General features: G+C 47.6%; 3 protein-coding genes and 1 pseudogene across 7 annotated transcripts in view; all 4 read right to left on the bottom strand.

Moving 5' to 3' along the window:
* The window catches only part of ano11 (anoctamin 11), a 130,898-nt gene extending 125,466 nt beyond the window's left edge, over positions 1 to 5,432 (bottom strand). The window contains exons 1-2 of one of the 3 annotated variants that reach the window (XM_072478286.1): positions 5,087 to 5,432; positions 1,154 to 1,250 (exon numbers count right to left, since the gene is read on the bottom strand). In XM_072478286.1, coding sequence (XP_072334387.1) covers positions 1,154 to 1,250; positions 5,087 to 5,218 — 229 coding nt within the window. In that variant the 5' untranslated portion in view covers positions 5,219 to 5,432. Of the gene's footprint in view, positions 1 to 1,153; positions 1,251 to 4,337; positions 4,799 to 5,086 lie in introns of those variants that run through there. The other 2 variants (XM_072478284.1, XM_072478285.1) reach the window with 2 other exon arrangements.
* A 1,491-nt stretch (positions 5,433 to 6,923) lies between these two features.
* Positions 6,924 to 14,653, bottom strand: LOC140392503 (PHD finger-like domain-containing protein 5A pseudogene; annotated as a pseudogene).
* Positions 14,654 to 18,817: 4,164 nt separating this feature from the next.
* Positions 18,818 to 48,621, bottom strand: cplane2 (ciliogenesis and planar polarity effector 2). Of its 2 annotated transcripts, XM_072478281.1 has the most exons (6): positions 48,476 to 48,621; positions 27,723 to 27,882; positions 26,254 to 26,406; positions 25,597 to 25,721; positions 20,479 to 20,615; positions 18,818 to 19,772 (listed from the first exon to the last, which is right to left on the bottom strand). In XM_072478281.1, the coding sequence occupies exons 2-6, from the start codon at positions 27,832 to 27,834 to the stop codon at positions 19,532 to 19,534; spliced, it is 768 nt and encodes a 255-aa protein (XP_072334382.1). In that variant the 5' UTR covers positions 27,835 to 27,882; positions 48,476 to 48,621; the 3' UTR covers positions 18,818 to 19,531. The 2 variants fall into 2 exon arrangements, with proteins under 2 accessions (XP_072334382.1, XP_072334384.1); XM_072478283.1 differs by lacking the exon at positions 26,254 to 26,406.
* Positions 48,622 to 68,571: 19,950 nt separating this feature from the next.
* fbxo42 (F-box protein 42) lies at positions 68,572 to 125,005 on the bottom strand. Of its 2 annotated transcripts, none has more exons than XM_072478279.1 (10): positions 124,854 to 125,005; positions 117,591 to 117,848; positions 114,530 to 114,646; positions 112,446 to 112,580; positions 93,237 to 93,390; positions 85,808 to 85,918; positions 81,795 to 81,891; positions 80,047 to 80,103; positions 77,976 to 78,092; positions 68,572 to 76,292 (listed from the first exon to the last, which is right to left on the bottom strand). In XM_072478279.1, exons 1-10 carry the CDS (start codon positions 124,900 to 124,902, stop codon positions 75,156 to 75,158), a joined length of 2,232 nt encoding a protein of 743 aa, XP_072334380.1. In that variant the 5' UTR covers positions 124,903 to 125,005; the 3' UTR covers positions 68,572 to 75,155. The 2 variants fall into 2 exon arrangements, with proteins under 2 accessions (XP_072334380.1, XP_072334381.1); XM_072478280.1 differs by lacking the exon at positions 124,854 to 125,005 and adding an exon at positions 124,569 to 124,790.
* Between the last annotated feature and the right edge of the window lie 19,174 nt (positions 125,006 to 144,179).

The following is a 144,179-nucleotide window of genomic DNA, read 5'->3' as shown; positions in this document are numbered from 1 at the left end:
AAAAAGGCCAATGAAAGACATCATGATGGGGGCAGTAAGTGAAATGTATGAATCAACAATGGAAAACCTCAGTTAAGTAAAAAGGCAGAAACATGTCAGAAGTGTAATTTCCGATGGTGGCATTATCAGAATAATTGCAACCGAGGAGGAGAAACTGGGAGAATGGGTGGGGTCTTTACAGGGAGCAGAGTTTGAGAAGCTGTAGCCGAGGTAGCTGAGGGAGTTGGTGGGCTTGTAATGAATAATAGTGAACAAGAGAATGAAGCAGCACCAATACAGTCATTGGTGCTATGAAAAAGGAGTTACTGGAGGGGGCCTGGGTCTGACTGGAAGGAGTGTTTCACATAACCCTCAGAACGTCAGGCATATTTGGGGACAATGCGGGTACCCATAGCCGCACCTTTTATTTGCAGGAAGGGAGACAAGTTAAAGGATAAATTGTCAAGTGATAGAACAAGTTCAGCCAGGCAGAGGAGAATGGTGGTGGACAGGGATTGTTTGGGCCTGTGCTCAAGGAAGAAGTGGAGGGTCTTCAGACATCCAAGTGGAGGATGGAGCTGTAGAGGGATTGGACATCCATAGAGAAGAGGAGGAAGTTAGGACCAGGGAATTAGAAATTGTTGACATGACCGTGGGCATCAAAGGAATTACAAATATAGGTGGGAAGAAACAGGACAAGGGGAGAAAGGATGGAGTCAAAACAGGGGTTTGTGGGGCCGGAAAAGGCTGATACGATGGGTCTACCTCGGCAGCCCAATTTGTGGATTTTGGAAAGGAGGCAGAAGCGGACTGTGTGGAGCTGGGGACTATGAGGTTGGAAGCTGTGGAGGGAAGATCTCCAGAGGCGATGAGGTCAGTGACAGTCCTGGAAACAATGGATTGATGCTTGGTGGTGGGGTCATGGTCTGGGGAAGGTGTCTGAGAATTGGCGCTCAGCCTCTACGAGGTAGAGGTCAGTACGCCAGACAACAGTGGCACCACCCTTGTCCACAGGATTGATCACAAGGCCAGGGTTGGAGCTAAGAGAACGCAGTGTCGCAAGTTCAGAGGGAAACAGGTACGAGTGGATAAAAGGGACAGAGAAATTGAGATGGCTGATATGACATAGAACAGGACAGAACATTTCTGTTTCAGAATAGAAATTACTTCTCACCAATTTTTGTTGTCCCATTGCTGAAATAGTTCCCTCTGCAGTCAGGGTTATATCCACTGTTGGAATTAACATACAAGTCATCATCGCCCTCGTCCCCCTACAGCAGAACAGCAGAGATGGGGTTAATTACTTAACACAGCAACAAATATGGGCATGAACCAGAAAATACAGATATCAACCAGTGAGAGTAGAGAGGTTGCATTAATCAATGAATGGGGGCAATTAACCAGTGAACACAGACAGTAAGCATAGAAATTAATTAACAATGGCTGGCATTAACCAGCAGATATAGGTATTAGGCAGCAAGTAAAGGAATTAACGAGCAAGAATGTCATTAACCAGTGAACGTGAGTAAAAACCAGCAAGCAGAGGTGTTTAAACAGAAAACACCAGCATTAATTAGCAAACTTCTACACTAAGCAGTGAATACAGGCATTATCAATGGCATGGTCAGTGAACTCAGATATTAATCGTTAAAATCGCAAAAGGCAATACTTATCAGCACCTAAAATACCCACTTTACAAATGCATCCCAAACCCACCGCAACTAAACTATTGTGGCTTCTGATTTAATAACACTGGTTTAAATACATAGAGACAGACTATACAGACAAGTCAGGTGCCTCTGTCACACACGAACCAAGCTCCCGGATGCTCTAGCTCAAAAGGAACATACAAACATAGAGGGCTGATGGATGGGGAAAGAGCCGCAGGTCCACGAACATGCCACAAAGTCACAATGCCTTAGACATCATGATTCACTATACCCTCCGACACACTAGCAGATCTGTAGTCCCCTGTAAAAATCCAAATTTGGAAATAAATGGAAATTTAGGGGGGAAAAAAATCTGAAAACTACTTCTAGAATACACTTAGATGATCAAGACTAGTGCAGGAAACCACACTGACCATAATTTATATTGCATAATCATTTATTTTACTTTGCAGTCCACCTACCTTTTGTATGCTGTGATCTCCGATGCCTGATAGGAACTGAACCAGTTCGCTTTTGAACCATTTGGATTCAATCGCAGTTTTTAAACTTTCTCCAGAGTCTAAAGCAGTAGAATCAGATTTTACTGAGGGGATAGGTACACAAACCCAACTCAGAGTGGGTACAGATGGAGGAGGCCACCTGCAAGGGAATGACCTCCGGGCCTTGGCTACAGCAGCACTCCCATCCCCCTCGGCAAAATACACATCAAGCCTAGTGGTAGCGGCCACACTGAAAACGTGGGCCCAATTAAGACAGCACTTTGGGCTGACTAGGATGTTACCCATGGCTCTCATCTGCGGCAATCACAAATTCCCCCCAGCCATGCTAGACACTACCTTTAGGAAATGGAGATGGGACAGGGGCACACTGACAGTTAGGGACTTCTACGTAGGGCACAGACTAGCGACACTGGACGAACAGACGGAGGAGTGGGAACTGCCAACCGGACAGGAAATGAGACACCTGCAAATAAAGCACATCCTCCACAAAGAGACAGTGGGATATCCCGGGGCCCCGGAAACAACACTATTAGAGGACCTGATAAACATAGACAATAAAGAAGGGGGACTATGTATGGACAGAGCCCGAACATCACTGAACGAGACCAGGTGGAAATGGGAGGACGAACTAGGGACAGAAGTGGGGCGGGGACTCTGGAGCGAAGCACTGAGCAGGGCCAACTCCACTCCTGCGCAAGGCTTGGCCTCATGTGGCTCAAAGTGGTGCACAGAGCACACCTGATCAGAACCCGAATGAGCAGGTTCTTCCCGGAGGTGGAGGACAAATGTGAGCGGTGCCAGAGGGGCCCGGCTAACCACGCCCACATGTTCTGAGCTTGTCCCAAACTTGCTGGGTTCTGGACAGCCTTCTCTGAGGCAATGTCCAAGGTTGTGGGGATGAGGGTGAAGCCATGTCCAATAGTGGCAATCTTCGGGGTATCGGAGCAGCCAGAGCTACACATGGAGAAAGAGGGCCGACGCCCTAACTTTCGCTTCCCTAACCGCACGCCGGGGTATCCTGCTCGGCTGACGATCAGCAGCACCAACCACAGCTGCAGACTGGCTAGCAGACCTATCGGAATTTGTCCACCTGGAGAAGATCAAATACACTATCCGAGGGACAGAGGAAGGCTTCCTAATTGGGGCAGTTTGTCAGCCTGTTCCAAAACCTGTTAGAGGCCAGCAACGACGAGTAATAGGGAAACTGGAAAGATAGAAAGAAAAGGGAGAGGAAAAATAAAAATAAAGACGGGGGCGACCAGAGGAACACGCAATGCGGGGGTGGGGGGGGGGGGGGGGGGGGGGAAGAGGAGAAAAAGCTGGAAAGACACAAAAAGGAACAACTTGGGAGGGAGGGGGCAGCCCCCCCCCCTAATCACAGCGGAAACACAGCCAAAGTCGACGGGGAAGAAAAGAAAGGTGGGGAGAGGAAGGGGAGCGAAAGGGGGGCACTGGGAGAGACCACACGCCGAGCCAGAGGGCGGTAGAATGTAAATAGGGTAAATGTAGGGAAGGACAAGACTCTTTCTGTATAATACAGTAAATAAACATGGCCAACATGTACATAACTCTTCATAAATTTTGAAAATGCCAATGAAAAGATTTTTTTTTTTAAATCAGGTTTTACAATAAAACTCACTCCAGAAAGATCTGTGTCGTTAACTAATGTAATGGAAGCTATGCCATTAGCCTCATTGACCAGGGGTTACAGGGAAGTGGGGGGAGAAACAAGCCCACATGCTTGACCCTGATTGGTAAACATCGCCACAGATTGGAAAATAATGTTGAGTAAAGACACAACTGAACATTCTCCGGCTAAACACTCAAAATTTGTGGCCATTTGACTAGGGTATAGAGCAGGGAGTGTGTGTTGGTACCCTGTGGGACTTTACTGTGTCCCAACAAGTGCCTATAGAATATATATATCCCTACATATAGATATCTTCCACAACTTCAGAAACCCAAAGCACTCTACCACCAATGAAATGCTTCAGCAGCATAATCAATGTTGTAAGGTAGGGAGACAGGGTAGCAGTTTGCACATAGCAAGTTCCCCAAATAGCAATGTGATAACATCCAGATAATCTGTTTTGGCTGATTTTTGATGCGGCATAAAAACTAGCCTGAACATTAGGGGGGAAACTCCCATTGCTCTTCAAAACAGTGCTGTGGGATCTTTTAAGCTCACCTGAGAAGGCCTTGGTTTCATGTTTCAGCTGAGAGACGGCACCTCCAACACTGCAACGCTTCCTTGATATAGCACTAGAGTGTCAGCCCTAGAATCTGTGCACACGTTCCTGGAGTGGGGCTTGAATCTGGCACATCTTCCAGGCAAGAGGCCTACCAGACCCACAGCCCATAGCTAGAGGGCCCCGAGCGTCTTGTGATTGAGGATCGGGTTGAAAGATCTCTCCCAAGATGTATATTGATGTCAGGGCAGGTTCACTGTTAGATGCTGACAAAAGTCAAAGCGGGAGAACCAGGTTTTGGAGGCAACAGTGGAAAATTGCTGGCAACGTAAAGTTGATGAATTTAATTCAAGGGAGTCCGGGGTGGGGTGGGTGGCTGATAAATTAACTGCGATTTTTAAAAAATAGAATATAATTTTTACGAACATAAAATCTCAAGATTTTATGTTCCAGTAATAAACTGGATTAAAAAAAAAGAAAATTAAGATTTTAAATGTTCTTCCTCTGAGCTATGCTCAACACATCACCGAAACAGCAGCACTGGTGGGGATCTGCTATCTGTCCTCTGTGGGGATCAAAGTTATTGCACTGAAATCAATTACACAAACGTATAGTTAATTAGCTGGGTTTTTTTTTAAATTTAAAGCAACCTTTTTCAGGACAAAAATTGTGTCCGTACAAGATGTGTCTGCAAGGCTGAGAAACCAGCGGAATTATAATTGTCAGCAGAATAAACAAGGCAACTTACATAAACATTAGAACGGTAACCCCCATTCTGAACACTTCCATACGTATCCATCAATATCCGGGATGCATCCTTTTCTAAGCCCATTAGGACATTACGGTTCTCCCGAGTCTCAAAGCTCTCACTCTGCAGCATCTTCCAGTCTCACAGCAACATGGCCATGGATGCAAAACTGTGGAACACAGAGACCCACTCTAACGCCTCCAGTCAGCGAGAACTTCAGCTCCTTTATCGAAATGATACTTCAGCATTTTTGCAGCCATAAAATCTGGCCGTGCGATTCAATGCAATAGTGGACTCTTTTGCTGCTCATACAGATGTGCTGTGCACAGGCGCAATGAACTGCATTAAGTCTTCAGCATTTCCCATTTATATTGTTTTTAAAAAATGGCCTTCTGGCACTCAGTCTCCGCGCTTTCAGGATCTGATGCATTTCTGCCTTTAAAATCTAGCCACTGCAAATGCTGCTTTCCCTCCTCAGATACAAAATATTCCAGGATAGTTGCTTCCTCGGCACTGATTAAATATTAATAATGTAATGTAAATATGCAGCACACAGTGGGAGGAGGAGACATAATAGAGCAAAAGAAAAGGCTGCCCTTTTGCAAAGAATCAACATGAGGCAGGTGCAATATTGTATTTCCCCTTACTGAATGTGACTGGCATCCCAAATGCTGTAAATCTATCAGCCAATTCATTCCAATGAAAACATCTGAACAGATCTCACTTCTTTTGGTGTCACATACGCATGGCTTGAAATGGAGAGACTTCTGTAAACTTACACAATGTCATCGAAATACAGACATACAAAAACATACTGTACTTCACTCAGTATTGTTACTCCAGAAGTAACTACCAATAAGGTTCATTATTCTGAGTACTCATGCTGTAGTTGCCCACCATTCACTGTATAACTTGTTCGATAGCGTCTACCACCTGCTGTTTAACTAGTCGCTTTCTATGTAAATGTGCTTTTGTACGTCCATCATTTGCTGTGCAATTTACCCCAAGTTGTCCGTCGCTTGCTGCCTAATTTCTCCCAAATGTCCATTACTTGCTGTGTAACGTACCCTTGGATGTCTATGATTTGCTGTGAAATTCACCCCTGGATGTCCGTTGCTAGTTGTGTAATTCATCTCTGGGTATCCATTCACTTGCGTGCAACTTACCCTTGGATGTCCGTCACTTGTGCCATTTACCTCTGGATGTTCATATCATTTCCTTTGTGGCAATTTGTGTGATCAATGATTTAAAATGATCATTCATGTTTATATTCAAGTAAAGTCGTTTATCCATTGATATCCTATTTATATGATCAGTTTGCATTTATATAAAATCTGTGCAATCCGACACAAGCTTCATAAGAACATAAGAACTAGGAGCAGGAGTAGGCCATCTGGCCCCTCGAGCCTGCTCCGCCATTCAATGAGATCATGGCTGATCTTTTGTGGACTCAGCTCCACTTTCCGGCCCGAACACCATAACCCTTAATCCCTTTATTCTTCAAAAAACTATCTTTTCAAGTCTGCTAATAGAATTTATAAAAAATTTTTTTTTTAAATTTAGTGTACCCAATTAATTTTTTCCAATTAAGGGGCAATCTAGTGTGGCCAATCCACCTACCCTGCACATCTTTGGGTTGTGGGGGCGAATCCCACGCAGACACGGGGAGAACGCGCAAACTCCACACGGACAGTGACCCAGAGCCGGGATCGAACCTGGGACCTCGGCGCCGTGAGGCAGCAGGGCCAACCCACTGCGCCACCGTGCTACCCCGTCTGCTAATAGAATTAACGGATTGGCGAGCATTACCTGCTCCTGCCCAGAAATAGATCACAGGCGGGTTGCCATAGAAAGTTCTGGGGTTGGTTCCATTGTCAGAAACCTGTTACTTCCAATTCCAAACTCACTTTGATGAGAGAGACAGAAAATATGCTAGCTACTAAAAGAAAATAATAATAATTGAACTCGTGTGTAACAATCGCCCTCTTCCACATGCTGCCCGCTCCATGCCATCAAATACCATACTCCATACTGTGAAACAGCAATGTTAAACATCCTAGGCAAGACTGCTCCAGTGGCCCCGCATTCAGTTGGAATGTGAAAGATTTCCTGGGATCACCTCTTCTTAAAGCCATACTTTTTCCTTTCGTAGAACAGGTCAGTTTTTGAGCTGCCAAGATTGACGATTTTCGGACATCCATCTCTATCTTTTTCCTGGATAGTACACTCCTTGCAATAATAGGCATCAGATACACCCGGGCCACCACAGATCACGCACCGTCCTTGGTAAGACCCATAGTTACACTTGTCACAGATACGGACTAGCGTGCATGGCCTGACATAGGAGTCGCAGATCACACATTTACCATCGCATTTCTCACACAACCGCCCAATAGCGACTCCCGCTTGCTTCCTGCAGAAGATCAGGTCGGGATGATCTTCTGTTGGTGCTTTCAGAGAAGGAGGGAACAAAGTTGGTGCCAAAGGTTAATAATGTTTTCTGCCAAAGGTGATGCATATGCCAATGATTGCTGTCTATCCAAGTGTGTGCAAATCTGAACAAGGACCCCTCAATATTGCACTGAAGCATCAGCCTAGATTGTGTGCAAAGTCCCTGGAATGGGATTTGAACCCACAATTTCTGACTCCGAGGCAAGAGATACCAATGCAGTATTTGATGTTTTTCTGAATGCAAGTACACTGCGCTTTATCTGTGGAATTCAACCATTGAAAATCCAAATCACTCAAAATCCACAAGCAGTGATATTCACATTGACACGATTTTCACCACTTTCAGTTGTGTCCCCTTTGTCCTGAAGGTGCTGAGTTTTGCTTGGAGATAGTTTCTTGAGTACCAAGCAGTATCGCAATCAGTTGGCTATTCTTTATGTGCAAGCCTTATTATGGCGAAAGAACATTTTCTTATTTTTAAAATTTTAGAGTACCCACCTTTTTTTTTTCCAATTAAGGGGCAATTTAGTGTGACCAATCCACCTACCCTTCACACCTTTTGGGTGGTGGGGGTGAAACCCACGCAGACATGGGGAGAATGTGCAAACTCCACACGGACAGTGACCCGAGGATGGGATTCGAACCCGGCTCCTCAGCGCCGTAGGCAGCAGTGCTAACCACTGCGCTACCGTGCTGCCCCGATGGCGAAAGAACATTACAGCTGAGACTCACCCAACACCCACACATATAACTTCCATCAGGAGCTACTGCTTAAGAAAATATAGCTGATTTCCCTCTCCCTGGATTGGGAATACAAAAGTCAATTGAATCACTCAGCAGCTGCCCAATTGAGATACGTTGACGGAACAAATTGTGAGAGGACACCTAGCATTTTCCTGTGTAGGACTAAATATCCCATTGAACAGCACCACTGCCCACTGAGCTACAGCCTCTACATTAAATAATGTATTTTAGGATGATGGTGTTGGCATTTGAATAAATAAGAGAATTAATCCCTATAAAGGGGATGTGTTAGGGTCCACTGAGGAGACTTGGAGCAGAGGCAGAGTCACAATATGTGGCTTGGAGATGAAGTTTGTGTCTCTATTTCTTGAACAATAGAGACGAGGAAGGTTCCAGAATGACGGACGAGGATGGAATTGGGCTAGGTTTTCATGAGATTCATAGATGAAGATTGACCACTTGGCTGAGGACAACCATTACCTGTGGAACAATATCCCAATAAGGAAGGAACACCCTGAAGAAAGCAGAAAAGAACTCCTAATCTTAAATGAGTCATTTGGTATTTTTGAGATTAAATAGAATTAGCACAGTTGGTGTAGACATTGATTGATTGATTAATATTTATTGTCACATGTATCGAAGTACAGTGAAAAGTATTTTTCTGCGGCCAAGGGATCGTACATAATACGTACACAGTAGACCAAAGAATAATCAACAGAGTGCATTGACAAATGGTACATCAACAAATAATGATTGGTTACATTGCGGATCTCATGCAATATCTTCTTTTCATGTGATTTGTTATGACATCCTGGGCTAGTGCATGGTCAATTCCAGCCCCAAGTGTCCTCGAGTCGCAATACAAGTGAATTATAAAAATACCCAAAGTCTTTGGTCCTTGGCTGCCCAATAATTACAGTCACCAGGTTTGTACATTTAAATACAATTACTGTTTATTTATAGCAAGAACTATCACATTATATGCAGAAAATACAACTGAATTACGACAATTATACCTGCTACCCTCTTTAACTGTCCCACCCTTTACCCATACACACAGCAAACACAGAGCGGGGGGGGGGGGGGGGGGAAACAACAACTAATAAGGATGAAAGTCAAAAGATAAATCTTTGGCGGCATGTGGCACAATGGTTAGCACTGGGATTGCGGCGCTGAGGACCCGGGTTTGAATCCCGACCCTAGGTCACTCTCCGTGTGGAGTTTGCACATTCTCCCCATGTCTGCATGGATTTCGCAACCCAAAGATGTGCTGGTTAGGTGGATTGGCCATGCTAAACTGCCCCTTAATTGGAAAAGAAAAATAATTGGCTACTCTAAAATTTAAAAAAAATAGATAAATCGTTGTTTCCGATGGTGGTTCTTCAGCACACTTTCCTCACAGCATGCTTGCTGAATAAAAGACTCTGGTTTACAGCTGGTAATAGTTTTCTTTGCAGAGTCATTCATTCAGGATCTCTGCAGTTTAAAAAATGCAGTACTCATAGACAACAGGCTTTCTGGAGAGGCACCTTAATTCTCATCAAACTGGGTCTTCAGCTAGAGGTTCGCAGTCAGGCCCCTATCTTTCACAGGGACACTATATTTCACATCAAACCTTGCTTACAGTTCATGGTTTGAACTCAGGCCTCTGCAGTCGCAAGAGAACGGCACCCAGAATTGCTGGCGAGAGAGTAAGCCCTCACAGTGACTTTCTGAAGAGAATTAGGTTTTTTTTTTTAAGAGAGTCAGGTAGATCTCTTCATCAGGCTGACAGAATCAAAACTGAAACCAAACTGGCACCTCAGCACTCTGAAAAGTCTTCCAGTGAAATAATATCCAATCACCACCTGTTAATGGGCAGAGAACAGCCTTTTGGGCCAATTCATTGGCCATCAGCCAAATCAATTAAGTGGTGAAAACAAAGGGGGTTACAAGGGAATAAACAGGTAATAAACAGGAAGCACCCTTACAGATTCCTTACCTCAAGTATGCAGAAGTGAAAGATTGTGGGCAGAATTTTCTTAAAATTGCACAGGGTACGGGATCAGGCGAGAAAAGCTGAGTGAAACTCGGCGGCTTCACAGAAACCTTTTTCTCGCCTGATTTACAGCACTCTGTGCACACAGATCCGCAGATCACACACACGGGGGGGGGTAAATCTCTGGCAAAGCTGGGATTCCGAGATCGAGACGCCCTTTAAAAACACGCCCCAATTTCAAAGTAAGACCCCCCCCCCCCCCCCCCCCCCCACAATGCCAACATTGGGACTTTCCCCTCCCCTTACAGGTTTGGGATTCCCCCCTCTCTCACAAGTATCGGAGCTCCCCCTCTTTTACCCCCCCCCCCCACCTTGCAGGCATCAGTGCTCCCCTCTCTTCCCCACCAACCCTCACAGGCATTGGCTCTCCATCCCCTCTTCCACCCCAAACGTCGCAGGCATCGGAGCTACTCCTCCCACTCCCCCACCCCTGCAGGCATTGGGGCTCCACCACACCCAATCTCTGCAGTCATTGGGGCTCACACCTCCACCCCTGCAGATATCGAAGCTCCCAGCTCTCCCCTCTGCCCCAACTCTTGCAGGCATCAGGTTCTCCCCTGCCCCCCACAGGCATCGGGACGCTCCCTTCTCCACCCCCCCCCTGCAGGAATTGCAGTTCGTCCCCATAACTCGCGGGCACTGGAGCTCTCCTCTCTTCCTACCCCTCCCCCTCCAAACTATGTGGAGGAGGGTTATCTCCTCCAATGGAGCCCCTTTCCTGTGCCCCCTGACTGATGGAAATGAGGCTATGACAGGTGAGGACCTTGAGAGGATTGATATCACCAAGGAGGTAGTGATGGGCAAGCTAATGGGGCTAAAGGTAGACAAGTCTCCTGGCCCTGATCGATTGCATCCCAGAATGCGAGGCATCTGGATGGAAATTGTCCCATTGGGCAGACGCAGCATGGGTTCATAAAGGGCAGGTCGTGCCTAATTAATTTAGTGGAATTTTTTTGAGGACATTAACAGTGCGGTAGATAATGGGGAGCCAATGGATGTGGTATATCTGGATTTCCAGAAAGCCTTTTGACAAGGTGCCACACAAAAGGTTGTTGCATAAGATAAAGATGCATGGCATTAAGGGGAAAGTAGGAGCATGGATAGAGGATTGGTTAATTAATAGAAAGCAAAGAGTGGGGATTAATGGGTGTTTCTCTGGTTGGTAATCAGTAGCTAGTGGTGTTCCTCAGGGATCAGTGTTGGGCCCACAACTGTTCACAATTTACATAGATGATTTGGAGTTGGGGACCAAGGGCAATGTGTCCAAGTTTGCAGACGACACTAAGATAAGTGGTAAAGCAAAAAGTGCAGAGGATACTGGAAGTCTGCAGAGGGATTTGGACAGGCTAAGTGAATGGGCTAGGGTCTGGCAGATGGAATACAATGTTGACAAATGTGAGGTTATCCATTTTGGTAAGAATAACGGCAAAAGGGATTCTTATTTAAATGATAAAAAATTAAAACATGCTGCTGTGCAGAGAGATCTGGGTGTGCTAGTGCATGAGTCGCAGAAAGTTGGTTTTCAGGTGCAACAGGTGATTAAGAAGGCAAATGGAATTTTGTCCTTCATTGCTAGAGGGATGGAGTTTAAGACGAGGGAGGTTATGCTGCAATTGTATAAGGTGTTAGTGAGGCTACACCCGGAGTATTGTGTTCAGTTTTGGTCTCCTTACTTGAGAAAGGACGTACTGGCACTGGAGGGTGTGCAGAGGAGATTCACTAGGTTAATCCCAGAGTTGAAGGGGTTGGATTAGGAGGAGAGGTTGAGTAGACTGGGACTGTACTCGTTGGAATTTAGAAGGATGAGGGGGGATCTTATAGAAACATATAAGATTATGAAGGGAATAGATAGGATAGATGCGGGCAGGTTGTTTCCACTGGCGGGTGAAAGCAGAACTAGGGGGCATAGCCTCAAAATAAGGGGAAGTAGATTTAGGACTGAGTTTAGGAGGAACTTCTTCACCCAAAGGGTTGTGAATCTATGGAATTCCTTGCCCAGTGAAGCAGTAGAGGCTCCTTCATTAAATGTTTTTAAGATAAAGATAGATAGTTTTTTGAAGAATAAAGGGATTAAGGGTTATGGTGTTCGGGCCGGAAAGTGGAGCTGAGTCCACAAAAGATCAGCCATGATCTCATTGAATGGCGGAGCAGGCTCGAGGGGCCAGATGGCCTACTCCTGCTCCTAGTTCTTATGTTCTTATAATGCTAGGGAGCTAAGAGGAAATGCCCAGCATTGCCCCTCAACCCCATGGGGCCTGAAAACCAGTAGTGATTCGCACTGACGTAACGTCACACTGTGGGTAGACACTATGGTTTAAAGCCCTTTAAGCCATCCTACGCCTTCCCGTTTACCCACGGAACCGCAGGACCCCATCACAACAAGGACCAGTCAAAAGAAGAAAGGATTTGGCCACCCAAAAGTCAATGCTGGTCCGTATCTGAGTGTCCATGATACCAAGGCCCATGATCCAACACCACCACAGCTAGCCCTCACAGACATCAATACTCACAGAAGTAGAAACAAATCCCCCAAACCTCTCACAGTCAGAAGAAGAGTGAAGAACAGGAATTGTCAGAACAAATCCCTTGAATCCACACACCACCTCCTAAGATATTATTACTATTTAAAAATTTTTTTTAGAGTACCCAATTAATTTTTTCCAATTAAGTGCCAATTTAGCGTGGCCAATCCACCTAGCCTGCATATCTTTGTGTTGTGGGGGCAAAACCCATGCAAACACGGGGAGAATGTGTAAACTCCACACGGAGAGTGACCCTGAGCTGGGAACAAACCTGGCACCTCGGTGCCGTGAGGCAGCAGTGCTCAGCAACCCGCCACCGTGCTGCCCTCTCATAAGATATTATGACTAGAATAGAACCGGCCAACCAATCGCCAAGTGGGTCTTTTCCAACTCCCATGACAAAAAGAATAAGGATAATTACTGGACACAACCTTCAGACTGTTCCCCAATCTTTACCTCCCTGGATGTGGACCCACCCACATCAGACTCTCCCACAACTCCCCATCCAAGGAGCAACAGGATGCTGTGCACGATGTTGAGCCTGGCCTAACCCAGCCTCACAAAGAAAAGCAAATCGGAGAACTGGCTCCAAGAACTCACATGACATCAAAGTCCTTGCACTCCTCCGAGGGTAAGCCAGTTTGGTCCCGTACAGGACACAACACCTCCCCTCCCCTCCCCAAAACATCCAATACATATACCAACAACAGGACCAACATCCCACACCCCAACAAGAGAAGAAAAAAACCCTTTGGGTGGGATCACCCCATTACACAATTACTATCAAGTAAAGGATATTCAGACCAGCCTCACTCACAAGACATCTGACAGCAGTTAGAACAATCAATAGGGAGACCCCATTAGGAGAAATGACCGAGTCCCCCCTAAAGGGGAGGCCAACAAAGCCCTGTCCTCAACAGCCCACCTGGGCCTGAAAACGAAAAACAGCCAAAATAAAAAAAAATACTGATAATGGGGAACCTTCCTTGAACATAGCGAGGACAGGACGAACCTTATCATCCAAACCCTCCACCCTCCCCCGCTCCAGCTCAGCTCATCCTCCCCCCAAGGATATATATGGATAAAGAAACTGCACAAATACCAAAATCAGCATTCAGCCTAACATGATAAAACCTTATTCAATCAGGATAACCAACGTTGCAGGACATCACACCCAAAATATTTACTTACCTGCAAACAGATAAATTGACAACATTAACAGACAACAAAATGATATCAGGGAGTAAAGTCCAGGATAACAACTGAGGAGTGTGGCAATCATTGGGATAAAGACCACGACATTGGCACATGAAGAAAGTAGACATCCAGGGTAAAGCAGGATCTGAAACGGAGAGCACTCTTCAGGATCTTCCAGGGATTCCAACCATCGGAAATTGAACCTTATTCCAACATGCCAACTCGACCGAGCCAGGTGGTTAACTACCTAGGCTGCAGCGAGGCAGTGGGGGGTGGAGGAGCCTGGATCAGGTGGCCCCAATTCCTCGCGACAAGACAACCAGAACAAGACCACACAGAGGCCAACCCAACCCCAGGTCTCGGAGACAGGATTAAATGTGCTCCATTGAATTTGAGCTGCCCAGCTTCCAGATCAAAATTCTCGAAACATGGCAGCCAGTTGTCAAACTTGGCTGGGAACTTCTCCACCACCTCACCAGAGACACCAGGCATAACTGGGCTCCTCACCAATTCCCCTTTGTCGTCACCCAAATTCCTCAGGATGGATGGCAGGCCACACAACTGGAACTCAGCCATGAGGAGACAGGCTTCCTTCCACCAGAGAGCAGCCACCATCCGTCGGCGTGCATCATATCGTCAGGGCAGGAAACCACTCAAAGGCAGCTACATCACCAAAGACAAGGCCCCACCCCAACTCCCTCCAGCTGCCATGAATTAATTAGGATTAAAGCATATTGACTCGACTCAAAAGTGCTGAAACATCGACCAACAAATCTTGACCAGCATATCTTGGCACAAAGTAAAAGCCATGCAGACCCAAAAAAAGGCAAAAAAGAGATGTGCACATCGATAAAAGCGAAGATTGAAAGATGAGCATTGCCGGAGCTCGCGAAAATGTAGCCACTGCCCTGCTCACATCATGTGATCCCCATCCAGTTTCAGGTTTCTGACCGAGCGACAATACAGGAACGGTAACATAGTTCCAAGTCAAGGTGGTGTGTGGCTAGGAGGAAGAATTTTTAAAAAATTTAGAGTACCCAATTATTATTTTTTCCGATTAAGGGGCAATCTAGTGTGGCCAATCCACCTAACCTGCATACCTTTGGGTTGTGGGGGTGAAACCCACGCAGACACGGGGAGAATGTGCAAACTCCACACGGACAGTGACCTGGGGCCGCGATAGAACCCGGGTCCTCAGCGCTGTAGGCAGCAGTGTTAACCTTAGCGCCACCGTGCCGCCCTTAGGAGGAGGAATATGCAGATGGTGGTGCTCCCATGTGCCTTTGCGCACCTAGGCGTGTTTTTCAAACTTTTTTTTCCCTGGGCCCACTTTTACCAACCGGCTGACCTTCGGGCCCACGCCGGCCGACCTTTGCGAAACACCATTTTTGCTTGCCTTTAATGCGACAGGTGAGCCTGCTTGGTCCTCACAATCTCACTTGCTTTTTAATTCAATGTTATATTTCTGCTAAGGACTTCAGCTGATGATTTAATTCCTCTCTGCATCCTATGAAAAATATCAAGAGGCTTTTCCTCAAATTCACTATGCTTAGTCTTTCAATGCCTTTGAAGTTTTGACGGTTTAAAAGTTTCATTTGCCACTAGTTCCCTGCACATAACACTCATGGGCTTTGCATTGGCACAGTTAATAAAGCCATACCTCAAGAAATCATCATTATACTGCTTTGTTCCCAATTTCAGCTTCTTCTTAATGGGTTGTTCACTGGAGCACTGCATACAGCTCACACTGGCATTGCTTTGTCCTACCATGAACTCTCTTGAGAAGCTCTCTCCAGCAGATTCCGTTGTGAGATTCTTGCCTGTTTGTGTCTCTGGCCCTCTCTTCCTTATTACAAAATGATCCATCTTCAGTTCTTCACAGTCCTGTTGCTTGCTTGTTGGCAGCTACAAAATGGAGGAATCTCTTCTCCGTGATTTCACACCCAAAGCACGGACAGCGTGACGTCCATATAGTGCAGGGTGCATGACCTGCTCTCTTCTGTTGGGAAGACACTGCCGTTTTTAAAAATAAATTTGGTCCTGGGACAGCGCGGACATCAGGAGGCAGTCTGCCCAGCTGGGCTCCGGGCCTGCTCACTGGCGGATCCACCTGAGGGGGCACGTATGTGGGGTGGCTGGCATTCCCAACCTCAAGGCCAGTCCTAGCATTTTTAAAAACCGGTCGCGGCCGTTGGGTGCTTCCCCTGCGATTGGGAACGTTGTGATCGATTGCTCCGTGACCCTCCCGACGCCCACCCATGGGTCGCGACCCTGAGTTTGAAACCCTGATCTAGACAGTGGTCAGTGCAGGTTTGGAAGATGTTGTCGAAGGAACATTAGTGAGTTCCTGCAGCACATCTTGTAGATGGTACACACTACTGCTCTGTATGCAAGTGATCAATGGAGTTAATATTTAAGTTGGTGAATGGGGTGCCAATCAAGTGGATTTCTTTGTTACATTGAGCTGCACTCATCCAGGCAAGTGGAGAGTATTCCAACGTATTTTTTATGCCTTGGGCAGGCTTTGGGGAATTAGGATATAAGTTGCTCATCACAGAATGATCCACAATATTTATAAATATTTTTTCTGAATGTTCTCATGGGATGTAGGCATCGCTGGCAAGGCCAGCATTTGTTGCCCATTTCTAATTGCCCTTGAACTGAGTGACTTGCTAGGCCATTGCACAAGACAGTTAAGAGTCAACCCATTGCTATTCTCTGGAGTGATACATAGACCAGACTTGGTAAGGATGATAGATTTCCTTCCTGAGGGGCATTAGCAAACCAGATGGGTTTTTACAACAATCGAAGATCGTTGTCATGTTGTCACTGAGACTAGTTTTATATTCCAGATTTCTTAATTGAATTCAATTCTACCAGCTGCCACAGGATTTGAATCCATGTCTCAAGAGCATTAGCCTGGGCCTCTGGTTTGCTAGTCCAGTGACATTACCGCTACACTATCCTTGCCTGAGGTGTGGTGATCCTCAGGTTAAATCATCCCTCAAAGGGGAGTGCAGCCTATGGTCATCTGCGAATATGGTGACTTTACCTTACCTTACCCTCTCCGTCTAGCTGGTCCATTTAAACCTCTGGTCAATGGTACACCCCAGGATATTGATGATTGGAGGAATTCAGTGATGGTAATGATGCTGAATATCATGGGGAGATGGTCATTGACACCCAGCACTTGTGTGGAACTATTCAGTGATAAAGAATATTTTGAGTTGATGGTGAAGCAGTAGCATATTTAAATAAATACTTATTAACATCAATGTTTCCTCGAGTGAATAAAATCTTTGTGCACAAATCCTTTACTTCTGACTCTCTGCAGCCCAATATTTATCTCCAGCCTAAATAGTGGGACAGGATATCTGCCCTACACAGCTGATGAAATCAGTAGTAGGCCATGGTTCCATGGTTATGCGTCATTAGCACTGAATAAGTGAGATTATTGCACTGATTATAGACAATTGAATTATTTGGGAGAGCAGGTGAAGCAATAGTACACTTAAATAAATACTTAACAGAAATGTTTCTTCGAGTGAATAAAATCTTAGTGCACAAATCCTTTACTTCTGACTCTCTGCAGCCCAATATTCATCTCCAGCCTACATAGAGGGACAGGATACCTGCCCTACCCAGCTGATGAAGTCAGTAGTAGGCCACGGTTCCATGGTTATGCGTCATTAGCACTGAATAAGTGAGTTTATTGCACTGATTATAGACAGTTGAATTGTTTGAGAGAGCAGGAAATCCAGTAGGGCAGACACAGATTATGAGCCTGGGGGTTGAAAGAGGGTGGGAGAGGACAATGGGGCAATTTATTTCAGAATCAGTTAAATTTACTGAGCAAAGGCAGCAGCAAAGCATTGAAGTTAAAGAAGCCTCAAGGTTAAACATATCCAAAAGTAGTAATGAAAAATGAGATATAAAGCTGCTTTTAGCTTTACCTATTGCAACTACACCCATTTAAGGGAGACTAGAAATGACCAGCTCCCCTGACCAGGATTTCCTGGCAGCTCGAAGCCATGGTGACACTTCTGAGTGAACATTCACTCAGGGTCTTAACGGTCATCTGACCCCTTTTTAAATATCATTAGATCACCATCTGTAGTTTCACAGGACTGGGTGCTATTTCCTGCAATGTGCACATTCCTTGCACACTGATCCCTTCTCAAATATTTGCAAAGCAACTTAAATTGATCATAATGTTTCAGCTAGGAAATATAATGAGATTAAATATCAAGTAACATATGCTAGTCTCTGCAATATTCATTTAAAGCTGTTAAGCTATGAAAGGCAGGCATTAACTTTTCAACAAGAGGTTAAGCGCCAGCTGTTGAGTGATAAAATACTCATTTGAAAACCCTTTGCCATAGGGAGAGCTGATTCCTGTGCAGCAGAGATTGAAAGCCTTTACCAAGCTTGTTCAAGCAGAAAATCCTAGGATTGATCCTGGTCTGTGTTGAGTTAGCTGACCCATGCCCAGGATCAAAAGACTCTGGTGGGGGTAATCAGTCAAAGTTCCACATCCTGCTACCCAGTGGTATCAATGTGTAGACATTGAACATGTTCAAGTTGTGCTATGATGCCCTCTGTTGTTAAAGGTCCGAGCAACACTCAGTCGTCAAGCTCCCATAGGCAGGAGAGTCCCTTGGATGAGTTATGGCCCACTTGCTGTGGCCTCACTCCCCAACAAGAGCTCATCCCCTCAGGAGGAAGGGGGTGAAATGGAACAAAAATTATCGAACAATCAATACGCTTGGAAAGAGTAGCCTTTTTGCCAACCTATTTTACTTTATTTGTCTTGATCAGCAATCTGTGATTGTACACTTAGGACTCTGTTAATTGCTGTGCACCCCTGGGTTATGCCAATCACTGATCTCAAAGTCAGGACTAAAGCCCAGTGGCACTATGTACCTTGGATCCATCTCAGTATAAAACCTTTACATTTCCATGCAGGTAGTGTAAAGATTGCTAATTTTTCCAGAGATTGCAACCTTTACTCCTGGCTGGTTTTTAATTAGAATCCCTGTACTTTTAAATTAGGTTGCATAAGTCTAGAACATGCCAACTGCACATGAACCTAACCCATCCAATAAATATGGTTTGGTCCAAAAATGCACAGAAACCGAGAGCACCCGCCTTCTAGTCATGATAGTTCACCCTGCAGTTAGCAGTTGGCTAAGTGTTGTAGACGGTCTGTGGCAGCTCAGACATTCACCCATGCTGAACAGATTTTAAGTCATGTTGTTGCCTTGAGTTGAAGCACTTCTCTTCCCCAGACCTCTTGCTGAATGTTACCAGCTGAGAAACTGTGAAAAACCTTCACACTCTGGCTGTTAATTGTGAAACTGCAGAAGTAGGCGCATGGCAATGGTTGTGGTACCAACCCAGCACACATGGTCCAGGGTTTGCACGTAGACATAGATTAAGACCGTGCTCTAGGGGGAAGAGGCTGTAGTTACCTCAGCAAGGGTTTAAAGGCTCTCAATGGTGATGTGATGGAGGGACAAGTCCTGCTGTCACTTGATCCTGGTACCAGAGCTGTTCAGCCACACCATTCAGTATGTGCTCTACCTCCAGCAGCCCTGCTTTGCCATCAAGAGTCTTTCCATCTGACAACCGTGGACCATTGACACTCTTTATTTTGAAGACGGGCAGATGCCATGTCCTCTGGAAATCACGAAGTTCCCGCTCAGTGACATCTGTGTGCATATATTGGTCAAATCTGTACACATTCAGTTAGAGAAAATGGGTGGATATCGAGTGATATTTATACCTATATAAACAGAAACTATCTAAAGGTTACATTTACCTTCCCCTACAATTCTATAGCTCATAATATCAATACAGTCCAGAAGTTATTTAAAACCAATATGAAACTGTGAGCTCCTTCAAGGAGAAAAATAAATTGAAAAGACATTGAAAGCCTATAAGCAGTGGTAGTGCACCCAGGCTAAGGAAAGAAAAAACAAAATCAGCTGGATTCCTATTGCTGATTGCTATCCAGTGTCTCTTCCTGGAAAGAACAAGTATTGACATTGGATTAGGATAAAATGAAGCTTTGTTGTGATGCCTCCACAGTCAAGCGCTCAGGGTGAAAAAAGGCCACCTTAGGGCTGTTAATTCCCAGCAAGAGTTTGTGTTTAAGAACTGGAAGGTAAAACTTACATTTTAATGTGCAAGTGTCCTTGCCAGAGGTGAATGTACACCATTTTTAAACTTAGTAAATCCTTCAACAACTAATTGGACAGCATGCTGAAAATACAAGTTTGGTTAAATACTTTCAAGTTAAAATCAAGAAAGAAAATAAATCAGTAAAATATCTAATATATAACTGTGACTGATTTTATAATCTGAGACACATTCAAGTTTTTCAATATCAGCAGTTATCTGAAGTTCAAATCTGAAATTCTTTGATAATTAAAGGATACTTTGTGCCAATAACAATTTTAACAATCTTCTCGGAATCATGCATGATCCGCGACATTTGACTGGGTAAATCGTCGAACGATGACCGATCAGTGAAGGAGAAAAGGAACAAGATGGCGTCAGCCTTGTCTTTGCAGGCCTGAGGGCAATAAAACAAATGATTCAAGAACTGCTCACTGCAAACAGTACATACAATGGTCTACTCAGTCTCAGTCAATACCCTTCTGCATTGCAGCATTACTGCTGGTGAAAGAATATTCCAAGGAAGAGGGATAGGAATAGTCCCCCAAGCCTGTTTCCATGGTTCCTATGTAATTACACTCTTGCAGACATTTTGCTGCAGCGCCTCAACTAAACATTAAAACATAAGCCATTCAATTACATTATGGCTGATTTTCAGCCTCAACTTCACTTTCCCAACTGATCCCCATATCCCTCGATTCCCTTAGAGTTGAAAAATCTATCAATCCCAGCTTGGAATACTGCATGCCAACCAAGTATCCACAGCTCTCTGGGGTAGAGAGTCACAAATGTTCACAACTGATAAGTGCAAGCATTTCTACGCATCCAAGTCCTAAATGGATGATCCTTTACTCCAGGACTGTGCCCCCTAGTTACAGTCTTTCCAGCCATGGGGAAACAGCTCCTCCGAAAATAGGCCGTAGAAAGGCTTACATGTTTTCCTTAAAGACTCCTGAACCGACTTCCGGTGACGGCGGGCGGGAGGCAGCTGCAAACTGGAGGGCTCCCGCTCGGGAATGGGATTTTCGGGGTTTTAACGCCCGGTCCCAGGGGCAATGGATGCTGAAAAAGCTGTAAGAAGGCGGTGAGGAGAAATATCCAAGTTTGGGAACAAAGCGGCCGTGAAAAAGGGGTTAATGAAAGTCCGCCGGTGAGTGGAAAAGTCAGCGCGGGAACTGTAAGGAAAGCGGAGGCTGGGGCATCAGGGCTCACAGCAGAAGAAATGACCACGGTGATGGCCGTGGAACTTGGAAAAACAGTTCACAAAGCACATGGAAGCGATGAAGGAGATGGAGGCGGTATTGAAAGTGCCGGTGGAGGAGGCGATTGCCCCGGTGAGGGGGGCGGTATCGAGCGCAGCGACGGAGGTGCGGGAGCAAGGTGAGACACTGAAGGAAGTGGAAGAAGCATTATCGCAGCACAGTGATCAACTCATCGCGATGGGGAAGGAGCTGCAGAGGGTGATAGAGACTAACAAGGGTCTGCGAGCCAAAATGGAAGACGTGGAAAACAGATCCAGGCGGCAGAATCTGAGGATCATGGGACTGCCCGAAGGGGTGGAAGGCCGAGGCCGACGGATTATTTTGCCACGATGTTGGCGGAGCTATTGGGGGAGGGGGACGTTCCCTCTCGATACGAACTGGATCGGGCTCATAGGTCGTGGAGGCCTATACCAAAGGCGTGTGAGCTGCCAAGAGTGGTAACTGTTTGTTTCTGTCGGTACAGTGTGAAGGAGAAGGTCCTGTGCTGGGCAAAGCAGAAGCGGGTCGTGCAGGTATACGCATATATCAGAACTTTACGGTGGAGTTGGCGAGGAGGTGGGTGGCCTTCAACCGGGTGAAGGCACTGTACAACAGCAAAGTGCAGTGATGCATACTGTATCCAGCGAAGTTGAGGGTGACCAACAAATCCAAGGACTTTTATTTTGGGACGGCGGAAGCGGCGGAAGGCAGAAGGACTGTGGCAGAATTGAGAAATGGGACTGAGAGTGGGTCTTGTACCGATGTAGCCTCACGTAACTTTTTTTTTTTCCACTGCGTGCTGGTGTATGTACTAAATGAGTCGACACTGCATATTTGGACACGGGAAGAGTTGGGACGTTCATTTGCAATGATGGTTCTTTGGGGCTTGGGTCTATATGCTGAGGTTGTGTGTTAAAGGGGATTTCTTTGTTTTCCTGGGACCAGGCAAGGGAGAAGGAGACCCGGGCGGGGGCCTCCACGCTGGCTGGTTTAAGTCGGCCAGTGAACAGGAGTGAGGTTGGGGGAGGGGCTGCAACCATTGGAGCCTGGTAGAACAGGTTTCGGTGAGTCTAGCCGGGGTGAAAAGTTGGGGGAAGGAACCGAGGCTGGGAGGAGGAGTTTACATGAGGAAGTGGAGGGGAGGAATCTGTGTGTGGTGGTGGTGGGGGTCTACAATTCATGGGTGTCATTCACAGTACTCTTTCGGGGATTGGATGGCTTTGAATATTAAGGGGGGGGGGGGGGAGTGGACTATATATGTCAATGGTGACCATAGGCGATTCCCGATTCCTTTTTCTTTCCTTGGGAGGTTTTGTTTTATTTGATGCTTCTATTGTCATATTGTTTGGGGGGTGGTGGGAGGATGAGATCGCTGTTGTTGGTAGGGTGATTTACATTGTATTTGTTACCGTTTACGGTTTGTTGGTGGGGTGTAAATTTTGAAGAAAATGTGAAAATGGAGAATCAAAATATTTTAAAAAAAGAATCTTATTTGCTTCAATGAGATCATGTCTCATTCTTTTAAATTCCAGTGAGTAGAGGCCCATTCTATTCAGTCGGTCCTCATTGTACAACCCTCTCATCTCAATAACCAATCTGGTAGTTTCCATTACAAACATGGGCAAGGGAATTTAAAACCCCGTTAAATTTGCACAGTCTCCCCGTGTTTGCATGGGTTTCGCCCCCACAACCTAAAGATGTGCAGGGTAGGTGGATTGAACAAGCTAAATTGCCCCTTAATTGGAAAAATGAATTGGGTACTCTAAATTTATTAAAAATAATTAAATAGAGGCACGGTGTACAAAAGCAAAGGCGTATTGTTAAACTGTTATAAATCACTGATTAAGCCTCAAGTAGAGTATTGTCAATACTGGGCACCACACTTTGGTCATGCGTCAAAGCAGAGAGAGGTGTAAAGGAGGTTTGATAAAGAAATTTGAGAATTTCTTTTTTAGTCAGAGTTGTGAAGGTCTGGAATGTACTCTCTGAAGAGATGGTGGAAGCAGATTTAGTTGTATCAGGTAGTAGTAAAGGGAATTGAATATATACCTAAAAAGGAGAAATGTAGAGGGCTACATGGAAAGAACAGGGGAGTGGGACTAATTGGTTAGCCCTTTTAAAAGCTGGTACATTCACAATGGGCTGAAAGGCTTCCTCCTGTGCTATGTGATTCACTGGGTAGATAATGAGCCAACAGAAGCGCATTGAAACAATTTGGGCCGAGTTTTCTTGGAGTTTCATCTCCCATTTCCCATGACAATTGGCCCCAGTAGGTACTTTTGCACTGCTGGAATCAGAATTATATATCAGTACAAGTGAGGGCCAGCACAGTGGCACAGTGGTTATAATAATCTTTATTAGTGTGACACGTAGGTTTACATTAACACTGCAATGAAGTTACTGTGAGAATCCCCTAGTCACCACACTACGACGCCTGTTCGGGTACACTGAGGGAGAATTCAGAATGTCCAATTTACCTAACAAGCACTTCTTTCAGGACTTGTGGGAGGAATCCGGAGCACCGGAGGGAACCCACGCAGACACGGGAGAACGTGCAGGCTGCGCACAGACAGTGACCCAAGCCAGGAATTGAACCCTTCTCCCTGGCGCTGTGAAGCAACAGTGCTAACCACTGTGCTACCCTGCTGCCCCAGGCGCTGAGGACCCTGATTCGATCCCAGCCCCGGGTCATTGTCTGTGTGGAGTTTGCACAATCTCCCTGTGTCTGCACGGGTCTCATGCCCACAACTCAAAGATGTGCCGGGTAAGTGGATTGGCCACGCTAAAATTGCCCCTTATGTGGGGAATAGTAGGCACATGTCCTCAAACAATGGGTATAAGATATTATGCCTTCAAAGTAAATTTTCCCCTTTCAAAGCTGCTGACACCTGGTAGGATATGGTTGTATGAGCATCAACCATCTCCAAGATGCAGCCAATCTCTTGACTGATGGCCAAGTTTCATATGTGAATCTATACAGTGAATGCTGGGAGGCACTTGAATGGTGTTACACACACCTTTAAGCACATCTAATCCTGTTCTCATCCAACACTCCACATTTTCATTGTTCAGCAGGGTCACTGAATTGCAATTAGCAGCAAAAACGGATCGATTTATCCTCTCGCTAGCCCAACAACGTTATGGTCAATTTTAGAGAACCAACAACCATCCCTGCTGAAAGAAAAGCAGAAAATGCTGGGAAAACTCAGCAGGTCTGGCAGCATCTGTGACGAAAGAAACTGGGTTAACATTTCGAGTTTGCATAATTCTTCTGCTGAAGAAGTTTCTCTCTCCACAGATGCTGCCAGACCTCTTGAGTTTATCCAGCATTTTCTGTTTCTATTTTGGACTTCCAGCATCCATAGTATTTTGCCTTTATTATAATCATCCCCGGTGAGATGAATTGATTCAACAGAAACCCAGAATCAAATCTGGGGTCACATATGGGTGTGTCTGTACCCACTAAGTTTTTGCACTAAGAAGAATTGTAATATAGTCCCCAAAGACTCCCATAGGAGTCATGTGTGCTGGTGGGATTCCATTGAAAGAGGTTATGTCATAGAATCCCTACAATGCAGAAGAAGGCCATTCGGCCCATCGAATCTACACCGACTCTTCGAATAAGCACTTTATCCATGTCTGCCACACCCTATTACCATAACCCCGTAGCCTAACCTGCAAATCCCTGGGCACTAAGGGGCAATTTTAGTGTGGCCAATCCACCTAATCAGCAAATCTTTGGACTGTGGGAGGAAACCGGAGCACCAGGAGGAAACCAACGCTGACACGGGCAGAGCGTACAAACTCCAGACAAACAATGACGCAAGGTGGGAATTGAACCCGGGTCCCTGGCGCTGTGAGGCAGCAGTGCTAACCACTGAGCCACCATGCCGACCATTATGCAGACTGAATGAGGGAATGAAAGAAGAGATTAGCATCTCACAATAGATGCACTAAACTAGATAATTATTTACGGACATGAGGAAGGAGACAGTCCTCAGAATACATTTCCAGTTACTGAGTTTTGTTTGGTTGTTGTTTGGCAATTGCTTGTCCTATTTGGCCATGACATGAGGAATGCACCTACAACACTCAATCTGTACATTTCTTTATACAATGTTTTTGATGCTTTCTTACAGCAAGAATGTGGTCAAACTTCTTCAGTGAGGCCTCACCGCAGTCCCAGAACTGAAAACGAAACATGATCACTCGACCGTTCTCCACCAGCTTTGCTGGCCAATAAACTGTCCTTGTCTGAATTCCTGCATTTAAGACAATTAAGAGGTTTTATCTTAAAAAAATAGATAAATCCTTCACTGGAATCCGAGATATTGTTTTTGCTTTAGTGATTTTATAGAACACACATACCCACAGCCAGAGCAGTACTGTGTACACGTACATATATAACAGAATACTGCATCAACACATATACACAGCCAATACAGAAATAGTGCCATATATAAATATAGAATATATTATTTATAAAATAGAGTACTCAGTTCATTTTTCTAATTAAGGGACAATTTAGCGTGTTCAATCCACCTACCCTGCACATCTTTGGGTTGTGGGGGCAAAACCCACGCAAACACGGGGAGAATGTGCAAACTCCACACGGACAGTGACCCAGAGCCGGGATCGAACCTGGGACCTCGGCGCCGTGAGGCTGCAGTGCTACCCACTGCGCCACCGTGCTGCCCCAAATATAGAATATACATGTATAGACACATGCATATAGCCAGTATGGACACTTTAGTATACATACATACTTAAAGCTGATATAGTCTGTAGCTTCACCTGTGGTCTCATGATGAACACTGGAAATTTCTAGGCCGGCAAACTTTGCAACTGCTGCTGTTTTCCCTACGCCACTCTTCCCAGACAGAAAGATCTTGTAACTAGCGGTGTCAGGTGCAACCTGTGGGGGGAGCACTGGTCGCTCAAGCAATCCTGGAGACGAACACATTTCTTTAATAGTGTTGCCAAGGTCAAATCCTGACAAGAACAGAACTGACTCTTGATTGGTAACAGATAATGCAAGTCTAGGTTCCATCAATCCATGCTTTGGAAAAATAAATCTTTCTTCAATTACTCAAAATGTTCCCAAACTTGAACTATCATAGTGATGCCAGTTTGTCAGGCAAAACCACAAACAGCAATGACACATCTAATGAACTAAAGAGCTGGTATCAATTCCAGAACAAATGCACCAAAAATGGGATTTGAATGGATGGAAACTTGCACACAACAAAGTTAAACCAAACCAGCTGTCTGTACTGTACTCATTCCCACTGTATATTTATATGTGTGTATGTCCTCTTGTCCTCACAGAATCTCCACAGTGCAGAAGGCCATTCGGCCCATCAGATCTGTACTCCAAAAGAGTACTCTACCTTGGCCCACTGCCCGCCCTATCCCCGTACCCCCACCTAACCGTTGGACACTAAGGGGCAAATTTAGCCAATCCACCTAACCTGCGCATCTTTGGACTGTGGGAGAAAACCGGAGCACCCGGCGGAAACCCACAGAGAGAACGTGCGAACCCCACATGGACAGTCACCCAAGCCAGAATTGAATCGAGGTCCCTGGCGTTGTGAGGGAGCAGTGCTAACCACTTGCCACCCCATGTCCTCTTTTTAAAAAAAATGTATTGTATTACAAACATGTATCAAAACAGATTATGGGCAGCACGGTGGCGAAGTGGTTAGCACTGCTGCCTACGGCGCTGAGGAGCCGGGTTCATATCCCGATCCTGGATCACTGTCCGTGTGGAGTTTGCACATTCTCCCCGTGTCTGCGTGGGTTTCACCCCCACAACCCAAAGATGTGCAGGGTAGGTGGATTGGCCACGCTAAATTGCCCCTTAATTGGAAAAAATAATTGGGTACTCTAAATTTAAAAAAAAAAAACAGATTACAGCAAATAAACACCCCGGGAAACATACTTCCCAATAATCAACTATACAGTCTGTACAGATTTTCCCTCTTTTCACCCCCCCAGCCCCGCGACCACCCCATGTCCTCTTGAATATAAAAATTGCAATGAGGATATTAAAATGTGACAAGCAGTAAACACCACCTACCCTTGGGAAAGGAAATTGTGGAAAGGAATTAAACAGACTAAATCCACGAATCTGGAGTTTTAACAAACCAATTAATCCTTCCCAGCCTTTTTTCACATCTTTCTGTGAAGACAGATAGTCAGATATATGCCTGTCCTTTGTGTGTTTCCCTTCAGGTTTTTGAGGAGGATAAATTTTTACTTACCAAATATTTTCCTCTTGTTTCTGCGCAAAATACTGGCCAGATGTTCCCGGCCCTCCACAGAATTGAGCCAATCAGCTGTTACTAGAGATCCTGATTTCAGGAAGGTTGCCATTTCTTGGGCTTGGAAGTCAAGAATGTCCAGTTGCCATCAGCCAGCACACTGTGAAAAATGAAGCAGACTCCTGTTGTAGAAATTATACATCTAAATGTTTGTATCTCAAAAATGTAAATAGCCAGGGTGGCGGGTTGGATGTTGATTGGTCTGTTCCTACTCCACTTTTTTCAGACAGAAAGATTCTGTAACTAGTGGTGTAAGGTGCAACCTTTGCACTGGTCACTCGAGCAATCCTGGAGACAAACACATCTGTATCATAGTGTTACCAAATTCAAATACTGACAGGAACAGGACTGACTCCTTGGTTGGTATTGGATGAAGCTCTCCTAGGTCCCATCAATCAGGTTCATGTCTAACGTGACATAACAGCAGCATAAAGCTGCCCATCACTCAGCCACCAATTGGCAATCCCAGCATGACCTCGCGGATTATAACCTACCCAGCAGTCAGGTCTTTGTAGATCCCATTTAATTTTATATAATACTACTAATAATAATCGTTTATTGTCACAAGTAGGCTTCAATGAAGTTACTGTGAAAAGCCCCTAGTCGCCACATTCCGGCAATTGTTCGGGGAGGCTGGTGTGGGAATTGAACCCGCGCTGCTGGCCTTGTTCTGCATTTCAAGCCCACTGTGCTAAACCAGCCCTTGGGCTGCCTCGAGAACACATTGTTACAATTCTGAACACTTATTATTCTAAGCCCAAGCTTCATACATAAAAGGCACCCAACTACTTAAGCATAAGGCTTCCATGTTATATACCATTCACCATAATCCAATGACAGTCATTTCCAGGGGATTCTTTTTTATACAAAGATTTCACTAGTTTTAGAAACTCAATAACATTTCTGCAATAAAACAAATAAATGCTAACATATATTACATAACACTGTATTTCTCGCTTTCAGTGGTATCCTTCACATTTGAAACATCGTGATAATTTCCAATAATCTTTTGAATGAAAAAATCTCCAAGAATCAAATTTTCAAATTTACATTTTAAATGATGCAGAAGGTGGCAAAAGTATTTTTGTCTCTTATGAATTACTTAGTGAATTTCTTTGTTGGGTGACTGCATGATCAAGAAGTCAGGTAGCGCATTCTTTTCCTGAGGATTACACAGAACAAAAAAAGACAATTCTAAAGGCACTGGTATACAGAAATCATTGCCTTTCTATGTTCACAGTGGTTTAACAAGCATCAATTGGATCATCCCTGCAATTACAAGATGCTCTTTGCTCTTAGGGACATGTCTCGCAGATCATTCCAAACATTTGGAAGAGCTCAATGGGTTGAGCTGTTCCATTCCATTACTCGCATCCCATCGGGCTAATTAGATTTGGGTTTAAATAGATGTTGTTTTGAGTCCTATGAAGATCGAACCAAGAAAATAAGTTATTAGGAATACTTGCTTTTAGTTTCCATTTCTCTAGATGATTTTCAAAGATATTTGGAAATGTATTGTGGTGATCATGCAACCAGAAAGCAGTCAGAGACTGTGGTGGTATGTATTAGGGGTCATGTGGGACCTGCGAAGCCGAGGTGCTATTGGCTGACAGATCCCGGGTCCTGGTTGGATTTGCCGACTTCTGGCTCCGCCCTGAAGGCGGAGCATAAGAACCTGAGCTTCTCCCCGCAGCTTCATTCTGTTGCTGAGCTGCTGGGGACAAACATCGCTTAATAAAGCCTGGATCGACTTAATCACTTCTCGTCTCTCGTAAGTCATTGTGCGCTACAGAGACTATCAGGAGTATTAACCTAATCAGAGTACTGACTGCTTTTCAAAAGTCAATTTTATGTTGAGAGTTGGTGCAATAGAAAATTCTGTGCTAGTTTGACATTTTGAACAGAAAAGTTTATATTTAGTGCGAGATACTATTTGTATCATATGCACCCTGTTCACTACCTTAAACTGTATCAGGCTCATTCTTGCACAAGAGGAGGTCCCATTTAGCCTTTGTTGTGCCTCACTCCATACTGCCCAATTGATCTCCCTTCCCAACTCTGCTTCCCATTTCTCCTTGATCTTCACCACCCGCTCACCTCCCTGCTCCCCCAGCGAATTAGGCAGCCTTTGTGATGGAGACAATATGGAGCTGGAAATTTATCTAGGGACAAATAGGGTGCCAAAGTTGCAAACATCCTGGCACAGCCCAAGAAAGTAGATGAGTAGGGGATAGGAATACATAACTGAAAGACAACCGTGGATGCAGCGAGGAGGAAGATAAACTCATGGAGAGAAAATGCGAGGGATCGTCAGGGAAGAGATATTGGGCAGGATTTTCCCATATTTTTTCCAGAGTGTCAAGCTCTGACTGAGACGCGACGTGCACCTTTCCAGTGGCACAGCTGGGATTTTAGGTCAGAACTGGAGCCTCACTGAAAATAAAACACTGGGCATGGTTCACTGTGGCAGGGTGGGGCCTGCTGGAGCTGGCATGGCCAGCTTCACAGAGATCAGGGCACAGAAAGTAACCCCGCCCCCCGCCCCACCCCTGTAAGGATACAGGGACCCCACCACTAGAATTGAGGGCTCTCCCCACAGGCATCAGCATCTCCCCCAACCCACCATACCACAGCATCGGCATCGGTGCTCTCCACCACCCCCGAACCACAGATTGGGGCTCACTACTCTCTCTCACCCTCTAACCCACCCCCCACCCCCGAAAGTAACATAACTCAAACCCTGCCCCCCACTATGGTTCCCCAGAGGGTCCACCCTGCCACTGCCCTTGGCTGTGCCAACCTGTGCCAAGGACCAGGGGAGCTCTCTCGCTCTTCTTCAAAATAGCACCACAAAATCTTTTACAGCCAACTGTGCTGCAGCCTCAGTTTACATCTGACCCAAAGTATGGCACCTCTGACAGTGTAGCACACTGGGGTGTCAGGACCAAACACAAAGTGATTCCAACAATGACATTCCTTATTTGTAATGAATGCACGGAAACAGATGTGAGCCAGTGTCACAATTTACTTTCAATCAGTCAGTGTCAATCTCCTCACAATGCTAATCTTTTCCACTAAGCACCAATTTTGTTGCTATCTGGTCCAACCACTCCGGAATAGCCCTTTCCCACTCTATTCTCCGCCTGAGCTACCAGCCCCATTAGGTTCTATCCGCAGCACCAGTCGCATTTGTCTCCCATCCTAACGACCAGCCCCATTATCGACCAGTCCCATTATTCCCCCCCCCCCTCCCCCACCGCCCCGTCCCCAGGACCAGTCCCATTGTCCCCCCTGACCCCAGGACCAGTCCCATTATATCCCCATCCCCAGGACCAGTCCCATTAACCCCAGAACCAGTCCCATTACCCCCCAGTCCCCAGGACCAGTCCCATTATCCCCAGTCCCCAGGACCAGTCCCATTATACCCCGTCCCCAGGACCAGTCCCATTATCCCCCAGGCCCCAGGACCAGTCCCATTATCCCCCAGTCCCCAGGACCAGTCCCATTATCGCCCAGACCCCAGCACCAGTCCCATTATCCCCCATACCCAGCACCAGTCCCATTATCCCCCAGACCCCAGGACCAGTCCCATTATCCCCCAGTCCCCAGGACCAGTCCCATTATCCCCCAGGACCAGTCCCATTATCCCCCAGTCCCCAGGACCAGTCCCATTTTCCCCCAGTCCCCAGGACCAGTCCCATTATCCCCCAGTCCCCAGGACCATTCCCATTATCCCCCAGTCCCCAGGACCAGTCCCATTATCCCCCAGTCCCCAGGACCAGTCCCATTATCCCCCAGTCCCCAGGACCAGTCCCATTATCCCCCAGTCCTCAGAACCAGTCCCATTATCGCCCAGACCCCAGCACCAGTCCCATTATCCCCCATACCCAGCACCAGTCCCATTATCCCCGACCCCAGCACCAGTCCCATTGTCCCCCAGACCCCAGCTTCAATCCCATGATCCCCCAGACCCCAGCACCAGTCCCATTATCCCCCGTACCCAGGACAAATCCCATTATCCCCCAGACCCCAGAACCAGTCCCATTATCCCCCAGACCCCAGCACCAGTCCCATTATCCCCCGTACCCAGGAGCAGTCACATTAACCCCCACACCCAGGACCAGTCGCATTACCCCCCCAGACCCCAGCACCAGTCCCATTATCCCCCGTACCCTGGACCAGTCGCATTACCCCCCCAGACCCCAGCACCAGTCCCATTATCCCCCGTACCCAGGACCAGTCCCATTATCCCCCAGTCCCCAGCACCAGTCCCATTACCCCCAGTCCCCAGGACCAGTCCCATTATCCCCCAGACCCCAGCACCAGTCCCATTATCCCCCAGACCCCAGCACCAGTCCCATTATCCCCCAGACCCCAGCACCAGTCCCATTATCCCCCAGTCCCCAGCACCAGTCCCATTACCCCCCAGTCCCCAGCACCAGTCCCATTACCCCCCAGTCCCCAGCACCAGTCCCATTACCCCCCAGTCCCCAGCACCAGTCCCATTACCCCCCAGTCCCCAGCACCAGTCCCATTACCCCCCAGTCCCCAGCACCAGCCCCATTATCCCCCAGTCCCCAGCACCAGTCTCATTGTCCCCAGTCTCCAGGACCAGTCCCACTACCCCCCAGTCCCCAGCAACAGTCTCATTATCCCCCCAGTCCCCAGCACCAGTCCCATTATCCCCTGTGCCCAGCACCAGTCCCATTATCCCCAGTCCCCAGGACCAGACCCATTATCCCCCAGTCCCTAGGACCAGTCCCATTATCCCCAGTCCCCAGGACGAGACCCATTATCCCCCAGTCCCCAGGACCAGTCCCATTATCCCCCAGTCCCCAGGACCAGTCCCATTATCCCCAGTCCCCAGGACCAGACCCATTATCCCCCAGTCCCCAGGAACAGTCCCATTATCCCCAGTCCCCAGGACCAGTCCCATTATCCCCCAGTCCCCAGGACCAGACCCATTATCCCCCAGTCCCCAGGACCAGTCCCATTATCCCCAGTCCCCAGGACCAGACCCATTATCCCCCAGTCCCCAGGAATAGTCCCATTATCCCCAGTCCCATTATCCCCAGTCCCCAGGACCAGTCCCATTATCCCCCAGTCCCCAGGACCAGACCCGTTATCCCCCTGTCCCCAGGACCAGTCCCATTATCCCCCAGTCCCCAGGACCAGTCCCATTATCCCCCAGTCCCCAGGACCAGTCCCATTATCCCCACTCCCCAGGACCAAACCCATTATCCCCAGTCCCCAGGACCAGTCCGATTATCCCCCAGTCCCCAGGACCAGTCCCATTATCCCCAGTCCCCAGGACCAGTCCCATAATCCCCAGTCCCCAGGACCAGTCCCATTATCCCCCAGTCCCCAGGACCAGACCCATTATCCCCCAGTCCCCAGGACCTGTCCCATTATCCCCAGTCCCCAGGACCAGACCCATTATCCCCCAGTCCCCAGGACCTGTCCCATGATCCCCAGTCCCCAGGACCAGACCCATTATCCCCAGTCCCCAGGAGCTGTCCCATTATCCCCCAGTCCCCAGGACCAGTCCCATAATCCCCAGTCCCCAGGACCAGTCCCATTAACCCCCAGTCCCCAGGACCAGTCTCATTATCCCCAGTCCCCAGGACCAGACCCATTATCCCCCAGTCCCCAGGACCAGTCCCATTATTCCCCAATCCCCAGGACCAGTCCCATAATCCCCAGTCCCCAGGACCAGCCCCATTAACCCCCAGTCCCCAGGACCAGTCCCATTATCCCCCAGTCCCAAGGACCAGTCCCATAATCCCCAGTCCCCAGGACCAGTCCCATTAACCCCCAGTCCCCAGGACCAGTCCCATTATCCCCAGTCCCCAGGACCAGACCCATTATCCCCCAGTTCCCAGGACCACTCCCATTATCCCCCAGTCCCCAGGACCAGTCCCATAATCCCCAGTCCCCAGGACCAGTCCCATTAACCCCCAGTCCCCAGGACCAGTCCCATTATCCCCCAGTCCCCAGGACCAGACCCATTATCCCCCAGTCCCCAGGACCAGTCCCATTATCCCCAGTCCCATTATCCCCAGTCCCCAGGACCAAACCCATTATCCCCAGTCCCCAGGACCAGTCCGATTATCCCCCAGTCCCCAGGACCAGTCCCATTATCCCCAGTCCCCAGGACCAGTCCCATAATCCCCAGTCCCCAGGACCAGTCCCATTATCCCCCAGTCCCCAGGACCAGACCCATTATCCCCCAGTCCCCAGGACCTGTCCCATTATCCCCAGTCCCCAGGGCCAGACCCATTATCCCCCAGTCCCCAGGACCTGTCCCATGATCCCCAGTCCCCAGGACCAGACCCATTATCCCCCAGTCCCCAGGACCTGTCCCATTATCCCCAGTCCCCAGGACCAGTCCCATAATCCCCATTCCCCAGGACCAGTCCCATTATCCCCCAGTCCCCAGGACCAGACCCATTATCCCCCAGTCCCCAGGACCAGTCCCATTATCCCCGGTCCCCAGGACCAGTCCCATTATCCCCAGTCCCCAGGACCAGTCCCATTATCCCCAGTCCCCAGGACCAGTCCCATTATCCCCCAGTCCCCAGGACCAGTCCCATTATCCCCAGTCCCCAGGACCAGTCCCAATATCCCCCAGTCCCCAGGACCAGTCCCATTATCCCCAGTCCCCAGGACCAGTCCCATTATCCACCAGTCCCCAGGACCAGTCCCATTATCCCCCAGGACCAGTCCCATTATCCCCCAGTCCCCAGGACCAGTCCCATTATCCACCAGTCCCCAGGACCAGTCCCATTATCCCCCAGGACCAGTCCCATTATCCCCCAGTCCCCAGGACCAGTCCCATTATCCACCAGTCCCCAGGACCAGTCCCATTATCCCCCAGGACCAGTCCCATTATCCCCAGTCCCCAGGACCAGTCCCATTATCCCCAGTCCCCAGGACCAGTCCCATTATCCCCCAGTCCCCAGGACCAGTCCCATTAACCCCAGTCCCCAGGACCAGTCCCATTATCCCCCAGTCCCCAGGACCAGTCCCATTATCCCCAGGACCAGTCCCATTAACCCCAGACCCCAGGACCAGTCACATTAACCCCAGTCCCCAGCACCAGTCCCATTATCCCCAGTCCCCAGGACCAGTCCCATTATCCCCCAGTCACCAGGACCAGTCCCATTATCCCCCAGGACCAGTCCCATTATCCCCCAGTCCCCAGGTCCAGACCCGTTTTCCCCCAGTCCCCAGGACCAGTCCCATTATCCCCCAGTCCCCAGGACCAGTCCCATTATCCCCCAGTCCCCAGGACCAGTCCCATTATCCCCCATACCCAGCACCAGTCACATTATCCCCCAGACCCCAGGACCAGTCCCATTATCCCCCAGTCCCCGGGACCAGTCCCATTATCCCCCAGGACCAGTCCCATTATCCCCCAGTCCCCGGGACCAGTCCCATTATCCCCCAGGACCAGTCCCATTATCTCCCAGTCCCCAGGACCAGTCCCATTATCCCCCAGTCCCCAGGACCAGTCCCATTATCCCCCAGGACCAGTCCCATTATCCCCCAGTCCCCAGGACCAGTCCCATTATCCCCCAGTCCCCAGGACCAGTCCCATTATCCCCCAGTCCCCAGGACCAGTCCCATTATCCCCCAGTCCCCAGGACCAGTCCCATTATCCCCCAGTCCCCAGGACCAGTCCCATTATCCCCCAGTCCCAGGACCAGTCCCATCATTGCCCAGACCCCAGCACCAGTCCCATTATCCCCCATACCCAGCACCAGTCACATTATCCCCCAGACCCCAGGACCAGTCCCATTATCCCCCAGTCCCCGGGACCAGTCCCATTATCCCCCAGGACCAGTCCCATTATTCCCCAGTCCCCAGGACCAGTCCCATTATCCCCCAGGACCAGTCCCATTATCCCCCAGTCCCCAGGACCAGTCCCATTATCCCCCAGTCCCCAGGACCAGTCCCATTATCCCCCAGTCCCCAGGACCAGTCCCATTATCCCCCAGTCCCCAGGACCAGTCCCATTATCCCCCAGTCCCCAGGACCAGTCCCATTATCCCCCAGTCCTCAGAACCAGTCCCATTATCGCCCAGACCCCAGCACCTGTCCCATTATCCCCCATACCCAGCACCACTCCCATTATCCCCCAGAACCCAGGACCAGTCGCATTATCCCCCAGTCCCCAGGTCCAGACCCGTTTTCCCCCAGTCCCCAGGACCAGTCCCATTATCCCCCAGTCCCCAGGACCAGTCCCATTATCCCCCAGTCCCCAGGACCAGTCCCATTATCCCCCAGTCCCAGGACCAGTCCCATCATTGCCCAGACCCCAGCACCAGTCCCATTATCCCCCATACCCAGCACCAGTCACATTATCCCCCAGACCCCAGGACCAGTCCCATTATCCCCAGTCCCCGGGACCAGTCCCATTATCCCCCAGGACCAGTCCCATTATCCCCCAGTCCCCAGGACCAGTCCCATTATCCCCCAGTCCCCAGGACCAGTCCCATTATCCCCCAGGACCAGTCCCATTATCCCCCAGTCCCCAGGACCAGTCCCATTATCCCCCAGTCCCCAGGACCAGTCCCATTATCCCCCAGTCCCCAGGACCAGTCCCATTATCCCCCAGTCCCCAGGACCAGTCCCATTATCCCCCAGTCCCCAGGACCAGTCCCATTATCCCCCAGTCCCCAGGACCAGTCCCATTATCCCCCAGTCCTCAGAACCAGTCCCATTATCGCCCAGACCCCAGCACCAGTCCCATTATCCCCCATACCCAGCACCACTCCCATTATCCCCCAGAACCCAGGACCAGTCGCATTATCCCCCAGGACCAGTCCCATTATCCCCCAGACTCCAGGACCAGTCCCATTAACCCCCAGAGCCCAGCACCAGTCTCAGTATCCCCCAGAGCCCAGCACCAGTCTCATTACCCGCAGACCCCAGCACCAGTCCCATTATCCCCAACCCCAGCACCAGTCCCATTGTCCCCCAGACCCCAGCATCAATCCCATGATCCCCCAGACACCAGCACCAGTCCCATTGTCCCCCAGACCCCAGCATCAATCCCATGATCCCCCAGACCCCAGCACCAGTCCCATTATCCCCCGTACCCAGGACCAATCCCATTATCCCCCAGACCCCAGAACCAGTCCCATTATCCCCCAAACCCCAGCACCAGTCCCATTATCCCCCGTACCCAGGACCAGTCCCATTATCCCCCGTACTCAGGACCAGTCGCATTACCCTCCCAGACCCCAGGACCAGTCACATTAACCCCAGTCCCCAGGAACAGTCCCATTATCCCCCAGTCCCCAGGACCAGTCCCATTATCCCCCAGTCCCCAGGACCAGTCCCATTATCCCCCAGTCCCAGGACCAGTCCCATTATTGCCCAGACCCCAGCACCAGTCCCATTATCCCCCATACCCAGCACCAGTCCCATTATCCCCCAGACCCCAGGACCAGTCCCATTATCCCCCAGTCGCCAGGACCAGTCCCATTATCCCCCAGGACCAGTCCCATTATCCCCCAGTCCCCGGGACCAGTCCCATTATCCCCCAGGACCAGTCCCATTATCCCCCAGTCCCCAGGACCAGTCCCATTATCCCCCAGTCCCCAGGACCAGTCCCATTATCCCCCAGTCCCCAGGACCAGTCCCATTATCCCCCAGTCCCCAGGACCAGTCCCATTATCCCCCAGTCCCCAGGACCAGTCCCATTATCCCCCAGTCCCCAGGACCAGTCCCATTATACCCCAGTCCCCAGGACCAGTCCCATTATCCCCCAGTCCCCAGGACCAGTCCCATTATCCCCCAGTCCTCAGAACCAGTCCCATTATCCCCCAGTCCCCAGGACCAGTCCCATTATCCCCCATACCCAGCACCACTCCCATTATCCCCCAGAACCCAGGACCAGTCGCATTATCCCCCAGGACCAGTCCCATTATCCCCCAGATCCCAGGACCAGTCCCATTAACCCCCAGAGCCCAGCACCAGTCTCAGTATCCCCCAGAGCCCAGCACCAGTCTCATTACCCGCAGACCCCAGCACCAGTCCCATTATCCCCAACCCCAGCACCAGTCCCATTGTCCCCAAGACCCCAGCATCAATCCCATGATCCCCCAGACACCAGCACCAGTCCCATTATCCCCAACCCCAGCACCAGTCCCATTGTCCCCCAGACCCCAGCATCAATCCCATGATCCCCCAGACACCAGCACCAGTCCCATTATCCCCCGTACCCAGCACCAGTCCCATTATCCCCCGTACCCAGGACCAGTCCCATTATCCCCCAGTCCCCAGGACCAGTCCCATTATCCCCCAGGACCAGTCCCATTATCCCCCAGTCCCCAGGTCCAGACCCGTTTTCCCCCAGTCCCCAGGACCAGTCCCATTATCCCCCAGTCCCCAGGACCAGTCCCATTATCCCCCAGTCCCCAGGACCAGTCCCATTATCCCCCAGTCCCAGGACCAGTCCCATTATTGCCCAGTCCCCAGCACCAGTCACATTATCCCCCAGACCCCAGGACCAGTCCCATTATCCCCCAGTCCCCGGGACCAGTCCCATTATCCCCCAGGACCAGTCCCATTATCCCCCAGTCCCCAGGACCAGTCCCATTATCCCCCAGTCCCCAGGACCAGTCCCATTATCCCCCAGGACCAGTCCCATTATCCCCCAGTCCCCAGGACCAGTCCCATTATCCCCCAGTCCCCAGGACCAGTCCCATTATCCCCCAGTCCCCAGGACCAGTCCCATTATCCCCCAGTCCCCAGGACCAGTCCCATTATCCCCCAGTCCCCAGGACCAGTCCCATTATCCCCCAGTCCCCAGGACCAGTCCCATTATCCCCCAGTCCCCAGGACCAGTCCCATTATCCCCCAGTCCCCAGGACCAGTCCCATTATCCCCAGTCCCCAGGACCAGTCCCATTATCCCCAGTCCCCAGGACCAGTCCCATTATCCCCCAGTCCCCAGGACCAGTCCCATTATCCCCCAGTCCCCAGGACCAGTCCCATTATCCCCAGTCCTCAGAACCAGTCCCATTATCGCCCAGACCCCAACACCAGTCCCATTATCCCCCATACCCAGCACCACTCCCATTATTCCCCAGAACCCAGGACCAGTCGCATTATCCCCCAGGACCAGTCCCATTATCCCCCAGGACCAGTCCCATTATCCCCCAGACCCCAGGACCAGTCCCATTAACCCCCAGAGCCCAGCACCAGTCTCAGTATCCCCCAGAGCCCAGCACCAGTCTCATTACCCGCAGACCCCAGCACCAGTCCCATTATCCCCAACCCCAGCACCAGTCCCATTGTCCCCCAGACCCCAGCATCAATCCCATGATCCCCCAGACACCAGCACCAGTCCCATTATCCCCCGTACCCAGGACCAGTCCCATTATCCCCCAGACCCCAGCACCAGTCCCATTATCCCCCGTACCCAGGACCAATCCCATTATCCCCCAGACCCCAGAACCAGTCCCATTATCCCCCAGACCCCAGCACCAGTACCATTATCCCCCGTACCCAGGAGCAGTCCCATTAACCCCCGTACCCAGGACCAGTCGCATTTCCCCCCCCAGACCCCAGCACCAGTCCCATTATCCCCCGTACCCAGGACCAGTCGCATTACCCCCCCAGACCCCAGCACCAGTCCCATTATCCCCCGTACCCAGGACCAGTCCCATTATCCCCCAGTCCCCAGCACCAGTCCCATTACCCCCAGTCCCCAGCACCAGTCCCATTACCCCCCAGTCCCCAGCACCAGTCCCATTACCCTCCAGTCCCCAGCACCAGTCCCATTACCCCCCAGTCCCATTACCCCCCAGTCCCCAGCACCAGTCCCATTATCCCCCAGTCCCCAGCACCAGTCTCATTGTCCCCAGTCTCCAGGACAGGTCCCACTACCCCCCAGTCCCCAGCACCAGTCTCATTATCCCCCCAGTCCCCAGCACCAGTCCCATTATCCCCTGTGCCCAGCACCAGTCCCATTATCCCCTCGACCAGACCCATTATCCCCCAGTCCCCAGGACCAGTCCCATTATCCCCAGTCCCCAGGACCAGGCCCATTATCCCCCAGTCCCCAGGAACAGTCCCATTATCCCCAGTCCCCAGGACCAGTCCCATTATCCCCCAGTCCCCAGGACCAGTCCCATTAACCCCAGTCCCCAGGACCAGTCCCATTATCCCCAGTCCCCAGGACCAGACCCATTATCCCCCAGTCCCCAGCACCAGTCCCATTATCCCCAGGACCAGACCCATTATCCCCCAGTCCCCAGGACCAGTCCCATTATCCCCAGTCCCCAGGACCAGGCCCATTATCCCCCAGTCCCCAGGAACAGTCCCATTATCCCCAGTCCCCAGGACCAGTCCCATTATCCCCCAGTCCCCAGGACCAGTCCCATTAACCCCAGTCCCCAGGACCAGTCCCATTAACCCCAGTCCCCAGGACCAGTCCCATTAACCCCAGTCCCCAGGACCAGGCCCATTATCCCCCAGTCCCCAGGAACAGTCCCATTATCCCCAGTCCCCAGGACCAGTCCCATTATCCCCCAGTCCCCAGGACCAGTCCCATTAACCCCAGTCCCCAGGACCAGACCCATTATCCCCCAGTCCCCAGGACCAGTCCCATTATCCCCAGTCCCCAGGACCAGTCCCATTATCCCCGGTCCCCAGAACCAGTCCCATTATCCCCTAGTCCCCAGGACCAGTCCCATTATCCCCGGTCCCCAGAACCAGTCCCATTATCCCCCAGTCCCCAGGACCAGTCCCATTATCCCCAGGACCAGTCCCATTATCCCCAGTCCCCAGGACCAGTCCCATTATCCCCCAATCCCCAGGACCAGTCCCATTATCCCCCAGTCCCCAGTCCCCAGGACCAGTCCCATTATCCCCAGTCCCCAGGACCAGTCCCATTATCCCGCAATCCCCAGGACCAGTCCCATTATCCCCCAGTCCCCAGGACCAGTCCCATTATCCCCGGTCCCCAGGACCAGACCCATTATCCCCAGTCCCCAGGACCAGACCCATTATCCCCAGTCCCCAGGACCAGTCCCATTATCCCCCAGTCCCCAGGACCAGTCCCATTATCCCCAATCCCCAGGACCAGACCCATTATCCCCAGTCCCCAGGACCAGTCCCATTATCCCCCAGTCCCCAGGACCAGTCCCATTATCCCCAGTCCCCAGGACCAGTCCCATTATCCCCCAGTCCCCAGGACCAGTCCCATTATCCCCAATCCCCAGGACCAGACCCATTATCCCCAGTCCCCAGGACCAGTCCCATTATCCCCCAGTCCCCAGGACCAGTCCCATTATCCCCAGTCCCCAGGACCAGTCCCATTATCCCCCAGTCCCCAGGACCAGTCCCATTATCCCCAGTCCCCAGGACCAGACCCATTATCCCCAGTCCCCAGGACCAGTCCCATTATCCCCCAGTCCCCAGGACCAGTCCCATTATCCCCAGTCCCCAGGACTAGACCCATTATCCCCCAGTCCCCAGGACCAGTCCCATTATCCCCGGTCCCCAGAACCAGTCCCATTATCCCCCAGTCCCCAGGACCAGTCCCATTATCCCCCAGTCCCCAGGACCAGTCCCATTATCCCCGGTCCCCAGAACCAGTCCCATTATCCCCGGTCCCCAGAACCAGTCCCATTATCCCCCAGTCCCCAGGACCAGTCCCATTATCCCCAGTCCCCAGGACCAGTCCCATTATCCCCGGTCCCCAGAACCAGTCCCATTATCCCCCAGTCCCCAGGACCAGTCCCATTATCCCCCAGTCCCCAGGACCAGTCCCATTATCCCCAGTCCCCAGGACCAGTCCCATTATCCCCCAGTCCCCAGGACCAGTCCCATTATCCCCAGTCCCCAGGACCAGTCCCATTATCCCCCAGTCCCCAGGACCAGTCCCATTATCCCCGGTCCCCAGAACCAGTCCCATTATCCCCAGTCCCAGTCCCATTATCCCCAGTCCCCAGGACCAGTCCCATTATCCCCCAGTCCCCAGGACCAGTCCCATTATCCCCAGTCCCCAGGACCAGTCCCATTATCCCCCAGTCCCCAGGACCAGTCCCATTATCCCCGGTCCCCAGAACCAGTCCCATTATCCCCAGTCCCCAGGACCAGTCCCATTATCCCCGGTCCCCAGAACCAGTCCCATTATCCCCAGTCCCCAGGACCAGTCCCATTATCCTCCGTCCCCAGGACGAGACCCATTATCCCCCAATCCCCAGGACCAGTCACATTAACCCCCAGTCCCCAGGACCAGTCCCATTATCCCCCAGTCCCCAGGACCAGTCCCATTATCCCCCAGTCCCCAGGACCAGTCCCATTATCCCCGGTCCCCAGAACCAGTCCCATTATCCCCAGTCCCCAGGACCAGTCCCATTATCCTCCGTCCCCAGGACCAGTCACATTAACCCCCAGTCCCCAGGACCAGTCCCATTATCCCCCAGTCCCCAGGACCAGTCCCATTATCCTCCGTCCCCAGGACCAGTCCCATTATCCCCCAGTCCCCAGGACCAGTCCCATTATCCCCCAGTCCCCAGGACCAGACCCATTATCCCCCAGTCCCCAGGACCAGTCCCATTATCCCCAGTCCCCAGGACCAGTCCCATTATCCTCCGTCCCCAGGACCAGTCCCATTATCCCTCAGTCCCCAGGACCAGTCCCAATATCCCCCAGTCCCCAGGACCAGTCCCATTATCCCCAGTCCCCAGGACCAGACCCATTATCCCCCGTCCCCAGGACCAGACCTATTATCCCCAGTCCCCAGGACCAGTCCCATTATCCCCCAGTCCCCAGGACCAGTCCCATTACCCCCCAGTCCCCAGGACCAGACCCATTATCCCCCAGTCCCCAGGACCAGTCCCATTACCCCCCAGTCCCCAGGACCAGACCCATTATCCCCAGTCCCCAGGACCAGACCCATTATCCCCAGTCCCCAGGACCAGACCCATTATCCCCAGGACCAGACCCATTATCCCCCAGTCCCCAGGACCAGTCCCATTATCCCCCAGTCCCCAGGACCAGACCCATTATCCCCCAGTCCCCAGGACCAGTCCCATTATCCCCCAGTCCCCAGGACCAGTCCCATTATCCCCCAGTCCCCAGGACCAGACCCATTACCCCCCAGTCCCCAGGACCAGACCCATTATCCCCAGTCCCCAGGACCAGACCCATTATCCCCAGTCCCCAGGACCAGACCCATTATCCCCCAGTCCCCAGGACCAGTCCCATTATCCCCCAGTCCCCAGGACCAGACCCATTATCCCCCAGTCCCCAGGACCAGACCCATTATCCCCAGTCCCCAGGACCAGTCCCATTATCCCCCAGTCCCCAGGACCAGACCCATTATCCCCAGTCCCCAGGACCAGACCCATTATCCCCAGTCCCCAGGACCAGACCCATTATCCCCAGTCCCCAGGACCAGACCCATTATCCCCCAGTCCCCAGGACCAGTCCCATTATCCCCCAGTCCCCAGGACCAGTCCCATTATCCCCCAGTCCCCAGGACCAGACCCATTATCCCCCAGTCCCCAGGACCAGACCCATTATCCCCAGTCCCCAGGACCAGTCCCATTATCCCCCAGTCCCCAGGACCAGACCCATTATCCCCAGTCCCCAGGACCAGACCCATTATCCCCAGTCCCCAGGACCAGACCCATTATCCCCAGTCCCCAGGACCAGACCCATTATCCCCCAGTCCCCAGGACCAGTCCCATTATCCCCCAGTCCCCAGGACCAGACCCATTATCCCCCAGTCCCCAGCACCAGTCCCATTATCCCCCAGTCCCCAGGACCAGTCCCATTATCCCCCAGTCCCCAGGACCAGACCCATTAACCCCCAGTCCCCAGGACCAGACCCATTAACCCCCAGTCCCCAGGACCAGACCCATTATCCCCCAGTCCCCAGGACCAGACCCATTATCCCCCAGTCCCCAGGACCAGACCCATTATCCCCAGTCCCCAGGACCAGACCCATTATCCCCCAGTCCCCAGGACCAGTCCCATTATCCCCCAGTCCCCAGGACCAGACCCATTATCCCCCAGTCCCCAGGACCAGACCCATTATCCCCCAGTCCCCAGGACCAGACCCATTATCCCCCAGTCCCCAGGACCAGACCCATTATCCCCAGTCCCCAGGACCAGACCCATTATCCCCCAGTCCCCAGGACCAGTCCCATTATCCCCCAGTCCCCAGGACCAGACCCATTATCCCCCAGTCCCCAGGACCAGACCCATTATCCCCCAGTCCCCAGGACCAGACCCATTATCCCCAGTCACCAGGACCAGACCCATTATCCCCAGTCCCCAGGACCAGTCCCATTATCCCCCAGTCCTCAGAACCAGACCCATTATCCCCAGTCCCCAGGACCAGACCCATTATCCCCAGTCCCCAGGACCAGTCCCATTATCCCCGGTCCCCAGAACCAGTCCCATTATCCCCCAGTCCCCAGGACCAGTCCCATTATCCCCCAGTCCCCAGGACCAGTCCCATTATCCCCGGTCCCCAGAACCAGTCCCATTATCCCCGGTCCCCAGAACCAGTCCCATTATCCCCCAGTCCCCAGGACCAGTCCCATTATCCCCAGTCCCCAGGACCAGTCCCATTATCCCCGGTCCCCAGAACCAGTCCCATTATCCCCCAGTCCCCAGGACCAGTCCCATTATCCCCCAGTCCCCAGGACCAGTCCCATTATCCCCAGTCCCCAGGACCAGTCCCATTATCCCCCAGTCCCCAGGACCAGTCCCATTATCCCCAGTCCCCAGGACCAGTCCCATTATCCCCCAGTCCCCAGGACCAGTCCCATTATCCCCGGTCCCCAGAACCAGTCCCATTATCCCCAGTCCCAGTCCCATTATCCCCAGTCCCCAGGACCAGTCCCATTATCCCCCAGTCCCCAGGACCAGTCCCATTATCCCCAGTCCCCAGGACCAGTCCCATTATCCCCCAGTCCCCAGGACCAGTCCCATTATCCCCGGTCCCCAGAACCAGTCCCATTATCCCCAGTCCCCAGGACCAGTCCCATTATCCCCGGTCCCCAGAACCAGTCCCATTATCCCCAGTCCCCAGGACCAGTCCCATTATCCTCCGTCCCCAGGACGAGACCCATTATCCCCCAATCCCCAGGACCAGTCACATTAACCCCCAGTCCCCAGGACCAGTCCCATTATCCCCCAGTCCCCAGGACCAGTCCCATTATCCCCCAGTCCCCAGGACCAGTCCCATTATCCCCGGTCCCCAGAACCAGTCCCATTATCCCCAGTCCCCAGGACCAGTCCCATTATCCTCCGTCCCCAGGACCAGTCACATTAACCCCCAGTCCCCAGGACCAGTCCCATTATCCCCCAGTCCCCAGGACCAGTCCCATTATCCTCCGTCCCCAGGACCAGTCCCATTATCCCCCAGTCCCCAGGACCAGTCCCATTATCCCCCAGTCCCCAGGACCAGACCCATTATCCCCCAGTCCCCAGGACCAGTCCCATTATCCCCAGTCCCCAGGACCAGTCCCATTATCCTCCGTCCCCAGGACCAGTCCCATTATCCCTCAGTCCCCAGGACCAGTCCCAATATCCCCCAGTCCCCAGGACCAGTCCCATTATCCCCAGTCCCCAGGACCAGACCCATTATCCCCCGTCCCCAGGACCAGACCTATTATCCCCAGTCCCCAGGACCAGTCCCATTATCCCCCAGTCCCCAGGACCAGTCCCATTACCCCCCAGTCCCCAGGACCAGACCCATTATCCCCCAGTCCCCAGGACCAGTCCCATTACCCCCCAGTCCCCAGGACCAGACCCATTATCCCCAGTCCCCAGGACCAGACCCATTATCCCCAGTCCCCAGGACCAGACCCATTATCCCCAGGACCAGACCCATTATCCCCCAGTCCCCAGGACCAGTCCCATTATCCCCCAGTCCCCAGGACCAGACCCATTATCCCCCAGTCCCCAGGACCAGTCCCATTATCCCCCAGTCCCCAGGACCAGTCCCATTATCCCCCAGTCCCCAGGACCAGACCCATTACCCCCCAGTCCCCAGGACCAGACCCATTATCCCCAGTCCCCAGGACCAGACCCATTATCCCCAGTCCCCAGGACCAGACCCATTATCCCCCAGTCCCCAGGACCAGTCCCATTATCCCCCAGTCCCCAGGACCAGACCCATTATCCCCCAGTCCCCAGGACCAGACCCATTATCCCCAGTCCCCAGGACCAGTCCCATTATCCCCCAGTCCCCAGGACCAGACCCATTATCCCCAGTCCCCAGGACCAGACCCATTATCCCCAGTCCCCAGGACCAGACCCATTATCCCCAGTCCCCAGGACCAGACCCATTATCCCCCAGTCCCCAGGACCAGTCCCATTATCCCCCAGTCCCCAGGACCAGTCCCATTATCCCCCAGTCCCCAGGACCAGACCCATTATCCCCCAGTCCCCAGGACCAGACCCATTATCCCCAGTCCCCAGGACCAGTCCCATTATCCCCCAGTCCCCAGGACCAGACCCATTATCCCCAGTCCCCAGGACCAGACCCATTATCCCCAGTCCCCAGGACCAGACCCATTATCCCCAGTCCCCAGGACCAGACCCATTATCCCCCAGTCCCCAGGACCAGTCCCATTATCCCCCAGTCCCCAGGACCAGACCCATTATCCCCCAGTCCCCAGCACCAGTCCCATTATCCCCCAGTCCCCAGGACCAGTCCCATTATCCCCCAGTCCCCAGGACCAGACCCATTAACCCCCAGTCCCCAGGACCAGACCCATTAACCCCCAGTCCCCAGGACCAGACCCATTATCCCCCAGTCCCCAGGACCAGACCCATTATCCCCCAGTCCCCAGGACCAGACCCATTATCCCCAGTCCCCAGGACCAGACCCATTATCCCCCAGTCCCCAGGACCAGTCCCATTATCCCCCAGTCCCCAGGACCAGACCCATTATCCCCCAGTCCCCAGGACCAGACCCATTATCCCCCAGTCCCCAGGACCAGACCCATTATCCCCCAGTCCCCAGGACCAGACCCATTATCCCCAGTCCCCAGGACCAGACCCATTATCCCCCAGTCCCCAGGACCAGTCCCATTATCCCCCAGTCCCCAGGACCAGACCCATTATCCCCCAGTCCCCAGGACCAGACCCATTATCCCCCAGTCCCCAGGACCAGACCCATTATCCCCAGTCACCAGGACCAGACCCATTATCCCCAGTCCCCAGGACCAGTCCCATTATCCCCCAGTCCTCAGAACCAGACCCATTATCCCCAGTCCCCAGGACCAGACCCATTATCCCCAGTCCCCAGGACCAGTCCCATTATCCCCCAGTCCCCAGGACCAGACCCATTATCCCCAGTCCCCAGGACCAGACCCATTATCCCCCAGGACCAGTCCCATTATCCCCCAGTCCCCAGGACCAGTCCCCAGGACCAGACCCATTATCCCCCAGTCCCCAGGACCAGACCCATTATCCCCCAGTCCCCAGGACCAGACCCATTATCCCCCAGTCCCCAGGACCAGTCCCCAGGACCAGACCCATTATCCCCCAGTCCCCAGGACCAGACCCATTATCCCCCAGTCCCCAGGACCAGTCCCCAGGACCAGACCCATTATCCCCCAGGACCAGTCCCATTATCCCCCAGGACCAGTCCCCAGGACCAGTCCCCAGGACCAGACCCATTAACCCCCAGTCCCCAGGACCAGACCCATTATCCCCAGTCCCCAGGACCAGACCCATTATCCCCAGTCCCCAGGACCAGTCCCATTATCCCCAGTCCCCAGGACCAGACCCATTATCCCCAGTCCCCAGGACCAGACCCATTATCCCCAGTCCCCAGGGCCAGACCCATTATCCCCAGTCCCCAGGGCCAGTCCCATTATCCCCAGTCCCCAGGACCAGTCCCCAGGGCCAGACCCATTATCCCCAGTCCCCAGGGCCAGTCCCATTATCCCCAGTCCCCAGGACCAGTCCCCAGGACCAGACCCATTATCCCCAGTCCCCAGGACCAGTCCCATTATCCCCCAGTCCTCAGAACCAGACCCATTATCCCCAGTCCCCAGGACCAGACCCATTATCCCCAGTCCCCAGGACCAGTCCCATTATCCCCCAGTCCCCAGGACCAGACCCATTATCCCCAGTCCCCAGGACCAGACCCATTATCCCCCAGGACCAGTCCCATTATCCCCCAGTCCCCAGGACCAGTCCCCAGGACCAGACCCATTATCCCCCAGTCCCCAGGACCAGACCCATTATCCCCCAGTCCCCAGGACCAGTCCCCAGGACCAGACCCATTATCCCCCAGGACCAGTCCCATTATCCCCCAGGACCAGTCCCCAGGACCAGTCCCCAGGACCAGACCCATTAACCCCCAGTCCCCAGGACCAGACCCATTATCCCCAGTCCCCAGGACCAGACCCATTATCCCCAGTCCCCAGGACCAGTCCCATTATCCCCAGTCCCCAGGACCAGACCCATTATCCCCAGTCCCCAGGACCAGACCCATTATCCCCAGTCCCCAGGGCCAGACCCATTATCCCCAGTCCCCAGGGCCAGTCCCATTATCCCCAGTCCCCAGGACCAGTCCCCAGGGCCAGACCCATTATCCCCAGTCCCCAGGGCCAGTCCCATTATCCCCAGTCCCCAGGACCAGTCCCCAGGACCAGACCCATCTCTGCACCGCCCCCCCCCCCCCCCCCCCGGACTCACATTTTACGAAAGTTCGCGCGCCCGGCGATTCTGTTTTTTGCCTCACGCGCGCACCCGGCGATTCTGCTCGTGCCACACGCGCGTTCCTCAGTCTGAATCAAAAGCCGCGGCCTGCTCTCCACAATCCCATGGCAACCAGGCACATCAACACTGCGTCAAACGTCGGGTTCGCTGGCTCCCTTCTTCGCCGACGTCACAAGGCGTATGATGCCACGAGACGTACGTCGTTTCCATGGAAACCCTGGCGGGCCTGGGCGACAAGCTGCCCCTCGCTCAGCCTTCCTCCTTCTGTATCCCTCAGACAGCCCCTGCATATCGGGGCATCCCAGTCAGAGCTTTCGGACCCCAAGGCAATTCATTCTCAGAATTAAATCAGGAAGACGAGGAATCAGCTTTGACAAAGGGCCACCTGGACTCGAAACTTTAGCTCTTTTCTCTCCCTACAGGTGCCGTGGGATCGGCTGAGATTTTCCAGCATTTTCTCTTTGGAGAAGAGGGATTTGTGTTGAGACAGCAGCTCTCAAATGCTGAGCGGTGATGGGGACTTGGGTGTAATTTATGATAGGGGCAGTAGAGTTTTAGATGAGCTCAAATTCATTGAGGGTGAAAGATGGGAGGCTGGCAGGAGAGTGTTGGGATGGTCAAGTCTATAATAATAGGTTTCAGCAGATGAGCTGAGGCTGACCTGAAAATGGGTAATGTTCAATGTTGGAAGTGTGGCCACCAATCTATACACAGTTCCATTGAATCCCTTCAGTGCAGAAGAAAGCCATTTGGCCCATCAAGACTGCACTGGCCCTCTGAAGGAGTACCCTACTTAAGCCTATCCCTGTGACCCCACACATTGATCATGGCCAGTCCATCTAACCTGCACATCTTTGGAGTGTGGAAGAAACAGAGCACCACGTGGACAGGGGAGAACGTGCAAATGGACTCCACACAGACAGTCACCCAAGTATGGAATTGAACCTTGGTCCCTGGAGGTGGAAGTATGCAGTCTTGGTGACAGAGCAATTAGGTGGTCGGAATCTCATATCAGGATCAAATACAACATCAAGTCTGACAGACGCTGATGTTTGGTGGGGGAATAGGGATAGAGTCAGTGGTTGGAGAACAGAGTTTCTGGCAGAAACCAAAACAATGGCTTTGGTCTTCCCAATATCTAGTTGGAGGAAACTTCTGTTCATCCAGTCCTGATGTTGGACAAGAAGTCTGGTAATTTAGAGACAATGGAAAGGTCAGGAGATTTGGTGGTGAGGCAGAGCTGAGTGTCAACAGTATCCATGTGAAACCTGTTGTACAGCAACAGCGGGGACCATTGGGGCCACCAATAGCGGCTTTTGGAGGTGACGTCACAGTTCAGAAAGTGACATGGTCCCAAAGGAAACAGTCCCAACGAAAACAGGTAAATGAGACCTGCAGAGTATCGTCTCACTGTTTTTAAAAGTATGATATCTTCGCTTAAATAAAGGTCAGGACTTAAAAAAAAAAAAAATGTTATTAAAGGTTTTCATAAAATATCAATAACAAAATGAGAAAGAAAAAAGAACCCAACAGGGTTAAGTACAAAACACAATCTAAAAAAGCAACCCCCCAAACCCCCCCCCCGGTACATAAATAATAAATTAACATTAACACTCCAACTTAACACAACAGGTGTATACACCCCCTCAGACCCTCTGGTGTAAATAACATAAACAAAAATAAAGTAAACCCCCCACCCCAAGCTGCTGCTGCCATTGACCAATGTCTATCGTTCTGCCAGAAAGTCTAAGAACGGTTGCCACCGCCTAAAGAACCCTTGTACCGACCGTCTCAAGGCGGATTTCACCCTCTCCAATTTAATAAACCCTGCCATATCGCTGATCCAGGATTCCACACTTGGGGGCATCGCATCTTTCCACTGAAGGAGAATCCTTCGCCTGGCTACCAGGGACGCAAAGGCCAGAATTCCGGCCTCTTTCGCCTCCTGCACTCCCGGCTCCTCTTCCACCCCAAATATTGCGAGCCCCCAGCCCGGTCTGACCCTGGATCCTATCACCCTCGACACCGTCCTCGCTACGCCCTTCCAAGATTCCTCCAGCGCTGGGCATGCCCAGAACATATGGGTGTTCCCCCCTATGCCGGCTCCACTGCCCCCAAATTTTGAGGGCCGCTACCACCACCGGGCTCGTGGTATACGTCCTTGGAGGAAGCGGCAGCAGCGCCGTTGCCAGCGCCCCCAGACTCGTACCCACACAGGACGACGTCTCCAGCCTCTTCCATGCAGCCCCCTCCCCCTCCATCACCCACTTGCGCACCATCGTCGCATTGGCGGACCAGTAGTACCCACAGAGGTTGAGCAGCGCCAGCCCCCCCAGCTTTTATTTTTATTCTGCAACTTAGAGGGCCAGCACGGTAGCATTGTGGATAGCACAATTGCTTCACAGCTCCAGGGTCCCAGGTTCGATTCCGGCTTGGGTTACTGTCTGTGCGGAGTCTGCACATCCACCCCGTGTGTGCGTGGGTTTCCTCCGGGTGCTCCGGTTTCCTCCCACAGTCCAAAGATGTGCAGGTTAGGTGGATTGGCGCTGATAAATTGCCCTTAGTGTCCAAAATTTCCCTTAGTGTTGATTGAGGTTACTGGGTTATGGGGATAGGGTGGAGGTGTTGACCTTGGGTAGGGTGCTCTTTCCAAGAGCCGGTGCAGACTCGATGGGCCGAATGGCCTCCTTCTGCACTGTAAATTCTATGATATCTCTACTCCGCTCCAGGAACACACTTCTCACCCTCGGAGTCCCTCGCACCCACACAAACCCCATTATACTCCTGTTAACCTGCCTGAAAAAAGCCTTCGGGATAAACACGGGGAGGCACTGGAACAGGAACAAAAGCCTTGGGAACACCGTCATTTTGATTGACTGCACCCTACCCGCCAAGGACAGCGGCAACGCATCCCACCACTTGAACTCCTCCTCCATTTGCTCCACCAGCCTTGTAAAGTTAAGCCTATGCAGGGCCCCTCAGCTCCTGGCCACCTGGACCCCCAAATATCTGAAGCTCCTCTCCACCCTTTTTAGTGGGAGCTCGCCAATCCCCCTCTCCTGGTCTCCTAGCTGAACTACGAACAGCTCGCTCTTCCCCATATTGAGCTTGTACCCCGAAAAGTCCCTGAATTCCCTAAGGATCCTCATTACCTCTGGCATGCCTCCCACCGGGTCCGCCACATACAGCAGCAGGTCGTCCGCACAAAGCGACACCCTATGCTCCTCCCCACCCCGCACCAACCCCCTCCAGTTCCTCGACTCTCTCAGTGCCATAGCCAGGGGTTCAATCGCCAGTGCGAAGAGCAGGGGGGACGGGACAGCCCTGTCTCGTCCCTCGGTGCAACCAAAAGTATTCGGACCTCCTCCTATTTGTGGCCACACTCGCCATCGGGACCTCATACAACAGCCTAACCCACCTGACAAACCCCTCCCCAAACCCGAACCTCTTCAGCACCTCCCACAGGTACCCCCACTCTACCCTATCGAAGGATTTCTCAGTGTCCATCGCCACCACTATCTCCGCTTCCCCCTTCCTCGCCGGCATCATGATAACGTTCAAAAGCCTCCGCACATTCGCGTTCAACTGTCTCCCCTTCACAAACCCCGTCTGGTCTTCATGGATGATCTGCGGCACACAATCCTCAATCCTCGCGGCTAAGACCTTCACCAGCACCTTGGCATCTACATTTAGCAAGGAAATCGGTCTGTAAGACCCACATTGCAGGGGGTCCTTGTCCCGCTTCAGGATTAAGGAGATCAGTGCCTGGGACATGGTCGAGGGTAAAATCCCCCCCTCCCTTGCCTCATTAAAGGTCCTAACTAACAGCGGGCCCAACAGGTCCATATATTTCTTATAGAACTCGACCGGGAAACCATCCGGCCCTGGTGCCTTCCCCGCCTGCATGCTTCCTATCCCTTTGATCAGCTCCTCCAGCCCATTCAGGGCCCCCAGTCCCGCCACCAGTCCCTCTTCCACCTTTGGAAACAATTGGTCCAGGAGACGGCCCATCCCTCTCTCCTCCCGGGGGGCTCGGATCGGTACAATTCCTCGTAGAAGGCCCTGAAGACTCCATTGATGCCAACCCCACTCCGCACCATGCTCCCTCCCCTGTCCTTAACTCCCCCGATCTCCCTAGCTGCGTCCCGCTTCCGAAGCTGATACGCCAGCATCCGGCTGGCCTTTTCCCCGTACTCATAAATCGCCCCCTGGGCCTTCCTCCACTGCACCTCCGCCTTCCTGGTGGTCACCAGGTCGAATTCGGCCTGGAGGCTGCGCCTCTTCCTCAACAATCCTCCCTCAGGCTCTTCCGCATACCTCCTGTTTACCCTCACCATCTCCCCCACCAGCCTCTCCCTCCGCTCCTTGTGGGCCCTAATGGAGATCAGCTCTCCTCTCACCACCGCCTTCAGCGCCGCACATACCATCCCCACTCGGATCACCCCGTTGTCGTTGGTCTCCAAGTACCTCTCGATACTTCCTCGGACTCGCTCGCTCACCTCCTCGTCCGCCAACAGCCCCACCTCCAAGCACTACAGCAGGCGCTGGTCCCTCTCCTCCCCCATCCCCAAGTCCGAAATGGCTATTGCCGAATACTCGGTATCCTCTACTCTCGCTATCAGCGCCCTACTCAAAATGAAAAAGTCGATTTGAGAATAAGCCTTATGGACATGTGAGAAGAATGAAAATTCCCTAGCCCCCGGCCGTGCAAATCTCCAAGGGTCCACCCCTCCCATTTGATCCATAAATCCCCTCAACGCTCTAGCCGTCGCCAGCTTCCTACCCGTCCTAGACCTGGAGCGATCCAGTGCCGGATCCAACACCGTGTTAAAGTCTCTCCCCATTATCAGGCCCTTCACTTCCAAGTCTGGGATCCGACCCAACATACGCCGCATAAAACCCGCGTTGTCCCAGTTCGGAGTACCACCCTCTCTCCCTGCAACTAACCACTTACCATTATGTACCTACCGCCATTATCTGCCACAATGCTCGACACCTCGAATGACACCTTCTTTCGCCACCCCTTGATTTTTGGCATCTAGCCCCGAGTGAAACACCTGACCTACCCACCCTTTCCTCAATCTTACCTGGTCTGCCACCTTCAGGTGTGTCTCCTGGAGCATAACCACAACCGCCTTGAGCCCCTTCAGGTGCGTGAACACGCGGGCCCGCTTAACCGGCCCATTCAGTCCCCTTACATTCCAGGTTATCAGCCGGATCAGGGGGCTACCCACCCGCCGACTAGCCATGACCCCTCCTCGGCCAGCCACGCGCCTGCACCCCACACCCGGCCCGTTCCCCCCCCCCCCCCCCCCCCCACTTGCTCCAGCTCCTCCTTGACCTTAGCAGCAGCAACTCGATTCCCCCCCCCCCCCCCCCCCCCCCCACCGTCTAGGACCCATCCTAGCTGGCTTACTCCCCCCATTGCACTTCCGCAAGTCAACTGACTCCTGCTGACCCCTGCCACTCCACCTCCCCTTCGGCTCCCCCCATTGTGTGGCACACCCTCCTCAACCCTCCTCTCCCGCTCCCCATCCACAGGCTCTCCCCCTCCCCCCTCCGTTCTAAGCGCGGGAAACAATCCTCGCTTCCCCGCCCCCCCAGTCTTCGGCGCGGGAAAAAAGCCCGCGCTCTCCACCTACCAGGCCCCACCACCAACCAAAACAGTGCCCAACCCGCCCCATCCACCCTCCCCAACCCAAAAGAGAAAAACACAGAGAAAAAGAAACCCAAAACAATGCAAAGGCCCCCCCACCCCGAACCAAAAATAGGCATAACATATCCACCGCAGTCCCCAATCGCCCATCCCGACCCTCAGTCTGTGTCCAGCTTCTCGGCCTGAACAAAGGCCCACGCCTCCTCCGGAGACTCAAAATAATGGTGCCGGTCCCTGTAGGTAACCCACAGTCGTGCCGGCTGCAACATGCCAAACTTCACCCCCTTCCTGTGCAGCACCGCCTTCGCTCGATTGTACCCGGCCCTCCTCTTCGCCACCTCCGCACTCCAGCCCTGATATATCCGAACCTCCGCGTTCTCCCACCTGCTGCTCCTCCTGCTTGGCCCACCTGAGCACACACTCCCGATCGACGAACCGATGGCACCGCACCAGCACCGCCCGCGGAGGCTCGTTAGCCTTGGGCCTCCTCGCCAACACTCTATGGGCCCCTTCTAGCTCCAGGGGTCCCTGGAAGGACCCCACTCCCATCAGCGAGTTCAACATGGTGACCACATAGGCCCCCACGTCCGGCCCCTCCAGCCCCTCCGGGAGGCCCAGAATCCGCAGATTCTTCAGCCTCGACCGATTCTCCATCTCCTCGAACCGCTCCTGCCATTTCTTGTGGAGCGCCTCGTGCGCCTCCACCTTTACCGGCAGGCCGAAGATCTCGTCCTCGTTGTCAGAGATCTTTTGTCGAGCCTCTCGGATCGCCACCCCCTGGGCCGTCTGTGTCTCCAGCAGCTTATCAATAGAAGCCTTCATCGGCTCTAGCAGGTCCGTTTTAATCTCTGAGGCAGCGCTGGATACCCTCCTGTTGCTCTTCCGCCCACTGCCTCCACGCTGCCTGGTCTGCGCCCGCCGCCATTTTGTCCTTCTTCACTCCCTTCTTCTGGTCCACCACCACCTTTTTTGTCGCCCCGCTCCTAGTTAAAGCCATATACTGACGGGGAGCTATTATTAACTCCTTCCCACACTGGGAAACAGCGAAAAAGTGCCCTTGGGGGCCCTTGAAAAGAGCCCAAAAATCTGTTTTTGCGGGAGCCGCCGAATGTGCGACTTAGCTCCGCATAGCCGCAACCGGAAGTCTCGAGAGGGAATCCTTTTGGCAGACCCTGAAAAAGGTCTGAGAGTCCGTTCCAGATGGGAGCTGCTGAATACGCGACCTACTCCTCCATGGCCGCCACCGGAAGCCTCGTCCTCGCTTCTTCAATGGCCTTGGTAGATATTTTCACAGTTGTTCCCTCTGCTGCTAGAATTCACCTTTAATAAAGGCCCTCAAGTCAGTTTGCAGCCTCTAACCTTGCCCTTCCCCCGCCTGCGTGCTGGAAGAGGCTTTGTTTATCCTGCAGTTAAAGCCAAATCTTTTACTGTTTCTGCCGGGTCTGGTAACTAAGAGACATACCATTCCTGGGGGACACTGTCGGGGGAATGTTGCAGTCTTCTTCCCACACCGGGAAATTTCAAACAGATGCCGTGGGGGCCCTGTAAAGAGCCCAAAAGTCCGTTCCAAGCGGGAGCTACCGAACATGCGACCTAACTCTGCAAAGCCGCACCCGGAAGTCAGGTAGGGACTTTTGATTACAAAAGAAGTGTTTGAAACAAAGTAAGATCCCTAGCTTAATTAAATTCTCTTGAAGGGAATAACTAATTTAATCTAGAGAGACGTCAATCTCAGGCCTGTGGTGTGTTCTTCTTGGTGCAGTGTGTGGGAAGTAAAGGATGATTCCAGTGTCCCTGATGACCACATGTGCAGGAAGTGTGTCCAGCAGTGGTTACTGGCTAACTGCATATTGGAGCTGGAGCTGCAGCTGGAATCACTGTGGAGCCTCCACAATGCTGAGAACATTGTGGATAACACGTCCAGTAAGATGGTCAGACCACAGGTGAAGGTTGGACAGGCAGAAAGGTGACCATCAAACAAAGTAAAAGGCTGAGGAAGGAAGTGCAGGAGTAGCCTGTGGTCATCCCCCTCTCAAATAGATATACCGCTTTGGATACTCAATCTTTTCGAATGATAACATCTTGTGCTGGTATCCTTGGGGGAGGGGGGGGGGGGATAGCCTCTCAGTAGAAAGCAGCAACAGCCAAGTTCATGGCACCACCAGTGGCTCTGCTGCACAGAAGGGGAGGAAAACAGGGCTATGGTAGTAAGGGGTACAGACAGGCGTTTCTGTGGCCGCAGACATGAATCCAGGATGGTATGTTGGCTCCCTGATGCCAGAGATGGTAAACCTGATCTTCTCCAGGTGGTGAAATTCCGATAGGTCTGCCAGCCAGTCTGCAGCTGTGGGTGGTGCTGCTGATTGCCAGCCAATTCTCCAGTGGGCGATTAGAGAGGCAAAGGCAAGGACGTTGGTTCTCTTCCCCATGAATAGTTCGATACCCCGAAGATTGCCACTTTTGGGCAACGCTCCACCCTCACCCCCACAACCTTGGACATTGCCTCAAAGAAGGCTGTACAGAAGCCGACAAATCTGCGGCATGTGGGTGTGTTGGCCGGGCCTTCCTGGCGCCGTTCTCATTTGCCCCTCCACCTCCGGGAAGAACCTGCTCATTCGGGTTCTCTGTGTGCTCTGTGGGGGCAGCACGGTGGCGCAGTGGGTTAGCCCTGCAGCCTCACGGCGCCGAGGTCCCAGGTTTGATCCCGGCTCTGGGTCACTGTCCGTGTGGAGTTTGCACAGACTAGGTGGACTGGCCACGCTAAAATTACCCCTTAATTGGAAATAATGAATTGGGTACTCTAAATTAATTTTTAAAAGAAGAAAGGGTGTGCTCTGTGCACCACTTTCATGTGAATGAGGCTTAGCCTTGTGCATGAGGAGGTGGAGTTGGCCCTGCACAGTGCTTCACTCCAAAGTCCCCACCCTATTTCCGGCCCAAGTTCTTCCCATTTCTCCTGAGCTTCGTCCAGTGGGGACCGCGTCCTTTCTAAATGTTGTCCGTATAGATCCCCACAGTTTCCCCTCCCCAGACTGTCCGCATCCAGTAACTCTTCTAGCATTGTGCTTCTCAGTGTTTGTGGGTATGTAGTCCTCTCCTTGCAGAGAAAGTTTTTGACCTGTAGATGCCGGAGTTCGTTCCCGGTTGGTAGGTCCAGTGCCTCCGCCAGCTCCCCTAGGGTCGCTAATCTATCTCCCATGCAAAAGTCCCTAACTGTCAGTGTGCCCCCTGTCCTGTCTCCACCTCTTAAAGGTGGCGTCGAGCATGGCTGGTGCAAACTTATGGTTGCCGCAGATGGGGACCATGATGGACATATGAGTCAGACCAAAATGTTGCCTCATCTGGTTCCAAGTTCACAGGGTCGCTACCACCACTGGGGCTTAGGAGTGTTTTGCTGGCGAGGATGGGAGCATTGCCATGGGAAGGGCCCGGAAGGTTGTCCTTGTACAAGAGGACTCCTCCACCCTCACCTATTCCGTGTTTGGGTCCTGTACCCATCCCTTCACCTTTTCTGCTGTGGCTGCCCAGTGGTAGTATTGCAAGTTCGGGAGGGCCAGGCCCCTATGTTTCTTCTACTTTGTAGTACTGTTTTGGGGCTTCTTGGACGCTTCTCCCCCCCCCCAAATGCCATAATCAACTTATCTATTGAATGGAAAAAGGCCTTGGGGATGAAGATCGGGATGGATCTAAATAGGAAGAGGAACCTGGCAGTACGTTCATCTTGATCGTCTGCACCCTCCCCGCCAGGGAAAGCGGGAGTGCATCCCATCTATGTAGGTCCTATTTATACTTCCTCTGCCAGACTGGTCAAGTTTCACTTGTGAATCCATGTCCAGTCATGGCCCATCTGTATCCACAGGTAGCGGAATTTGCTTTGGGCTATTTTAAATGGTAGACTCTCCAGCTCTGCCCCTCCCCCTCTTGGGTTCGCCGAGAAAACTTTGCTTTTGCCCAGGTGGAGTTTGTAGCCCGAGAAGGCTCCAAACTCTTCCAGATACTTCATGATTTCTTTCATGTAACTTTGCGGATCTGAGATGTAGAGGAGCAGGTCACCCACATAGAGCGAGACTCTGTGCTCTCTGCCCCCCTTCGGTTTCCCTTCCAGCCTCTCGCCGCTCTCAGGACGATCGCCAACAGCTCGATGGCCGGGGTGAACAGGAGCAGGAACGGCAGACATCCCTGCCTTGTGCCTCTGTGTAGCTGGAAGTATTCAGGTCTGGTGGCATTGGTCCGTACACTGGCCTTGGGGGCATTGTATAGGAGTTTCACCCATGAGGTGAACCCTATCCCTGCGGCAGCACGGTAGCACAGTGGTTAACACTGTTGCTTCACAGCGCCAAAGACCAGGGTCCGATTACCAGCTTGGGTGATTGTCTGTGTGGAGTCTGCACGTTCTCCCCGCCCCGTGTTTGCGTGGGTTTCCTCCGTGTGCTCCGGTTTCCTCCCAGAAGTCTAAAGAGATGTGCTTCTTAGGTGAATTGGACATTCTGAATTCAGTGTACCCGAACAGGCGCCAGAATGTGGCGACTAGGGGATTTTCACAGTAACTTCATTGCAGTGTTAATATAAGCTACTTGTGACACTAATCAAGATTATTATTATTTAGTCCAAACCGCTCTAATACCTCAATGAAGTATCTCCACTCGACTCTGTCGAAGACCTTTTCTACGTCCACCTCTGGGAGACGATCACCACTGGTGTTCTCTCCCAGGATGGGGTCACTATCACGTTCAGCAGGTGCCTGATGTTCGTAGTTCGCTGTCTACCCTGAACAAAGCCTACCTAGTTTTCTACGACCACCTCTGGTACGCAATTCTGTAGCCACTTGGCCAGGACTTTTGCGAGTATTTCCGTACCCACATTGAGCAGCGAAATGGGTCTGTAGGATTCGCACTCCTTTGGGTCTTTGTCCTCTTTTGGGTATCAGCGATATGGTGGCCTATGTTAGCGTTGGAGGCAGGGCGCCCCTCGCGAATGAGTCGACCAACATTTCCCGCAGGTGCCACTGCCGTCGCAAATGCTTTGTAGAAGCCCACTGAGAATCCCGACGCCTTCCCCACCTACATGGAGTTGATGCTCTCCATTACCTCTCCCAATCCTAGTGGTGCTTCCAGCTCCCCCCATCTATTCCCCCCCACCCCCCACGGCTGGCATGTCCAGCCCATTGGGGAACCGTTTCATCCCAAGTTGGGGGGCGTTCAGAGTATACAGTCCCAGGTGGAAGGTCTTGAATGCTTCGTTGACCTTTTCTGGTTGAGCTGCCAGACTGGCTTTATCCTTTACCTGGGCTATTTCCCTCACGCCGTCTGCTTTCTCAGCTGGTGAGCCAGCAAGTGGCTAGCCTTGTCTCCGTGCTGGTAAAAGGTGCCCCGTTGGTGCACTGCTTTCCTGGTGGATAGCAGGTTAAAGTCCCTTTGTAGCTTTTTCCTCTCCACCAGAAGCTCTACGGTCGGGGCCTCAGAGTATCTTCTGTCAAACTCCAGAATGGAGTTGATCAGTTGTTGCCTAGCCATCCTCTCTTCTGTGTCTCTGCGAGCCTTATAGGCGATTATTTCTCCCCTAATCACAGCCTTCAGTGCCTCCCAGAATGCAGAAGGTGAGACTTCCCCGTTCCGGTTGTTTGTGACGTACTCGCCTATGGCCTGTGATGTTTTCTGGCAGAAGAGCTTGTCGGCCAGGAGGGTTGTGTCCAACCTCCATGTGCGACGTCCATCCTCACATCCATGTAATGTGGGCATGGTCGGAGATTACAATCTTGGAGTATTCCGCTCTTATTATTTCTGGAAGCACTGATTTTCCCACTACAAAGTCGTCGATGCGAGAAAAATGAGAATTTCCTTCTCAACCAGGTCCATGATCCGCCATGGATCTACTGCCCATGAACGTTCCCAGTTCCTTAGCCATGCCTACCACTTTCGCCGTTCTCGGGTTTGACCTGTCCATCAGTGGGTCTTGTCCACAGTTGTCTTTCCCCCCCTCCCCATGATCAGTGGGTGCGTGTCGATGGCGGGGATTTCCGGCATCTTTTTAATAAGTTCCGTGTCGTCCCAGTTGGGCGCATACACGTTTACCAGGACACCGCTAACACTGATGTACCATCCCCTTGGTCCATAACCATACTCGTCACGGTGAACACCGTCCTCTTATGGCTACACCCCCTAGCTCTAGTCCCATAACAGGAATGGTAGGTCTGTTCCACCCAGCTCTTCCTTACCCGTAGTCGGTCCTACCCTCTCAGGTGCGTCTCTTGGACGAAGACTATGTCAGCTTTCATGCCTTTCGGGTGGGCAAGGACTCTGGATCTTTTTACTGGGCCGTTAAGTACCCCAACGTTCCAGGTGACTATGAGGTATTTTGTTACCCCCCACCCCCTCCTGCGGGATCAACCGTACTTACCTTGTGGATGCACCTCTGCACTCCGGGATTTCCCTTTGTTAGGGTGCCATCCAAAATGGCCAAGGTCACCTCACCATGAGGCCAGGCCCCTGGGCTCTGGGGTTTCTTTGTCCAGGGGCTGCCCATCATGGCCGCCAACTGCGTGTATGCCATATGGGTAAGCCCCTGCACTCCGGGGTTTCCCTTTGTTTAGGGATCCTCCAAAGTGGCTGCTTACAGTGCCACCTTGCTTCACATTTCCGATATCGATCTGCCGAAGCCAGTTCAGAGGCGCCCCCTTCCACCGCATCGTTTTGTTCCTCCATCGGCACCTCTCGCTGCCCCCTGTACCACCTCTTCTATCTACCCCCTCCCTTCCCATCGCTGTGTCTCTCTCCCCCCTCCCCCCCACTTGAAGCTCTCTCCCCGATGGGAGATGCCCCGCGGCCCCCTCAGTCTCGTACTTCCTGGCGCTGGCATGGCCTCCGTCAGAGGGTAGATCTGACCCCCTCCTACACCTGCTCTGCTCATGTCCCTACTGTCTCCTCCTCACCATCTCCTGTACCCTGTTACCCTCACCCCTCCTTCCTGTGAGCTGGTTCCATAGTTCATAGTGAGGCAATGCAGTCCCGTGCAAAATTGTCCATTTTTTTTCTTCTTCCCCTTCGTCTGCTCTGTGTCTTCCTCACCGCTGCCTCTCCAATTGCCTGTCCAGACCATTCTGATGGACAAACTTGTTCGTCTCTGCCAGGACAGTGAAATAATGCTCCTTGCCCTGGTAAGTACCCCAGTCTAGCTGGAAATAACATCCGGAATCTGACCTTTCTCTTTGGCTGGCCGCCTTTGGTTAAATTAGGCTCTGCGCTTTGCCAGGTCTGCCGCAATGTCCTGGTACACTCTTATTTGATGTCCCTCCTTGTCAAGCCCAGCGAAGAATCCTTTCTCAATCGTGATGTTTGTGGAGCTTGGCTATTATTGCCCTCGGCTGTTTCCTGGCCTGGGCTTTGGCCAGAGCAATCTGTGAGCCCTGTCGATCTCTGGCGGTTTGGAGAACCTGTCCTTCCCAACCAGGTTGTCCATCATTTGGGCCATGTAGTCAGTTGGATCCCTGCCCTCGATGCCCTTTGCAGGCCCACTATCCGAATGTTCTGCCTCCTCGACCCATTTTCCTGGTCCTCGACCTTCCCTTTCAGGCTCCCCTTGGTCGCCACCAGCCTCTTGTTCTCAGCTTCCAGGGCAACGATTCGGTTGCCCTGATGTGTCGACACCTTTTCCAGTTCTCAAATCGTGTTCCCCTGGGCTTCTAGTTTCTACTCATGCTGTCGAGTGCCGTCTGCATGGCGGCTAGCACCTCCTCCACTTTGACCATCGCCTTTATCTCGATCATAATGGCGTCGTTCATTACGTTTAGTTCCTTGGTTAGGAACATCCTCCATCGATCACCTGCCGGAGGGACTGGGAGCTTGTTTTCTGGGTCACCAGGCTACCTCTCTCATGGGAGGCAGTGGACCCCTTGCCTCGTGGGTCCGTTGGCCTGCTTGCTCGTTGCTCCTGTCCCTTGCCAGTTTCTGGTGTCCCTCCGGCCTCTTGAGCTGTTGCTTCCTGGCATTTTGTTGTTCATTCTATTGTTGAGGATGAGGGAATGTTTAAGTCTGGTTTTGTGGGCTAAATTTGGCCGAAAGTGCCTATTTTCCTATCTTATGGAGGCGAGCCACCTGATGTGCGCCTACTCAGCACATCCCCGCCACTGGAAGTCGTCTGCATGGATTTTAGTAAGGCATTTGGCAAGGTCCCACATGGGAGACCGGTAATGTAGGGTAATGTGATCAATTGGATTCAAAGTTGGCTTATTAACAAAAAACAACGGTTAATGGTCAATGGCTGCCCTTGCGACTGGAAAGCTGATTCAAGCGATGTTCCGCAGGTCTCAGTATTGGGACCCCGACTGTTTTATATATTAACGCTTTGGACTTGAAAGCAGGGGGCATCATTGGAAAATCAGCAAACACAAAAATTGGCCATGTAGTGGATAGTGTAGAGTATAGCTGTAAGCTCAAATTATATAGATGGGTTGGTGGGGTGGGCAAAGTGGCAGATGGAGTTCAACTCGGATAAGTGTAAGGTAATGCATTTAAGGTCGTCAAACAGTAAACGGAAATGCAGAGAGATTGGTGAAATGAGAGATCACGACATGAAAGTGCACAGGTGCCTAAAGGTAGCAGTACAGGTAGATAAGGTTGTAAAGAAGGAATGTGGTAGGTTAGCCCTGTTGCCTCACGGCGCCAAGGTCCCAGGTTCAATCCTGGCTCTGGGTCACTGTCCGTGTGGAGTTTGCACATTCTCCCCGTGTTGATTGGATTGATCATGCTAAATTTGCCCCTTAATTGGAAAAAATGAATTGGGTTAAATTTATTTAAAAAAAGGAATGTGGTATGCTGTCCTTCATTGGCAGAGGTCTTGAATACAAAAGTAATGATGGAACTATTCAGAACAGCAGTGAGGTCACAAATGGGGTATTCTGCGCTGTTCTCGTCACCACATTACAGGAAGGATGTAACCTCTCTGGAGAGAAGATTTACTAGAATGTTGCCAGGGCTGGGGAATTGTAGCTATGAGGATGGAGGTTGTTTTCCTGGGAACTGAAAAGGCTGAGGGGTGACACGATTGAGGTATACAAAATTGTGAGGGGTAGAGATAGGATAGAGTAGATAGGAGTAACCGGTTTCCTTGGCAGAGTTCAAAAACCAGAGGTTATAAAAAATAATTAGTGCCTGGTCTGGTAAGGAAATCACTACCAGTGTTTGGTACCAGTACCAGTCAGTGTTTACTGATAACTGCAGCTCAAATTTGTTTCTGGCTCCAGATTCACATGACCGTGCTCTCCTGGATTTATTTTCAGGCTGACATTCCAGTGCCAAACTGAGGGAGTGCTGCAATACCAGAGATAATGTCCTTAAGATTAAACATTAAAGCTTCTGATTCCTGCCACTTTCTCCATCTTGCTCAAACATCGCTATCTTTGGCCTCGATTGCTGTTCAATGAAGCTGAATGCAAGTTCAAAGTACAGCAACCCATCTTTCTACTTGGCAATTTTACAGCTTTAACGCTGAGGCTGCACCAGAATTTTTGGGAATGGAGTCATAGTTTTACAGCACTGAAAGAGACCCTTTGGCCCATTGTGTCTGCACCAGCCATCAAGCACTTATCGATTCCAATCCTATTTTCCAAGTACTTGGTCTGTAGCCTTGTATGCTATGGCATTTCAAGTGCTCATCAAAATGCTTCTTAAACATTGTAAAGATCCCCTATGGATGGTCTTCACCATTGAGGTCTATCGGCCTTTCTGTTTTTTAGATTTAGAGTGCCCAATTCATTTTTTCCAATTAAGGGGCAATTTTGCGTGGCCAATCCACCTACACTGCACATCTTTGGGTTGTGGGGGTGAAACCCACCCAAACACAGGGAGAATGTGCAAACTCCACATGGACAGTGACCCGGGGCCGGGATCGAACCTGGGACCTCAGTGCCATGAGGCAGCAGTGCTAACCACTGCGCCACCATGCTGCCATCATCGGCCTTTCTTTTAACACATTCCAGGCCACAGGAATCCTCCCATTTTGTCAGTTTTCCATGCTTCCCCTCCACTCTATCTGCTGCAACAATTTACACCTCCATGCACCCATCTTTTGCTTCTATATTTGTCTAATTATCGCCTCCATTTGCCTCACATTATACTACTTAATCACTCCTGGTTTCCATAATACTATAAACCTTCCCATTTTGTTTGTTCTCGGTCATTCCTCCCCCCCCCCCCCCCCCCATGCATTCAGCTGGAATGAGACTCTCACTGGGTATATTTCGATGTATCTCACTCTTGTAAATAAACCCATCTATGTATTATCAGAGGTTTGTGAACTTTTCTTGAATTCGGATGTCAAATTCATTAGGGAAATAATGTAAAGGAAGATACTGAATTGATCAATGAATATCAATCACCAATTGTACAGTCATAGCACAGTTCAGCACAACAGGCTACATTACCTTCCAAGTCTCCACTGAACTGTTTCTGCACAAATTATTTACTCCAATCTGTCCTTTGTTTGATTCCCATACCTTTAAGTATTTATTTTTCAATTAACTATAATTGCCATTGAAACAAATTGAAGCACTCTGCTCCAAAAGCTACTTGTGGTAGAGAATCCCAGATTCTAAAATTGCATGAAGGATTTTTTCTAATCTCCCCAGTCATTCTTTTTCGTAATTATTTTGGTCTCAGCAGTGAGCTTTGGCAGGTTGTTTAAGTTATGAAGAGCATCACAGTTGAGCTCCACGTGCATGTGCTTTCAAGTAAAAGGCACTGGAATACTTTAGCTGCAGGGTACTGCCCTTTCCTTACACGTCAATTGTAGCATCGCTATAAGACCAAGTATCGGCAACCTGGAAAGTTTTGTTCTATTTAGCATTGTACTATAGTAAGTTGTGCCTTTAATCAGCAGGCTTTCTGCTTGACACCAAGTCTTGTGCACAGGCATGTGTGATGGGATGTGTTAAATTATCTCTGGGAAATACAAGTCAACCCTGTCGGAGCCAAAAGTCCAATCTTTTTGTTTTAAAGCAGATGTGGATGGGGACCTACTGTAGTTTCATCAACTTCAGTTTTACATTGATTTTCAGAAATTATAACTTTTTAATTTTTTAATTAAATTATTCTAATATTTTGTAAAATCCTTCAGTGTCTACATGGTACCTTCTGATGGGAGAGACTTTCCAAACTATATTAATTGTATCCACCCAAGTGGATATACTATAAAAAACTATATTAGTTGTATCCACCCAAGTCTATAGAGCCGTGACGAAAGAAATGTGTTAGCATTTATTAACAGGGGGATTGAGTTTAAGAGCCGTGAGGTTATGCTGCAACTGTGCAAGACCTTGGTTAGACCACATTTGGAGTATTGTGTGCAGTTCTGGTCACCTCATTATAGGATGTGGAAGCATTGGAAAGGGTGCAAAGGAGATTTACCAGGATGCTGCCTGGATTGGAGGATAAGTCTTATGAGGAAAGGTTGAGGGATCTAGGGCTTTTCTCATTGGAGAGGAGGATGAGAGGGATAGATAGAGTGGACGTTCAGCGACTTTTTCCTCGGGTGGATGTAGCTGTTACAAGGGGGCATAACTATAAGGTTCATGGTGGAAGATACAGGAGGGATGTCAGAGGTAGGTTCTTTACTCAGAGTGGTAGGGGCGTGAAACGCATTCCCAGCTATGGTAGTGGAGTCGGACACTTTAGGAACTTTCAAGCGGTTATTGGATAGGCATATGGAGTGCACTAGAATGATTGGGAGTAGGTTGATTTGATCTTAGGTTTCAGACTAGTTCGGCACAACATCGTGGGCCGAAGGGCCTGTACTGTGCTGTACAGTTCTATGTACAGGTATAAATAAGTGCACAGGGTATTAGCGCAGAGTGAAAGTTAAATAATTGATTAGAATCATAGAATCCCTACTTTGCAGAAGGAGCCCATTCGGTCAATAACACCTGCACTGACCCTCTGAAAGACCACCCCTACCTAGGCCCAAGCCCCTATCCTATTCCCGTAACCCCATCTAGGGGCAATTTAGATAGCCAATCCATCTAACCTGCAAATCTCTGGACTGTGGGAGGAAACCGGAGCCCCCGGAGGAAACCCAGGCAGACACGGGGAAAATGTGCAAACACCGCAAGATTGGAATCAAACCCGGATCCCTGGCACTATGAGGCAGCAGTGCTAACCACTGTGCCACCCCAGGCTATAGTTAGAATGTTTCATCTAACTTTCAGCACCCATCTTTAAGGATATAAAGATCATGGAGAGAGTACGGAAGATATTTGTGATACAAGGGATTAAGAGGTTTTAGCTGGGGAGAGACTAGAAATAGTGAATTATTTTCACTAGAAGAGTGAGATGAAGAGGAAATTGCTTGTCATAAGAGGAGCGGTTGAGGACTCTGGGTCTGTACTCGTTGCAGTTTAGAAGGATGAGGGGATTTTATTGAAACTTACAGGATACTGAGAGGCCTGGATAGAGTGAACGTGGAGAGGATGTTTCCACTAGTAGGAAAAACTAAAATCCAAAGGCAGTCTCAGATTAAAGGGACGATCCTTTAGAACTGAGATGAGGAGGAATTTCTTCAGCCAGAGGATGGTGAATCTGTGGAACTCTTTGCCGCAGCAGGCTATGGAGGCCAATTCACGGAGTGTCTTTAAGACAAGGATAGATAGGTTCTTGATTAATAAGGGAATTGGGGTTATGGAGAGAAGGCAGGAGAATGGGGATGAGAAACATATCAGCCATGATTGAATGGCGGAGCACTCGATGGACCGAGTGGCCTAATTCTGCTCCTTTGTCTCATGGTATTATTTGATAGTAAATCACTCAATTTTGAACACCTCAAAGTAAATTGGACGAATCTATTCCCACTGATTGGTGAGTCATGACTTCCGTGTTTACAAATGAGACGCACCTTGAATTGGTTAAAAGCCAGATGTGCAATATTATCAAAGATAAACGGCAAGTATTAGAGAAGTTTGTTAATCTAAACAAGGTGCTGTGACTTAATGGGACACACCCAATAATCCTGAAGGAAATAGGCAAAGAAATAGCAGAGGCAGTATTTAGTAATTTCACCTTTATTAAAGATCCCAATGTTTCCTACCACAGATATTAATTATGTGTAATTTCCTGGGCTACTTCCATCTTAGTTTTTGAAAACGGATTATATTTACCAAATGCCAGTCTTCCAGCATGCACCTCCTCACAATAGAAGCATAAAACAAATTTCTAGGGCCTCAGCAATTTTTCCACCCATTTCGCTGATAAAAAAAAAGTATTCCACAAATTTGTGATCCTCGCCTCATACCACCTCCTTATATCTGCAGCTGAAGAAATTTCAAGTGAGAACTATCAAAATCATGTTGTTCGTCTAAAGCTTTGGCTAAGGTTGAGCTCTGGAACAATTCATGTTCCTCTGAGCATCAGCTCAAGAGAAGGAAAACTTGACCTTTTGGGAAAAGGCTCCATTTTTTCAGCCATTAGGAACTATCATGACTGTATTATGATAAATGCAGTAAGTCAGCTGCTGTCTGGTGCAATATGAGGCAGCTTTTCAAACTTCCTCAATATGAAAGGACATCACGCTCCTAGAGGTTGACCACAGTGAATTTACAATTTCATTCAACTTTTGAAAAATAAATTTAGAGTACCCGATTCTCTCTCTCTCCCCCCCCCCCCCCCCCCCCCCCATTAAGGGGCAATTTAGCGTGACCAATCGACCTACCCTGCACACCTTTGAGTTGTGGGGGTGAGATCCACACAGACATGGGGAAAATGTACAAAATCCACATGGACAGTGACCCGAGGCCAGTATCGTACTGGGTCCTCGGTGCAGAGGCAGCACTGTGCTAACCACTGTGCCGGCCACATTCAACAACAGGTAGGTCACTTGATTACTTGGGTAAAACCTGCAAGAGTTCACAGTGGATATTATAAATATCATGGGATGGGAAGGATCACACCTAAAATTAATTATCAAAAGGTCTGTTGCCATGATCTTCACTTTTTTGATTTGCTCCCTGTGGACGGTAATCATCAGATACACATTTACCTGCTAATTATCTCGATGCTTTTTCCATCCGATCTTCCCAGTGATAACCCTTGCTCGGTTACAAGGTCCGGACTAGGTAACTTACCCAAAATTAACTTACCCAACTAGTCATTCATATGTGAGTCTAGATGATGAGTGATGACGGGCTATTTGGTCATGAAGGGTATCCCAACACATATACTTTTCAACAGAGGATATTGCATAAGCAACGGGAGCAAGAACCTTGGTTGATTTCCCCTCCTAGGCCAATGCTGGCATTCCTATTACTAATCTGTCTGAAATCAATTAACATAGAACAAACCAGGAATTTAACCTGGAGTCTGCATTGCTCTGACGCAATTCACGTTGAAACTACACAATCAGGTAGGTGCTCTACTTAACAGCAATAACAATTCAATTCTTTCTTTAAACAATGTCTTTTTAATTAAAGGTTGGTTCAGTTTTACAAAACACCTCCATTTCACTCTAAATCATGGACTCAGGCAACAACACCTGCTCAGCCCATAATACAAGCTACTGTTGCATCTGTAGGAATGCTGTGCAGATTTTACACAAGACCACTGCATTAGAGAGGAAAGCTTCTGATATAAACAGAAGCTATCCTGATGGGGGATAAACCTGGTTTAAGTACAGCTTCCCAACGCTGATTCAATCATCTGCATTGACAACAACAGTCATTTCAGCACAAAAGGTTTTACAAAGTTCTATTGACTCTCACTAAATTGACTGTTGTTATAATTTGTCCAGATAAGTTTTCAACTTTCTCCTTCCACTGAAAAAGTTTGAGTTTCAAATTCAGAATATTAATACAAGAGTACAGAATGCCAACTGTTTTAAATACCATCACCATATTGCAAAAAAAAAAAATCAATGTGTCAGATTTGTACATAAGCATTGCTCTAGTGAGAGCTATTATGCGGTGTTGGGGGGGGGGGGGGGGGGGGAGAAAGAGGAAATCTCAATTGTAACTGAGGCACCAACTGTTTATTTAAACTACTGGAGAAAGCATTATAATGAAAGGTCATCGACCTGAAATGTCAATTCTACTTCTCTCTCCACAGATGTTGCCAGATCTGCCAAGTATTTCCAGCATTTGTTTTGTATTTCAGATTTCCAGCATCTGGAGTATTTTTTTTTTGTTGCCTTATTTTAGCATTAAGGAGGTTTCTTCATATCATGTGTGTTCATTTGGAACCAGATGTAAATCAAGAAAACACAAAATGAGTCAGAGAGTCAGACATTTAGACAATTTGCTGCAGCAGCATAGCTATAAAGATCCAGCATTAGACTTTTCACAGCTGCGCAAAAAAAGTTTGTATCTTTATATTTCAGCAGGTGACTACAACACATTCCTTGTGCGTCAGGCTGATGACCTGGCTGGAAACCTGCTCTGGCGCACTTGTGCTGAAATCTCAGATTCCCTCCTTCCCAATTAATTTTACAATTCATACTTGCACAAACATTCAGAGTGGGGAGTGGAAAAGAAAGCAGTGGTTTGCCCACTGCAACTCGAGAATTTCTGCTCTACTCAAGCTGCCAGCTGCAACTCAGAGGGAACAAAAAACATTTGCTATAGGGACAGAGTAGCGGCAACTCCCAGGGCAAGAATCTCCATGGTTGTGCAAAGAATTGAATGCAAAACAAATTCTCTCAGTTCAAACAGAAGAGCTAAAAATAACAGATGTTGCTACCAGGGACTACTCTACCATGTGACAAGCCTAGAGGTAAATACAAAAAAAAAAGAAGGAATATTTTGAGGTTTAATTTCCTGTTTTTCTAACATTGCAAAAACTTCTCTGAACCACCCAACTGGGTATCAAGGGTTAAAAACCGCATCTGGTCGGTCTCAGCTCCCAACATACCTAAACCCTAAATTTGTCATTGAGTTAATCAGGTCTTGGGCATACTATAAAATAGGTTTGACTCTTCAATACAGTACCGAAAGAGCCTGCTCCATCAGTGTTGCTGTCTTTCAGATGAGACAAGTCTGCCTTAAGTGTATGTTAGATTCCTTAGCACTATTCAAACAGGACGATGTTACTCAGTGTCCAGGTCAACATTAATCCCTCAACCACCACCACACGTGATTGGTCATTTGTCTCAGTTACAAAATTATGGGGCTGTGTGTAAACTGTCTTTCCCTATGTTACAAGTGAACTGAACTTTGAAAGTATTTCACTGGAATATGAAATGTTTTGTCAAATTCTGATATACTGAAGTGCAATTTATTTCAATGTAATTTTTTCTTCCTAAATTTATGATAGTAAAGCTTTAGATTTCTGAAAAAATAAACAGAGGGGGATTGGGTGATGCAGAGTCTGTCACTGATCTTTAACCTTTACGCCTGGGTTTGTGAAATAAGTCTCCCAAAATCTGCTCGCTGGAGAAGTCCTATATGAAATAGGTTTGGCCATTCCAAGTGGGCACTGGTCAACAAAAAAAATAAGTTGACAATACGAGAGAGGCCACAGGCTTTTTAGTAATGGAAAATTTATGTTTTCTTCTGATCCTGTGAAAATGCAGAGGGTGCTTGTGATGTACGTGACCTGTGAGCTAGATGGTCAATTTGGAAACTGGTTCACTCTTTCATCTTAAACACAAAATTAGAATTTTAAAAAAAACTGAACAAAAATTATATTAAGCAAAGGTGCAAAGTCAAAAATAGCCATCAAAAGAGGTGAAACAAATCAAATGGTTGATAAATAGATAAACCCAAACCCAGTGAAGATGCACCCTGATAGAAATTGGCAGAGGAAGAGAAAACCAACTCAGCACTTAACTGCTCGGTGTAATACATCAATAGACAGAACATTTGCGGGGGATTATAGTCAATGAACAAAGAGTTCTCAGGCTTCAAGTGTCACAATTTCCCTTCCTGTTGTGTTTGAAATTGTTTGTACTAGTTTGTATTGATGCCCAGTTCCGCAACAGCTGAACATGTGAATTCATCAGATTGGACTGCAGGAGCTGAATTCAAGAAGAGCCAATCATTTAGTATTCTCTAAATACAATTGGTTAATTGGTCAAATGTTTTTTCACCATGCTGAAATCAGACTATCCTGAGGGGTCAGGACATGCAAAGAGGAACAGCTAACAGGATGCCAACAGAGCTACTGTACATTCAGGTGTTTGTCGCCGGGAAACCCATTATTATATGTGAGTCTATGAACCAGGCTACACCTGCAGTGTTGTGTTGTGTCCAAAATGAATTGGTCATGCTCTTCCCATAGAATCACATCTCATCTACTATTTGATAAATTAGGCACAGGTTGGCAGAACAAATGGTTAAGGACCCTCATGTGTACACAGGGATATTTGCTGGTGCATAACTAGCTAAAACTACCCTACTCTACCCATTAGGGTTTTCTGACCGTTAGTAGGAAAGATCCCACACCCTCGCCAGTGGACATCTACCCCATTACGTTCCATTAGTGAGATTAGCCGGTTAATCAACAATATTCTAAAGTACTGTGGATATGGCTGCTTTAGTTATCAGATAGCCAAGTCTGTACAGAGAGCTTACTGGCTCTAAATATCCACCACCAGGCATAACATCTTGGAGCAATCCAGAGTGCAAACAGACCATGCTTACCTTCTTCCTCAGGAAGATAGAGACGCAATTGATACAGTGACAGCATGACACAGCTTGGATAGAAAAAAAGTTTGAGAATCAGTGGAAGGATAAGCTGGAACCAGGTTGAATAGCTAAGTTTTGGGGTTGAAAGTATTGCATAGAATTTAACTTCACTGATTTTGTGAATCAATAGTATGATTTGGTGATTAGGAAACAGGCTGACATAAATAGCACCACAGCTGTGGTTTTACTTGGAGAAAAATCACAAATACAAAATACATCTGCATCACAAACCTCATCAACCCCGGGCATGAATTCAATGAATTGAGGTGTGAAAAGGATTCCCAGATATGTACCCACATATCCAACAGTCTTGTCATATACCTGGAGCACATCAAAAAGTGAAAGGTTTTTCACCAGTTACATTTACTTGATTCAAAATTTGAGCAGCATTTTAGTTCATCCTTACATTAACTGAAACCTGTAGAAAATAGATCAAAGCAGCAGGTCTGGCAAAGGGACCATATCTGTGCAATTTAAAGCCCTGGTACTGCCTTCAACACGTTTGTTGCCCTGCGTAGAAGTGTACCACTGCGTACACTCAAAGAAGCTGATAGCTTCCATAAAATCATGGCATTCAGAGCCCTGTGACAAGCTCACTTCTCTCCAGAGTGATTTCCATGTGCTCAGGGACTGCACATGATTCTCTGGTTTTCGGGGCAACTGTCAACACTTTGAGTTGCATTTTGAAGGATCTGGCCTTTGCAGAGTAACCCAAACAGCATAAAAATCAGCCAGGGTCTCTAGACTGTGTCACATCATATAAAATGTTACCCATTTTGTTTCAGCAGATGCCAAACCACCAAATTTCACAAAGACAACTGAAGGAGTTGGTTTATGTGTGAACTGTTGCATCCATTAGCTTCAATGTACATTCATCTCGTGTAGGACTACAGGGCTGGCCTGGGGTCTAGATAAACCTTTATGTGGCTACATGCATACATATTAGTAAATCAAAAGCTCAACCATCCAACAAAATTCATGATGACCTCATGAGTTCCAATTTGAAAGCTATAATGTGGGTGATTGGCTCTCGAAAGACAGGATGTCCTTTAAAGGCCTGTATTTGCTGCCATGTGCTTTTGAAAGCTGCAATTCTTTCATTCTGCTGTGCGTGTTAAATCTTATCCAAATTTTTCCATCCTTTATGATCAGCAGTTTGTTAGATTTTAACAATGTGTGACATTTATGGAGGATACAGCACAAACTATCCCACTTTCTAATAATAGGGCACTGACACTCACAATACTGTGGGATCTGCTCATAACTGCCTCCCTTTCACCGTTAACACGAACCACAGTTCCTCTCTCTGTGCATGCCCATGGGCTTAAATTGCACCCTGCCTGGTGGGGTTATAGCCAGAGCTGGGATTCAATATTGTTACTCTTACTGCCAAGAGAGAAAGAGGACAAAGAAAAATTAGGAGATAAGACTATCCTGGCATCCACAAAGTGGCTGAAAAGGCTATATTAAAACTATAAGACAATTATGTTAACTCTCTGTTCTGTGTGTGGTTTTTTTTGTGTGTTTTTTTTCCCCCTTTCACAATCTCTCCATGGAAGCTACCCAGAGAACCACATTTCATATTGGGATCTCAGTGTGTGAGAAATCGCGAAGCTCACCACCTCTCCTTGGTGCAACTCACAGGAGCAATCCTAAAGGCAATGTGGTTCACAACAAAATGGCGGTTAATTATACTGACCTGAAGTCTGTGCATGACTCAAAAATCAGCAGAAAGACAATGGATTCTTAAAGTAAATAGTTCAGGAAAATTTCCCACAGCAAAATTGAAGCAAAGTACCTATTTCTCTCGGCAACTTAATTCTGATCTTAGCCTTGGATTAATAGACAATTATTGGCAGTACACGCCAACTCATTTGATGATGGAATTGCTCTTAACGCAAGTTAAAATTAAAAATCGTTATTTAATTAAAACAGGATATTGTTTATGTTTAAAAAGACAACTGTACACAATTGATGAACAAGGACATTGCATGGTGTCAGTTAAATGGCCTTATTTGATTGGAACAGGCAGGAAATAAAATGTCGGCTTTACAAAAGCGAAATTCCATAAACAGAAAAGCTATCAAACATCGCCGAACAAGTTCCCTTTGTCACTGAAAATATATCATCAAAGCCAGTGGAATGTGCGATGCTCTCAGTTAAACTGAGACAGCTGTGTTAACCAGTTCCCTAAATAAGACACCAGTTACCAATTGTGCCCAGACTGAAATGAGAGTCATATTTCTAAGTCAGACAACAGAATTTAATACAGCATAGGGCTGCAGCAATACATTCCAACTGGTTACTACCAGACTCAACCTGTCTTCGACAAAAAGGCTCTTTTCCTTTGAATTGACTCCACCCTATCTTACTACCTTGGTGACAATTATGGGGCTTACATCTCTCAAGTATCTCTATATTAAGTCATTAGGACAACTCTAGAAAATCCAACATTCCTTAGTTACTTGCCCCCACCAACAATAGAGCGCTCCCCGCCCTTTGTAATGGAATAGATACAATGAACGCTCTCTCCCCCAGTTGGGCGAGTACACTGAGGGCTAGATGCCTCTTTCCACAGTTGGACAGGTATGCCCTGGTGTCAATGACCCCAATCTGCAGTGGGACAAGTACTGTGGCAAGTACCAATTCTGTCTATGTATGTATTTCTCTTTCTCAATACATTAGCTGCACTGTTTCTCTTTAAAAATAAATTAGTTTATAAACTGCAGTAAAGAAAAAGTTAAACTCTATACAGCACCTTTCATTGACCAGAATGTACATGTCAACTCAACTGGCTTTGGAGTCAGCATGTGCAATTTTTGGAGAACTTGGTTTATGTCAGTTAGCTGATCTGATAAAGAATAGTCACTGAGCAGATTGAAGGTTGTGACCAAAATATTGAATCGCAAAAATAACCAATCTCAATGAAGTGGGCATTAGCTCCTAGAGATAAGCTGCAACTTCAAACCAGGCATTGCAGACTTCTGCAAACCCGCTGTGCCACTACCAATGAATGCACTTGTTTATAGTAAGATCTCACCTAGCTAAAGCATGTTTGCTAACCTGTAGCATACCACACATGATTTACTGCAATGGTGGAAATATTCATACGCCATTTCCTTATCCAGTCAGTATTGAAGGCAGCAGAAGCTTTTGAGAACATAGCGAGAACCAAATTAAGACAGGTCAGTCCGAATGTAACAAACTCACTGGAATGGAGTAAAATTTGTGTTTTAACAAGCAAACTTTAAGCCACTTCCAGAGTAGTTTTACAGATAAATGTTTTTTGAATTCACAGCTCATGGGTGTGCATCAGGTAATGTGAAATACCTTCAGGTGGTGCATTATCTCTTAGCTCGCACAAAATACAATGCATTGGTTTTTGGATAGTACTTCACATTCTGTTTCTTGTCCATTAACCCCCCAAAAATGATCAACTCGCCTCGGCCTTGTACCACTGTGTGGAGGCTGGTTTCTGGTGGGCCAACAACTGAGCCGGTGTTGAATATTTTCCAATTGACTTTCCCCTTCTCTTTTGCATCCTTTATATCCAACACATACATTTGCATTGGCTTGCAGTTCATGCTCTGGTACAAGGGCTTCCCTACATTGAGAGACTGAGGTGGGTGGTGGCCTAACCGGCGTGCAATTGGTGGCAGTGTATGTCCATCTGCCTGGGCGGGTACAGGGCGTAGTGGTGCATCAGTACTGTTTGAACTTTGACCATGGTTTCCTGGTATTACAGATAAAGGAGCTGAACTTCCACTAGCTGAAACAATAGACGGTGAACTTTGTGGTAAGAAATCTTTGACGGCCTCCAGTCCTCTTCGGAGTGCTCCTGGTGAGACTGGGCCTGGAGAAGCACTTGTAATGTGAGGTGGTGTGTGAATTCCATTTGTCTGCTCTGGAGTATTGCCAACATTAATCTCAGCTCCTGGACTTGTCCCATTTCCATCTTCTCCATGGTTGCTGCTGGAAGAGGCTTTTGAGTCCCAATTGACGGAGTCCTGTGACCTAAAAGGATCTAATCCTGAATCTACCTTCTGTTCCATTGGTGTGCTTTGCCTCGTGACATGCGGAAGTCCTCCAATAGAACCTCGAAGATCATAACCCTCCACCACAGCTGATGTGACAGGAGATTCTGGCTGTACTGGACTATCCAAAGAGCCAGCTAAGGATCCTGGGGATAATGTTCCACCATTTAAAACTGGTGACCTTTCCCCTTTGGCTGGAGATAGGCTACCTTCCCGAGAACCGGATGTTGTTGGCCTATGCGTCCTTGGCCGCAAAGTACCCCAGCGTCCATTCACACAAGGAACTTCATCTGTACTTCGTACGGGAGACTGCGATCGATGCTCTCTCATTTCTGCACCAAGGGCTGGTGGTGTGGCACTGATAGGAGATGGGCGAGAATGCAAGCTGGGACTGAGAGGGGCTCGACCACTAGGTGCTTGGCTGAACACTACCACACATTGTCCAACCTAGAAATTAAATGAGAAAGATTGGTCAATCTTATCCACAATTCTTATCAAAATTATAAAATAATCTGTTAACATAAATTCTATTAAAAGCTTTACATGAACAAACCATCTCCTCTGCCCTCCTTAAACGAAGGATTGGACAAAATTATGGAGGTGGAGAAAAGCTACTTCTTCTGACAATTCATTTAGTTTACCGAAAATTATTTTAATCCCTTTCTCGCCTCAGCAACAAGATTATTCTCGTTCCCACAATCCACTGTCACTCTGAAATTAATTAGCCCATGCCGGGTAACGATCTATTCAAGTCCACAGTCACTCTGCTAGGTAGCAGTCTAACTAAATCCATAGTTATTTTGATGAATGGCAATCCATTCAAAAGAGCCCACTGTAATGGATGCAATGATTAATAAGTTAATAATGATTAGTTAGTAAATTTGATATAACTTTCTCAAATTCACTTAGCTCACAATCACGTCTCTTGATTTAGCATTTAAAATTTCAATACCATCAGCTGGTTCCTCAGGAGTTCATTATTAAAGAACTTCATTCAATAAAAGTTGTTTCTAGTGCATTAGCACAACTATGGCAGAGATCTTGCCCCTTAAAGTCATACTGATGGACCAAATTGCAGATTGTTCTATTTGTAGAGCTTGTGGAAAAGAATATTAAACGGAATAATGCAAGAGAGAACAAATGACTTTTAGAAAATCAAAATCAAATTGAGTCATGGTTTTACTAGTAACCTGGTATAAATGGATAATGAGATATAACTGATTAACCAACTTCTGGAGTGCACTCACTCTCCTCGCACCCCAGAGCTAACCAGATATTACTTATGGTGAGAAATTATGATTTCCCAATTTTTGATTGCATTACTTTATGTATGTGACCCCTGTCAGATGTGGAAGGTTCTTGACATGGTAAGATTTTAATTAAGGAATAAATCAGTGTGATCTCTTGCAAAGCAACCATTTTTTATTTTATTTATAAATTTAGAGTACCCAATTCATTTTTTCCAATTAAGGGGCAATTTATTGTGGCCAATCCACCTACCCTGCACATCTTTTGGGTTGTGGGGGCAAAACCCACTCAAACACGGGGAGAATATGCAATTTCCACACGGACAGTGACCCAAAGCCGGGATCGAATTTGGGACCTCGGCGCCGTGAGGCAGCAGTGCTAACCACTGTGCCACCGTGCTGCCTCTGCAAAGCAACCATGAAAGGAGGATGAATGGCTGCAATGAAAATTGGTTTTGTAGCATAAGCCACAAGCACTGTGAACAATCCAGAAGTAATCCAAACAAATAAACCAATTTCCCCCATCTCTCCTGAAGGTGCCAACTTCTGACTGCAGTACAGCTGCACAGGTGCCAATCACTGTTCAGTATATTAGCCACAAGCCCAGACAGTGTGCGTTTGTGTGCTATTTGACTGTTACCTACATCCTAACCATTGATGCACTTCTGGCAAGGATTATTAAATAGTAATCAGCGGCAAAGACTCTGATCAATTTGTCCTTCTTTTAAACCAGAAGGGCAGTCAATACCCACACACCCTAGCCAAAATCAGCTAACTCAGTATAAATCAACCCAGAATTTTTTTTAGTCTATTCTCAGCTGGTCTTGGGGTTAACCAGCTGAGTCTTCTAAATCTCCACATTTATCAAAACGTGAAGTCTTACCCTACAGGCCGGATGACACCATAGCTCTGGTGCCCCATGCTCCTCATTCTCCACTTTTAGCTGTTGCCATGTCCAAGGGGTGCAGTTCATGTGTAGCAGCCAGGCATCCTTGAACAGCTGTATCAAAATAGCAATTCAACAAGTTTTAATGTATAAATAAAAAGCATGCTGACTTGGTCATTTAGTAGTGTGGACACAATCGGCCATTAATTAACATACAGCACAATGTTGACATCAATTCAAACTACCCTGGCTCAGGACAGTCTACCAGGTTCAACACCACATCAAGATTTAGGTTCATAAGGTATTGAAATATAGCCTTTTAAATAGTGTGCAGTTCCTCCCTGTTACTGCAATACACCTTTTATTTATGCAGGCATTGAACATGCACAACTCTAAGCATATGTCTCATTTAGGTAGAGGGTGACAGTCCATCAAAAATCTGTAGATTCTCTAAAACATGAAATTGGATGTATCTAACAGCTGTCTATGGTGTCATCAATATGACCAAGTGCAGCACTGTAGCCACCAGATTTATAACACAGCCGATGGCCCTTCACATTTACATCATTATTAGGGTTGCTGCCTCCATTTAACACCCATCGTTTGTGCCTTTTATTTGGGGCTAAATTTATTTTCAAGCAATCTTAAAAAAAAGTTTATATATTGTTTTTCTCAAAACTGAACTAAAAATCGGAATTAGTAATGTGACTTGAAATGACTTGGAGTTATAATTCAGTGTCTGTCAGTTCAGTATCTCTCATACTAGCAAAGGCACAGCCATTCAGCCGGCACAGCCTGCACAGACCTTTTAATTGTCGAATTTCCTATTCTTCCTCCAAAACCTTTAGCATTTTTACTTCCCAAGCATCCATCCACCTTCTTTTATAAAGACTTCAATCAAGCGTGCCTTCAAGAGCATTATGTTCTTCATTTTACTACAATCCCAGACTAGACGGCAACAGTGGCTAGGATACTGGACCGAATCCCCAATATTTTAGTTTATTTGTAAGACTCTGGAGAAAGAATGATTCACTCCAGGAGCGATTGCATAAAGAAATAGGGATTTGGTATTTTTAAAACAAAAATTATAAATATATTAAGTTCTTTAACTTCACACCTGAAAAGAACAGCTTACAATAACCCCTTAAACACTGCTACTCAATTTCCAGTAAACAATAAGAAAATAAACATACAGCTCTCAATCCATCTTAAAATCAGCATGGCATAGAGTAATACTTGCTTCACAGAACAGATTTGGATTCCTGTTAGAACCCCTTTAGACTCTGGTTGAATGTCTTCAAAATGCTGGTTCACTTGGCATCATTCAGCTTCTTCCTTGTCCTCAGACAAGACTGCTCTGCTTTAAATATTATTACTCTTTTTATAACTATCCTACTGAGAGAGAATTGTGGACTTAGTGTCAGAGAGATCAGACTTCAACCCTTCTCCAAAGGTCTCTCTGCATTCCTTAGCTCCACCCAGCAATGACCTCATCTCCCCAAGCTGAAAAACAAAATAATTCTACAGGCTGAAACTTTCTCCAGTCAAACCACAGTGCATTTGCCCAGACTGAAAAACACATTTCTCTGGTCAATGTCACCTTGGCTGGCTCCTAAAAGTGCCTAGGCCCTGCATAACACAATCCTTTTTAAAAACATGACCACTGCAGTCAGATACACTATAACCTAAGGCTTTTAACGCTTAAATTTTACCAATATTTAGAATCCAATATTCCTAAAATCTTCCTGTCGTCACAATTCTCACAACCCTATGTCCACAAGTTTGTTTTTCTCCCAGATTTATTTTAAACTGATATTCTAACAACTATGAAAACTGAGCATTATTGATTTGCTTACTTAATTTCCTAAATCATTAACAATTAAAGGTACAGAAAGCATGAAACGTTTAAGAGAATTAAGTAATTGTTCTCAAAGACTGTTTTTCCCAATTACTACATAGCAATATTTCATCAGCGCTACTGGCATCTACTGCAACTAGCCCAAACATTAGAGGCAATAGATAGGGACCATTGGGGGCCATTGTATTGGATGAAGATGCAGATACTCACTGCATTGGGTCCTCCACAGCCTCCCAGGATCAGGATAGTCTCATGATCAATAATAATCTAAATCAAAGTTAAAACATTTTTATGTCAAAGTCTTTGTCCATCAGTGACTACCTCAGAAGTAATATATTAATCAAATACTCTTGACAGCTCTTCTGTAAAGCACTTCTAAAATATAGGCCATACTTTTTTGTGAACAAGCTGACCCATTTAAATCAGAAGCAGAACTGCGTTCGCTGGGTGACCATTTACTAACATTGCAAATCAGTGTGGTAGGTCTGGCATTGAATTCTCTTACTTTTACAGAAATCAAACAAAGTGGTGATGTATTCAGCATTTATTAAACTAGTTAAAAAGTTCTGCATAGTGCTTTTCACAACCAAAGGACATCCCAAAGTGCCGGGCAGCCATTTAAGTCTTTCTGAAGAATGTCACTGTCATAATGTAGGAAAAGGAGCAAATGATTGTATACAGCAAGATCCTAGATCCCATGAGATAATGACCAGTTACTTTGTTTTAGTTGTTCTGATTAAAGGATAAATATTGGTCAGGACACTGGGAGAACTTTCCTGCTCTTAGTGCAATTAAATCATTTGCATGAAATGAAAATCGCTTATTGTCACAAGTAGGCTTCAAATGAAGTTACTGTGAAACGCCCCTAGTCGCCATATTCCGGCGCCTGTTCGGGGAGGCTGGTACGGGAATTGATCCCACGCTGCTGGCCTGCCTTGGTCTGCTTTTTAAAAGCCAGCTCTTTAGCCCAGTGTGCGAAACCAGCCTGAGAGAGCACGCAAGGCCTTTATTTGGTGTCTGACCCCAAAAACAGAATTGCTGATAATACAAAAACTTCAGCATGGAACTGAAGCCCCAGCACAGATTTTGTATCGAGTCTCTGTCATGAGACTTAAATCTATGACATTCTGGCTCAGAGGTGAAAATGTATTGACGAGCCAAAGCTGAGAACTTCATACGTTAAACTGCATCTGCTTTAATGAGAAGAGGAGTCAACAATCTGTTTATCAGTAACATCTCAACATCATAATTTGTACCCAGAATATTTTTTTCAATGTGAAGACAAGATGGCACATGCTAAACCAGAGTGATTTCACAATATCTAAAATGATTCCATGGCTCTATATGGGTAAGAAAACGAGCTCTAAAAGAAGTGAAAAGAAGACAGGGTAAATAATAGAAGAAAAGTTAATTATGAGGGAAAAAAGTGAAGACAAAACACTAAAAGGAAACAAATTAAGGAAATGAATTGTCACAAAGAACAAAAAGAAACCCTTCCTGACGTCTTACTGAAATGGAACAAAATGAAACTAGACCAAGGTGAAATCATGGTCAGGTCCTTTTAGAAACTGTTAAATCACAACTGAATGAATCTACCTGAACATAAGTTTTTAATTATCCTACAGTATAGTGTAAGTTCACAATGCCATCTCATATCACATTTGCTGGTATGTATCTATCTAAATAGAACAGCACTTCATATCGGGGAAGAAAGACAAATCTAAATATCCCACACCTCAGTTAATTGAGCTCGGAGTTGAGGATATGTTTAACCTCAGGCAGCTTTTTGATATTCCAGCAACCCTACTACTCCTTGATTAACTGCACCAAAACCTGGTCTACAATGGCACCAATATAGATCACATCTCAAATGCACATTCCTCAGTGAACCAAGTTTAAAAAACCGTGCACACTGAACAAGAAGCAAAGTCACCATCAGGCCTCTCCCTTTCTCTTACCTGGGACTGCCCACCCCTCGGATGGGGCATGCTACCCGATGTTGCTGGTTTGGACCAGGCCCATTGCTCCATATCTAGGATCCAGACTTCGTTACTCCTGAATGGGTCAAAACAGCGCAGGTCAGGAAAGAAATACAAAAGCTAAGTTAGCAGATAATGCAAAGATCAAGAAAGGAAGAGCAACACATGAATAAATCAGGAGAAATAAATATTGGAGCAAAGCGACTGTCAGAGGAGAATTAGACGGGCGACACGTTGGCGCAGGTTAGCACTGCTGCCTCACGGCGGCGAGGACCCGTGTTCGATCTCGGCCCCGGGTCACTGTTCGTGTGGAGTTTGCACATTCTCCCTGTGTCTGCGTGTATCTCGCCCCACAATCCAAAGATGTGCAGGGTAGGTCGATTGGCCACACTAAATTGCCCCTTAATTGGATTTTTATTTTTTATTTTTCAAAAGGAAAATAATTAGACTGCCAGGATTATGCTCATCAAAGAGAAAGGCATTTAAGAGTAATACAACAATGAGAGTGACAAGATTATTGAAGCCAAGCGGTGATGGAATATACACAATGTAATTCCATATCTGAATACTTGCTGCACAACCTGGGACTTCGATGTTGTGGCCATTTCGGAGACATGGATAGAGCAGGGACAGCAATGGATGTTGCAGGTTCCGGGGTTTAGGTGTTTTAGTAAGCTCAGAGAAGGAGGCAAAAGAGGGGGAGGTGTGGCGCTGCTAGTCAAGAGCAGTATTACGGTGGCGGAGAGGATGCTAGATGGGGACTCTTCTTCCGAGGTAGTATGGGCTGAAGTTAGAAACAGGAAAGGAGAAGTCACCCTGTTGGGAGTTTTCTATAGGCCTCCAAATAGTTCGAGGGATGTAGAGGAAAGGATGGCGACGATGATCCTGGATAAGAGCGAAAGTAACAGGGTAGTTATTATGGGAGACGTTAACTTTCCAAATATTGACTGGAAAAGATATAGTTCGAGTACATTAGATGGGTCGTTTTTTGTACAGTGTGTGCAGGAGGGTTTCCTGACACAATATGTTGACAGGCCAACAAGAGGCAAGGCCACGTTGGATTTGGTTTTGGGTAATGAACCTGGCCAGGTGTTGGATTTGGAGGTAGGAGAGCACTTTGGGGACAGTGACCACAATTCGGTGACGTTTACGCTAGTGATGGAAAGGGCAAGAGTTATAGCTGGGGGAAGGGCAATTATGATGCCATTAGACGTGACTTGGGGGGGATAGGTTGGAGAAGTAGACTGCAATTGTTGGGCACACTGGATAAGTGGAGCTTGTTCAAGGATCAGCTACTGCGTGTTCTTGATAAGTACGTACCGGTCAGGCAGGGAGGAAGGCTTAGAGCGAGGGAACCGTGGTTTACCAAAGAAGTGGAATCTCTTGTTAAGAGGAAGAAGGAGGCCTATGTGAAGATGAGGTGTGAAGTTTCAGTTGGGGCGATGGATAGTTACAAGGTAGCGAGGAAGGATCTAAAGAGAGAGCTAAGACGAGCAAGGAAGGGACATGAGAAGTATTTGGCAGGTAGGATCAAGGAAAACCCAAAAGCTTTCTACAGGTATGTCAGGAATAAGCGAATGACTAGGGTCAGAGTAGGACCAGTCAAGGACAGGGTTGGGAAGTTGTGTCTGGAGTCTGAAGAGATAGGCGAGATACTAAATGAACATTTTTCGTCAGTATTCACTCAGGAAAAAGATAATGTTGTGGAGGAGAATGCTGAGACCCAGGCTATTAGAATAGATGGCATTGAGGTACGTAGGGAAGAGGTGTTGGCAATTCTGGACAGGCTGAAAATAGATAAGTCCCCGGGGCCTGATGGGATTTATCCTAGGATTCTCTGGGAGGCCAGGGAAGAGATTGCTGGACCTTTGGCTTTGATTTTTATGTCATCATTGACTACAGGAATAGTGCCAGAGGACTGGAGGATAGCAAATGTGGTCCCTTTGTTCAAAAAGGGGAGCAGAGACAACCCCGGCAACTATAGACCGGTGAGCCTCACGTCTGTAGTGGGTAAAGTCTTGGAGGGGATTATAAGAGACAAGATTTATAATCATCTAGATAGGAATAATATGATCAGGGATAGTCAGCATGGCTTTGTAAAGGGTAGGTCATGCCTCACAAACCTTATCGAGTTCTTTGAGAAGGTGACTGAACAGGTAGACGAGGGTAGAGCAGTTGATGTGGTGTATATGGATTTCAGTAAAGCGTTTGATAAGGTTCCCCACGGTAGGCTATTGCAGAAAATACGGAGGCTGGGGATTGAGGGTGATTTAGAGATGTGGATCAGAAATTGGCTAGCTGAAAGAAGACAGAGGGTGGTGGTTGATGGGAAATGTTCAGAATGGAGTTCAGTTACAAGTGGCGTACCACAAGAATCTGTTCTGGGGCCGTTGCTGTTTGTCATTTTTATCAATGACCTAGAGGAAGGCGCAGAAGGGTGGGTGAGTAAATTTGCAGACGACACTAAAGTCGGTGGTGTTGTCGACAGTGAGGAAGGATGTAGCAGGTTACAGAGGGACATAGATAAGCTGCAGAGCTGGGCTGAGAGGTGGCAAATGGAGTTTAATGTAGAGAAGTGTGAGGTGATTCACTTTGGAAGGAATAACAGAAATGCGGAATATTTGGCTAATGGTAAAGTTCTTGGAAGTGTGGATGAGCAGAGGGATCTAGGTGTCCATGTACATAGATCCCTGAAAGTTGCCACCCAGGTTGATAGGGTTGTGAAGAAGGCCTATGGAGTGTTGGCCTTTATTGGTAGAGGGATTGAGTTCCGGAGTCAGGAGGTCATGTTGCAGCTGTACAAAACTCTGGTACGGCCGCATTTGGAGTATTGCGTACAGTTCTGGTCACCGCATTATAGGAAGGACGTGGAGGCTTTGGAGCGGGTGCAGAGGAGATTTACCAGGATGTTGCCTGGTATGGAGGGAAAATCTTATGAGGAAAGGCTGATGGACTTGAGGTTGTTTTCGTTGGAGAGAAGAAGGTTAAGAGGAGACTTAATAGAGGCATACAAAATGATCAGGGGGTTAGATAGGGTGGACAGTGAGAGCCTTCTCCCGCGGATGGAAATGGCTGGCACGAGGGGACATAGCTTTAAACTGAGGGGTAATAGATATAGGACAGAGGTCAGAGGTAGGTTCTTTACGCAAAGAGTGGTGAGGCCGTGGAATGCCCTACCTGCAACAGTAGTGAACTCGCCAACATTGAGGGCTTTTAAAAGTTTATTGGATAAGCATATGGATGATAATGGCATAGAGTAGGTTAGATGGCTTTTGTTTCGGTGCAACATCGTGGGCCGAAGGGCCTGTACTGCGCTGTATCGTTCTATGTTCTAACTTCAAGATAACATCAAAGCTTTCAAAATGTGAATTAGGGTTAAATCAGGGGCACTAAATCTGATCAAAAAGAAAGTTACTGAGAGACAGCAAGTGACTATAACCGTAACCAAGATTCTGCCTATAGCCACATTTTCTAACTGATTTGTGGCAGCTGGTCACTCAGTCACATTGGTTAAGGCTGATCACAGATCTTCCAGCACAAAGTAACTTCAAAAAATAATAGGAAATCCTGGCATTTGTGAAAAGCTTCTCGACAGCAGACATATTGATGATCAAACGCATCATCTGCAGCTGTAGGTTGATGGCTATACTTGTGACTCCACACACAGCAACCTCCTGATCTCAGTGGTGCCATCAGAAGTGAACCCTTGACACTCCACAAGAGGAGTGTGACCAAAAATCAGGTGCATCATGTCAAGCAGCTCTTTCGGACCCCTGGGAGTCAGGTCAAGAGATCGACATACCCTTATAAACCAGTGAAGAGCGTGCAAGCAACACACTTTGTAGCAGGCAGTAAAATAAATTTTTAAAATGAGGAGCAGCACATTCAAAGTGCGAGACAACCTAAATATTGGATGTCATTACAAAATGCCAGCACTGAACAGTTTCTGCCTAAGCCTAGCTGTAAATTCCTGAAGGTGTATATATACATACATTTGCCGAGAGCCCAACGACCCTCCAAATACAATCATTTTATCTCCTATTACAGAGGATGAATGGCCAGCCATCGGAGGGGGTCCATGAGTTGTTACAATACAGTTCCACCTTCCGAGAGAGAGTAACAGAGAAAACATTTATTGAAAAGAAAATCCATGTTCAATATAATCCAAACAGCAAAGAGATATTGAAAGCATTTTTCTCCAGTCAATTTCGGTCAGAGCTACAACTAGGTGCTACAATGGTACTCATTGCACCAAGACTACAGGAGGAATCAGCTCAAGTTCTGCCCTGGTGCAAATTGTTGGTTAAACACAGTTTTGGGTTCAGGTATTTACAATAGGGAACAAAGAAATGGTAACCACCTAAATACATTGTTCTGTTTTCACAAAGTAAGAAATCTTACAACACCAGTAACACAGTAAGACTTCTTACTGTGCTCACCCCAGTCCAACGCCGGCATCTCCACATCATGTTTTCACAAAAGACACAAATTACATGCCAGAAATATTGGGGAACACAGGGAGGGAGGAACTGAAGGAAATCGGTATTAGTAGAGAAATGGTGTTGGGGAAATTGATGGGAATGAAGGTGGATGAGAGGGCCTGATAATCTACATCCTAGAGTGCTTAGGTGGCCCTAGTATTGTGGATGCATTGGTGTTTTTTTCCAAGATTCTATATACTCAAACAGTTCCTACAAATTGAGGGTAGCTATTTAAAAAGGGAGGTGTGGGCAGCATTGTAGCACAGAGGTTAGCACTGTTGCTTCACAGCTCCAGGGTCCCAGGTTCGATTCCCGGCTTGAGTCACTGTCCGTGTGGAGTCTGCACGTTCTCCCTGTGTCTGCGGGGGTTTCCTCCGGGTGCTCCGGTTTCCTTCCACAAGTGCCGAAAGATGCGCTGTTAGGTAATTAGGACATTCTGAATTGTTATGAGGCACTTGCTCCCTGTGTGGATGGCGAACAGGGCTGCAGGAAGGATGAGTCAGCTGACCAAGGCACCATGGTTCAGCAGGCCATTCAAGGGGAGGGAGTAAATAGGCAAGTTGTAGTTGTAGGGAATTCTATTATCAGGGGGATAGATAGTATCCTTTGTGAGCAGGATAAAGAGTCCCGCATGGTATGTTGCCTGCCTGGTGCTAGGGTGCGGGACATCTCTGACCGGCTTGAAAGGATACTGGAGAGGGAGGGGGAGGATCCTGTTGTTGTGGTCCATGTCGGTACCAACAACATAGGCAAGTCTAGAAAAGAGGACCTGTTTAGAGATTATAAAGAGCTAGGATTCAAATTAAAAAACAGGTCCTCAAGGGTCATAGTCTCCGGATTACTGCCCGAGCCACGTGCAAATTGGCATAGGGAGGCAAGAATAAGGGAAGTTAACACGTGGCTGAAAGAGTGGTGTGGGAAAGACGGGTTCCTTTTCATGGGACACTGGCATCAGTTTTGTGACAGGGGGGACCTATACCGTTGGGATGGTCTCCACCTGAACCGAGCTGGGACCAGTGTTCTGGCGAAAAGAGTAAATAGGGTGGTCAATAGGACTTTAAACTAGAGATTGGGGGGGAAGGGAACGTCAGGGAACCAAGCGGTGAAGTAATCAGTGGGAAGCGTAGCTGCTTAGGAATACAAAAAAGCACAAAAAGACAAAACTCAGGAGAGGTTACGATAGTCCCCATCCCACAAAATATGACACAGTGTATGGAAAGGCTCAGTAAACCAAGGTCCACCACACTAAGAAAACAAAAAGGGACGGTCAATAGAGAATGAAAGGTGCTATATTTAAATGCGCGCAGTGTACGGAACAAGGTAGATGAGCTTGTGGCCCAGATTGTGACTGGCAGGTATGATGTGGTATGCATCACAGAGACGTGGTTGCAGGGGGTTCAGGACTGGCATTTAAACATCCAGGAATTCACAACCTATCGAAAAGACAGAGAGGTGGGCAGAGGGGGCGGGGTTGCCTTGTTAATTAGGAATGAAATTAAATCAATAGCACTAAACGACATAGGGTCAGATGATGTGGAGTCTGTGTGGGTAGAGTTGAGGAACCACAAAGGCAAAAAAACCATAATGGGAGTTATGTACAGGCCTCCTAACAGTGGTCAGGACTGGGGGCACAAAATGCACCACGAAATAGAAAGTGCATGTCAGAAAGGCAAGGTCACAGTGATCATGGGGGACTTCAATATGCAGGTGGACTGGGTAAATAATGCTGCAAGTGGACCCAAGGAAAGGGAATTCATTGAATGTTTACAGGAGGGCTTTTTGGAACAGCTTGTGATGGAGCCCACGAGGGAACAGGTCATTCTGGACTTAGTGTTATATAATGAGCCAGACTTGATTAAAGATCTTAAAGTAAGGGAACACTTAGGAGGCAGTGATCATAATATGGTAGAATTCAATCTCCAATTTGAAAGAAAGAAGGTAGAATCAGATGTAAAGGTGTTACAGTTAAATAAAGGTAACTACAGGGGCATGAGGGAGGAACTGACGAAAATCGACTGGGAGCAGAGCCTAGTGGGAAAGACAGTAGAACAGCAATGGCAGGAGTTTCTGGGAGTAATTGAGGACACAGTACAGAGGTTCATCCCAAAGAAAAGAAAGGTTATCAGAGGGGGGATTAGGCAGCCATGGCTGACAAAGGAAGTTAGGGAATGCATCAAAGCAAAAGAGAAAGCCTATAATGTGGCAAAGAGTAGTGGGAAGTCAGAAGATTGGGAAGGCTACAAAAACAAACAGAGGATAATAAAGAGAGAAATAAGGAAAGAGAGGATCAAATATGAAGGTAGGCTAGCCAGTAACATTAGGAATGATAGTAAAAGTTTATTTAAATTCATTAAAAACAAACGGGAGGCAAAAGTAGACATTGGGCCGTTCCAAAATGACGCTGGTAATCTAGTGATGGGAGACAAGGAAATAGCTGAGGAACTAAATAAGTACTTTGCGTCAGTCTTCACAGTAGAAGACATGAGTAATATCCCAACAATTCAGGAGAGTCAGGGGGCAGAGTTGAATATGGTAGCCATCACAAAGGAGAAAGTGCTAGAGAAACTAAGAGGTCTAAAAATTGATAAATCTCCAGGCCCAGATGGGCTACATCCTAGAGTTCTAAAGGAGGTAGCTGAAGAAATAGTGGAGGCGTTAGTTATGATCTTTCAAAAGTCACTGGAGTCAGGGAAAGTCCCAGAGGATTGGAAAATCGCTGTTGTAACCCCCCTGTTCAAGAAGGGAACAAGGAAAAAGATGGAAAATTATAGGCCAATTAGCCTAACCTTGGTTGTTGGCAAGATTCTAGAATCCATTGTTAAGGATGAGATTTCTAAATTCTTGGAAGTGCAGGGTCGGATTAGGACAAGTCAGCATGGATTTAGTAAGGGGAGGTCGCGCCTGACAAACCTGTTAGAGTTCTTTGAAGAGATAACAAATAGGTTAGACCAAGGAGAGCCAATGGATGTTATCTATCTTGACTTCCAAAAGGCCTTTGATAAGGTGCCTCACGGGAGACTGCTGAGTAAAATAAGGGCCCATGGTATTCGAGGCAAGGCACTAACATGGATTGACGATTGGCTGTCAGGCAGAAGGCAGAGAGTTGGGATAAAAGGTTCTTTTTCGGAATGGCAACCGGTGACGAGTGGTGTCCCGCAGGGTTCAGTGTTGGGGCCACAGCTGTTCTCTTTATATATTAACGATCTAGATGACGGGACTGGGAGCATTCTGGCTAAGTTTCCCGATGATACAAAGATAGGTGGAGGGGCAGGTAGTATGGAGGAGGTGGGGAGGCTGCAGAAAGATTTAGACAGTTTAGGAGAGTGGTCCAAGAAATGGCTGATGAAATTCAACGTGGGCAAGTGCGAGGTCTTGCACTTTGGAAAAAAGAATAGAGGCATGGACTATTTTCTAAACGGTGACAAAATTCATAATGCTGAAGTGCAAAGGGACTTGGGAGTCCTAGTCCAGGATTCTCTAAAGGTAAACTTGCAGGTTGAGTCTGTAATTAAGAAAGCAAATGCAATGTTGTCATTTATCTCAAGAGGCTTGGAATATAAAAGCAGGGATGTACTTCTGAAGCTTTCTACAGCATTAGTTAGGCCCCATTTAGAATACTGTGAGCAATTTTGGGCCCCACACCTCAGGAAGGACATACTGGCACTGGAGCGGGTCCAGCGGAGATTCACACGGATGATCCCAGGAATGGTAGGCCTAACATACGATGAACGTCTGAGGATCCTGGGATTATATTCATTGGAGTTTAGGAGATTGAGGGGAGATCTAATAGAAACTTACAAGATAATGAATGGCTTAGATAGGGTGGACGTAGGGAAGTTGTTTCCATTAGCAGGGGAGACTAGAACCCGGGGGCACAGCCTTAGAATAAAAGGGAGTCACTTTAGAACAGAGATGAGGAGAAATTTCTTCAGCTAGAGAGTGGTGAGTCTGTGGAATTCATTGCCACAGAGGGCTGTGGAGGCCGGGACGTTGAGTGTCTTAAAGACAGAAGTTGATAAATTCTTGATTTCTCGAGAAATTGAGGGCTATGGAGAGAGCGGGTAAATGGAGTTGAAATCAGCCATGATTGAATGGTGGAGTGGACTCGATGGGCCGAATGGCCTTACTTCCGCTCCTATGTCTTATGGTCTTATGGTCTAATTCTCCCTCTGGATACCCGAACAGGCGGCGGAATGTGGCGATTAGGGGCTTTTCACAGTAACTTCATTGCAGTGTTGCTGTAAGCCTACTTGCGACAATAAAGATTATTATTATTACTATTATTATTAACGAGAAAACACGGAATTATAGACCTGTCAACCTGATGTCAGTAGTAGTGAAAATTCTAGAGACCATTATCAAAGGTTTTACAGCAGAGGACTTTTTTTACAGCAAAACAATGGTAGAATCAGACGGGGTCAGCATGGATTTACAAAAGGGAAATCATACTTGACAAATCTAGTGGAATTCTTTGAGGATGTAACTAGCAGAGTTGGTGAGGGGGAGCCAGTGGATGAGGAGTATTTGGACTGTCAGAAGGCTTTTAACAAAGTCCCACTGTGGGGGTAGTGTATTGAGATGGACAGAAAACTGGCTGGCAGACAGGAAACAAGAGCAGGAATAAGCAGGTAATTTTCCAAATGGTAAGCAATGACTAGTGGGGTACCGCAGGGATCGGTGCTAGGACTCCAGCTGTTCACAATATATGTTAATGATTTAGATGAAGAAACTAAATGTAATATCTCCAAATTTGCAGAGGGCACAAAACTGGGTGGGAGGGTCAGCTGTAAGGAAGATGCAGAGATGCTTCAGTGTGATTTGGCCAAGCGGAGTGAGTGGGCAAATGCAGTATAATGTGGATAAATATGAGGTTATCCACTATGGTAGCAAAAACAGGAAGACAGATTATCTGAATGGCTATAAATTAAAAGAGGAGAATGTGCAACGAGACCTGGGTGTCCTCGTACACTAGTCGCTAAAGGTAAGCATGAAAGTGCATGCCGGCAGTAAAGAAGGCAAATGGTATGTTGGCCTTCATAGTGAGAGGATTTGAGTACAGGAACCTTGCTGCAATTATACAGGCCTTGGTGAAGCTACACTTGGAATAGTGTGTGCAGTGTTGGAATCCTTATCTGAGGAAAGGTATTCTTACTATAGAGGGAGTGCAGGGAATATTTACCACTGATGATGGGACTGATGTCTGAGAAGACATTGAATTGGTTAGGATTATATTCGATGGGAGTGAGGGGGGGGGATCTCATAGAAACCTATAAAATTCTAACAGGACTAGACTGGGTAGATGCAAGAAGGATGTTCTCGATTATGGGGTGTACAGAATCAGGGGTCATAGTCTAGGAATACAGGGTAAACCTTTTAGGACTGAGACGAGGAGAAATTTCTTCACCTAAAAAGTAGTACTGTGGAATTCGCTACCACTGGAAGCAATTAAGCCAAAACATTGTATGTTTTCAAGGGGTTAGATATAGCTCTTGGGGATATGGGGGAAAGCAGGGATAGGTTACTGAGTTGGATGATCAGCCATGATCATCATGGGCAGCACGGCAGCTTGGGTGACGCGGTATCACAATGGTTAGCACTGTTGCTTCACAGCACCAGGGTCCCAGGTTCGATAACTGGCTTGGGTCACTGCCTGAGCGATCCTGCACATTTTCTCCGTGTCTGTATGGGTTTCTTCCGGGTGCTCCGTTTTCCTCCCACAAGTCCCGGAAGACATGCTTGTTAGGTGAATTGGACATTCTGAATTCTCCCTCTGTATACCAGAACATGTGACGACTAGGGATTTTCACAGTAACTTCATTGCGGTGTTAATGTAAGCCTACTTGTGGCAATAATAATAATAAAGATTATTAAAAAGATATTGAATTGCGGAGCAGGCTCCAAGTGCCGAATGGTTTCCTCTTACTCCTATTTTCTATCCTCTTACTCTTATTTTCTATGTTTCTAGGTGCACTCAGCCTGACACATGAAAAGTGGACAGTTAATGAGGAACAGCAAGGTGGCTGAGCTTCCTGGACTAGGACCCAGAACTAACCCATCTCAGCAAGCCTGAAGATGCAGCACTTAGCTGGCGAGATATACTGGGCATCTACTACTCACACTGGTCTGCTGCAAGAATAAAATGTCACAAGGTTTTTAAAAATGATACCTGGACTGGAGGGATTAAGTTACAGGGAGAGGTCACTCAAATTAGACCTGTTTTTGCTAGAATTTAAAAGGTTATGGGGTGATCTGATCGGGGCAATCAAGATATTCATGGGGGGCAGCACGGTGGCGCAGTGCAGCCTCACGCGCCGAGGTCCCAGGTTCGACCCCGGCTCTGGGTCACTGTCCGTGTGGTGTTTGTGCATTCTCCCAGTGTTTGCGTGGGTTTCGCCCCCACAACCCAAAAGATGTGCAGGGTAGGTGAATTGGCCACACTAAATTGCCCCTTAATTGGAAAAAATGAATTGGGTACTCGGAAAAAAATTTAAAAAAAATATTCACAGGGAAAGACAGGGCAGATAAAGATAAACCACTGGTTGGAGATTCCAAAACTAGAGGGCAGAATCTAAAAATTAGGGCCAGACCGTTCAGAAGAGATTTTAGGAAGACCTTCCTCCCTCAAAGGGTGGTAGAGGTTGGGAACACTCGCCCACAAATCGCATTTGAAGCAAGAACAGTTGTTAATTTTAAATCTGAGATAGATAGATTTTTGTTAAGCAAAGATATTATGGGAAATGGGCCAAAGTCAGGTAAATAAAGTTAGGACACTGATCATTCGTGATCTCATTAAATGGTGGGATAGGTTCAAGGGGCTGAATGGCCTACTCCTGTTCCAGCGCCGCCCAAAATAAATGTTTAACACAGCTCTTTCATTAAGTTCAAGCTTTAAGATATATCACAAATATAGTAGCACATTAAACAATAATGAGATCTTTACCAGTTTTTGGAGGGCGAGTAGGTATGTATTTCATCAAAAAACCTCTCGGGTTGATGCAGTGGGTAGGGGCTTGGCCTGGTCCAGCCTCCAAACAATACCAGAAGGTCCTTGTACACAACTAATGTGGCTCCAGCCTTTGGAGAAGGATAGGAACCTATGAGAAATAGGGAAGGGAAAAAATTAAGTTGTGTAAAACATCAGAGTAAGCGTAAGAAATGCTATCCAATGTGCTGTGACATTCTGGTTCAATGTCTGTCCTGTGCTAAAATTGTTAATTCCAGGGCAAGGAGGCGGGTTCTACAATCCTGAGCACCAACGAACTCCTGGGAAGAGAAGGCAAGGATAAAAATAAAACAAAAATATCAGCCAAGATCCCTGATCGCTGCTCAGTGAGTCCTTCTGGAAGCTTGTGTGTGCAAGTGTTGAATAAGTACAGGATCAGACTACGCTACCATACTCTCTATTACAAAATAACCTGCCCACACTCATTGTCTAGACTGATTTTGAAAGGATATCCATCTGAGTGAGGTACATGAAGTGACCTGTGTGATCCAGATCCAGTAAGAAGTGAACTACGATAGAAGTGGTCTGGACAGGAAAAGGGGAAACAAATCAACACGTGTAAAGAAAATCATTTAAAAAAAGATTTGTTTCTATTCTACATGAAATGAAATGAAAATCACTTGTGACAAGTAGGCTTCAAATGAAGTTACTGTGAAAAGCCCCTAGTCGCCACATTCCAGCGCCTGTTCGGGGAGGCTGTTACGGGAATTGAACCGTGCTGCTGGCCTGCTTTCAAAGCCAGCGATTTAGCCCTGTGCTAAACAGCCCATGCAGCAGTACTTTTGAAATGGTTTAACTCTAAATATATTTTTTGTTCATCCCCAGGATGCAATGACATTGGCAAGCAATGTTCCCTCTGGGCAGTGCAGTGCTACAAGTTGGCTGTGCACAGCAAACAGAAATTAGAGGGAACATCGCAGATAATGCCATATTTTGGGCCCAGTTCAAGCAGCCCTGAGAAGAATAGTGGGATTGAACTGCTGCAGTCTTTGGAGTGATCCATGTTGCTGCTGAGCAATTTCAGGATATTGATCTACAATAGGAAGGAATAGAATTCCTACAGTTCAGAAGGAGGTCATTCGGCCCATCGAGACTGCATCAACCCTCTCAAAGAGCACCCTATCGAGGCCCACTCCCCCACAATCCTGTAGCCCCACCCAAACTACACATATTGGAACATGACGGGGCAATTTATCATGGCCAATCAAACTACACATCTTTGGACTGTGGAAGGAAATCGGAGCATCTAGAGGAACCCCATGACACGGGAGAACGTGCAAACTCCGTCCGGTCTCCCAAAGCCGGAATTGAACCCGGTTCCCTGGCGCTGTGAGGCAGCAGTGCTTGCCACCTTGCAGCCCCTGAATGATATATGTTCAAGTCAGAATGCTGAGCGACTTTGAAAGTCATGGTGCTCCCATGATCATGAATCTCTTACCCATTTTCAGGTGGTGAACCAATTTATATAATGCAACATGCTGTGTCCCTGCTCTTGTGGAAATGGTGAAGATATGAATGGTCCAGTTAAGCTTCTGATCAATGGCTCACCACCTGACCTCAAAAGTACAAGGTATGGATGGGTGCAACTGGAACAATGCACATGAAGTTCAACACCATCCAAGACAGAACTATCAGCTTGATCGATGCTCAAACGCTATATTTATTATCTATAGTTAACTTATCAAAATTTCTTTTGCAACACCTCAACCCACCAACATATTGGTGGGCACTTCAACGATGATACCTTTGAACGAAAGAGGGAAGAAGGTCGATTTTATCTTGTTGTTAAAGTCTAGTATTCATGTGGCACAAATGTTACCTTCCATTTGTCAGCACAAGCCTGGAGATTAAACATGTCCTATTGTGAACTAGCATGGGCTACTCCATATTGGAGGAAATATAGATTATAAGAAACGTATATTATATTGATCGTGAACAAATAATCTAGTAAAGCTGTCGACAATTCAAAATTGGATTGAAAAACTACTTACTATCCTGGCCTTTTAAAAAAAAATTAGGGTACTTAATTATTTTTTCCCAATTAAGGAGCAATCTAGCATAGCCAATCCACCTACCCTGCATATCTTTGGGATGGAGGGTGGGGTGGGGGGAAGAGACGGACCCATACAGACCGGGGGGGGGGATGTCCTGTGCCTTCTTAAGCTATGTCACAGCCCTCATTATGAAAACAGACAGACTAAAAGACATTTCTCCCTCTCTTTAGCTCTGAAGAGTCATCCAGACTCGAAATGTTAACGGTTTCTCTTTCCACAGATGCTGCCAGACCTGCATTTTTACAGTATTTTCTGTTTTATTAAAAATATGTAGTGTTATTTCCATCATATTCAATGCGTGACATTTCCAGAAAAGAGTCAGCAGTGAACATAGTTGTATAGAAGCAGTATGATAAAGAGGAATTTTGACGAGGAAGTTCCGGTATGTAAATTTTCTTTGAAATGAGTTGCAGTAATGTCCGACCGCCTCAATTCACACAACTAACTGATGTTTTCAGGGCAACAGGAATTTACCAACAGATTTACATTAGCATATTAGAAATACATACAAGACCGTCTGTAAACCTTTGGCTGCAAGACACAACTGCCTGTAAAGGGAGCTTTACATTTTTACATACACATTAAGTGTAAGTGTTTCAAATAAAGTGATGTTAAAGAATTGTGGAGGCTGAGTAGAAGCACTTTTTCATAAAGAATATTCATGGTTCCCAATAATCATCCATGCCAATTTCTGGTGAACATTTATTTGATGTTCTTATGCTGAATGAATTGTGCTATAACCCCATTCCTGCTTTTTTGCTGCAAATTGGGATAAAGCAAGGGTCAAGACAAACATTTTATGGATCTCTCTTTTCAGTACCAAATGGATTGAAGGCTGGCATCTTATGATCACAGAGAGAGGATATTTCCAATAACATTACTAACATTGTCACTTCCTGGCTGAAGTCTACAGCAAGATGTCCTCATACATTGATGAGAAACCTATCTTCCGAGAAGCAGACTTCAGGTTGCGCCGATGCGGTGAGCGGTCGCGAACAAGGCAGTTCCCGTTCAGCTGATTTCAGAGTGCAATGTTCTTTTAAAAGGAAGTGAATTTGTATCTGTCGGTCTCTCCTCCGATGTGGGATGCTTGCAGGGGGTGAAATCAGGCAGACCACATGCAAAAGCTCCACACCTGATTTGTCAGCACCGTAATCTTTATTATTGTCACAAGTAGGCTTACATTAACACTGCAATGAAGTTACTGTGAAAAGCCCCCAGTCGCCACACTCCGGCACCTGTTCGGGTACACTGAGGGAGAATTCAGAATGTCCAATTCACCTAACGAACATGTCTTTCGGGACTTGTGGGGGGAAACCGGAGCACACGGACGAAACATACGCAGACACGGGGAGAACTCTGCTTGGGCAAGCAAAAAGATGCCCAAAAAATGGCTTCCAGTCTTTGTGGGTCGAGGAAACTCACACTGCTGTGACAAAACATCACAATTTATCAGGGATGACAAAAAGCCTACTCACTGGGAGTAAAAATATAAGTTCTGAACGACCCCAAGAAAGTTAGAGGAAACAAAGAAAAATCAAAATGAGAAGATCAAGATTCAGCTCTTCAACGGAGTGTTATTTTTAGTCATCAAAGAAAGAGTGCGTCACAGATTCGATTTTAGTCTGTGCTAAATAAGCTGAGGTTAAGATCACAATAATTGTGGAGGATATCAGCCAAATGCTACTTCTGATTGTTATCATGCGATTCCGGCTGAAAAATGTAGCTCACTGAAAAGTAGACAAAACCATGGCAGATGGTTTTCAATGTGGGAAAGTTTCAGATCAACCACCATTTAAATGATAGATCAGGCTGTTTTCTAAATGGTGAGAAACTAGGAAGTGAGGACAAGCACAGAGGTTTAATGTCCCAAGTGCAAAAATAAAGACACAGCGGATAGAAATGAAAAATAATTTAAACAGTGAATGCAATGTTGGCCTTTATCTCAAAAGGACTGGATTACAATGGATGGAACTTCTGTTACAGAGTGTAGTAAGGAAATTTGTACAGCTATGCGACTGTCATGTACTTCACCCTCACACTCATGAGAGTCCAGACGAAGACTCTTAGGAGTTACAAAGATTAGTCCTTTATTACAAGCCATAGCAGGGGCTATTGGCATTCCAAATTGGGACGCCAGAGAGCACAGATTCAAGAATGGTACAGACAGATATACCTGAGGTTTGGTTACAAGAAATTAGCATATACCAATCATTTGTACTAGTTATCTATGTCCAATCATGACTATCAATTAAGGCTACATCATGCATCGTGTATGAGAATAAATAATCAAGCACATCAAAGGTCTACATGCTTAATTAAACTATCCAATGATTACAACGGTACGTATGTAGTCTTGCAATTAGTGATATTGGGGGTGTCATGGTGGCACAGTGGTTAGCACTGCTGCCTCACGGCACCAAGGACCCAGATTCGTTCCGGGCATGGGTCAATGTCCGTGTGGACTTCACACATTCTCCCAGTGTCTGCGTGGGTCTCATCCCCACAACCCAAAGATGTGCGGGTAGATGGATTGGCCATGCTAAATTGCCTCTTAATTGGAAAGAATGAATGAATTGGGTAATTTATATATTTTTTAAAAAGTGATATCGGTGGTCCAATATCTGGGGTGTAGCTATTAATCACCTTCCTCCCTGCTTTTTAATGGCTCCTCTGGTGATGCTATCCATCACCCCTCACTATCATTATCAGCAGACACCCTGGAGCCAGAGTCCCACATTGTTATACAGACGGGTTTTAACACCAGCAGAGTTTCCTGCCTGCAAACTGGCCCCAAATAACAGATTGTCCACGTGGTGTCTTTTTACAAATTGGCAGCTTGTCTCTCAGAGTCAGACTGAAGATTTTAACTTCTCTCGTAAATAATGGAACTAGAGTTTTTAAAAACTGCTTGGAGTGTAATATCTAATATTTAAAGTTGCCCAAATTATCCTCTTCGCAGCTATACCGAGCTCTGGTTGAACTTCATCTGCAGTATTGCATTGAGTTCGGCCCACCGCACCTCCGGAAAGGTAAACTGGCCTTGGAAAGGTTGCAGCATAGATTAACCAGAATGATGCCAGCACTAAAAGGGTTAAATAATAAGATTTATAGACTAGGCCCATATTCTCTTGAGCAGAGAAGATTTTGGTGATCTAATTAAAGTGTTTTAGACGATCAAAGGATTTGATAGGATAGATGAGAAATGATGTTCTCTAGGGAGAATCCAAAACACCGGGACATAACCTTAATATTAGAGCTAGGCTGTTCAAGGACAGTGTCACAAAGCATGACATCTTCAATCCCCTAGAGGTAAATGTGAGAACCCCCACCGAAACTAGCACTTAACACTCCTTTATGGGCTAAGCATACAATTGTAATTTAATTTCTTCTAACACTCCCTCATGCATTTTAGTAATGACGTTGAGCAAATCCAGTGATCCTCCAACAGAGTTCAGAGTCAGGTCAGGGAGTCACCTCGTTCGGATTTCAAACCAGCCTACATTAACATACCAGCAAGCCCAATTTCCATACAAACAACGCAAGATATTACCTAATGAGAAAAATTCTTAATCAAACTGAGTACTCGTGAACATTTTTGACAGCACCCTCAAAATCCGCAATCTTGACTACCCAGGACAGCAAGGACATGGAAACACCGCCACTTGCAAGCTCCCCCTCCAAATCACATATCATCCTGACTTGGAACTAGAATTGCCATTTATTCACTATCGCTGGGTCAAAATTCTGACCCCCCCCCCCCCACTTGTATGTTAAATGAAACATACAGCCAAGCATAACTTGGCGTAAAAATCCAAAGCAGTGCAGAGTAAACAGCACAACATAAAATTTCAATCTACCGCAATATATAACAAAGCAGTGTGAAGTCCAGTACGAGATAGCAAAAATACAGCGCAAAATCAAATGCAAAATAGAATCCATACCACACAGTGCAAACTACAATGCAGAATAAAATATGAGAAAGTACTAAAGACCCAGGTTAATGCAGTGAAAAACACAATGTGACAGCATAAATGTAACCCAAATATACAAGCAAGGAGAGAGAAAACAGAACTCAAGGACAATTAGCCTGATACCAGAAATAAGGAAAATGTTACAATCTATTATTAGCACATGGTAAATGCACTTAGGAAATCATATGAGTGGACAGAGTCAATGCAGAGTTATGAAAGGGACATCAGCATTGTGATGTTACTGGGCCAGTGATCTAGACGCCTGGACTAAATCTCCGGAGACAATGATTCAAATTCTACCACGGAAGCTGTGGGAAATGATATGCAATTAATTAATCTGGAATAAAGGGCTGGTATCAGTAACGATCATGAAAAACCGTCTGATCCACTAAACCACAGAATAAAATGCATAAGATTCCTACAGGGCAGAGGAAGCCATTTGGCCCATCAGATCTGAATAAACCCTCTGAAAGAGCACCCCACCCAATCCTCGTAATCGCACCTAACCTCCTCATCTTTGGGCACTAAGGGGCAATTTAGAATGGTATAAATATAGGTCGGATCTATTGAATAACTCCTTGTTAGATAAGTAGGAAGAGTCCTGGGAATTAGTCTAGTGAATCTTTGTTGCATTCCCTATGAGACAATATAACTTTTCTTAGGTAAAAAGAGACCAAAAGCTGTACACTATTCCAGCTGTGGCTTTACCAAGGCCCTTTATAATTGCAGTAAGACTCTTTCTTGTATTTCATTTTTTGTAAGAAACTAAAATACAATTTGCTTTTTTAATTGCTTGCTGTATTTTTCATATTATTCCACATTATTTTCTATCGGTCTTATTCATGCCCACTCACGTAACCTGTCTATATCCCTTTACAGCCACTTTGTATCCTCCTCGCAGCTTACTTTCCCCAAACTTTGTATTGTTTGCAAACCTAGGTACATGTAAATTTGGTCAGCATGGACAAGATGGGCTGAATGGCCCCCTTCTATGTTGTATCATTCCTATGGTTCTATGCAACTCTGTCTCCTCAGCTAAGTAATTAATATAGACCAGTGCATTTTAACCAGGGTTCTCTCCGAAACCCAAGGATTCTGCGAGTTCCCCGAAAGGGTTCCAGGTAATTTTAAAATTGTACCAAATGCAGAAGATTTTTTTAAAACTTTGCACAAAAAACTAAAATGAAATAATTACGATATGCTAACATAATGCAATCCGCAATGATGGATTCTCCCCTTGCTTAAATGGATGCAAGTTAAAATTTTAAAAAAGACCAGTTTATTGTCCGGGTTGGTGTCATCTTTTCGAACCCCACGTTGGATGTCAGTTAGCTCAGTTGACTGGACGGCTGGTTTGTGATGCGGAGCGGTGCCAACAGCATGGGTGCAATTCCTGTATCGGCTGAGGTTAATCATGAAGGCTCTGCTTTCACAACCTTATCCCTCACCTGAGGTGTGGTAACCCCATTGACTCTGTTACACCTCCCGCTGCCTTGGGAAAGCGGGCAGCATAATCAAGGACCCCGCCCAACTGGGTTATTCTCTCTTCCATAGGTAGGAGATACAAAAGTCTGAGAACACTCACTAACAGGTTCAAAAACAGCTTCTTCCCCACTGTTACCAGATTCCTGAATGACCCTTTTATGAACTGAACAGATCTCTTCAGACATCTTGTCCACTGAGTAGTCCTACACTGCTTCACCCGATGCCTGTGTCTATGTATTTACATTGTGAATTTATGTATGTCCTATATTTTTTTCATGTATGGAACAATCTATCTCGACTGTACGCAGAACAATACTTTTCACTGTACCTCGGTACACGTGACAATGAATCAAATCAAACTCTCAGGTTAAATCACCAGCAGTCAGCTCTCTCTCAAAAAACACTGCATATGAAGTCGGTGTTGGAGGGATGGATGGAAGGTTTGTGCCATGCTTGCTTGACACTTCATTCTGTTCTTTTCAAATGTCAAAACCACTTAACGACGAAGAACCTCTCCACTTGGGATTGTCCAGCGTTGTTTTTTCCATGTAATGAGATGCAGCTCATAAACCCTGAGATTGGCTTTAAAATTGTCTTTATATTTAAGTTGCGGGTTCCCATGCTGAGCTGGCTGTCAAGTATTCCCTTTGGTTTGTGGGATGTGTATGTGCCACAGGACCTATCCAGCATAACTGAGCTCTGAACATACTCTCATAGAACATAGAACATAGAAAATACAGCACAGAACAGGCCCTTCGGCCCACGATGTTGTGCCGAACCTTTGTCCTAGATTAATCATAGATTATCATTGAATTTACAGTGCAGAAGGAGGCCATTCGACCCCCTGAGTCTGCGCCGGCTCTTGGAAAGAGCACCCCACCCAAACTCAACACCTCCACCCAACACCAAGGGCAATTTTGGACACTAAGGGCAATTTATCATGGCCAATCCACCTACCCTGCACATCTTTGGACTGTGGGAGGAAACCGGAGCACCCGGAGGAAACCCACGCAGACACGGGGAGGACGTGCAGACTCCGCACAGACAGTGACCCAAGCCGGAATCGAACCTGGGACCCTGGAGCTGTGAAGCAATTGTGCTATCCACAATGCTACCGTGCTGCCCTGGAGAACAAATAAATCTACACTATATCATTTTACCGTAATCCATGTACCTATCCAATAGCTGCTTGAAGGTCCTTAATGTTTCCGACTCAACTACTTCCACAGGCAGTGCATTCCATGCCCCCACTACTCTCTGGGTAAAGAACCTACCTCTGATATCCCTCCTATATCTTCCACCTTTCACCTTAAATTTATGTCCCCTTGTAATGGTTTGTTCCACCCGGGGAAAAAGTCTCTGACTGTCTACTCTATCTATTCCCCTGATCATCTTATAAACCTCTATCAAGTCACCCCTCATCCTTCTCCGTTCTAATGAGAAAAGGCCTAGCACCCTCAACCTTTCCTCGTAAGACCTACTCTCCATTCCAGGCAACATCCTGGTAAATCTTCTTTGCACCTTTTCCAAAGCTTCCACATCCTTCCTAAAATGAGGCGACCAAAACTGTACACAATACTCCAAATGTGGCCTTACCAAAGTTTTGTACAGCTGCATCATCACCTCACGGCTCTTAAATTCAATCCCTGTGTTAATGAACGCGAGCACACCATAGGCCTTCTTCACAGCTCTATCCACTTGAGTGGCAACTTTCAAAGATGTATGAACATAGACCCCAAGATCTCTCTGCTCCTCCACATTGCCAAGAACTCTACCGTTAACCCTATATTCCGCATTCATATTTGTCCTTCCAAAATGGACAACCTCACACTTTTCAGGGTTAAACTCCATCTGCCACTTCTCAGCCCAGCTCTGCATCCTATCTATGTCTCTTTGCAGCCGACAACAGCCCTCCTTACTATCCACAACTCCACCAATCTTCGTATCGTCTGCAAATTTACTGACCCACCCTTCAACTCCCTCATCCAAGTCATTAATGAAAATCACAAACAGCAGAGGACCCAGAACTGATCCCTGCGGTACGCCACTGGTAACTGGGATCCAGGCTGAATATTTGCCATCCACCACCACTCTCTGACTTCTATCGGTTAGCCAGTTCGTTATCCAACTGGCCAAATTTCCCACTATCCCATGCCTCCTTACTTTCTGCATAAGCCTACCATGGGGAACCTTATCAAATGCCTTACTAAAATCCATGTACACTACATCCACTGCTTTACCTTCAGCCACATGCTTGGTCACCTCCTCAAAGAATTCAATAAGATTTGTAAGGCAAGACCTACCCCTCACAAATCCGTGCTGACTATCCCTAATCAAGCAGTGTCTTTCCAGATGCTCAGAAATCCTATCCTTCAGTACCCTTTCCATTACTTTGCCTACCACCAAAGTAAGACTAACTGGCCTGTAATTCCCAGGGTTATCCCTAGACCCTTTTTTGAACAGGGGCACTACATTCGCCACTCTCCAATCCCCTGGTACCACCCCTGTTGACAGTGAGGACGAAAAGATCATTGCCAACGGCTCTGCAATTTCATCTCTTGCTTCCCATAGAATCCTTGGATATATGCCGTCAGGCCCGGGGCACTTGTCTATCCTCAAGTTTTTCAAAATGCCCAACACATCTTCCTTCCTAACAAGTATTTCCTCGAGCTTACCAATCTGTTTCACACTGTCCTCTCCAACAATATCGCCCCTCTCATTTGTAAATACAGAAGAAAAGTACTCGTTCAAGACCTCTCCTATCTCTTCAGACTCAATACACAATCTCCCGCTACTGTCCTTGATCGGACCTACCCTCGCTCTAGTCATTCTCATATTTCTCACATATGTGTAAAAGGCCTTGGGGTTTTCCTTGATCCTACCCGCCAACTCTCAGCACCGAGTTATGTAATATTTGCATGAATCTTGGTGTTGGGGTTTGTCTGTGTGAAGTTTGCACGTTCTTCCCATGTCTGCATGGGTTTCCTCCGGGTCCTCCCACAGTCCAAAGATGTGCTGGATAGGTGGATTGGCCATTCTAAATTGCCCCAAGGTGGGGTTACAGGGGATAGTGTGGAGGATTGGGTCTGGTGGATTGCTCTTTCAGAGGGTCGGTGCAGACTCGATGGGCTGAATGGCTTCCTTCTTCCCTGTACGTATTCTACTCTATGAGACGTTAACCATTTAGGCAACAGGAGACAGCTTGGTGAAGTAATTCAGTAAATCTGTGTAGATGGCTGTTAAAAACATTGCGGGACTTGACTAGCATACTACGGCACTTGCTTTCTAATTTAGCCTTGGGCGCAGGTTGCAACTTGATCCCAGTTTTCTTTCCCTATCTTCGGTTTCCCTCCGAACAGCAGTCACTTGCTGCGCAACTTGCTCAGTGAAAGTTTTTGCTTATTAACTCATTCCAAGCCACAACTCACAGCGTGATCAATAATGTTATTGCATTCTAATTGGCCTAAATGAAGCGGAGCTAATTCTTCTAATTGGTTTCTCGAGGGTGATGTCCATCTATTAATATCATTTCCCAAAAGTCCCCTGACTGACCCTCTGGGGCCATTCCTCTCAATAAAGTTTGTTTCTGTTACTCTTGCTAAGATAAAAGAATGTTTTGATATCTTCCTTGCCCATTTGTTCAAGATGGGGGCAGTATGCTGTCATACCCCCATGATTTGATACCTTGAGCTCAATGTCTCAAAACCTCATTTGATTGTATTAAATCAGACCTCTATAAGTGACTGTTTTGGACATGTTATTTGAAGGTTGCTGTTACTTCTCTCTGGTTACTTGGAATGAGTAACTTTACTTTTAAAACAAAAGATAGTGGTAAAGTTGCTTTGAGCCTTAAAACTAATGAAGAAGTTTACAGAATACTAATATGAAATATATAGCATTATATATAGAATATAAGTGAGAATAGTTTTCATGTCAGCTTTTACCTGAGATGCGATGTCACGGGACATGGATTCATTGCATGTCTAATTGATCTATAGGACTTCAGTAAAACAGGAACTTATTAATGTGTTTTTGCTGAGACAACGGCTTTGTTATAGTATGTTTTTGTTGTATTTGTCAGTGCTTGGTATAAGTCAATTAAACTTACAGAATAGCTATCCAAACTTGCAAAGTTACAGAAGTTACACAAAATCTAGATAAACTACTTGTATTCAAATAACAGATAGTAAAATTTAAAAGAACTGCAGTTACAAAAGCTAATTACAGAACTTAATTCTAAACTTACAAAATCAAACATGGTTACACATTGTGTGAAATAAAGTTACTTTCCCTAAACATCACAAGTTAAACTGCACTAATTTGAAGCACAAGGCAGAACGTTTTCATATTTGTTTTTCTTTGCACAAAAGTATTTTGAATTTCAAGAATGGAACTGAGAATTTGAATTGCTAGGGATTTGGATAGTCCCGTACCAGTAATTGTTCAACCTGACATCTTCCCTCACTGCCATATGATCATATGTTTTTTGTCCCTTAGCAAGTTTGAGTGTGATGCTAAGACCAAATCATTTGATGAGCTTGTGCCCCATAATTCAGCATAAAACCATATTGGGTTGACATACTTCGACTGCATGTAAACTGAAACTGATCACCAAGCATCAAGTTCCCTACACAAGATAGCAAAATATCTGTCTTGGAATACGTGGCCAGGGGCAGCGGATACAAGATCTCGGACTTCTTCAGACTTATTGTCAAGTCAAAGTGTTCTGAGGCTAGGTCAAAGTGATCAGCAAACAGCAGGCTAAATGTTCTCCAGTGTATGTGCTAAGAGAGTGCAGTCGTCCATGAAAAGTTCATTCAGTAGCTATTCAGTAATCTTTGTTCAAGTATTGGGCTTTTGAAAGTTGAAGAGGTTGCTGACCTGAATTGAACATGTACTCCTGTGTCAAGATCTTTGAGATCTTTGGAGCATGACTGAGAAGTATTCTAAATTTATAGAATCCCTACATGTAGAAAAAGGCCACTCAGCCCATCGAGCCTCTGCCATACCTCTGAAAGAGCACCATACCAAGGCCCACCCCTTTACTCTATCCCCGCTTGAAAAAGGCCTCAGGGATGAAGATGGAGAGGCACTGAAAGACAAACAGAAATGAGGGGAGGACCGTCATTTTCACGGTCTGTACCCTCCCCGCCAGTGATAGCGGGAGCATGTCCCATCTCTTAAAGTCCCCTTCCATTTGTTCTACCAACCGGGGTAGGTTTAACTTGTGTAGTACCTCCCATTTCCAGGCCACCTGGATTCCCAGATATCGAAAGCTCTTCCCTACCATTCTAAGCGACAACTCTCCCAGTCTCTTCTCCTGCCCTCTTGCCGGGATCGCAAACATCGCGCTTTTCCCCCCATGTTCAATTTATATCCCGAAAAATTGCCAAATTCCCCCAAGATTCGCATTACTTCCCCCATCCCCTCCAACGGGTCCGAAATCTACAAGAGCAGGTCATCTGCGTAGAGCGAGACCCGGTGCTCCCCCCCCCCCCACCCCCATCCCCCCCCCCCACCCCCATCCCCCCCCCCCCCACCCTCCCCCCACCCCCACCCCACCCCCCCCCCAATCCCCCCCACCCCCATCCCCCCCCCACCCTCATCCCCCCCCACCCCCACCCCCATCCCCCCCCCACCCCCCCCCCCACCACCCCCCCCCCCACCCCCCCCCCCCCCCCCACCCCCCCCCCACCCCCCCCCCCCACCCCCCCCCCCACCCCCCCCCCCCCCACCACCACCCCCCCCCCCCACCCCCCACCCCCCCCCCCACCACCCCCCCCCCCCCCCCCACCCCCCCCCCCCCCCTCTCACCCCCCACCCCCACCGCGTCCGGGGCCTCCGAGTATCTCCTGGCCACCTGGAGAATCTCCTCCACTAATCTACCCCTCTCAGCCCGTTCCACCGTTTCTCTGTGGGGCTGTATAGAGATTAATTCCCCTCTGACTACTGCCTTCAAAGCTTCCCAGACCGTCGCTGCAGATACCTACCCCGTATAATTTGTTTCCAGGTAGTTCTGGATGGACTTGTTAACCCGCCCCGTCCGCTAGCAACCCCACATCCAGTCTCCACAGCGGGCATTGCCCTCTCTCCACACTAACCCGTAGATCCACCCAGTGCGGGGCATGATCCGACACTGTAATTGCCGAGTACTCAGTATCCACCACCTTCGGTATTAGCGCCCTGCTCAGAACAAAAAAGTCGATGCGAGAGTATACCTTGTGGACATGTGGAAAAAAGGAGAGCTCCTTCGTCCTCGGCCGTGCAAACCTCCATGGGTCTACTCCCCCCATTTGTTCCATAAAACCGTTCAATTCCTTTGCCGTAGCTGGCTTCCTCCCTGTCCTGGATTTTGCCCGGTCCAATTCCGGATCAATGACTGTGTTGAAGTCCCCTCCCATGATCATGTTATGTGACTCTAAGTCTGGGATCTTACCTAACACCCGCCTCATAAATTCCACGTCGTCCCAATTCGGAGCATATATGTTCACAAGTACCACTCGCATCCCCTCCAACTTCCCACTCACCATTATGTACCTACCCCCCTTGTCTGACACGGTTCTCTCTGCCTCGAATGTCACTCGTTTGCTGATCAGGAGCGCTACCCCCCTGGTCTTTGAGTCCAGTCCTGAGTGGAACACTTGGCTAACCCACCCCTTCCACAATCTCATCTGGTCTGTAACCTTTAGGTGTGTCTCTTGTAGCATTGCCACGTCCGCCTTCAGTTCCCTCAAATGCGCAAACACGCGGGCCCTCTTTTTTGTTTTTATAAATAATTTTTATTAAAGTTTTCACAAAATATCAACAACAAAATGTAAAAGAAACCCAATAAAATGAAATAAAAAACAAAACAACCCAGTGCCCCCTCCCCCCTATACATAAATAATATATTAACACCCGCCGAAACCCATAGCAAATATATACACCCCCTCAGATCCCCCAGTATAGACAAACAAAAATAAAATAGAACCCCCCCCCCCACCAGGGTTGGTGCTGCTGCTGACCATGGACTTCCTGGCAGAACGGTAGACAAAGAACGGTTGCCACTACCTGAAAAACCCTTGCACCGATCCCCACAAGGCAAATTTCAACCTCTCCAATTTAATAAACCCTGCCATATCGCTGATCCAGGATTCCACGCTTGGGGGCCTCGCATCTTTCCACTGAAGAAGAATCCTTCGCCGGGCTACCAGGGACACAAAGGCCAGAATACCGGCCTCTTTCATCTCCTGCAATCCCGGCTCCTCTGCATTCCCAAATATTGCGAGCCCTCAGCCCGGTTTGACCCTGGATCCTACCACCCTCGACACCGTCCGCGCTACTCCCTTCCAAAATTCTTCCAGCGCTGGGCATGCCCAGACATATGGGTGTGGATTGCTGGGTTGCCTGAGCACATAACACACCTGTCCTCACCCCCAAAAAACCGGCTCATCCTTGTCCCGGTCATGTGTGCCCTGTGCAGCACCATAAACTGTATGAGGCTGAGCCTCGCGCACGAAGAGAAAGAGTTCACCCTCCATCGGGCATCTGCCCAAGCCCCCTCCTGGATCTCCTCCCCTAACTCCTCCTCCCACTTACCTTTCAGCACCTCCACCGAGGCTTCCTCCTCCTCCTGCATCACCTGGTATGTTGCCGAGATCTTCCCCTCGCCAACCCACGCCCCCTAGAGCACCCTGTCCTGTACCGTACGGGGCGGCAGCAGCGGGAATTCCACCACTTGCAGCCTGGCAAACGCCCTTACCTGTAGATACCTAAAGGCGTTTCCCGGGGGGAGCCCGTACATCTCCTCCAGCTCACGTAGGCTCGCGAACTTCCCATCCACAAACAGGTCCCCCAACCATCTTATCCCTGCCCTGTGCCTCCCTGAAAACCCTCCATCCATTTTCCCTGGGTCAAACCGGTGGTTCCCCCGTATCGGGGTCCACACCGAGGCCCCCACTTCCCCCCTGTGCCGCCTCCATTGCCCCCAAACTTTGAGGGCAGCCACAACCACCGGGCTCATGGTATACTTCATTGGAGGGAACGGCAGCGGCACCGTTGCCAGCGCCCCCAGACTCGTACCCTCACAAGACGCCACCTCCAGCCTCTTCCATGCCTCCCCCTCCATCATCCACTTGCGCACCATCGCCGCATTAGCGGCCCAGTAGTACCCACAGAGGTTGGGCAGCACCAGCCCCCTCCCATTCCTTCTCCGCTCCAGGAACACCCTTCTCACCCTCGGAGTCCCTCGCGCCCACACAAACCCCGTTATGCTCCTGTTGACCCGCCTAAAGGCGGCCATCAGGATAAGAATGGGGAGGCACTGGAAAAGGAACAAAAACCTTGGGAGCACCGTCACCTTGACTGACTGCACCCTACCCGCCAGGGACAGCGGGCAACGCGTCCCACCTCTTAAACTCCTCCTCCATTTGCTCCACCAGCCTCGTGAAATTAAGTCTATGCAGGGGCCCCCAGCTCCTGGCCACCTGGACCCCCAAATACCTGAAGCTCCTCTCCGCCCTTTTTAGTGGGAGATCGCCAATCCCCCTTTCCTGGTCCCCTGGGTGAACCACAAACAACTCGCTCTTCCCCATGTTGAGCTTGTACCCTGAGGAATCCCCGAACTCCCTGAAGATCCTCATTACATCCGGCATTCCCCTCACCGGGTCCGCCACATATAGCAGCAAGTCGTCCACATAGAGCGACATTCTATGCTCCTCCCCACCCCGCACCAGCCCCCTCCAGTTCCTTGACTCCCTCAGTGCCATAGCCAGGGGTTCAATCGCCAGCGCGAAGAGCAGGGGGGACAAGGGCACCCCTGCCTCGTCCCTCGATGCAACCGAAAGTACTCAGGCCTCCTCTTGTTCGTGGTCACACTCGCCATCGGGACCTCGTACAACAGCCTAACCCACCTGACGAGTCCCTCCCCAAACCCGAACCTCCAGCACCTCCCACAAGTACCCCCACTCTACCCTATCGAAGGCCTTCTCAGCGTCCATCACCGCCACCATCTCCGCCTCCCCTTCCCTCGCCGGCATCATAATAACGTTCAGGAGCCTCCGCACATTCGCGTTCAACTGCCTCCCCTTCACGAACCCGTCTGGTCTTTGTGGATGACCTGCGGCACACAATCCTCAATTCTCGTGGCTAAGACCTTCGCCGGCATCTACATTTAACAATGAAATCGGCCTGTAAGACCCACACTGCAGTGGATCCTTGACCCGCTTCAGGATCAAGGAGATCAGTGCCCGGGACATCGTCGGGGGCAATGCCTCCCCCTCCCTTGCCTCATTGAAGGTCCTAACTAACAGCGGGCCCAACAGGTCCACATATTTTTTGTAAAATTCGACCGAGAAACCGTCCAGCCCCGGTGCCTTCCCCACCTGCATGCTTCCTATCCCTTTGGCCAGCTCCTCCAACCCAATCAGAGTCCCTAATCCCGCCACCAGTCCCTCCTCCACTTTCGGGAACATCAGTTGGTCCAGAAAGCAGCCCATCCCTCCCTCCTCCAGTGGGCACTCGGAACGATACAGTTCCTCATAAAACTCCCTGAAGACCCCATTGATGCCAACCCTACTCCGCACCCCCCCCCCCATCCTTAACTTCCCCCGATCTCCCTCGCTGCGTCCCGCTTCCGAAGCTGATGCGCCAGCATCCGACTTGCCTTTTCCCCATATTCATAAATCATCCCCTGGGCCTTCCTCCACTGCACCTCCGCCTTCCTGGTGGTCAACAGGTCAAATTTGGCGTGGAGGCTACGCCTCTCCCTCAACAGTCCCTCCTCCGGCACCTTTGCATGCCTCCTGTCTACCCTCACCATCTCCCCACCAGCCTCTCCCTCTGCTCTCTCCTCTCCTTGTGGGCCCTAATGGAGATCAGCTTCCCCTAACCACCGCCTTTAGCGCCTCCCAGACCATCCCCACTCGGACCTCCCCGTTATCATCGGCCTCCAGGTACCTCTCTATGCTTCTTCGGACCCGCTCGCTCACCTCCGCGTCCTCCAACAGCCCCACCTCCAAGCGACACAACAGGCGCTGGTCCCTCTCCTCCCCCAGCTCCAGGTCTACCCAATGCGGGGCGTGATCCGAAATGGCTATCACCGAGTACTCGGTATCCTCTACTCTCGCTATCAGCGCCCTGCTCATAACAAAAAAGTCGATCCGGGAATAGGCCTTATGAACGAGAGAGAAGAATTAAAATTCCCTAGCCCCCGGCCTTGCAAATCTCCAAGGGTCCACCCCTCCCATCTGGTCCATAAACCCCCTCAGCACTTTAGCCGCCGCCGGCCTCCTACCCGTCCTTGACCTGGAGCGATCCAGTGCCGGATCCAACACCGTGTTAAAGTCGTCCCGTCCCCCCCATTATCAGGCCCCCCACTTCCAAGTCCGGGTTCCGATCCAATATGCGCCGCATAAAACCCGCATCGTCCCAGTTCGGGGCGTACACGTTGACCAGCACCACCCTTTTCCCTTGCAGCTTACCACTTACCATTACGTACCTGCCACCATTGTCTGTCACAATGCTCAACGCCTCGAACGACACCCTCTTTCCAACCAAGATCCCCCCCCCGATTTTTGGCATCCAACCCCGAATGAAACACCTGGCCTACCCACCTCTTCCTCAATCTTACCTGGTCTGCCACCTTCAGGTGTGTTTCCTGGAGCATGACCACATCCGCCTTCAGGTGTGCGAACACCCGGGTACAGTATCCTGAACTTAACCCCCTTCTAAGATCCCCTCAAGAGTATTTTTTTATAAATTTAGTGTACCCAATTATTTTTTCCAATTAAGGAGCAATTTAGCGTGGCCAATCCACCTACCCTGCACATCTTTTAGGTTGTGGGGGCGAAACCCACGCAAACACGGGAAGAATGTGCAAACTCCACACAGACAGTGACCCAGAGCCGGGATCGAACCTGGGACCCCGGTGCCGTAAGGCAGCAATGTTAACCACTGTGCCACCGTGCCCCAAACCACTACGCCACCGTGCTGCCCCGCCCCCTCAGTTTTAATGTGGTTCAAGTCCCAATGAAGAAGAGCTTGTAACATGTGGAGTTCAGGTTTTGAAAATTTTATTCTTTATTTTCCTGAACGCCCAAGTCCTGTTGCAGAATGGGTTCCAAAGGATCCAGCAGTCTTTTGGGACCTCAAAATCAAGTGTTCGGTCTTCCTATTTGAGCTCAGCTGGCGTGCTATTCAACTGTAGAAAGCATCATGGCTGACCCAATTTGTTCTCACTGGGGTCACGCTGAACAATAATTAGCATCAGGAACTCTGGCTAATTTTCAATATCCAACTCAAGGGGTGCAGAAACAAATAGCTGCACTCAAACTGCATGTTCAGCTACATCGAACCTTCATGTTTTAATGGCTTAATATATGATCCAGTTTATTGCATTCCCCACTAGGCCATTGAGGAAGATTGCTGCAACATTTTCGGTACACTTCTGCTTTGCTATTTCAGCACCATTAACCAGATTTTGTTTGTGTAACCATTCCTTGTGTGTCACTGGTTGACACACCCCAGTGCTGAATTACAATGAAGTTTATCCAATCTCCTGGTTTTAACCAACACCTCTGGGCAGGCAGACAGATTCAGCTATTTCGATCAGTTAGATTTCATGACATCGTTCACCTCTTTGTTCTACCACATACCTGATGCCAATGGTCGGATCCATTCTTTGCTGTTGAGGTCAAGCCGCCAAAGGTCATTGAATGCTGCATTACAACTGCTTTGAGTGCAACCCCCAAAGACGTACATGGACTGATTGGCATCATAGTAACAAGCACCTGGAATTAAAGAGATGAACAGTTGGAGGTCTTGTTTGAGAGTATGAGGGGTACAGCAGAGGCCAAAAGCTACACCACAATAAGACTAAACTGCAACACTAACCTCATTTAACACTTATCATATTGAATATATTGTATCCTCAAAGAAGGATTACACAATGAAATTGGATTGATCTAATGTTGCATTGACTTCATTTACTTGGTGGTCTTTACATGAGATAACACACCTGCCCTTGTAAAGAAAAATGTACAATCACTTAAAATGATGGAAAATGATTTGCTAAACATTCAGCAGCTAAAAGATCGTGAACAAATTCTGGCTCCTGCCACTTTGCCTTGGGAAACTAAGTATCCATCACTGAAGCCCGTGAGATGAAAAATGGGCAAAGAATTAAATAGACTAGTTTGTCATTTGGACCAGTTTATACTTTAATGCGTATGCTAACGTATTAGCCTGCAATATGTAAAGATTTGGTTAATTAATATCCATACTTTTAGGAGTTTTGTACATAACAGCTGTAGACTATTAAATGAAACTAGTGTTATTCTGATCCTCAAAACAGGAGTGCAGTGTAAAAATGCAATCTAGCCAGCCAAACATGAATAATCGGGGGAAAACATTTGAGCTTTTTGCATGATGGTATCATTGCCCATCCAATGGCTGCAGTAGTCACAGAAACAGTCAACATAAATTTAAAAGTAACCATGTCGTGTCACAAATAAAGTGTTTCTGAGGAGGAAATTATGTTGGTCAATGAGGTGACAGCACTGGATGTGCCTACACCACATGGACTGCAGTGTTCAAGAAGACAGCTCACCACCAAGGGCAAAATATCATAGAATAATCATAGAATCCTTACAGTGCAGGAGGCCATTCGGCCCATCGAGTCTGGACCGAGGCACTGAAAGAGTACCTCTTCACCCCCCCCCCCCCCCCCCCCCCGCCCCTCCTCTCTCTCTCTCTTAATCTATCCCCGTAACGCCACCTGCAATTCTTTGGACACCAATGAGCAATTTAGCTTGGCCAATCCAGCTAACCTGCACATCTTTGGATTGTGGGAGGAAACCGGAGCACCCGGAGATAATCCACGCAGACACGGGAAGAATGTACAAACTCCACCCAGTCACCCAAGGCCGGAATTGAACCCGGGTCCCTGGCGCTGCGAGGCAGCAGTGCTAACCACTGTGCCACCATGCTGCCCCAAATTAGGGATGGGCAATAAATGTAGGGCCAGCCAGCGACACTCACATCCCTCGAACGAATAAAAATAATTCTACTCAGTTTTCAGGTAATATTTGGTAATACCACCGATGCATAAAAATCATGAAGAGAAAGTTGAGGCTTGGTAATTCAAAACTGGCTCAGCAATAGGAAGTGTTAATAATATGCTATCACAAAATTGTATTTATCAGTAGTACACATTATTTTACTGTTTGTGAATACTGTGAAGAGGAAGGAATCAAACCAAATCCCTGGCTCTAGTCAAGAGCCATGCCCATTCAGTCTAGCAAACTTTTGCTGCACCCATTCCAAGTCAAGTATATCCTCTTTCCTTAGGTAAGGTAGCCAAAATGGTAAACAATGATCCAGCTGCGGTCTCACCAAAGCTCTACATCATTGCAGTAAGAACTCCTTACTTACAGATTTCCATTCTATTGGAGACAGAAGAGATGTAAAGTGGAAGGAGAATATGGTGAGTACTGCTCAAGTACTCACCAAAATCATGTTTCACTCTAATCTTGGTAAATCCCCCAAAAAACAATATTAAAAATAGATTCTGACAAAACAAGCCATGTAAATGAGCACAGTCCCTGTGGGTTTTCTGCTTCAGCACAGTACACTGCAGTTACAATTCATGCGGAGCAGCAATACCAATACAGTACAGCAACTGCTTTAATAAACACCCTTCACTTAGCCCAAAACAATGTTATCAGCAAACACTACTTACTGTGTGAAAAGCGCTGGGTAATTGGAGTTCCGGGATAGGGATAGGTCCGGCTCTCCCACTGAATATATCCTCCTTGAACAGCTTTTATAAAACCATAGTAACACTGGTGAGCCACACCTGGGAGTCAGAGATACAGAAGCTTAGTGGCATTTTCAAAAAAGGGGGGTGGGGGGGAAAATTCCTGTATTTGGACATCCCCCACTTCCACCGTGTCAGATTTCACTGAATCAATTGTCTCAAGCAGATAACTCTCAAACTCCTGACAATAGTACTTTTTTGCCGTTGTGAGGCAGTTGCCAACGCGCAGTTGCACTGGCGTAGCAATTTTGTTTTTGATTGCCGACCACCCCCACCACCTTGCTGGAACTGAAATCGGAAACTCAATTGAGCCTGGAAAACCCAATGGTATAGAGTTGTAGCAGAAGTTACAGGGAATGCTACCAAATACTGAAGCATAAATGGGTTCAAGAGGGTCCCTCTACTCACTACTGCTCCAGTGTTTTGAACCACCATACACCTGCTCCGGCATCTTCAGTATTAGGAGGGCACATGGACTTTCTGCACCAGCTCAACACTGGAGAGTGAGCGCAGTGGCAACACTGAAGTTGTCTCAAATGAAGGAAAGTAAATTCTGTGGGCCAGCTAAGAAGGCGTAAAAATATCCACAGTCTTATATTCTTTACATCATTAAAGTTTTCAAGGTAGTGAAGTGATTTGCTCTAAAGATTATCCAGGTACAATGCTCACTCGTTCAAACATCAGGGACACAAGTTAAAGATAAGGAAGTTATGAATGGGAAGGGAAGGGAAGACAGGTGGAAAGTTTTTACTCAACGTTGTGCAATATTACCAGGTCAGGAAATAACTAGGACCGTCTATACTGCTTTCAGATGCATTTCAGGAGACTGAAAATGGCGAGCAGCTATTCAAGATGGGACTAATTTATTGGTGCTAATGACCTTTCCCTGTTCACAGAAATGTCATGTTTATGTAGTCAACCTATGATGATCAGCATGATACTAAAAAGATATTTTACATTTATATTTACGAGGGAAACTGAAGCTGCCAAAGTCACAGTGAAAGAGGAGTAAATACTAGATGGGCTAAAAAGAGAAGGTATTAGAAAGGCTGGCTGAATTTAAAGTTGATAAGTCACCAGGTTGAGATGGAAAGCATCCAGGAATGCTGAGGGAAGTAAATGTGTAAATTGTGGCAATACTGATCATTATCTTCTAATCCTCCTTGGATAGGAGGATGGTGCCAGAGGACTGGAGAATTGCAAATGTTGTACCCTTATTTTAAAGAGGGTGCAAGGATAAACCCAGCAACTTCAGGCAGGTTAGGTTATATACTAGGTGATGGAAAAGCTTTTAGAAATGACAATCTGGAGGGCGGACGGCAGCGCAGTGGTTAGCACTGCTGCCTCATGGCGCCGAGGACCCGGGTTCAATCCCGGCCCGAGTCACTGTCCGTGTGCAGTTTGCACATTCTCCCAGTGTCTGCATGGGTCTCGCCCCCAACCCAAAAGATGTATGTGCAGGGCAGGTGGATTGGCCACGCTAAATTGCCCATTAATTGGAGAAAAAAAAATTGGGTAATCTAAATTTATGAAAATAAAAAATTAAAAGAAATTAAAATCTGGGACAGCCAATTGGACATGTGTGGATTAATTAAGGAAATCCAACGGAGCATTGAATAAAGGCAAATTGTGTTTAACTGACTTGTTTGAGTCTTTTGACAGAGAGGATAGAGGAGGATAATATGGCTGACGAGGTGTACATGTACTTCCGAAAGGCATTTGATAAGTGCCACATAACAAGACTTGTCAGTCAAGTAAAGTCCGTACAAAAAAAAGGCATAGTGGTAGCATGGATACAAAGTTGGCTGCGTGATAGGAAACAGAGTAGTGAATCATTTTTCAAACTAGAAGGTATACAATGTCGTCCCCATTGGGACCACTGCTTTTCATGATGTGTATTCATGACTTGGGTGTACAGTGATAATTTTCAAGATTTGCAGATGATACAACTTGAAAGTATTATGAATTGCGGGGAGGATAGTGATAGACTTCAAAAGGACATGGACAGAAGTTATTGTGAATCATAGAATGGTTAGAGCACAGGAAATCAAACAGTGCGTTGTTTACATTCCCACTCTCTACAAGAGCATCTCAACTACTCCCAGACCTTTCCTTTAGAACGGGTGGACACATGACAGATAAAATCGACTGCAGAGAAGTGATACATTTTGAGAGAACAAGGTGATACAATATGAATAATGGGTACAATTCTAAAGGGAGGGCCGGAATAGAGATACCTAGGGATATGTGCGTACAAATAATTGAAATTGGTACAGCAGGTTGAGGATGCAGTTAAAAGATATGTGCGACCCTAAGCTTTATAAACAGTCGCACAGAGTACAAAAGCAAGGAAGCTACAATGAATCTTCATCAAACACTGGCTCAGTCTCATACCGTGTCTAACTCTGGGCACCACACTTCAGGAAGGTTATAGAGGCTTTAGAGGGGATGCAGAAAATATTTCTGAGAATGGTTCCAGGAATGAGTGGCTTCAGTTACGTGGATAGATGACAATCTGAGGTTCATAGGGAGGAGAAGGTTGAGAGAAAATTTGATAGAGCTGTTCAAAATCATAGCAAATAGAGAGAAATATTCTCATTCGCATAGGGGTCAAGAACGAGAGGATATCAGTTTAAGGCGAATAGCAAAAGAACCAAAAGTGACATGAAGAAGAACATTCTTCCAAAGTGAGTGGCTAGGATTTGGAGTGTACTGCATGAGAATCTGGTGGACGCAGATTCAGTTGCACTCTTCAGAGGGAATTGAAGCAGCACTTGAAGAGAAAAGACATTGCAGGGCTCTGAAGAAAGGACAGGGGGATGGGATTATTGAAGTTACTCTTGCAGATAGCCAGCATGAAGATGATGGGCCATCTGACCTCCTACCATGCTGTAATCAGTCTGTGATTCAAAATAAGTTTTGCTCATAGCTCCAGATCTCTATCATACTTCAAAAATATTTCACCCTGAACCATATTCCATACCTTTAATAAGCCGATACCACTGTTTACAAACAAGAGCAGCTGTTTTGTGCTCCTGATATGGAGACAAGAAAGACAAGATGTATTCTAGCACCTCCTCAGGCAACTCTATCATCGAGCGGTTATGCCTCATTTCCTCAACTTCCAATTCAACGCGAGGCTCCTCGTCCTGCTCCATGGGTCCATCCAATAATTCTTCTGTGTCCATGGCAATAAAACTGTCATCCTCGCTGTCTGATGAGCTGGCCATTGCATGCCAATCTATATTACAAATGAGAAAGACTTGTTCAAAGGTAGGGTGATATGTGCAAGATTTAAAGATTAACTTAATGCGCATATCTATAATATTGACCAGATGTTGGCGGCATGAGAATGCTGGGGCACTATTGTCATACTTGCCTTGTTTTCTCCTCACTCTTCACACAGCTTTACACATCACTGCTAATACCAAAATACATACATCAGGATACAAATCTAACCTACCCCGATAGAGGAATCTGTAACTGCACAATGCAGGAGACACTTCTGCAAAGTTCTAGATCCAATGTTTCTTGGATTAGACCAACAAAATAAGTCCCATAAAATCTGATGGGACTTTGAAGTTTCTTTTGTGGGTATATTATCAGCACCTCAGGATTTAGCAGTATCCATAACTTATGAGACATACTTGAAGTGCATGTGATGTCCTCACTGGCTTAAATTAGGTATAACATCACTCGCTGCTAAAAAGCGGAAAATCCTTTCAGGAAAATGGAAAAAAATAAAGGACAAAGCACACATGAAGCTCTCACAGTCAAGTCAAATATTTATGGACGTTGCCCATCCAGACATTGCAATAAAATAGAAGATCCTTGGGTTATCTGACAAGTCTCATACACTCTTCAGCCATTTGCGGACCACCAGTGGTTATGGCATTTTGCAAGGGGCCCCTGCTTAAGACCCTCTGGGGTTTACCATTGATCAGAAACTGATCTGGACTAGCCATACGAATACTGTGGCTACCAGGGCAGGTCAGAGGCTAGGGATCCTACGGCAAGTAACTCACCTCCTGACCTCCAAAGCCTGCCCACCATCTACAAGGCACAAGTCAGGAGTGTAATGGAATACTTTCCATTTGCCTGGATGAGTGCAGCTCCAACAACACTCAAGAAGCTCGACACCATCCAGGCCAAAGCAGCCCGCTTGATTACACCCCCTTCCACAAACATCCAAACCCTCCACCATTGATGTACAGTGGCAGCCGTGTGTACAATCTACAAGATACACTGCAGTACCTCACCAAGGTTCCTTAGCCAGCACTTTCCAAACCCACGACCACTACCATCTAGAAGGACAAGAGCAGCAGATACCTGGGAACCCCACCACCTGGAGGTTCCCCTCCAAGTCACTCACCATCCTGACGTGGAAATATATCGCCGTTCCTTCACTGTTGCTGGGGCAACATCCTGGAACTCCCTCACTAACAGCACAGTGGGTGTATCTACACCTCAAGGGCTGCAGCGGTTCCAGAAGGCAACTCACTACCACCTTCTGAAGGGAAACAAGGGATGGGCAATAAATGCTGGCCTAGCTAGTGATGCTCACATCCCATGAATGATTTTTTTAAATTCAGAACTTGATCATTCAATCAATCCAATAATACACAGATTTCATTCATGTTGTCATGAGACATTTTATGTAACAACATCAATACAGTAGACCAAAATCACACTTAAAATGACACTGTAAAGGTGCAATAAGCTTTTCATGTGATGTTCTTAACTCATCATCTCAAATTGATTCCACTGCTGACATCAATCCCTATGACAGGTCTGAACTCACCAGTATTTCACCCCAGTGTCATTCAGCTCAAAATGCTCCCTCCACACAGCCCTAGTTTAGGAGGACAAAATCTACTGGATGTTTTTCACATTTCAACATTGCTAACACAGAATGCTTGGTGTTTGCCTTCATAACAAGCAGTGCATTTTGAAGGTCTATATACAAGAAACAGCAATACCTCCCACGCTTAGTCAATACTGTTACAAATTTAGCAAGGTCAAAAGGTTGTGTGTAAAATCTCTCAATTCCTATGGCCTACTACATAAAGGCATATTGGCACTCTGGTTTAAGGATGAAATGGTGTTAATAGTAAAGTACATTAAAAAACAGATAGATTTCTAACCATCTTTAATAGAACAGAATCTGCCCACAGTTCTGTAATCTCTGTGGCAGTATTGTCAGTCATCGTCATTGAATTTACAGTGCAGAAGGAGGCCATTCAGCCCATCGAGTCTGTGCCGACCCACTGAAGGAGCACCCTACAAGCCCACACCTCCACCTTATCCCAGTAACCCCACCTAACCTTTTGGACACTAAGGGGCATTTTAACTAGTTCCTGCCCAGTCTCAGCAAAACACCAGTGCTCTCAGGAACAAAAAAGGAAAGAAAAGACATTTTGATTTGTATTATGCCGTTAGCTGTTTCTAATTTTTTTTTAAAAAAGTCAAATTAAAATACAACAACCTGGATTTGATTTTTTTACATTTCTGTTACATATAGCAGCAAAGTAAAATCCATTGATAATTACTTCTACAGGTTATATTATCAATAAAACTCCAGAACTGTAATTTAGCATCCTCCACTATTCAACCACTGGTTGCTCCACAGGTAACATTCCCCTTCCTGGAAACAGAGGAACCATTAATTCCATGAATTATCAGATTATTCCCTCTACCTATCTTAAAGACCCACAAGCATCTTGCTGCAAGAGTTCTGATTGGTGGCACATCAACTGTCTTTGCTCTTGTAGCCATCTGAGATGGCCACCTGCAAAGAATGATGGGAATTATGGCCAGGTTTGGGACACAGACAAGCTGCAGCTTGTATCTTTCAAACAGCAGCCCAGAAGTATGCAGGAATTCACACCTGTAAATGGGCCATTTAAGGCGATTAAAATAACAATGGGACCATCAGGTCCATCGCATCATCTTCCAGACTAGGCGGCACCAAGGTCCTGCTCGGAGCCCTCCCAGGATTGGCCACTGATGCCCACCCCAAAAGTGATATGGCGGGCAGCACGGTGGCACAGTGGTAGCACTGCAGTCTCACGGCGCCGAGGTCCCAGGTTCGATCCCGGCTCTGGGTCATTGTCCGTGTGGAGTTTGCACATTCTCCCCGTGTTCGCGTAGGTTTCGCCCCCACAACCCAAAAATGTGCAGGGTAGGTGGATTGAACACGCTAAATTGCCCCTGAATTGGAAAAAATGAATTGGGTACTCTAAATTTATTTTTAAAAAGTGATGTGGCAGCCCCTGATTGGATGTGACCAATCAGAGAGTGGAGCCCTGAGGAATTGATTGACAGTGACCCAGAAACTGCCACAAAAGGGGCGAGGAAAACTCAAGCCAGTTAAAAGACAATGCAGCCATGATTTCAGTCTCTCTTGGATCCGGCCTATGCCAACCCAAGTGCAGCATAACGACCAGACAGACAAGTTCAAGACCAACGATCGCTACCAGACGGACGACCCCGGCAGAAACAGAGCCACTTCTTCCACCCAGCCACACAAGATCCGGACAAAGACCTTGTCCATCTGCATAGAGCCGGTTGCCCTGAAGTTAAATATAGGTTATTGTAGTTGTTAGGTGTAGTTTAACTAGTGTTTTGTGTTGCATGTCGAAGTAATCCTTGTGTGTAAATAAACCATCTTTGAACTTGAACTGACTGGTTGTGTGTTCCTTTGATCGATATCCGGTAAAGCCTTGTGGTGGTATCATTTGATACCTGGCGGCTCTAAAGAGCATCATTATTAATTGGCAACATTATTGGTGACTCTGGTGGTGATTGGCAACATTATTGGTGACGCTCGTGGGATAGTATTCCATTAAATTGGCAACACTCTCAACAAACTTTGTTCCACTTTCTAAAAAATATTTCATGGGTTGTGCGCCCTGTTGGCACAGTCAGCATTTGTTTTCCATCTCCAGTTGTCTGGCTTGCTGGGCCATTTCAGAGGGCAGTTAAGAGTCAACCACATTGCTGTGGGTCAAGTCACATGTAGGCCAGACCAAGAAAGGATGGCAGATTTCCTTCCCTAAAAGGGCATTAGCGAACCAGATGGATTTTTGCAACAATCGACGATAGTTTTGTGATCACCATTACTGAGACCAGCTTTGTATTCTAGATTTCTATTAATTTGATTTAGCTGGCGGGATTTGAACCCATATCTCCAAAGCATTAATCCAGGCTTCTGGATTACTAGTATAATACCACCACATTACCATCTCCCCCTCTGTTCTACCAGTGAGTAAGGTTCTTTGGTGGAAGGCACTTCCTTGTTCAAATAAACACAACAGTTATAAAGCACCACCTACTACAACTTTCATACTAACTTTTCAACCACTTTCTTTAGATTGTGCTCAGAGACTGGTGAGCCTGAATAATTGAATCAAGCTGCCTGGCAAGATGGCGCCGGATGGCGAGCTCTCTCACACAGGTCCTCTTCCTACATCTCTTATAACCGTACCAACCTTTTAAAATGTTATTCTAACACTTTCTCAAACCTTTCTCTGTTATATTCCCTTGCAGGTGTGAAAACAGAAGTCTGAGAACATGCACTAACAGGTTCAGAAACAGCTTCTCAGCTGTTACCAGGCTCCTGAATGACTCTCTTATGGACTGATCTGATCTCTTCACACATCTTCTCTACTGAGTAGTACTATACTCTGTATGCTAATCTGTTGCCCGTGCCTATGTATTTACATTGTGTATTTATTTATGTCCTTTTTTTTTCATGTATGGAATGATCTGTCTGTACTGTATGCAAAACAATACTTTTCACTGTACCTCGGTACACGTGACAATAAAATCCAAATCTGAAAAATATGGAGCATAAGGACAGGAGTAAGCATTCAGTCCCTCAAGCTTGTCTCATTATTCAATTAGATTTGGGCTGATCTGGACCTCAGCTACATTCTCTCACTTTTGTTTCCCGTCTCCTGATACTCTTATCCCAACAGAAATCTGAGTTTTGAAACATTTCCAAAGAAGATAAAGCAATTCTGGTTTAATCCCTAAATGACCTTGATCTAATTTTAAGATTATGTCTTCTTGATCTGGATTTCTTTGCCAGAAAAAATAATGTCTCGGTATCCACCCTATTAAATCCCTCAATTATTTTAAATGCCTCGATTAGATCATCCTCAAATTTCAAAACTCAAGGGTTTACACGCAATATGTCACTGGAGTTTAAGCTCTGACATAATTCAGATGGTGAATCCGCGCTGTGCCTTTTCCAAGACTAAGGCATCTTTGCTGAAGTTACCTGCCCAAAATTGAAGGCAGTAATGTAGATGTGGTCTGGCAAGGCTCTACGCAACTAAAGCATACAGACAACTTTTTCATTTTTGAAATTCATTTTTCTTGAAATAAAGGCAAACATTCCATTAGCCCTTTGAATTATTTTGTACCTGTAGCTTTTAGTGATTTAGTCAGCCAAACAGTTTACATGGTACAAAACAACATGCTAGAAAGTGACAGGTTCTACAATGTACAGTACAAACTGCTTTTTGAGAAAAACTCAATTTATCACATTAAACTATTTCCAGCACCAGGGGGAGACCTTTAACAACGAGAATATCACCCGAGTGTCGTACAGCTCAAAAAGCACTATCCAAATACAACCCACAATTGGGAAGCCTTAGCCGAGAATTGTAGAGCTGGGTGTCCTTGTACAGTTCAAATGGACATAATATTAAAGGTTTTGTTTATAAATTTAGAGTACCCAATTCATTTTTTCCAATTTAAGGGGCAATTTAGCATGGTCAATCCACCTACCCTGCACAGCTTTGGGTTATGGGGGCAAAACCCACGCAAACATGGGGAGAACGTGCAAACCCCACACGGCCAATGACCCAGAGCTGGGTATCGAAACTGGGGCCTCGACGCCCTATAATATGAAAGTTTAATGTGCCTACGATCATGCGTTACTGAAGTACTAGTAACAACACAGCACTACAATTAGCTCCACACTTGCACAATTCAAAATGCATCCAGACTGTAGAGACTCAGCTCCAATAACCATCCACACATCAACAGTAATGATAACTCAACACTCTGAAGATGCACTGTGCAGGTGCTGAGCTGGTTGATTCAAAGCAAGCTCCTTGATCTGCATTCCCAGTCACTTTTTCTAACAACAGTACTGAAATAGGCAACCATTGCCTTCTTTTTAGTTGAAACGATTACATTTTCAAACCTTTTCTCCAGGTAAATTAAAATTATTTTCACAGTGCAGTTTTTGTTAGACCCTAGATTCTATTTATTTGTAAATCGCTTTTTCAGGATAAAGTAAATGCCATGGGGTAGGATAGTTTCAGTTCCATCATTATAAATCACCTGAGATTGGACCATTCACCTCAAGCATTCCAGGCTATGTCAAAATAGAAACTCTTCACAATAACACAGAGACTAAGAGGACCAAAATCAAGTCAAGATCTTCTGGCTACCTATCAGCTTCTCATTTTTAATACCCTGTAGGAACCTGGGATATATAGTAGCCTCTCCACTCTCTTAACCACATTATGGGTAGATACAGTGCTTTAATTTGTCCTCTTTATTCACATTACATGGTATTCAGGAGCCATCACACTTAACTGTAGTTCCATGTCAGCCATCCTTACATACATTATAGGATGGAGGTACAATGTTGCTCCTCTTCCTTCCCTACACTATCTGTTCCCAGGATTATGTTCGCCCCCTTTTATATTATAGGATGCAAAGGCCGTACAGCTACTGTACTTGCATTACAGAGTTCAAGGGTCCATCTAAGTCACCTCTCTTTACCCATATCACAGTTGGGATAATATTCCTCTCTTCAATTCCCTGCCCAGTGGTTCCAGATTCAGCTTCATGTCACAGTAATAGGAGCAGTGGGGATTTTACACTTGACCCTGGACCCCAGGCCCTCCAAGACTGTCGCTGGCTTATGCCCAATACTTACTCAACTGGGCTCCAAGGAGTCTTCCCAATACAAAGGGCCGGACGCCGAACCAAAGCACCCGGGACTCACGGTGAGCAACCTGCTGAGTGAGTGAGCCTTGCTGGGGCTGTGTCTACCTACTCTGCTTTATCCGACAGTGGAGGATACACCACACCCCGGAGGTGGGCGCCACACTGCCCACAGCCACCTGTGGGTGGGGGAGGACTGGCACCCTCCTGCCGGGGCCCAGCTTTACCCCCCAGCTCCAGCTGTGTGACTGCCACGCCAGGGACCTCGCCCACTCACCGGCGTGGCTCGCTTCCCCTTTGCCCGCCGCCTTGTGCCGACTCGCCATGCACTCAGGGCCACCGCTTGTGTGAGTGAAGCCCGTGGCTCTCACCGCCTCCCGCTCTCAGTCGCTCCGATCCGCCATCTTCCGCCAGGAGCGACAGCGCCGCGGCGGCGCGCACGCACTCAGGGCGTCACAGCCGCTCACGTACCCCCCCTGGCGGCGGCGTCACGCTGAGGCCACTCCAGTGCCCGCTGAGCCCTGGCCAAGCTGCGCGAGCGGCTGTGCCTGCTGCTCCCCTCCTGGAGATGCCAATGGCCCTCACATCCCAGCTCTCTACTGCATCACGTTATATCAATGGGTTATAAAACAGGAGCATCGTTTGATTCTGTTACAAGGACTGGCAATTCACATTAGAAGGACCACATTTTGGACCCTGTTTCTCTCTCCACAGATGCTGCCAGTCCTGCTCAGTTTTTCCAGCGCTTCCTGTTATTATTGGCAATCCGCATTCTTGGGCTAATGATTTGGAGACAGGAGTTCAAATCCCACTGGGGATTTTTTTTTATTTTTTTAATTTAGAATACCCAATTCATTTTTCCAATTAAGGGGCAATTTAGTGTGTTCAATCCACCTACCTAAATCCACCTAGCATAGTGGTTAGCACAATTGCTTCACAGCTCCAGGGTCCCAGTTTCGATTCTTGGCTTGGATGACGGAGTGGAGTCTGCACGTTCTCCCCGTGTCTGCGTGGGTTTCCTCCGGGTGCTCCGGTTTCCTCCCACAGTCCAAAGATGTGCAGGTAGGTGGATTGGCCATGATAAATTGCCCTTAGTGTCCAAAATTGCCCTTAGTGTTGGGTGGGGTTACTGGGTTATGGGGATAGGGTGGAGGTGTGAGCTTGGGGAGGGTGCTTTTTCCAAGAGCCAGTGTAGACTCGATGGGCCGAATGGCCTCCTTCTGCACTGTAAATTCTATGAAATTTACCTTGCACATCTTTGGGTTGTGTGGGCGAAACCTACGCAAACATGGGGAGAATGTGCAAACTCCATACGGACAGTGACCCAAAGCCGGGATCGAACCTGGGACCTCGGTGCCGTGGGACTGCAGTGCTACCACTGCGCCACCGTGCTGCCCTCCCCACTGGGGGATTTTGATCCAGTTCATGAAATAAATCTGGATATTATTTCTTCCAATTAGGGGACAATTTAGTATCGCCAATCCACCTACCTTGCACATCTTTGGGTTGTGGGGGCACCTCTCAACCTTCAAACTTCCTAAGTCCTAACTTCTCCAATCCATTACCAGCTGTGCTGCAGAGATATTCAATTTAGCTGCAATCTTTTTTCACCAGTCAAACTGACTTGTCCACACTCCTCTCTAGATTATTACAATGAATCACCGTAAAACTGGCTCAGATTCACAAAAATCTCAATTGTTTAATAAGACCCATTCTTAAAAATAGACAATGTTCTTAACATTTCCATTGACAGGTGTGCCGTTGACTGCATTTGGAAATTGCAGCATGCCTCCTGACAGCACGACTGCAAAATTGTCCCGCTTTAGACCAAATGGTGCACAAATTTCTAAATTGCAAATCAGAGATAAAATTCAACTGCAGCAGAGGTGCAAAGTGGGCTGTAGGGAAACTGCCACCCATTATACACCCTTACAGTAGTCCTTTCCACTCAAGACAATGCAAAGTATAATTGGGCAGGGTGTTTAACAGGTGATCAATCTGCTGGTGCCTATTCTGGGAGTCTTGTTTTTCATCTCGTGTGATTAATTTTGTGTGCAACGATTAGTGCTGTTCTCAATTTTTAAAAAAATTTAGAGTACCCAATGATTTATTTATTTTTCCAATTAAAGGGCAATTGAGCGTGGCCAATCCACCTAACCTGCACATCTTTGGGTTGTGAGGACGAAACCCACGCAGACACGGGGGAGAATGTGCAAACTCCACACAGACAGTGACGCGGGGCCGGGATCAAACGCTGGTGATAACCACTGTGCCACCACGCCGCCCTGTGCTGTTCTCAACTGACTTTCCTCAGCAGCAGAGTAAACCTGAGAAACGGACCAATGATCACACCTTGCTCATCGGGTTTACATTTGGCAAATGCCAACTACACCAAGTTGCTGGCCCTCCTCAATCCCTCACTGTGTTACTTGAATGGACTACATGGATTATGTTGTACTGTCAGAATATTTTATACAGTATCTATATATATTTTCACCATAGGTTCTCACTGGATTTTTTTTTTTTTAAATTTAGAGTACCCAATTAATGTTTTCCGATTAAGGGGCATAGTGTGGCCAATTCACCTACCCTGCACATCTTTGGGTTGTGGGGGTGAAACCCAGGCAGACACATGGATAATGTGCAAACTCCACACGGACAGTAACCCAGAGCCGGGATCAAACCTGGGACCTCGGTGCCGTGAGGCAGCAGTGCTATCCACTGCGTCAACGTGCTGCCCTTTGGAGTGAAATTTTGTATTGTAACTATGTATACCAGACACATACAAAATGACTGTAATTCAACTCTATTATCTAAACCCAGCATGGTGTCACGATATCCTCGGCATCTGCTGGTTAATGCCAGCCTCACTTGACCTGGAGTCACAACACAAGTGAAATTATATTTTATTTAAAATACCCGAGGTCCTTGGTTGAGCCAATAAACTACAGTTACCAGGGGCGTCATTCTCCGACCCCCCAGCGGGTCGGAGAATGGCCGTTGGCCGCCGTGAATCCCGCCCCCGCCGGTTGCCGAAGTCTCCAGTACCGGAGATTGGGCGGGGACGGGAATCGGGCTGCGCCGGTTGGCGGGCCCCCCCGCTCGATTCTCCGGCCCATCCGTCCCGCCGAGAAATTGCCTGCCCCCTACTCTCTATACACACACACGCAAACAACAGAGGGGAAAGGGTTAGAAAAAAATAATAAAAATAAAAGGATAAGGATCTTTGATGCACTGGGATGACTTCCAGTCAACGTCTTTCTGAGGTTCAGGTCTTCACGTTGGTACTTCTTCTAGACTTGAGATGGTTTCCAATGGTAAGGTTGTCTACTTTCTCTGCAGACTATTATTTCAGGTTTACAACAAAGGATGTGCTGGGCACTCACTACTTTCAGAACATTAAAGCAGTTCTTTCGCTTCAGGTTCTCTCAGAAAGCATCACACAGGAACCAATCACTGACCGTTGTCAGGCAGAACACTGTTCCTGGTCAACCCACCGGTTGCCAGTCAACCAATCAAACCAATTCCCTCCAAAGCTGGTTCCTAAGATCCACTCGGTGCTGAAGAGTCTGGCTTCTCTTTTCCAAAATACAAAGCCTAATAACACAATGTCCTGGCAATCAGGCTGTTCCAACTTTGAATCTTCTGCTTAAAGGCACATCCCAATATGGGTTCACGGGCCAAATTAATAAAAATAAAAGAAATGGGAACAAAGGAAATGAATGTGAAGGACCCTTACAACGGACATAAATGTGGGTTGAGGTGACGTAGGGTCAGTGCAGCCACTGCTGTAGTCTAATTGAAGTATATTTTAGACCATGGATGGGATTTACCGGCTGTTCATGCTGACGGGATATTCTGGTCCCACGCCAGTGCACGGGTTTCCCAGCAACGAGGGGTGCAGTCAACCGGGAAATCCCGTTGTCAACGGCGGGACTGGTAGATCCTGCTGGCAGGCTGCCTACGCCACCGGAAAAAACACGGAGGGTAAATCACGCCTCTTATTTTTCCATGTGCCTTTGATGCCAGATACAATCCAAGAGCATCAAAACTCACAGGAGTGTGCAATGAATAAACAGATGAAAAAGAGGAATCTGTGATGGAGGCAAGAAAAGAGAAAAGAAAATGGTGAGAAGAGAAAAACTGAACGCACTCAGAGTCTACAAGCTGCCAGATGGTGCACACCATTCTGGATTTCACACATTTATTTAATTTATGACAGAATTTACAATATAAAATTAGTATTGCAAACTTTAGCATGATTCATTGTTTGGCTCTGTTCCTATGTGGTTTTATAAGTAGTGTTGTGAGGGGGAACATAAAGCAAACATTTACTATTGCAACCTTCTAGTGCAGAAATTGGATAATCAGCTATAGCCATTTCGGATCATGTCCCACACTGGGTAGACTTGGAGATAGGGGAGGAAACAAGAGGGCGTCCACCCTGGAGAATGGACATGGGACTAATGGCGGATGAGGGGGTGTGCTTAAGGGTGAGGGGATGCATTGAAAAGTACTTGGAACTCAATGACAATGGGGAGGTTCAGGTGGGAGTGGTCTGGGAGGCGTTGAAGGCGGTGGTTAGGGGGGAGCTGATATCAATAAGGACACATAAAGGGAAGCAGGAGAGTAAGGAACGGGAGCGGTTGTTGCAAGAACTTTTGAGGGTGGACAGACAGTATGCGGAAGCACCGGAGGAGGGACTGTATAGGGAAAGGCAAAGGCTGCATGTGGAATTTGACTTGCTGACCACAGGCACTGCAGAGGCACAATGGAGGAAGGCGCAGGGTGTACAGTATGAATATGGAGAGAAGGCGAGCAGATTGCTGGCACACCAATTGAGGAAAAGGGGAGCAGCGAGGGAAATAGGGGGGGTGAGAGACGAAGATGGAGAGACGGAGCGGGGAGCGGAGAGAGTGAATGAAGTGTTTAAGACATTTTATAAAAAATTGTATGAAGCTCAACCCCCGGATGGGAGGGAGAGAATGATGGAGTTTTTGGATCGGCTGGAAATTCCCAAGGTGGAAGAGCAGGAAAGGATGGGATTGGGAGCACAGATCACGGTAGAAGAAGTGGTGAAAGGAATTAGGAACATGCAGACAGGAAAGGCTCCGGGACCGGACGGATTCCCAGTTGAATTTTACAGAAAATATTTGGACTTGCTCGCCCCGCTACTGACGAGGACCTTTAACGAGGCAAAGGAAAGGGGACAACTGCCCCCGACTATGTCAGAAGCAACGATATCGCTTCTTTTAAAGAAGGAAAAGGATCCGCTACAATGCGGGTCCTACAGACCAATCTCCCTCCTCGATGTAGATGCCAAGGTCTTGGCCAAGGTAATGGCAATGAGAATAGAGGAATGGGTCCCGGGGGTGGTTCATGAGGACCAAACTGGGTTTGTGAAGGGGAGACAGCTGAACACGAACATACGGAGGTTGTTAGGGGTAATGATGATGGCCCCACCAGAGGGTGAAACGGAGATAGTAGTGGCGATGGATGCCGAGAAAGCATTTGATAGAGTGGAGTGGGATTATCTGTGGGAGGTGTTGAGGAGATTTGGGTTCGGAGAGGGGTATGTTAGATGGGTGCAGCTGTTGTATAGGGCCCCAGTGGCGAGTGTGGTCACGAATGGACGGGGATCGGCATATTTTCGGCTCCATAGAGGGACAAGGCAGGGATGTCCTCTGTCCCCATTACTGTTTGCACTGGCGATTGAGCCCCTGGCGATAGCGCTGAGAGGTTCCAAGGGATGGAGGGGAATACTTAGGGGAGGAGAAGAACACCGGGTATCTTTATATGCGGATGATCTGCTACTATATGTGGTGGATCCAGCGGAGGGGATGCCAGAAATAATGCGGATACTTGGGGAGTTTGGGGATTTTTCAGGGTATAAATTGAACATGGGGAAGAGTGAGCTGTTTGTGGTGCATCCAGGGGAGCAGAGTAGGGAAATAGAAGACCTACCGTTGAGGAAGGTAACAAGAGACTTTCGTTACCTGGGGATCCAGATAGCTAAGAATTGGGGCACATTGCACAGGCTAAATTTGATGCGGTTGGTGGAACTGATGGAGGAAGATTTCAAGAGATGGGATATGGTAGCATTGTCAATGGCAGGGAGGGTGCAGACGGTTAAGATGGTGGTCCTCCCGAGATTCCTCTTTGTGTTTCAGTGTCTCCCGGTGGTGATCACGAAGGCTTTTTTCAAAAGGATAGAAAAGAGTATCATGGGTTTTGTTTGGGCCGGGAAGACTCCGAGAGTGAGGAAGGGATTCTTACAGCGTAGTAGGGATAGGGGGGGGCTGGCACTACCGAGCCTAAGTGAGTATTATTGGGCCGCTAATATTTCAATGGTGAGTAAGTGGATGGGAGAGGAGGAAGGAGCGGCGTGGAAGAGATTAGAGAGGGCGTCCTGTAGGGGGACCAGCCTGCAGGCTATGGTGACAGCCCCATTGCCGTTCTCACCAAGGAACTATACCACGAGTCCGGTGGTGGTAGCTACACTGAAGATTTGGGGACAGTGGAGACGACATAGGGGAAAGACCGGAGCACTGGGGGGGTCCCCGATAAGAAACAACCATAGGTTTGCCCCGGGGGGAATGGATGGGGGATATGGAATGTGGCAAAGAGCAGGTATAACGCAATTGAAAGATCTATTTGTGGATGGGAAGTTTGCGAGTCTGGGAGCGCTGACCGAGAAATATGGGTTGCCCCAAGGGAATGCATTCAGGTACATGCAATTGAGGGCTTTTGCGAGGCAACAGGTGAGGGAATTCCCGCAGCTCCCGACACAAGAGGTGCAGGACAGAGTCATCTCAAAGAAATGGGTGGGGGACGGTAAGGTGTCGGATATATATAGGGAAATGAGAGACGAAGGGGAGACTATGATGGACGAACTAAAAGGGAAATGGGAAGAAGAGCTAGGGGAGGAGATTGAGGAGGGGATGTGGGCAGATGCCCTAAACAGGGTAAACTCGTCGTCCTCGTGCGCCAGGCTAAGCCTGATTCAGTTCAAGGTATTACACAGGGCACATATGACTGGAACACGGCTCAGTAAATTTTTTGGGGTGGAGGATAGGTGTGCGAGGTGCTCGAGAAGCCCAGCGAATCATACCCATATGTTTTGGTCATGCCCGGCACTACAGGGGTTTTGGATGGGGGTGACAAAGGTGCTTTCGAAAGTAGTAGGAGTCCGGGTCGAACCAAGCTGGGGGTTGGCTATATTTGGGGTTGCACAAGAGCCGGGAGTGCAGGAGGCGAAAGAGGCCGATGTTTTGGCCTTTGCGTCCCTAGTAGCCCGGCGCAGAATATTGCTAATGTGGAAAGAAGCCAAGCCCCCGGGGGTGGAGACCTGGATAAATGATATGGCGGGGTTCATAAAGTTGGAGCGGATTAAGTTCGTCCTAAGGGGGTCGGCTCAAGGGTTTACTAGGCGGTGGCAACCGTTCGTCGAATATCTTGCGGAAAGATAGATAGGGGAGAACAAAGAAGGCAGCAGCAGCGGCCCAGGACTTGGGGGGGGGGGGGGGGGGGGGGGAGGGATGGGGGGGGGGTGTGGCCTGAGACAAGGCAGTTGCCAATTAGGGCTAGCTTTTATTTATTTTTTGTTATTTAATATTTATTTATTTGTTGTTGTTTTTGTTTAAATTTAAAAAGGTCATTATTATCTGTATTGTTACAATGTTGTGTAAAAGATGCACAATGTACTGTGTTGGTTGACCAAAAATTTTCAATAAAATATTATTTAAAAAAAAAAGAAATTGGATAATCCTTCAAACATGGGTGTGTCGACAAGAGGCAATTCGGGGGCAGTCAGAATACAAAACAGTGAGCAGTTCTCTGGGGTTCTTAAAAAAAAAAGTGTTTTACTTTTTCTTTTCCGTTTGAAGTTAATTTAATAATGCTGCTCCTGACATTTGGGCGGCTTTAATGCTTATTTCATTGTCACATTGAAAAGACAGACGAAAGTTACAATTTAACTGGCGCAAAGAGACTGCCGTATGTTCAGACTTGCTGACAGTCTCAACGTAGATTTATAGCAAGTTTATTATGTGCTCCACATTCCATAATATCCATCTGGAGGAAACTGGGATCTATGAATTACCAGTTTACATGTCTATCTGTCAGTATCTTATGCTCCTTTTATATGCTGTTATCGAATGGAAATTAAATTGGTTACTCCAGCAAAGGCCTCTCCCCATCCCCTTCACAGTCATCTCCCAGCTCCTACCAGAATCTACCCTTAGTTTTCTACCTGTTTGACTTTGTCATCGATATATCAGTTTCCTTGTGAAGAGCAGAGCTATGGTTCATGGCAAGAACAGAGGACGCCGGGAAAACTCAGCAGGTCTGCCAGCATCTATTAGGAGAGAAACAGAGTTCATATTTCGAGTCCTTAGATTCTTCCTCAGAACTGAAGGGAGGAAGAATGTGTTAAAACTGTAGAAACTGCAACAAAAAGTAGCAATAAAAAGACAGATGACCCGGTGTGAGATGGGGGAGTTTGCATTGAGGCAATACATGTATGGGATATTAAAAAAAGGGGGTGGCGGTTTAACATGGAGGAGATAGGTCAAAATGTAAAGTTGCTGAACTCAACGTTGAGTGCCAAAGGCTGCAACGTGCTCATCCGGACGATGAGATGCTTCTCCTCCAGCTTGCACCGGGCTTCGTTGGAGGATTGCAGCAGGCCAAGGGTGGACATATGGCCACGAGAGCAAGGTGCTGAGTTAAAATGTCACATATCAGGAAGATTGGGGTCATGCTTGCGGACTGAGTAAAGGTGTTCCGCAAGTGTTTGTGACCCTTGTTCTTCTGTCATTGATTCCATCCTCACCTGACCACTTCTTTAAGCAAAATCAGACTGGATGAAACCTTGGCATCCTGTTCAACCAGAGTTAAGCTTCATCACCAAGGCTGCATGCTGCCAAATCTCCCCCCACAGCTGCTGTGTCACTGAAATCCTTATTCATGCTTCTGTCACTTCTGGACTTGATTTCTTCAGAGTCACCCTGCTTGCCTGCATTAACTTTAACTTAGCCAAAATTCAGTTGTCTGTATCCTGTTCCATACTAAATCGTACCTGACCATCACCACCACCATTGATAACTTACACTGTAGTCCAACGCATTAAATTTTAAATCTCTCCATGGCTTTACTGTATTTTGGGTGGGATTCTCCGTCCCCGGGACGCACGCATTCCCTGATGGGACAGAGATTTGGGCGTCGGGGCAAAATCAGTATCGGTACCCGACGCCATGCTCTGATTCCCGCTGACGGCGTGAATGAGGGTCCACAACGAGCGCTGGTGAAGGGATGGAAATAAATGCAAATAGGTTTTAATGATCCATTTTCATCTATTTAGCGGGCTCGGCACCCTATCCTCTGGCCTCCCGTGATTCTCCGGGAATCACGTGGTAGCTACACTAAGGATATGGAACCAGATAAGGCAACATTTCGGTTTGACCTAGATGTCCCCCATGGCCCCCATCTGCGGAAACCATAAGTTCCCATCAGCCAAGATCAACACCACTTCCAAAAAATGGAGACAGACAGGGGACGTTAACAGTTAGGGACGTCTACATGGGGGACAGACTAGCAACACTGAGCAAACTGACGAGAGGGCCTGGAACTACCAACAGGGTAGGAACTTAGGCACTCCAGGTAAAGCACATTCTCTGCAAGTAGATGAGTAGGATACCCCAGGGCCCCGAGAACCACATTACTAGAGGACCTGATAAACACGGACAGTAAGGAAGGGGGAAACTGCTGGAAAGTCTGTGGACAGCTACTGGACAGGGCAGACTGCCACTGGACGAAGCCAGATGAAATTGGGGAGATGAACTGGGGACAGAAGTGGGCTGGGGACTCTGGAGCAAAGCACTGAGCAGGGCCAACTCCACCTCCTCCTGCGCAAGGCTCAACCTCATGCAGTGCAAAGTGGTGCACAGAACGCACCTAACCAGAACACGAATGAGCAGGTTCTGCCCAGAGGTGGAAGATAAATGTGAACGGTGCCAGAGGGACCCGGCCAACCACACCCACATGTTCTGGGCTTCCCCGAGACTTGAAGGGTTCTGGACAGCCTTCTTCGAGGCAATGTCCAAGGTTGTGGGGGTGAGGGTGGAGCCTTGCCCGAGAGTGGCAATCTTCGGGGTATCAGAACAGCCAGAGCTACACATGGGGTAGAGGGCCGACGCCCTTGCTTTCGCTTCCCTAATCGCACGCCAGAGAAGAAGAATGATAATAATGATAATAAGAATGATAATGATGATAATTATAAGAATGATAAGAATTATAAGATGACAAATTATTATTATGATTTTTATAGTATCTTGGGTTTTATTAGTAAGGGCATTGAGTAGATGAGTAAGGAGATCATGTTGAACTTGTATAAGGCACTAGTTAGGCCTCATCTGGAGCACTGAGTCCAGTTCTGGGTGACATACTTGAGGGAGGATGTGAGGGCATCGGAGAGAGCTCAGAGGAGATTCACAAGAATGATTCCAGGCATAGACAACTGTCATGATGAGGATGGAATGGAGAAGTTGGGTTTATTTTCCTTGGAGAAAAGAAGGTTGAGAGGAAACTTGGTAGAGGTATTCAAGGTGCTGAGGGGTATGAACAGTGTAAATAGTGAGAAACTGTTCTCACTCAAAAGTACATCAAGAACTAGAGAGCACAGATTCAAAATAATGGGCAAAAGGAGTTGAAGTCATGTGAGGAAAATATTTTTCACCCAGAAGGTGGTAGGAGTCTGGAACAAACTTCCTTAGAGGTTGGTGGAGGCAGGTTCAATTGACATACTTCAAGAGGAATTGGATTGTTATCTGAAAAGAAAGAGTGTGCAAGGTTACGGGGATAAGGCAGGGGAGTGACGTTAGGTAGAATGCTCTTTCAGGGAGCCAGTGCAGACTTGGTGGGCTGAATGGCCTCCTTCTGCACTTTAAAGATTCTGTGAGAGGCCATCAATGTATTATAGTCACCAAGAAATCCAGTGGAGAATTCAGAAACCTCTTTACCCAAAGAGTGTGAGAGAACATGGAATTTGTTAACATAAGGAGCAATTGAAGCCAATAGTTTAAGGAGAATCTAGACAAGCATATGAGGGAAAAGAGAATACGGGATTACAAGGATGGATTTAGACGAGGAAGGTGGAAGGAGGCTCAAGTGGTGCATAAGCACTGATATGGACTGGTTGAGCCAAATGGCATCTTTCTGTGCCATTTATCCTGTGTAATACTGTGTAACAGCTGCATGGTACTGAGGCAAACCACCAGGCATTGAGAGCCAGCCAGCTTTTTCAATATTGCATACCACAGCTGCACTGTAAGTCTACATTTTATAACTTTACAAAATGTCTTAATGTAATTCAAGTTCAGCCAACCTACTCCTAGTCGTGTTTTAGTGCCATGAATTTCACAGAAGGATGCTAGATTGTTTTGTGCTCTGCTTCCTCCAGAGAGACATCTGTCACAAAGGGTGATGACAGTGAAGAGGGCTCCAGCTACAAGCTGGTTAGTGGCATTTTGAAGTATGCTTTCAGCTCTACTCTCTGTGCTGAAAGTAATCATGAAATATCTATTAATACATTTATAAATATATTACATTGTGGATCAGTCACTATACTGTGAATCGTAAGTGCTCTTCTGTTACATAACTTGTTAAAAGTGTCATGAGAATGTCGCTTTAAGAAATGTTTGGCTGCTCATGTTACTGCCGTGATGTCAGAGTGTGGGTGGAGCTGAGCTCTGGCTCTGCTTTTTAGTTTCACTTTGAGAAAAGCTTGGGTGTGTCTGTATCTTTTTGGTTTTGTTTTCAGTGTTGGAGCTGAAGCCAGACAAAGCAGCTGTACTGCTGTTCTCTCTTCCATGAAAAGACTGTCCCTTGATCATTTGGTGAATTCAGAATTATAAATGTTCTGAGTAGAGACTTGAACCTGATGTGCTTCTGTTAAAGGTTATGTTTTTTGTAAGTCTTCTGGATGTTAAAAGGACAGCGTACGCATTACTTAGTGTATTCTTTGGGGGTTGTATTTGAATTAATGGTTGCTAAGATGTTCACTGTTTGTTTTAAAAAGGTTAACTTGAGTTAATAGAATAAACATTGTTTTGCTTTAAAAAATACTTTTCCATTTCTGCTGTACCACATATGTAGAGTGGGCCGTGTGCTCCCCATACCACAATCTAGTAAAAGTTGTGGGTCAGGTGAATTCCATGATACACTTTGGGGTTCTCTAAACCCTGGCCCATAACAAAAGATTTTCTGTGCCTTTGCAGGGAGGGTAAGTACAACAAAATACAAATATTTCTGGGGATAGTTATTAGTTTGAAGGTTAGCATTTGACAAAGCACCCCATAATAGACTTGTCAGCAAAATATAAACTGATCGATTAAAGGAACAGTGCCTTGGATACAAAACTGGCTAAGAGACAGAAAGCAGTGAGTAATGGTGAATTAAAACAGAATTTACTTGAAACACTCAGCAAGGCAGGCAGCATCTGTGGAGAGAGGAACAAAGCTAACATTTCATGTTGATGGCCTTTCAGCATCCATTGATAAAGTTAAGGATGGAAAAATGTTAAATAAGGGACTGGAAAAGTGGGAAACGGAGGTTAGAAACAAAAGGAAGGATCTGTGATAGGGTGGAAGGCAGCAGAGATTAAATGGCAAAAGGGATTGTGGTGCAAGGAAAAAGAGATGATAAATGCACTACCGTTAATAATTGGAAGCTTAGAGGGAAGGAAGATAGTCAATATTAAAAATGCTCAGTTACATCTGGACAGCAGTCTTGTTTGCCTATCTGCATGTTAACAGCAAAGGTTCCATGGAGTTTCATGTTCGTATCACATTCATCAGGCTCAGGCAAAAGATTCTGAAAAAGACACAGACTTTAGATGTTTTATTATTTGAGACAGTTTCAAATATAGTGAAAAATTATTGCAAAGTGACCATGGCTAGGACCTGATTACTCAAGGGTCTTTGACACTTCGAAGGGCAGGAAGAAATTAGAAGGAGGTGGGGTAGCTCTGTTAATAATTGATTAGATCAATACAGGAGTGAGAAATGATCTTGGTTCCGAGGATCAAGATGTAAAATCGGTTTGGAGATAAGAAATTAGAAAAGAAAATCACTGGGGCAGGGGGAGGGTCATACATGTTCCAGAACCAACTCGGAAACAGGCTATTTAGACCTGATAATGTGTAGTGAGTCGGGATTAATGACTTAATGGTCAAATGACTAGGTAAAATTTCACATTCAGTTTGAAGATGAGAAATGTAAGATTGAATCACAAACCTAAATAATGACAATTACAAGGATAGGAAGGTCGAGTTTGCTGAAGTGGAATAGGAAAATAAAAGGTAAGACAGAAGAGCAGTGGTAGACATTTAAGGAGATATTTCATAACTCTCATAACGTTTGAGAAAGAAAGACTTTACAGGAAAGATGCAACATCCGTGGCCAACTAAGGAGGTTATAGATGGTATCAAATTGAAACAAAAGATGTATAATGCTACACAGATTAGTGATAGTGATTTTTTTTTAAATCAGGAAAGAATAACATTAAAAAAAATAAAGAGGGAGAAATTGGAGTATAAGAAAAAACTAGCATGAAATATAAAAACAGACATAAAAGCTTCTACAAGTGTATGAAAAGTGAAAGAGTAGCAAAACTGAGCTTTGGTCCCTTAGAGGATGAGGCGGGGGAATTAATAATGGAAAACAAGGAAATGGAAGAGACTTTGAAGAAATATTTTGTATCGGTCTTCACGGTAAAAGACATTAGGGAGGTTGGAACTTAAAACAATCACTAGTCGGGCAGCACGGTGGCACAGTGGTTAGCACTGCAGCCTCATGACACCGAGGTCCCAGGTTCGATCCCGGTTCTGGGTCACTGTCCGTGTGGAGTTTGCACTTTCGCTTTTCATACACTTGTAGAAGCTTTTATGTCTGTTTTTATATTTCATGCTAGTTTTTTCTTATACTCCAATTTCTCCCTCTTTATTTTTTTTTAATGTTATTCTTTCCTGATTTAAAAAAAAAACACTATCACTAATCTGTGTAGCATTATACATCTTTTGTTTCAATTTGATACATCTATAACCTCCTTAGTTGGCCACGGATGTTGCATCTTTCCTGTAAAGTCTTTCTTTCTCAAACGTTATGAGAGTTATGAAATATCTCCTTAAATGTCTGCCACTGCTCTTCTGAGGGATTATCCCCGTGTTTGCGTGGGTTTCGCCCCCACAACCCAAACATGTGCAGGGTAGGTGGATTGGCCACGCTAAATTGCCCCTTAATTGGAAAAACGAATTGGGTACTCTAAATTTAAAAAAAAACAATCACTATAGAAATTATGGCAGAAAATCTATTGAGACTAAAGGTTAACAAGATCCCTGGACCTGGTGGCCTGCATCCTACATCCATAAATGTAACCCCACCATTCAAGAAAGGAGGGAGACAGACAATAGGAAACTATAGACCAATTAGTCTAATATCACTGGAAAATGCTAGAATCCATTATTAAGGAGGTAGTAGCAGGAGGTTGTGTTCTCTATTTTGCTCTACCTGGAAGGCTTGACTGCGTAATGTTGAATAAAGAACACAAAGCTTTGTTAACAAACAAAACTATAAATTCATTACACTATTAATTAAGATTCATTCACATTCCTAAAGAATAAGGTTTCTATATTAAACTATGCTATCTCTAACTAACATAACTTCTCAAGTACATCTGCTCCCATACCTGGCACTCTTCCAGCTCTCTCCTAACTCCTTACTCCCAGAATCCCCAAAGTCACATGGTATACATATGACTGTTCTGTGGTTCCCTCTAGTGGTAAGAAGCATTATCATTATCTTGTTAACTCTTTACATCCCAATCAATATACATATCATTACACAGGACGTTTAGAAAAACATAACATAAGAGTCAACATGATTTTGTGAAAAGGAATTGTGTTTGATAAATTTATTAGAGTGTTTTGAGGATGAAACAAGCAGGGTGATAAAGTGAAACCAGCATTTCGATTTCTAAGAGGCATTTGATAAAGTTCCACATAAAAGTTTACTGCATAAGATAAGGGGGTGGATTCTCCATTGTCCGACACCGGTATCCCAATTCTCGATTGGGTGGAGAGTGGCGGGTCGCTTATAAATTGGGATCGGCGCCAGACCCATTGCAAAGCTTTGCTGCCCCACCACCATCCAGGAAGATGCAAATTCAGGTTTAGCATGCAATTCATGGGCTGGATGCCTGATTATTACCCCCCACACAGAGATGCACTGACCCCTTCAGTGGGAAATCCACCGGGCAGGCCTTGGTGCAAGGTTGGCCAAGTGCTGCCCTGCCGTGATGACAGCCGAGGGAGGGTCAAGGCACTGATAATGTGCCCCTCTGTCGCTGTCAGGCTGCAGTGGGGGGAGGGGGGGGGTCCAAGGGTCCTGGTTGGTTGGCTGAGGGACTGACCTTGGGACACCCTTCCCCAGAACAGGCACCCCTTCCAGCCCCGGGAAACCTGAAAATTACCCCTGGCATGGTGACCTCAGCCAGCCATTTGCTCAACAGCATTCTCCTGGTCTGAGTTTCTTAATTCGGATGTGGGCTCCTCACCCTGAACTATTTCGTCGGACAGCTGAAGAGTCCAGGCAGTCCAGTGAAGAATCAAACCAGAAACACTTTCCCTTTCCTAACATCTACTCTGCCAGACAAAAGCCTTTAAAACAGCAGCTGTTACGAGTGTCAGAAGCTTCCTCCAAAGTCCACAGCACTTGAAAAAACTTCAAACCCCCTGACTGCCTTGTAAATGCTAAGCATCCATTAAATTTCAGAGCAATACCTCATAGCAGCTCCTCACCAGTTCAAATGCAGCTAAGTGCTCGCTGCTGTGAGAAAAGAGGAAGTGAAACTACTTAGTTCCTTTGATATGGTGAGGAACTGTCAATCAATGTTTATAAACATTGTGGTTAGCATCAAAGCAGGGTACATGAGATGCATTCAAGCAGGAAGGGAAAGTTAAATAAACAATCCACCAAGCAACTGTCTCTGAATCATTAAAATGTCAATCACAGGTCAGTGAGGTATTCCTCTGTGAAATTAAATGGATGCTTAGTATTTCAAATGCTGTCAGGGAATTTGAAGTATTTCAAGTGCTGTGGGCTTTCCAGAAAACCTCTGACACTTGTAACAGTTGCTGTTTTAAAGGCTTTTACATGAAGGAGCAGATGTTAGGAAAGGGAAAGAATTTCTGCATTTATTCTGCACTGGACTGCTCTTCAGCTGTCAGGCAGTTCAGGGTGAGGAAGCCACATCAGAATTTTAAAACACAGACCAAGGGTCTGCTGTTGAGCTGATGGCTGCCTGAGATCACCATGTCAAGGTTGCCCAGGGCTAGAAGGGGCAGACCGGACATGGGACCCCTATCCCGGTGGGGGGTGGGGTGGAGAGGGGGGTCAACCCCTCACCTACAGCCTGAGACTATCCACCCACCAGGATCATTGGGTACTCACCCCCCCCCCCCCCCCCCCGGCAGCAGCAGAGGGGAACATGGCCTGACTCCCTTAGGGTCCACCACGCTAGATGTGGGTTTCACTGCCATGGTGCCAGGGAAAGTGCACCGTTGACAATGCCAGGGCGTGGGGACTGAAAGGAGTGGGTGAAGGGAGTCTCAAAATAGCGGCCCAGTACCGGGTTCCCAATGGCGAACTGTCCTCAATGTATAAATGGTTCAGGAGTGAGATCCGTACCTGGGCACTGCTCCAGGCGCCAGCAGAGACCTAAACCGATTCTCCACTGGCAGGAACACCTAGTCTCCTGAACGGAGAATCCAGGCCTAAGGGCTCATCGTATCGGGGGTGATATATTAGCATGGACACAGGATTGGGCTAACAGGAATGAGAGTGTCAGGATAAATGGGTAATTTTTAGGTTGGCAAATTGTAACAATACAGGGATCAGTGCTAGACTATTTACAACATATGTTAATGACTTGGATGAAGGGACCAACTGCATTGTAGCCCGATTTCTGAGGATAGGTAGGAAAGCACGTTGTGAGGAGGATGCAGTATGCCAAGCGATATAGATATGCTGAATGGGCAAATATTTGGCAGAGTATATGTGGGAAATTGTGAGGTTGTCCACCTTGGCAGGAACAATAGAAAAACAGAATATTATTTAAATGACAAGACTCAGCAGTACAGAAGGACCTGGGCATCCCTGTCCATTATTCCAAGACGTTAGCATGTCGGTAAAGCAAATAATTATAAAGGCAAATAGAATGTTGGCCTTTATTGCAATAGGTTGGAATATAAAAGTAGGAAAGTCTTGCTACAACTGTACAGGACATTGGTGAGACCACACCTGGAGTACTGTGTACAGTTTTGGTTTCCTTATTTAATGAGTACTTGCACTGGAAGCAGCTCAGAGAAGGTTCACTCGGCAGAAACCTGAGATGAAGGTATTGTAATATGAGGCAATGCTGAGCAGGTTAGGCCTACAGTTTAGGAAGAATGAGAGGTGATCTTACTGAGATACATAAGATTCTGATGTATCTCAGTAAGATAGCGTGGTAGCGGATTTTCTTGTCGGGGAACTTAGAACTACGGGGCAGACTTCAAAAATAAGAGGGGCGGGATTCTCCGTTAGCTGATGCCGAAATCGGCAAAGGCGAAAGGAGAATCGGTTTGGATGTCGAAATCGTGGCAGGCACCAGTTTGACGCCAAATCACAATGCTCTAGCACCTCAACAGCGGCATCAATGCGTTCTAGAACTCATTTGCATGTCATTAGCGGGCCTGACCCAGTATCCTCTGGGGCCTCTGCGATCCTCCGCTTCCGATGGGCCGAGTTCCCTAAGGCGTGGTTCACTTGTGCTCTCAAAAATCGTGAAACCAACGTGGCAGCTGCTGAGGGATTGAGAGGGGTACGGAAGGTGTCCAACGTCGCCATAGTTTTCTGACTGTTGTGCCTCTGGCCCGGGGGGCTGGCCTGGGCTATGGGGTCGGGGTGGATGGGCATGGAACACCATTGCCGCAACCAGCAAGGCAGCCATGCAGCTGTGCACACCGCTAACAGCCAACTTTGAACCTAGTGCCACAGGTTGTATAGATGCCCCCCCAGGGCATCCTCTGGCCCCAGCAGACCCATTAGCTGTATGGGCGCGCTCCAACACAACCGGTGCCATCTTGTTGGCTGGGATAAGTGTGTGAGGGGAGTGTAATGTGTATGTGCGGCTACAGCTTGTCAGCCTCTCGAGTGTCGATCACGGATCCGGCGAATCCACGCGGCACTGGGGCTAGCCCCTCAAGAATCGGTCCAGGTGCGGCGCCCGTTTTTCTGTCATAAAAATCCACGGATTCTGTGTTGGTGTCAACACTTAGTCTCAGAGTCGGAGAATCCCGCCCGAGGTCTTTCGTTTAAGTCAGAGACGAGTAGGTTTTCTTTCTCTGAGAGGGTCGTTAGTCTTTGGAATTCTCTTCCTCAGAGAGCAGTGGAGGTTAAGTCATTGAATATATTCAACATTGAGTTGGACAGGTTTCTGATTGACAAGGTAGTTAAGGGTTATGGGGTGATGAACAGGAAAGTGGAGCTAAGGACACAATCAGGTCAACCATGATCATATTGAATAGCGAAGCAGACTCGATGGGCCAAATGGCTTACTTCTGCTCATATTTCTTAAGATCTTGTGGGTGCAAACCAAGTATTGTTGATTATGTTCTGCATTATTTAGGGCAATTCAAATTCTTGTATGCTTCAATATTAGTGTCCGTCTGAATGACGTGACAGTGTGGGCAGCCTGTAGTGAATGGTGTGAAACATTTGAGTCAAGAGTAAAGGTTGCTGCTTCGGGTGTTTGGGTCTTTCTCAGGGTACAAATTAAATCTAGACAAGAGTGAATATTTTGTGGTGTCTTGGCCAGGGATCGGGGCAGGGGTGGGGGGGCTGCCATTCCATAAGGCAGGGACTCACTTTAGATATCTGGGGGTGCAGGTTGCTTGAGATTGGGGGGGGCTCCGTAGATACAACATTTCTAGTTTGGTGGGGTGAAAGCTGATCTGGCAAGGTGGGATGGTCTCCCTCGGTCATTGGCGGGTCGGGTACAGGCGGTTAAAATGAATGTGCTGCCGCGATTCAGGTTTATTTTTCAATGCCTGCCGATTTTCCTGCCAAAGGCTTTTTTTATAGAGCTTGAAGGGATGATTACCTTGTTCATATGGGGAGGGATGGTGGCCAGAATTTAAAAGATGCTTCTACAGAGAGGAAGGCAGGCAGGGGGTTGGGTCTTCCGAACCTGATGTATTACTAATGGGCGGCGAATGTGGAGAAGGTACGGAGCTGGGTCAGAGGGTTCGACTCCCAATGGGTCAGAATGAAGGAGAGTTTGGGTAGGGGGTCGGGATTGAAGGCGCTAGCGACAGCGCCGCTCCCGACGGCCCCGGGGAGATACTCAGGAGTCCAGTAGTAATAGCTTTGTTGAGAATTTGGAGGCAGTTTCGCCAGCACTTCGGGTTGGGAGCAGGGTCAAGGGAAATGCCGATTCGGGGGAACCATAGATTTGAGTCAGGGAAGTGGGATGGAAATTTTCGGAGATGGGAGGAGAAAGGAATTAG

The sequence above is a fragment of the Scyliorhinus torazame genome, chromosome 16 (genome assembly GCF_047496885.1).
Source record: "Scyliorhinus torazame isolate Kashiwa2021f chromosome 16, sScyTor2.1, whole genome shotgun sequence".
Taxonomy (NCBI): Eukaryota; Metazoa; Chordata; class Chondrichthyes; order Carcharhiniformes; family Scyliorhinidae; genus Scyliorhinus; species Scyliorhinus torazame.
The sequence above is the reverse complement of the archived record's forward strand: the minus strand, read 5'-3'. Positions and strand labels throughout refer to the sequence as shown.

Coding starts and splice junctions, on each gene's coding strand:
- fbxo42 (XM_072478279.1), bottom strand. CDS start 124,902: ATGGCGAGTCGGCACAAGGCGGCGGGCAAAGGGGAAGCGAGCCACGCC. Junction 114,647..117,590: donor GTGGTATCGGCTTATTAAAG/GTATGGAATATG, acceptor TCTGACTCCCAG/GTGTGGCTCACCAGTGTTAC. Junction 93,391..112,445: donor GATCCGACCATTGGCATCAG/GTATGTGGTAGA, acceptor TATTTCTCATAG/GTTCCTATCCTTCTCCAAAG.
- cplane2 (XM_072478281.1), bottom strand. CDS start 27,834: ATGGCAACCTTCCTGAAATCAGGATCTCTAGTAACAGCTGATTGGCTC. Junction 20,616..25,596: donor AGTTTGACCACATTCTTGCT/GTAAGAAAGCAT, acceptor TATTGCCCTCAG/GCCTGCAAAGACAAGGCTGA. Junction 19,773..20,478: donor AAAATTGTTATTGGCACAAA/GTATCCTTTAAT, acceptor GAATGTGTACAG/ATTTGACCAATATATGCACA.